This window comes from Pelodiscus sinensis, chromosome 30 (genome assembly GCF_052426305.1).
Source record: "Pelodiscus sinensis isolate ZL-2025 chromosome 30, ASM5242630v1, whole genome shotgun sequence".
Classification (NCBI taxonomy): domain Eukaryota; kingdom Metazoa; phylum Chordata; order Testudines; family Trionychidae; genus Pelodiscus; species Pelodiscus sinensis.
The window spans coordinates 10,214,860-10,356,111 of record NC_143081.1 but is presented as its reverse complement, the minus strand read 5'-3'; the positions used below and the strand labels follow the sequence as shown (position 1 = coordinate 10,356,111).

At 51.3% G+C, this 141,252-nt stretch overlaps 7 protein-coding genes and 2 pseudogenes across 7 annotated transcripts; 7 read left to right on the top strand and 2 right to left on the bottom strand.

Annotated features, from left to right (window-relative positions):
• Window positions 1-17,610: 17,610 nt before the first annotated feature.
• On the bottom strand, window positions 17,611-18,564 carry LOC102447202 (olfactory receptor 10A4-like; annotated as a pseudogene).
• A 10,904-nt stretch (window positions 18,565-29,468) lies between these two features.
• On the bottom strand, window positions 29,469-30,448 carry LOC149521186 (thyroxine 5-deiodinase-like; annotated as a pseudogene).
• An 8,194-nt stretch (window positions 30,449-38,642) lies between these two features.
• On the top strand, window positions 38,643-39,997 carry LOC102447448 (olfactory receptor 10A4-like). The gene has a single exon (XM_006132134.4). The coding sequence runs from the start codon at window positions 38,729-38,731 to the stop codon at window positions 39,695-39,697; it is 969 nt and encodes a 322-aa protein (XP_006132196.4). The 5' UTR covers window positions 38,643-38,728; the 3' UTR covers window positions 39,698-39,997.
• An 8,718-nt stretch (window positions 39,998-48,715) lies between these two features.
• On the top strand, window positions 48,716-51,489 carry LOC102449149 (olfactory receptor 10A4-like). Its single transcript, XM_089774476.1, has one exon. The coding sequence runs from the start codon at window positions 48,787-48,789 to the stop codon at window positions 49,789-49,791; it is 1,005 nt and encodes a 334-aa protein (XP_089630602.1). The 5' UTR covers window positions 48,716-48,786; the 3' UTR covers window positions 49,792-51,489.
• A 9,183-nt stretch (window positions 51,490-60,672) lies between these two features.
• Window positions 60,673-61,641, top strand: LOC149521185 (olfactory receptor 10A4-like). The gene has a single exon (XM_089774375.1). The coding sequence runs from the start codon at window positions 60,673-60,675 to the stop codon at window positions 61,639-61,641; it is 969 nt and encodes a 322-aa protein (XP_089630501.1).
• A 9,751-nt stretch (window positions 61,642-71,392) lies between these two features.
• On the top strand, window positions 71,393-72,841 carry LOC142818201 (olfactory receptor 10A4-like). The gene has a single exon (XM_089774468.1). It carries the CDS (start codon window positions 71,393-71,395, stop codon window positions 72,395-72,397), a length of 1,005 nt encoding a protein of 334 aa, XP_089630594.1. The 3' UTR covers window positions 72,398-72,841.
• A 6,017-nt stretch (window positions 72,842-78,858) lies between these two features.
• On the top strand, window positions 78,859-88,101 carry LOC149521184 (olfactory receptor 10A4-like). The gene is made up of 3 exons (XM_089774374.1): window positions 78,859-79,041; window positions 83,609-84,548; window positions 88,067-88,101. The coding sequence occupies exons 1-3, from the start codon at window positions 78,859-78,861 to the stop codon at window positions 88,099-88,101; spliced, it is 1,158 nt and encodes a 385-aa protein (XP_089630500.1).
• Window positions 88,102-95,432: 7,331 nt separating this feature from the next.
• On the top strand, window positions 95,433-101,058 carry LOC102447697 (olfactory receptor 10A4-like). The gene is made up of 2 exons (XM_089774459.1): window positions 95,433-96,856; window positions 98,615-101,058. Exons 1-2 carry the CDS (start codon window positions 96,854-96,856, stop codon window positions 99,572-99,574), a joined length of 963 nt encoding a protein of 320 aa, XP_089630585.1. The 5' UTR covers window positions 95,433-96,853; the 3' UTR covers window positions 99,575-101,058.
• A 17,139-nt stretch (window positions 101,059-118,197) lies between these two features.
• On the top strand, window positions 118,198-119,538 carry LOC102448201 (olfactory receptor 14C36-like). Its single transcript, XM_025189220.3, has one exon. It carries the CDS (start codon window positions 118,223-118,225, stop codon window positions 119,156-119,158), a length of 936 nt encoding a protein of 311 aa, XP_025045005.3. The 5' UTR covers window positions 118,198-118,222; the 3' UTR covers window positions 119,159-119,538.
• Window positions 119,539-141,252: the final 21,714 nt, after the last annotated feature.

Here is a 141,252-nt window from a genome sequence, read left to right as displayed (position 1 = left end):
CTGTCCTACGGGGGGCATGTTGGGCCGAGGCGCCCGGCCCCCTCCCGCCTGTCCTACGGGGGGCATGTTGGGCTGAGGCGCCTGGTCCCCTCCCGCCTGTCCTACGGGGGGCATGCTGGGCTGAGGCGCCTGGTCCCCTCCCGCCTGTCCTACGGGGGGCATGTTGGGCTGAGGCGCCTGGTCCCCTCCCGCCTGTCCTACGGGGGGCATGCTGGGCTGAGGCGCCTGGCCCCCTCCCGCCTGTCCTACGGGGGGCATGTTGGGCTGAGGCGCCTGGTCCCCTCCTGCCTGTCCTACGGGGGGCATGCTGGGCTGAGGCGCCCGGCCCCCTCCCGCCTGTCCTACGGGGGGCATGCTGGGCTGAGGCGCCTGGCCCCCTCCCGCCTGTCCTACGGGGGGCATGCTGGGCTGAGGCGCCTGGTCCCCTCCCGCCTGTCCTACGGGGGGCATGCTGGGCTGAGGCGCCTGGCCCCCTCCCGCCTGTCCTACGGGGGGCATGCTGGGCTGAGGCGCCCGGCCCCCTCCCGTCTGTCCTACGGGGGGCATGCTGGGCAGAGGGGCCTGGTCCCCTCCCGCCTGTCCTACGGGGGGCATGCTGGGCTGAGGCGCCTGGTCCCCTCCCGCCTGTCCTACGGGGGGCATGCTGGGCTGAGGCGCCTGGTCCCCTCCCGCCTGTCCTACGGGGGGCATGCTGGGCTGAGGCGCCCGGCCCCCTCCCGTCTGTCCTACGGGGGGCATGCTGGGCAGAGGGGCCTGGTCCCCTCCCGCCTGTCCTACGGGGGGCATGCTGGGCTGAGGGGCCTGGTCCCCTCCCGCCTGTCCTACGGGGGGCATGCTGGGCCAGGCGCCTGGTCCCCTCCCGCCTGTCCTACGGGGGGCATGCTGGGCTGAGGCGCCCGGCCCCCTCCCGTCTGTCCTACGGGGGGCATGCTGGGCCAGGCGCCTGGTCCCCTCCCGCCTGTCCTACAGGGGGCATGCTGGGCTGAGGCGCCCGGCCCCCTCCCGCCTGTCCTACAGGGGGCATGCTGGGCTGAGGCGCCTGGCCCCCTCCCGCCTGTCCTACGGGGGGCATGCTGGGCTGAGGCGCCTGGTCCCCTCCCGCCTGTCCTACGGGGGGCATGCTGAGCTGAGGCGCCTGGTCCCCTCCCGCCTGTCCTACGGGGGGCATGCTGGGCTGAGGGGCCTGGTCCCCTCCCGCCTGTCCTACGGGGGGCATGTTGGGCCGAGGCGCCTGGTCCCCTCCCGCCTGTCCTACGGGGGGCATGTTGGGCTGAGGCGCCTGGTCCCCTCCCGCCTGTCCTACGGGGGGCATGTTGGGCCGAGGCGCCCGGCCCCCTCCCGCCTGTCCTACGGGGGGCATGTTGGGCTGAGGCGCCTGGTCCCCTCCCGCCTGTCCTACGGGGGGCATGTTGGGCCGAGGCGCCCGGCCCCCTCCCGCCTGTCCTACGGGGGGCATGTTGGGCTGAGGCGCCTGGTCCCCTCCCGCCTGTCCTACGGGGGGCATGCTGGGCCGAGGCGCCTGGCCCCCTCCCACCTGTCCTACGGGGGGCATGCTGGGCTGAGGGGCCTGGTCCCCTCCCGCCTGTCCTACGGGGGGCATGCTGGGCTGAGGGGCCTGGTCCCCTCCCGCCTGTCCTACGGGGGGCATGCTGGGCTGAGGGGCCTGGTCCCCTCCCGCCTGTCCTACGGGGGGCATGCTGGGCTGAGGCGCCTGGTCCCCTCCCGCCTGTCCTACGGGGGTCATGCTGGGCAGAGGCGCCCGGCCCCCTCCCGCCTGTCCTACGGGGGGCATGCTGGGCTGAGGCGCCTGGTCCCCTCCCGCCTGTCCTACGGGGGTCATGCTGGGCAGAGGCGCCCGGCCCCCTCCCGCCTGTCCTACGGGGGGCATGCTGGGCTGAGGCGCCTGGTCCCCTCCCGCCTGTCCTACGGGGGGCATGCTGGGCTGAGGCGCCTGGCCCCCTCCCGCCTGTCCTACGGGGGGCATGTTGGGCTGAGGCGCCTGGTCCCCTCCCGCCTGTCCTACGGGGGGCATGTTGGGCTGAGGCGCCTGGTCCCCTCCCGCCTGTCCTACGGGGGGCATGCTGGGCTGAGGCGCCCGGCCCCCTCCCGTCTGTCCTACGGGGGGCATGCTGGGCAGAGGGGCCTGGTCCCCTCCCGCCTGTCCTACGGGGGGCATGCTGGGCTGAGGGGCCTGGTCCCCTCCCGCCTGTCCTACGGGGGGCATGCTGGGCTGAGGCGCCCGGCCCCCTCCCGTCTGTCCTACGGGGGGCATGCTGGGCAGAGGGGCCTGGTCCCCTCCCGCCTGTCCTACGGGGGGCATGCTGGGCCAGGCGCCTGGTCCCCTCCCGCCTGTCCTACGGGGGGCATGCTGGGCCAGGCGCCTGGTCCCCTCCCGCCTGTCCTACGGGGGGCATGTTGGGCTGAGGGGCCTGGTCCCCTCCCGCCTGTCCTACGGGGGGCATGCTGGGCTGAGGCGCCTGGTCCCCTCCCGCCTGTCCTACGGGGGGCATGCTGGGCAGAGGGGCCTGGTCCCCTCCCGCCTGTCCTACGGGGGGCATGCTGGGCTGAGGCGCCTGGCCCCCTCCCGCCTGTCCTACGGGGGGCATGCTGGGCTGAGGGGCCTGGTCCCCTCCCGCCTGTCCTACGGGGGGCATGCTGGGCTGAGGCGCCCGGCCCCCTCCCGTCTGTCCTACGGGGGGCATGCTGGGCCAGGCGCCTGGTCCCCTCCCGCCTGTCCTACGGGGGGCATGTTGGGCTGAGGCGCCTGGTCCCCTCCCGCCTGTCCTACGGGGGGCATGCTGGGCTGAGGCGCCTGGTCCCCTCCCGCCTGTCCTACGGGGGGCATGCTGGGCAGAGGGGCCTGGTCCCCTCCCGCCTGTCCTACGGGGGGCATGCTGGGCTGAGGGGCCTGGTCCCCTCCCGCCTGTCCTACGGGGGGCATGCTGGGCTGAGGCGCCCGGCCCCCTCCCGTCTGTCCTACGGGGGGCATGCTGGGCCAGGCGCCTGGTCCCCTCCCGCCTGTCCTACGGGGGGCATGCTGGGCCAGGCGCCTGGTCCCCTCCCGCCTGTCCTACGGGGGGCATGCTGGGCCGAGGCGCCTGGCCCCCTCCCACCTGTCCTACGGGGGGCATGCTGGGCCAGGCGCCTGGTCCCCTCCCGCCTGTCCTACGGGGGGCATGCTGGGCCAGGCGCCTGGTCCCCTCCCGCCTGTCCTACGGGGGGCATGCTGGGCTGAGGCGCCTGGCCCCCTCCCGCCTGTCCTACGGGGGGCATGCTGGGCTGAGGGGCCTGGTCCCCTCCCGCCTGTCCTACGGGGGGCATGTTGGGCTGAGGCGCCTGGTCCCCTCCCGCCTGTCCTACGGGGGGCATGTTGGGCTGAGGCGCCTGGTCCCCTCCCGCCTGTCCTACGGGGGGCATGTTGGGCCGAGGCGCCCGGCCCCCTCCCGCCTGTCCTACGGGGGGCATGTTGGGCTGAGGCGCCTGGTCCCCTCCCGCCTGTCCTACGGGGGGCATGCTGGGCTGAGGCGCCTGGTCCCCTCCCGCCTGTCCTACGGGGGGCATGTTGGGCTGAGGCGCCTGGTCCCCTCCCGCCTGTCCTACGGGGGGCATGCTGGGCTGAGGCGCCTGGCCCCCTCCCGCCTGTCCTACGGGGGGCATGTTGGGCTGAGGCGCCTGGTCCCCTCCTGCCTGTCCTACGGGGGGCATGCTGGGCTGAGGCGCCCGGCCCCCTCCCGCCTGTCCTACGGGGGGCATGCTGGGCTGAGGCGCCTGGCCCCCTCCCGCCTGTCCTACGGGGGGCATGCTGGGCTGAGGCGCCTGGCCCCCTCCCGCCTGTCCTACGGGGGGCATGCTGGGCTGAGGCGCCCGGCCCCCTCCCGTCTGTCCTACGGGGGGCATGCTGGGCAGAGGGGCCTGGTCCCCTCCCGCCTGTCCTACGGGGGGCATGCTGGGCTGAGGCGCCTGGTCCCCTCCCGCCTGTCCTACGGGGGGCATGCTGGGCTGAGGCGCCTGGTCCCCTCCCGCCTGTCCTACGGGGGGCATGCTGGGCTGAGGCGCCCGGCCCCCTCCCGTCTGTCCTACGGGGGGCATGCTGGGCAGAGGGGCCTGGTCCCCTCCCGCCTGTCCTACGGGGGGCATGCTGGGCTGAGGGGCCTGGTCCCCTCCCGCCTGTCCTACGGGGGGCATGCTGGGCCAGGCGCCTGGTCCCCTCCCGCCTGTCCTACGGGGGGCATGCTGGGCTGAGGCGCCCGGCCCCCTCCCGTCTGTCCTACGGGGGGCATGCTGGGCCAGGCGCCTGGTCCCCTCCCGCCTGTCCTACAGGGGGCATGCTGGGCTGAGGCGCCCGGCCCCCTCCCGCCTGTCCTACAGGGGGCATGCTGGGCTGAGGCGCCTGGCCCCCTCCCGCCTGTCCTACGGGGGGCATGCTGGGCTGAGGCGCCTGGTCCCCTCCCGCCTGTCCTACGGGGGGCATGCTGAGCTGAGGCGCCTGGTCCCCTCCCGCCTGTCCTACGGGGGGCATGCTGGGCTGAGGGGCCTGGTCCCCTCCCGCCTGTCCTACGGGGGGCATGTTGGGCCGAGGCGCCTGGTCCCCTCCCGCCTGTCCTACGGGGGGCATGTTGGGCTGAGGCGCCTGGTCCCCTCCCGCCTGTCCTACGGGGGGCATGTTGGGCCGAGGCGCCCGGCCCCCTCCCGCCTGTCCTACGGGGGGCATGTTGGGCTGAGGCGCCTGGTCCCCTCCCGCCTGTCCTACGGGGGGCATGTTGGGCCGAGGCGCCCGGCCCCCTCCCGCCTGTCCTACGGGGGGCATGTTGGGCTGAGGCGCCTGGTCCCCTCCCGCCTGTCCTACGGGGGGCATGCTGGGCTGAGGCGCCTGGTCCCCTCCCGCCTGTCCTACGGGGGGCATGTTGGGCTGAGGCGCCTGGTCCCCTCCCGCCTGTCCTACGGGGGGCATGCTGGGCTGAGGCGCCTGGCCCCCTCCCGCCTGTCCTACGGGGGGCATGTTGGGCTGAGGCGCCTGGTCCCCTCCCGCCTGTCCTACGGGGGGCATGCTGGGCTGAGGCGCCTGGCCCCCTCCCGCCTGTCCTACAGGGGGCATGTTGGGCTGAGGCGCCTGGTCCCCTCCCGCCTGTCCTACGGGGGGCATGCTGGGCTGAGGCGCCTGGTCCCCTCCCGCCTGTCCTACGGGGGGCATGCTGGGCTGAGGCGCCTGGCCCCCTCCCGCCTGTCCTACGGGGGGCATGCTGGGCTGAGGCGCCCGGCCCCCTCCCGTCTGTCCTACGGGGGGCATGCTGGGCAGAGGGGCCTGGTCCCCTCCCGCCTGTCCTACGGGGGGCATGCTGGGCTGAGGGGCCTGGTCCCCTCCCGCCTGTCCTACGGGGGGCATGCTGGGCCAGGCGCCTGGTCCCCTCCCGCCTGTCCTACGGGGGGCATGCTGGGCTGAGGGGCCTGGTCCCCTCCCGCCTGTCCTACGGGGGGCATGCTGGGCTGAGGCGCCCGGCCCCCTCCCGTCTGTCCTACGGGGGGCATGCTGGGCCAGGCGCCTGGTCCCCTCCCGCCTGTCCTACAGGGGGCATGCTGGGCTGAGGCGCCCGGCCCCCTCCCGCCTGTCCTACGAGGGGCATGCTGGGCTGAGGCGCCTGGCCCCCTCCCGCCTGTCCTACGGGGGGCATGCTGGGCTGAGGCGCCTGGCCCCCTCCCGCCTGTCCTACGGGGGGCATGCTGGGCTGAGGCGCCTGGTCCCCTCCCGCCTGTCGTACGGGGGGCATGCTGGGCCGAGGCGCCTGGCCCCCTCCCGCCTGTCCTACGGGGGGCATGCTGGGCTGAGGCGCCTGGTCCCCTCCCGCCTGTCCTACGGGGGGCATGCTGAGCTGAGGCGCCTGGTCCCCTCCCGCCTGTCCTACGGGGGGCATGTTGGGCTGAGGCGCCTGGTCCCCTCCCGCCTGTCCTACGGGGGGCATGTTGGGCCGAGGCGCCCGGCCCCCTCCCGCCTGTCCTACGGGGGGCATGTTGGGCTGAGGCGCCTGGTCCCCTCCCGCCTGTCCTACGGGGGGCATGTTGGGCTGAGGCGCCTGGTCCCCTCCCGCCTGTCCTACGGGGGGCATGTTGGGCCGAGGCGCCCGGCCCCCTCCCGCCTGTCCTACGGGGGGCATGTTGGGCTGAGGCGCCTGGTCCCCTCCCGCCTGTCCTACGGGGGGCATGCTGGGCTGAGGCGCCTGGTCCCCTCCCGCCTGTCCTACGGGGGGCATGTTGGGCTGAGGCGCCTGGTCCCCTCCCGCCTGTCCTACGGGGGGCATGCTGGGCTGAGGCGCCTGGCCCCCTCCCGCCTGTCCTACGGGGGGCATGTTGGGCTGAGGCGCCTGGTCCCCTCCTGCCTGTCCTACGGGGGGCATGCTGGGCTGAGGCGCCCGGCCCCCTCCCGCCTGTCCTACGGGGGGCATGCTGGGCTGAGGCGCCTGGCCCCCTCCCGCCTGTCCTACGGGGGGCATGCTGGGCTGAGGCGCCTGGCCCCCTCCCGCCTGTCCTACGGGGGGCATGCTGGGCTGAGGCGCCCGGCCCCCTCCCGTCTGTCCTACGGGGGGCATGCTGGGCAGAGGGGCCTGGTCCCCTCCCGCCTGTCCTACGGGGGGCATGCTGGGCTGAGGCGCCTGGTCCCCTCCCGCCTGTCCTACGGGGGGCATGCTGGGCTGAGGCGCCTGGTCCCCTCCCGCCTGTCCTACGGGGGGCATGCTGGGCTGAGGCGCCCGGCCCCCTCCCGTCTGTCCTACGGGGGGCATGTTGGGCTGAGGCGCCTGGCCCCCTCCCGCCTGTCCTACGGGGGGCATGCTGGGCTGAGGCGCCTGGTCCCTCCCGCCTGTCCTACGGGGGGCATGCTGGGCAGAGGGGCCTGGTCCCCTCCCGCCTGTCCTACGGGGGGCATGCTGGGCTGAGGGGCCTGGTCCCCTCCCGCCTGTCCTACGGGGGGCATGCTGGGCCAGGCGCCTGGTCCCCTCCCGCCTGTCCTATGGGGGGCATGCTGGGCTGAGGCGCCCGGCCCCCTCCCGTCTGTCCTACGGGGGGCATGCTGGGCCAGGCGCCTGGTCCCCTCCCGCCTGTCCTACAGGGGGCATGCTGGGCTGAGGCGCCCGGCCCCCTCCCGCCTGTCCTACAGGGGGCATGCTGGGCTGAGGCGCCTGGCCCCCTCCCGCCTGTCCTACGGGGGGCATGCTGGGCTGAGGCGCCTGGTCCCCTCCCGCCTGTCCTACGGGGGGCATGCTGAGCTGAGGCGCCTGGTCCCCTCCCGCCTGTCCTACGGGGGGCATGCTGGGCTGAGGGGCCTGGTCCCCTCCCGCCTGTCCTACGGGGGGCATGTTGGGCCGAGGCGCCTGGTCCCCTCCCGCCTGTCCTACGGGGGGCATGTTGGGCTGAGGCGCCTGGTCCCCTCCCGCCTGTCCTACGGGGGGCATGTTGGGCCGAGGCGCCCGGCCCCCTCCCGCCTGTCCTACGGGGGGCATGTTGGGCTGAGGCGCCTGGTCCCCTCCCGCCTGTCCTACGGGGGGCATGTTGGGCCGAGGCGCCCGGCCCCCTCCCGCCTGTCCTACGGGGGGCATGTTGGGCTGAGGCGCCTGGTCCCCTCCCGCCTGTCCTACGGGGGGCATGCTGGGCCGAGGCGCCTGGCCCCCTCCCACCTGTCCTACGGGGGGCATGCTGGGCTGAGGGGCCTGGTCCCCTCCCGCCTGTCCTACGGGGGGCATGCTGGGCTGAGGGGCCTGGTCCCCTCCCGCCTGTCCTACGGGGGGCATGCTGGGCTGAGGGGCCTGGTCCCCTCCCGCCTGTCCTACGGGGGGCATGCTGGGCTGAGGCGCCTGGTCCCCTCCCGCCTGTCCTACGGGGGTCATGCTGGGCAGAGGCGCCCGGCCCCCTCCCGCCTGTCCTACGGGGGGCATGCTGGGCTGAGGCGCCTGGTCCCCTCCCGCCTGTCCTACGGGGGTCATGCTGGGCAGAGGCGCCCGGCCCCCTCCCGCCTGTCCTACGGGGGGCATGCTGGGCTGAGGCGCCTGGTCCCCTCCCGCCTGTCCTACGGGGGGCATGCTGGGCTGAGGCGCCTGGCCCCCTCCCGCCTGTCGTACGGGGGGCATGTTGGGCTGAGGCGCCTGGTCCCCTCCCGCCTGTCCTACGGGGGGCATGTTGGGCTGAGGCGCCTGGTCCCCTCCCGCCTGTCCTACGGGGGGCATGCTGGGCTGAGGCGCCCGGCCCCCTCCCGTCTGTCCTACGGGGGGCATGCTGGGCAGAGGGGCCTGGTCCCCTCCCGCCTGTCCTACGGGGGGCATGCTGGGCTGAGGGGCCTGGTCCCCTCCCGCCTGTCCTACGGGGGGCATGCTGGGCTGAGGCGCCCGGCCCCCTCCCGTCTGTCCTACGGGGGGCATGCTGGGCAGAGGGGCCTGGTCCCCTCCCGCCTGTCCTACGGGGGGCATGCTGGGCCAGGCGCCTGGTCCCCTCCCGCCTGTCCTACGGGGGGCATGCTGGGCCAGGCGCCTGGTCCCCTCCCGCCTGTCCTACGGGGGGCATGTTGGGCTGAGGGGCCTGGTCCCCTCCCGCCTGTCCTACGGGGGGCATGCTGGGCTGAGGCGCCTGGTCCCCTCCCGCCTGTCCTACGGGGGGCATGCTGGGCAGAGGGGCCTGGTCCCCTCCCGCCTGTCCTACGGGGGGCATGCTGGGCTGAGGCGCCTGGCCCCCTCCCGCCTGTCCTACGGGGGGCATGCTGGGCTGAGGGGCCTGGTCCCCTCCCGCCTGTCCTACGGGGGGCATGCTGGGCTGAGGCGCCCGGCCCCCTCCCGTCTGTCCTACGGGGGGCATGCTGGGCCAGGCGCCTGGTCCCCTCCCGCCTGTCCTACGGGGGGCATGCTGGGCCAGGCGCCTGGTCCCCTCCCGCCTGTCCTACGGGGGGCATGCTGGGCTGAGGCGCCCGGCCCCCTCCCGTCTGTCCTACGGGGGGCATGCTGGGCCAGGCGCCTGGTCCCCTCCCGCCTGTCCTACGGGGGGCATGCTGGGCCAGGCGCCTGGTCCCCTCCCGTCTGTCCTACAGGGGGCATGCTGGGCTGAGGCGCCTGGCCCCCTCCCGCCTGTCCTACGGGGGGCATGTTGGGCTGAGGCGCCTGGTCCCCTCCCGCCTGTCCTACGGGGGGCATGCTGGGCTGAGGCGCCTGGTCCCCTCCCGCCTGTCCTACGGGGGGCATGCTGGGCAGAGGGGCCTGGTCCCCTCCCGCCTGTCCTACGGGGGGCATGCTGGGCTGAGGGGCCTGGTCCCCTCCCGCCTGTCCTACGGGGGGCATGCTGGGCTGAGGCGCCCGGCCCCCTCCCGTCTGTCCTACGGGGGGCATGCTGGGCCAGGCGCCTGGTCCCCTCCCGCCTGTCCTACGGGGGGCATGCTGGGCCAGGCGCCTGGTCCCCTCCCGCCTGTCCTACGGGGGGCATGCTGGGCCGAGGCGCCTGGCCCCCTCCCACCTGTCCTACGGGGGGCATGCTGGGCCAGGCGCCTGGTCCCCTCCCGCCTGTCCTACGGGGGGCATGCTGGGCCAGGCGCCTGGTCCCCTCCCGCATGTCCTACGGGGGGCATGCTGGGCTGAGGCGCCTGGCCCCCTCCCGCCTGTCCTACGGGGGGCATGCTGGGCTGAGGGGCCTGGTCCCCTCCCGCCTGTCCTACGGGGGGCATGTTGGGCTGAGGCGCCTGGTCCCCTCCCGCCTGTCCTACGGGGGGCATGCTGGGCTGAGGCGCCTGGCCCCCTCCCGCCTGTCCTACAGGGGGCATGTTGGGCTGAGGCGCCTGGTCCCCTCCCGCCTGTCCTACGGGGGGCATGCTGGGCTGAGGCGCCTGGTCCCCTCCCGCCTGTCCTACGGGGGGCATGCTGGGCTGAGGCGCCTGGCCCCCTCCCGCCTGTCCTACGGGGGGCATGCTGGGCAGAGGGGCCTGGTCCCCTCCCGCCTGTCCTACGGGGGGCATGCTGGGCTGAGGCGCCCGGCCCCCTCCCGTCTGTCCTACGGGGGGCATGCTGGGCAGAGGGGCCTGGTCCCCTCCCGCCTGTCCTACGGGGGGCATGCTGGGCTGAGGGGCCTGGTCCCCTCCCGCCTGTCCTACGGGGGGCATGCTGGGCCAGGCGCCTGGTCCCCTCCCGCCTGTCCTACGGGGGGCATGCTGGGCTGAGGGGCCTGGTCCCCTCCCGCCTGTCCTACGGGGGGCATGCTGGGCTGAGGCGCCCGGCCCCCTCCCGTCTGTCCTACGGGGGGCATGCTGGGCCAGGCGCCTGGTCCCCTCCCGCCTGTCCTACAGGGGGCATGCTGGGCTGAGGCGCCCGGCCCCCTCCCGCCTGTCCTACGAGGGGCATGCTGGGCTGAGGCGCCTGGCCCCCTCCCGCCTGTCCTACGGGGGGCATGCTGGGCTGAGGCGCCTGGCCCCCTCCCGCCTGTCCTACGGGGGGCATGCTGGGCTGAGGCGCCTGGTCCCCTCCCGCCTGTCCTACGGGGGGCATGCTGAGCTGAGGCGCCTGGTCCCCTCCCGCCTGTCCTACGGGGGGCATGCTGGGCTGAGGGGCCTGGTCCCCTCCCGCCTGTCCTACGGGGGGCATGTTGGGCCGAGGCGCCTGGTCCCCTCCCGCCTGTCCTACGGGGGGCATGCTGGGCTGAGGGGCCTGGTCCCCTCCCGCCTGTCCTACGGGGGGCATGTTGGGCCGAGGCGCCCGGCCCCCTCCCGCCTGTCCTACGGGGGGCATGTTGGGCTGAGGCGCCTGGTCCCCTCCCGCCTGTCCTACGGGGGGCATGTTGGGCTGAGGCGCCTGGTCCCCTCCCGCCTGTCCTACGGGGGGCATGTTGGGCCGAGGCGCCCGGCCCCCTCCCGCCTGTCCTACGGGGGGCATGTTGGGCTGAGGCGCCTGGTCCCCTCCCGCCTGTCCTACGGGGGGCATGCTGGGCTGAGGCGCCTGGTCCCCTCCCGCCTGTCCTACGGGGGGCATGTTGGGCTGAGGCGCCTGGTCCCCTCCCGCCTGTCCTACGGGGGGCATGCTGGGCTGAGGCGCCTGGCCCCCTCCCGCCTGTCCTACGGGGGGCATGTTGGGCTGAGGCGCCTGGTCCCCTCCTGCCTGTCCTACGGGGGGCATGCTGGGCTGAGGCGCCCGGCCCCCTCCCGCCTGTCCTACGGGGGGCATGCTGGGCTGAGGCGCCTGGCCCCCTCCCGCCTGTCCTACGGGGGGCATGCTGGGCTGAGGCGCCTGGCCCCCTCCCGCCTGTCCTACGGGGGGCATGCTGGGCTGAGGCGCCCGGCCCCCTCCCGTCTGTCCTATGGGGGGCATGCTGGGCAGAGGGGCCTGGTCCCCTCCCGCCTGTCCTACGGGGGGCATGCTGGGCTGAGGCGCCTGGTCCCCTCCCGCCTGTCCTACGGGGGGCATGCTGGGCTGAGGCGCCTGGTCCCCTCCCGCCTGTCCTACGGGGGGCATGCTGGGCTGAGGCGCCCGGCCCCCTCCCGTCTGTCCTACGGGGGGCATGCTGGGCAGAGGGGCCTGGTCCCCTCCCGCCTGTCCTACGGGGGGCATGCTGGGCTGAGGGGCCTGGTCCCCTCCCGCCTGTCCTACGGGGGGCATGCTGGGCCAGGCGCCTGGTCCCCTCCCGCCTGTCCTACGGGGGGCATGCTGGGCTGAGGCGCCCGGCCCCCTCCCGTCTGTCCTACGGGGGGCATGCTGGGCCAGGCGCCTGGTCCCCTCCCGCCTGTCCTACAGGGGGCATGCTGGGCTGAGGCGCCCGGCCCCCTCCCGCCTGTCCTACAGGGGGCATGCTGGGCTGAGGCGCCTGGCCCCCTCCCGCCTGTCCTACGGGGGGCATGCTGGGCTGAGGCGCCTGGTCCCCTCCCGCCTGTCCTACGGGGGGCATGCTGAGCTGAGGCGCCTGGTCCCCTCCCGCCTGTCCTACGGGGGGCATGCTGGGCTGAGGGGCCTGGTCCCCTCCCGCCTGTCCTACGGGGGGCATGTTGGGCCGAGGCGCCTGGTCCCCTCCCGCCTGTCCTACGGGGGGCATGTTGGGCTGAGGCGCCTGGTCCCCTCCCGCCTGTCCTACGGGGGGCATGTTGGGCCGAGGCGCCCGGCCCCCTCCCGCCTGTCCTACGGGGGGCATGTTGGGCTGAGGCGCCTGGTCCCCTCCCGCCTGTCCTACGGGGGGCATGTTGGGCTGAGGCGCCTGGTCCCCTCCCGCCTGTCCTACGGGGGGCATGCTGGGCTGAGGCGCCTGGTCCCCTCCCGCCTGTCCTACGGGGGGCATGTTGGGCTGAGGCGCCTGGTCCCCTCCCGCCTGTCCTACGGGGGGCATGCTGGGCTGAGGCGCCTGGCCCCCTCCCGCCTGTCCTACGGGGGGCATGTTGGGCTGAGGCGCCTGGTCCCCTCCTGCCTGTCCTACGGGGGGCATGCTGGGCTGAGGCGCCCGGCCCCCTCCCGCCTGTCCTACGGGGGGCATGCTGGGCTGAGGCGCCTGGCCCCCTCCCGCCTGTCCTACGGGGGGGCATGCTGGGCTGAGGCGCCTGGTCCCCTCCCGCCTGTCCTACGGGGGGCATGCTGGGCCGAGGCGCCTGGTCCCCTCCCGCCTGTCCTACGGGGGGCATGTTGGGCTGAGGCGCCTGGCCCCCTCCCGCCTGTCCTACGGGGGGCATGCTGGGCCGAGGCGCCTGGCCCCCTCCCGCCTGTCCTACGGGGGGCATGTTGGGCCGAGGCGCCTGGCCCCCTCCCGCCTGTCCTACGGGGGGCATGTTGGGCTGAGGCGCCTGGCCCCCTCCCGCCTGTCCTACGGGGGGCATGCTGGGCCGAGGCGCCTGGCCCCCTCCCGCCTGTCCTACGGGGGGCATGTTGGGCTGAGGCGCCTGGCCCCCTCCCGCCTGTCCTACGGGGGGCATGCTGGGCTGAGGCGCCTTGCCCCCTCCCGCCTGTCCTACGGGGGGCATGCTGGGCTGAGGCGCCTTGCCCCCTCCCGCCTGTCCTACGGGGGGCATGCTGGGCTGAGGCGCCTTGCCCCCTCCCGCCTGTCCTACGGGGGGCATGCTGGGCTGAGGCGCCTTGCCCCCTCCCGCCTGTCCTACGGGGGGCATGCTGGGCCGAGGCGCCTGGTCCCCTCCCGCCTGTCCTACGGGGGGCATGCTGGGCTGAGGCGCCTGGTCCCCTCCCGCCTGTCCTACGGGGGGCATGCTGGGCTGAGGCGCCTGGCCCCCTCCCACCTGTCCTACGGGGGGCATGCTGGGCTGAGGCGCCTTGCCCCCTCCCGCCTGTCGTACGGGGGGCATGCTGGGCCAGGCGGTGGCTCCCAGCACCACCGCCTCTCCTCTGGGGGAGCAGGAGCAGCACTGGGCTGCTTTCGCCTGCCTTGGCCTGAGGTGGAGGGAGGGAAGCGGGGCCGCGATGCTTTCCCCAGCCTGGGACTGAGGTGTGGGGGGATCCTGGCCCAGGCATCTGTGGCGGGGGATAATCCTGGGAGGGCTGCTGCAGGGGGCGCTGGGAATGGCAGGGATCCTGATGCCCAGTGCTGTGGACAAGGGTTTAGGCAGAGGGCACTTCTCTCTGGTTGCTGGCAGGGTGCAGAGTCCTACCCCTGCTGGCCCCTGCACTCCTGCTGCAGCTGCCCCCAGGGGTCGCTCTGCAGTGTCGCTGCCCCCAAGGGTCACTCTGCAGTGTCACTGCCCCCAGGGGTCACTCCGCAGTGTCACTGCCCCCAGGGGACACTCTGCAGTGTCGCTGCCCCCAGGGGTCGCTCTGCAGCGTCACTGCCCCCAGGAGTCGCTCTGCAGTGTCACTGCCCCCAAGGGTCACTCTGCAGTGTCGCTGCCCCCAAGGGTCACTCTGCAGTGTCACTGCCCCCAGGAGTCGCTCTGCAGTGTCACTGCCCAGGGACACTCTGCAGTGTCGCTGCCCCCAAGGGTCACTCTGCAGTGTCACTGCCCAGGGACACTCTGCAGTGTCACTGCCCCCAGGGGTCACTCTGCAGTGTCACTGCCCAGGGACACTCTGCAGTGTCGCTGCCCCCAAGGGTCACTCTGCAGTGTCACTGCCCCCAGGGGTCACTCTGCAGTGTCGCTGCCCCCAGGGGTCACTCCGCAGTGTCGCTGCCCCCAGGGGTCACTCCGCAGTATCACTGCCCCCAGGGGACACTCTGCAGTGTCGCTGCCCCCAGGGGTCACTCTGCAGTGTCGCTGCCCCCAGGGGTCACTCTGCAGTGTCACTGCCCAGGGACACTCTGCAGTGTCACTGCCCCCAGGGGTCACTCTGCAGTGTCACTGCCCAGGGACACTCTGCAGTGTCACTGCCCCCAGGGGTCACTCTGCAGTGTCACTGCCCAGGGACACTCCACAGTGTCACTGCCCCCAGGGGACACTCTGTAGTGTCACTGCCCCCAGGGGTCGCTCTGCAGTGTCGCTGCCCCCAGGGGTCACTCCGCAGTGTCACTGCCCCCAGGGGACACTCTGCAGTGTCACTGCCCCCAGGGGTCACTCCGCAGTGTCACTGCCCAGGGACACTCTGCAGTGTCACTGCCCCCAGGGGTCACTCCGCAGTGTCACTGCCCCCAGGGGACACTCTGCAGTGTCACTGCCCCCAGGGGTCACTCCGCAGTGTCACTGCCCCCAGGGAACACTCTGCAGTGTCGCTGCCCCCAGGGGTCACTCCGCAGTGTCACTGCCCCCAGGGGACACTCTGTAGTGTCACTGCCCAGGGACACTCTGCAGTGTCACTGCCCCCAGGGGTCACTCCGCAGTGTCACTGCCCCCAGGGGACACTCTGTAGTGTCACTGCCCAGGGACACTCTGTAGTGTCACTGCCCCCAGGGGTCACTCTGCAGTGTCACTGCCCCCAGGGGTCACTCCGCAGTGTCACTGCCCCCAGGGGACACTCTGTAGTGTCACTGCCCAGGGACACTCTGTAGTGTCACTGCCCAGGGGTCACTCTGCAGTGTCACTGCCCCGAGGGGTCACTCTGCAGTCACTGCCCCCAGGGGTCACTCTGCAGTGTCACTGCCCAGGGACACTCTGCAGTGTCACTGCCCCCAGGGGTCACTCTGCAGTGTCACTGCTGCCAGGGGACACTCTGTAGTGTCACTGCCCAGGGACACTCTGCAGTGTCACTGCCCCCAGGGGACACTCCGCAGTGTCACTGCCCCCAGGGGTCACTCTGCAGTGTCACTGCCCAGGGACACTCTGCAGTGTCACTGCCCCCAGGGGTCACTCTGTAGTGTCACTGCCCCCAGGGGTCACTCTGCAGTGTCACTGCCCCCAGGGTTGCTCTGCAGTGTCCTGTGCCATGCTCTGGATCCCATCCGATTCCAGGCATTTCCTGTTGTCCAGCCACAACCAAACCTGCCCTGGGGTTACTTTAGGGCAAGAGGAAGCTGCATCCCAAACATGGTGCTCCCAGCTCTTACGTCTTAGGGGGGTTCTTGTCTGAACAGGCTCAAAGACACTCGGACGGACTCGCAGACAGACAGACAGTCTCACTCTGCGCCAGTGGCCACCAGCCGGTGGATCAGGATCTGCAGGTGGGTCTTGGAGCCTGTGACAGGTGACCCTGACTGGTTTGGCCAAGAGGCTCTCAGGTGCCAGCACTTCAGCTGCCTCTCCCCTGACTATTGTACATCTCCTGTGCTTTGCCTTGGACCCTCCCTCCCCTCCCCCTGCCCCTGGGAGCCTCCTGGGGCAGGGGAGGGAAAGGAGGGCGCTGATGTTAGGGTGCCCCCTCCCATCCTGTATTCTATCTCCATAGAACGGAGGAGAGGCACAGGGCTTGGGAGGGAGTTTTCTGTCTGCTTTTGAGAGCAGAGCAGGGCCAGGAAAGGGGTGAGTCTGCCCACCACCCAGGAGCCCCCTGAGGTACACAGTGCCCAGCTGGACCCAGCTCCAGACCCCTGCCCCAGTCATGACCCCCTCCTGCACCCTAGTCCCTGACCCAGCCTTGAGCCCCGGGACCCAAACTACCTTCCGGAGCCTGTAGCCTGAGCCCCCTCTGACACTCCAACCTCCTGCCCCAGGCTCAGCTCAGAGCCCTCTCACACTCCACATCCCTTGGCCCAAGACCAGAGCATGTGCCCCAACCCTCTGTCCCTGCCTGGTGAAAGGGAGGGGCTGGGGAAGGGAGGGAGGATGGAGTGAGCAGGGGCAGGGCCTTGGAGAAGGGGCACGAAGGAGGCAGGACAAGGGTATTTGGGTTTGAAGTCGATCCTGGATTGCACTTACACTCAAAAACTGATCTCGTGCTTAAAGTGGTAGGAGGAGACCCCTGCTCTTAAATATAGACAGAGGCGGCTGACACCTCTGCTAAATGCTCTAGCAATTGAGTCATGCATAAGGCATCTCGTTTTAACAAATCAGCAGATTATGTCAAAGCATCTCCTCCCGCCAGACAATACAGCTCCGCGTCTTAATGCAGGCAGAGCTTCCTATCAATGCGCTCTGGGGATGCTGAGTGGAACAAGGTGAAAGTCGTGAGTAAGGAGAATTATTAGTGATTTATTACACGTAGACAGCATTCTGTGTAGAGAGGCAAAGAGAATCGTCTTTCCATCGTCAGACTAGAGAAAGGCATTTTTAAATAAACATGTAGCATGTACATGTTTCTCTGGTATGACAGTGGTACTCATTGAGGGACCCTCTTCCAGTTATGTGAGTTTTTTAACACAGCTATTATATTACACATGTAATCTCAAAAATGAACAGTGCCTATCTGACTTGGGAATAGCCAGGTGAAATTCTTGGTTCTGTGCTAAGCAGGGTGTCAGACTAGGGGATCAAAGTGTCCCTCGTGACCTTGTTCTAAAAGAATTTATTCTATACATCAACGTGTTGCAATCCAGTCTGCCGGCATAGACCTCTGCACCTGGGCTAACGGCTGTGGTGCCTGGTCCTGCCGTGAGGGCAGGGGACTGGCTTTGATGCCCTCTCGAGGTCCCTTCCCGTTCTAGTGTTCTGTGAGTCTATGAAGAGCCATCTCCAAGAGCGGTTGTGTGTCCCAATCCGGATTGGCATTGAAAGACCAATAAGTGTCGTACATTGCAAGGTGTTCACAAGTGCTGTGAAAATACGGTTTAAATGTAAGCCAAAGGGAGCACTGGGGAAACACAATGGACATTTTGTTTAAAAAATCAACCTTACTCAAAACCTAAAATGTTGCACCATACTGAAGGGCAGAAGGACAACCCGCCATGGATTTGTCTGCATATGTGTTTGGAATATTTTCCAGTTAAAAATTCCAGACAAGATTGTAACATTCGCACAACAGCAGGTGGACAGATGATGAAATGTTTCTCATTTTGAACTATTTTTTCCTTCAAAGTTTAAAATTTTGAAGCTATAACATCAGACCACTAACTGATCTTATTTCATTTTTCAGTTCAGTTCTGATCTTGTTCAAAGGATCTGACTTTTAAAAGTTCATCAAAAATGTAGATATTTACATATTTAATTAAAATATTTCTCTTCCCATTTTCCTGAATGACTTAGGAAAGGTGAAGATTTTTCAATTGGCAAAATAACCAATTAAAAAAGTGAGGTGCATCAGAAGAATTTTAAGCAAATGCTTATGAATTTCCCCTTTCCAACCTGTTTTGATTAACTCTCCTTTTCACTCTCTAATTTCTCTAGTTGTGAGAACAGCTGCTCTTCTCTAGAGTTTTTCTAAAGGCTCCGTGCACCTCTTTGTTCCTCAGTGTGTATATTATGGGGTTCAACACAGGTGTCACAACTGTGTACATGAGGGAAATCAGCTGATCATTTTCCTGGGTGGAGGTAGACTTGGGCCTCAGGTAGGTGATAAGGGCTGTTCCATAGAGCAAAGTCACCACCGTGAGATGGGAGGAGCAGGTGGAGAAGGCTTTACGCCTCCCCTCCGCTGACGGCAGCTTGAGGATGGTGGAGAGAATGCGGATGTAGGACAGGACTATCAACAGGAAAGGGCCCATGATGAACACAGTTGAGAGAGTGAAGACCACCACCTCATTTCTGGATGTGTCGGTGCAGGCCATCTTCAATAATGGTGGGATGTCGCAGAAGTAATGCTGGATGCGCTTGGGACCACAGAATGACAGGCTGAAGATCCAGGTGGTTTGAACGATTTCCACCATGATGCAGATAGTCCATGAAGCACCTGCCAGTTTTGCACAAAACCGGCCACTCATGATGGTCGTATAGTGCAAGGGGTGGCATATGGCCACGTAGCGGTCATAGGCCATGGCTGCGAGGAGACAGGAACCTGTGAGACCCAGGGTGGTGAAGACAAACATCTGGACTGCACAACCCACAAAGGAGATGGTCTTTTCCTCCACCAGCAGGTGAACCAGCAGCTGAGGGGTCACACTGGTGGTGCAGCAGATTTCCAAGACAGACAGGTTGACCAGGAGGAAATACATGGGGGTGTGGAGGGAGGGGTTCAGCTTTATCAGGAGGCTAACGAGCAGGTTCCCCATCAGGGTGAGCAGGTAGGTAACAAGAAGCAGCAGAAACAGAAGGATTTGCAGCTTGTTAAGGTAGGAAAAGCCCACCAGGATGAACCCATCGGAGATGGTCTGGTTCTCCGAAGAGGCCATCTGCAGGAGTGAGAAAGACACTGGAAATAAATCTGAGATCTAGCAAACATGTGGATGTCAGTTAAGCAACAGTTTGCCATCTGTTTGGATCTGTCATACTAAACCGCACTGTAATTCTTTACGTGAATGGCCATTGCTGCAGCAAACACCAGCAGTTGTGTTGACATCAGCTACACATTGCTAAGGTGCACTGGGGAAGGTCTAGGTTGGATATTAGAAAATACCAAGTGACAAGGAGGGAGGGGAAGTGCTGGGCTGGGTTCCATAGGGAGGGGGTGGAATCTCCATCCCTAGAGGTGTTTAAGTCTTGGCTCAACAAAGCCCTGGCTGGGATGATGGAGTTGGGATGGGTCCTGCTTTGGCTGTCGAACCTTCCCAGCTTAGACGTAGCCTTTGAGAAATGTGGTGTAGAATCCCATTCACAAAGGGAGAAGAAAACATAAGAACATAAGAACGGCTATACTGGGTCAGACCAAAGGTCCATCCAGCCCAGTACCTGTCTGCCAGCAGTGGCCAATGCCAGCTGCCCCAGAGGGAGTGTATCGAACAGGTAATGATCAAGCGATCTCTCTCCTGCCATCCATCTCCACCCTCTGACAAACAGAGGCCAGGGACACCATTCCTTACCCATACTGGCTAATAGCCATGTGTGGACTTAACCTCCATGAATTTATTTAGTTCTCTTTTAAACTCTGTTATAGTCCTAGCCTTCACAACCTCCTCAGGCAAGGAGTTCCACAGATTGACTATGCGCTGTGTGAAAAAGAACTTGCTTTTATTTGTTTTAAACCTGCTGCCCATTAGTTTCATTTGGTGGCCCCTAGGTCTTATATTATGGGAACAAGGAAATACTTTTCCTTATTCACTTTCTCCACACCACTCATGATTTTATAGACCTCTATCATATCCCCCGCTAGTTTTCAGTTTGCTAATGATTAGGGGTTTGGAATGGGTCCCATGTAAAGAGATTGGGACATTTCAACCTGGAAAAGAGGAGACTATCATCAACGCTTTCCCATGGAAAACATCCATATTTTATAAAGCCCATTTTCTCAGGAGGGGTTTTGATTTCTTTTCTTTATTGGCAGCATTTGAACTGTCGCTAAATAAATGGAGACATTTACTCACCATCGTGCATAAAGTCGGCAGAACTTCTTGTCACTGGCAGCTGAGTGATCTTGTCATAGTTCTTCAAGCCTTCTGCACACTCCATTGACATTCAGGAGAACGTGAAAGCAAGGGAAGACACTTACATTATGTGGGGAGAGGACTGGGGGAAATATGGCTAAAAGAGACCCGAACTTAACTCTTGGGAACCTGGTGCAGAACATGTTCCATGGAGGTAGTGGTGGATTCTCTGGACAGACTCTGCCCGCCCAAGCGACTCTATTCACATCTGAGGATAAGTCTCAGTTCCACAAACAACGTGTGTAAGTGATTCAATGGCTGTCCATGGGGGCTGCCCAATACAGGGGAGCAGGGCTGTCCTTCGCATTCACAGGGCCCTACACAGCACTATTCAACCGGTGCCCTTTCGCCCAAGGGCAGCCCGGGGGTGGAATTGTCTAGAACTGTGATTTTCTAATCTCCAGCACACACTGGTGGACTATTTCTAAAGCAAATCTTAAACGAAGGTCTTATGCACTGACAGAGTAAATTCAGAAACTGACAGTGTAGCCCTCGGCAGTGTTCCCTGTGATCTGTGTGCTTGTGCAGCTGCACAGCAGAGACTCAAATGCTGTACACAATGAGGTTGTTTGTTTCTGCTCGTGGTGCACATCCGCATATACCTCGGTGAACATAAAATTTATTGTGCACATCGATGGAAAAGATTAGAAGGACCATTGCATCTGGAGTTGGCCTGTTAAATGGCTTCATCACCACGTGAATGGCTCTTTCAAAGGTTCAGTGTGCTGGTAATAGGATAGGCAGGCTTTTCACTTTGAAGATAACTAGACCCTCTCCAGGGGAAGCAGAGCCACTGAACAGGGATAGGAAGAAGTAGGTGGGTGGACATTAACACCCAGGGGTGCCCCAACTTTTCCGGTGTTCTACACAGCTGCATATTGTACATATGAGAAAGGACTGCACTGGAGGCAGGGGCAGGAGGAAGGAGCCCCAAGAAACACAACCACTACAAGAACAAATATAAAACATTGACTCAAGGCACGGTGATGAGCATGTCAGCTGCTTCTCTCACTTGTGGGTACTAGTGTGATATGGGATCACAACTTCCCATGATGAAAATTAACAAAACAACCCTGTAGCCCAGGTCACGGGCTCATCCGGGGGAGTTAAATTAGTAGAATTCAGAATGACAGATTGAGATCAAGAGATTGATTGAAGTATGAATAGGTAGACAATCAACTGGATTGACTAGATAGATAGAGTGTATGGGGATAGATAGATAGACAGAGAGACAGACACAGCCCATGTGCTCAGACTCACACTATGGTTCTCTGCCCACCTTTGTGACATTCAAACGAGAAAGCAGTGAAATGGCCGTGCCAGGCCAGATAAGAGCACAGTGCCCAGGAATGTCAATGGGAGACTAACGGGGGCATCCGTCCTTTATTCTGAGCCTACCTTGCATCAGAACAGCAGATCCGTCTCCTCACTGGAGGCACTGAAACATGGGGAAGGAGGCAGGTGTTTTTATTCCATTCCCAGGCTTCTGGGACCAAGTCCCCGGAGAAAATTTCTCCTGCTGTCCCTCAAAGGAAGAACAGTGCTGCCTGGAACAGCAACAAAGCAGAACTCACCAGCTCCATCAGTTCATGGGAGGCTGTATGATCGTTACCACTACGAGTCATTTCTAGATAGCGATCGCCCTGGGATCGTCTACCTGTGGTGAAGGCTGGGACACTTGTTTGGATGCGGGGATGGTCTGTCCCAGGCAACACAACAGAGACAGTTGGGGCATGGGCAGGAACAAACCCCAGGGCTCATGGCTCCAGGTGCTCAGACTCTGGGCCCCACTCTTGTCGCAGACCCACAATGAGGCCCCAGGAGCTGTGACTCACAGCCCCACCTGCTTTAACCGTTACACCCCACTCCCCTGACAGGGCTGGGAACAGAACCCAGGAGTCCTCACTCCCAGACCTCCCCTGTCCTACCCAGAGCAGTCAGGGGGCGGGTCCCTTTGGCACCAGTCAGTTTGCAGCAGGACCAGAGTCAGGGCGAAGTCCCAGGGGTGTTAGAACAAATTCTGAGTGGGAGCAGAGGAGCCGGGGGCCAGGTGCAGCAGGGAGTGGGGGGACAGCTCAGCTCGGAGAACCATAGAATCCCAGGGCTGGCAGAGACTGCAGGAGTCATCGAGTCCAACCCCCTGCCCAAGGCAGGACCAACACTGACTCGATCATCCCAGCCAGGGCTTTCTCAAGCCAGGACTTAAACACCTCTAGGGATGGAGATCCCACCCCCTCCCTAGGGACCCCATCCCAGTGCTTCCCCACCCGCCTAGGGAAAGAGTTTTTCCTAATATCCAACCTAGACTCCCCCACTGCAACTGGAGCCCATTGCTCCTTGTTCTGCATCTGCCCCCACTGAGAACAGCCTCTCTCCAGCCTCTTTGGAACCTTCCTTCAGGAAGTTGAAGGCTGTTGTCAAATCCCCCCTGGCTCTTCTCTTCTGCAGACTAAATAAGCCCAAATCCCTCAGCCTCTCCTCACAGGTCATGTGCTCCAGCCCCCACATCATTTTGGTCGCCCGCACTCTCGCCAATGCATCCACATCCTTTCTGTAGTGGGGGGCCCAGAACTGGACACAATACTCCAGATGTGGCCTTACCAGAGCCAAATAAAGGGGATTAATCACTTCTCTAGATCTGCTGGCAATGCTCCTCCTAAACTACCCTAATATGCCATTAGCCTTTCTGGCTTCTAGGGCACATTATTGACTCATATCCAGCTTCTCATCCACTGTAATCCCCGGGTCCCTTTCTCAAGAACTGCTACTTAGCAAGTCTGTCCCCAGCCTGTAACAATGTTTGGGATTCTTCCATCCCAAGTGCAGAACTCTTCACTTGTCTTTGTTGAGCCTCATCAGATTTCTTTTGGCCCAATCTCCTAATTTGTCTAGATCACTCTGGACCCGACCCTTGCCCACCAATTTATCTACCTCTCCTCCAAGCTTAATGTAATCTGCAAGCTTGCTAAGGGTGCTATCCATCCCCTCATCCATGTCATTAATAAAGATGTTGAACAAAACCAGGCCTAGAACCGATCCTTGGGGCACTCTGCTAGAAACTGACCGCCAACCTGACATTGAGCCATTAATCACCACCCATTGGGCCCGACAGTCTAGCCAGCTTTCTATCCATCTTACAGTGCATTTATCCAATCCATACTTCCTTAACTTTCTGGCAAGAATATTGTGGGAGACCGTAACAAAAGCTTTCCTAAGTCAAGGTATATCACATCCACTGAATTTCCCATAACCTGATCATAGAAGCTAATCAGATTGATCAGGAATGACTTGACCTTGGTGAATCCATGTTGACTATTCCTGATCACTTTCTCCTCTTCCAAGTGCTTCCAAATGTATTTGTTGAGGATCCCCTCCATGATTTTTCCAGGGACTGAGGTTAGGCTGACTGCTTTGTAGTTCCCTAGATAGTTCTTCTTCCCTTTTTTAAATATGGGCACTATATTTGCCATTTTCCAATCATCCAGGATCTCTCCCGATCTCCATGAGTTTTCAAAGGTAATGGTCAAAGGCTCTGCAATGACATTTGCCAACTCCCTCAGTACTCTTGGATGCATTAAATGCAATTGCCTTGAGTTCTCTGGGGCCATTGTTTTCCTACTGAGCTGGTGATTAACATCTCACCAGGGTATCTCACATTGGCAGAGAGTCATAAAGCTGAAGGACAAAAGGCACAAATAGCTAATCTAGTCTGACTTCCTCTGTCTGCTGTTGTCTTGGCTTTCGTCATGCTGTTCCACAGAGCATTCCAGCCCTGCCCCAAACCGAACCGAAAAGAGAAATGTCTCTGATGGGCTCTGAATTCAGGCCACTCTTGCATGCAGAGTGTACGTTGTCGTGCGGCCCCCTTCAACCGATGATAAACGTGTAGTGAGAAGAGGACCTGAAACCTAAGCCCAGGTGCTACAGGCCTGGAGTGAGGATTGCAGCCTTGGCAAAAGCTGTCAAGACTTGGCTAATATAAAGCAAAGTTGAGCTGTGAGGAAGAGGTCGGCCATGATCAGACTCTGTCGGGAACAGGGTTGATGATGCAGAAACATATCCAAGTCGTGCTAGGCACATGTCATGTAGGAACATTGCAGGCTTGTTCCAGAACATAGATGAGAGTGGACTGAACCATGCCGAGGAGAGAGTTGGGATGGGCCGCACATAGAGGCCTAGGCTATACTAGACCAGGAAGGTTGGCTTAAGGTAAGCTGACTCCATGTACACCAGGCCTGGGCAAAATACAATCTGGGGGCTGGATCCAGCCTTCCAAGCCTCTGGATCCAGCTGGCAAGCACAGCTCCCTGCTTGCCTACCCTCACCCACATGCTGCTCAGAAAAGTGGCTGTCGGACCATTTCTCTTTCAAAACAGTAAGCCAGAAGAGGAGGGAGGAAGGCTTCATGAGCTGCCCCCAACCTCAGCACAATCCCGTTGGCCCATTTTTGGCCAGAAAACAGCCAATGGGCACTGCCTGTTTGAATAAAAGGCTGCCAGAAAGCACCACGCCCCTCCCCTCCGGCTTGTAGTTATTCACACACGGACATGGGCCTGCAGCCTTCCGGAGGTGGGGTAGGCAGGCAGACAGGAAGGCAGGTTTGCTGGCTCACTGAGAAATGTGCTGCTGGCTGGGAGTCACTCAGGTAAGTCCGCAGCGCAGATGCCGCCAGAGCTGGGTTTCAAATAAGCAACTCCAGCGACACAAAATGTGTACAGCAGGGAGGGCAACAATTTCTGTTGGGGGGCCACTCCAAGAGGCAAGCTCTGGCCAGGAGACTTACCTGAGTGACTCCCAGCCAGCAGCCCAGCACATTTCTCGGTCAGCCAGCAAACCAGCCTTCCTGTCTACCTGCCTAGCCCGACTACCCCGCCTCCGCACAGGCTGCAGGGCCATGTGCATGTGTGAATGACTACAAGCCAAAGGGGAGAGGGCGTGGTGCTTTGTGGTAGCCTTTTATGGGATTGTGGGGGGCTGGAGCCAGCTCATGAAGTCTTCCCCCCTCCTCTTCTGGCTCACAGTTTTAAAAGAGAAATGACCCAACAGCAGCTTTTCTGAGCAGCATATGGGTGGGGTGAGGAAATCAGGGAGCCTACCTGGGGCTCCCCGCTGCATCCACGGGCCAGATCCAGTAGCTTGGAGGGCCAGATCCAGCTCCTGGGCCATATTTTGCCCAGGCCTGATCTAAATAAATGGTCCTGCCATGATGACTGGGCTTGGATAACCTCTCGAGGTCCCTGCTGGTTCTAGTGTTCTATGATTCTATGATTCAAGGCTTTGGTAATGATTGCTAGATGGTATGGAAAGGATAATGGAAAGAGACCTACAGGCCTAGACTCATCATAATTGTCTAGAAAGACAAGGTGGTGGAGATGATATATTTTAGTGTTGGTGAGACAGACAAAAGTTGGTGTAGGAGAAGATATGAGCTCACCTTTGCCTGTAACTCAGATAGCTACAACAGCTCCACATAAAAGAGCTTAAGCAGTTTGAAGGCCTTATACCAGGCCTGGACAAAATACTGTCCGCAGGCCGGATTTGGCCGACCAAGTCACCAGATCCAGCCTGCGGATGCTGCCCTCCCCAACTGCCTCACCCCACCTGCACAATGCTCAGAAATGCAACTGCGAGGCAGATTCACTTTAAAAACTGAGCCATGTGGGGAGGAGGGAAAGCTTAAAGAACTGCTCCCACCCCAGCACAATCCCATTGGCTGGCTTCTAGACCGAAACTGGCCAATGGGAGCTTCCTGTTTCAATAACGGGCAGCCACGAAGCACAAGGGGCTCAGAGTGATTCACAGAGCACGTGACTGCAGTTTGTGTGGCAGCAGGGCAGGCAGGGAGACTGATTGAGGAACTGCCTGCTGGCTAGTAGTTTACTGGCCAAAGCCTGTTTCTGGAACCCAATCCCCTCTGTTCCCCAACACTCTGCCCCCCACTTCTGCCCCCTACTCCACAAACCCAAATCCTCTGCCTCCTTCCTGCACCCATACCCACTCCCAGATCCAGCACTCCAATCCCCTGCTGCAAATCACAGTCCCCTCCTGCCCTAGCTCACAACCCAAACCCCTGCACTCCTCCTGTACCCCAATTCCCTGACCTAGGCCACAATCCAACCACCTGCACCCCAGTCCAGTGCTCCAAGACACAACTGCCTTCCTCACCCAAACTCCCTCCATTATCCCAAGGTCCCATCTGCATTTACCTCCATCTCAGACCCTGCACCTCCTCCTTTAATATCAGGGAAGAGTGCGGCCCTTGACCACTTTCCAAATGCCTAGAGTGGGCCCCATCAAAAATTACTGCCCACCCCTGCCTTATACCATAAATATCCCAATGAGTTGCTCAATCAGTTAACATCAGTAAGAGCTTCAGTCACAAAACACTAGAAGGCTGTGCCTATTGTTCTGGTATGATAATAGTAATAGAGATGTAGCCATGTTAATCTGATCTTGCTGAAACAAAAGACAGGACTATGAAGCACTTTAAAGACTTACAAGATGGTTTATTAGGTGATGAGATTTCGTGGGCCAGACCCACTTCCTCAGATCAAATTGTGGAAGAAAATTGGCATGACCTTCCATTTCCAGCCAGCTCTGACGATGCTTTTGTGGTTGTGCTCAGAAATGTCACTGTAAGTTCCCCAACGAGAGGCAGAAGAATTCCCACCTCTCCTGTAGTGTTCTTACTGAGAGATCACCCTTCCCTTTGGATCTGTACTGGTCCTGTCATACATTGCTACCCCCAAACGTGCCCTTTTGGTTTGATTCCATTAAATCTGTGTATGTGTGTGTGTTTGATTGTGCATGCGCGGGCATGTGTGTGTGTGTTGAATTTCCAAAAGACTGGTCTTATGGTGCTGGCACAAAATCTGGTTTCATGAAATCCCACTTTTCTTTTGGGGAATGCCGACTCACAGCGTAGACCAGATCTCTGCATTCTTCCATTCCCAGTTTCCACCTGGCTCATTTGTTATTCTTTGATGCATATTGAAAATGCTAAGAACATGCAAAATGCTCATATTTGTTATTGCTCATTTTATTTCTACTCGGGGGGGGGGGAGGGTTCGCGTCATTACCCATTATTATGGAGTCCCTTGTGAAAATTAAAACATCTGACATAAAAGAAATTGCATCTTGCATTACAGGATCTTTCCTCTTCCAGCCCCTTTTCAGCTGGGAAATGAAACGAGTGCAAATCACTAGAACTCTGTGTCCCTAACCCAGGCTGTGAGATTGGCCTCTTCTTTCCTGCATTGAGAGAAGCCAATGCATGTCCAATGTCACTCTGGAATGAGAGAATTGACGGGAATTGACCTCTCCCATTTCAGGAAGAATGTCAATGCCAGAAATGTCAGTGACCCTCCCTGGGTTTCAGCTTTCATCCATTGGCGATGGTGTTGGCCCGACATTCTTTCACTCTTCGGAGGGCTTTAATTATTTTGGTCTCCCTATTTACACTCCTGGGAGCAGCCCCCCTCATGTGAGTTAGGAAGTTAGTGGGAATATTTGCATTTGCATGTGTGAGATCAGCATTTGGCCCTGTAGGAAGAAATCTACACTCATAGCCAGGATGGGTAGAGATGGCGTCTCTTAGCCTCTGTTTGTCAGAAGCTGGGAATGGGTGACAGGGCTTCTAATCACATGGGTGATTATCACTTGATAATTCCCTGTTCTGTTCACTACCTCTGGGGCACCTGCCATTGGCCATTGTTGGAAGACAGAACACTGGGCTAGCTGGATCTTTGGTGTGACCAAACATGGCCATTCTTATGTTCTTAGATCCAGGCAGGAGACGACAATTGTAAAATAAGGGCTGACTTCTTGTGCCCCAGAATGTGGTAACTTTGGCCCCTTTAACTGTTCAGTCATGACTCATCACTTGACAGGCAGAAAGGCACATTGAGGGTACATCTAGACTACAGGCTTTTGTCGACAGACATTTTGTCCACAGATACTGTCGACAAAGCTTCTGTCGACAGAGCGTCTAGACGACAGCCAGTTCTGTCGACAAAGCAAGCTGCTTTGTCGACATGACAGTGTAGACGCAAAGGCCAGTGTAGATGCAATAACACCTTCTATTGACAGAACTCTGCTGACAAAAGGCGTTATTCCTCAAAGAATGAGGTTTACAGTTATCGACAAAACTGCTGAGTTCTGTCGATGTTATGTCAACAGAACTCAGCAGCAGTGTAGACGCAGGTATAGTTTTGTCGACAAAAGTGGACTAGACACACTCTGAGTGAGAGTCTTTCTGTCTCAAATTGTACTCACAAAGGCAAAATTGATCAAACCTAAATTGGATGGAGTTGTGACTCAGTTTCCCACTCTACACTGCCAACAGCCACTGACACAAAGTGACTAAATAGGGTCAATCTCACAAAAATGCCAATCTCTGCTTCATGCATTCATTGGGCAAAGGAGTCACCCTCAAAGAACACTAATCAGAGCAAGAGTCTATGGCCAGGTGGGTTAGCAGATTCCCCATGACATGAACACCTGGCAGTGACAGCACTCTGCAGGCACAGCTGAGCAGACAGTGTCAGGAGGAGGCCTTGCAGCATGAACAGGGGCAGTTGAATTGACACAAGTACACAAAGCGAGAGTGAGCCATCCCAGACTCTGTGCCTTGTGTGGGCACAGGCAGGTGTGTTACAAGCAGCAGGTGGGGAGCCATGAGGGGCTGGAGGATGCCAGGGTGCGATACTGTCAGTGCGGGGTGGCAGCAGATGTGCGATCGCATAAGCCCCATGGTCAGTCACTAAGGGGGTGCTCCGAGGCGTGAGGGGAGGAGACCAACGAACTAGGGGAGAAGCTATCGTGATATTCCTGCAGTGCTGAGCAAGACATGAGGGATGGCAGTGGGGACCCTGCTGGATCTGCCTTGGGCACATGGGCACCCGGTTAGCACATTGTACACTTGTCCCCTGGGCGCTGTGCTGGGGGAGGGGCCGGGGTGACGCCTGTGCGTGGGGATGCCGGTGGGGAGGGGAATATTCCCTCGCTCACCAGGGTTTGGTCACTATCTGTCCTGCTGCCAGGTTCACCCCCGACCTGGGAGGGAGGGGTGTTGGTACCAAGGTGTCTCCTCACCAGCTGCTCTGTCCTGGCCCCTCGGGAACGTGCTCCCAATCTGGGCCTGGTGACAATTAGTGTGTGACCCCGTTAGGCCTGATGCTGCCGGAGTCTGAGCAGGGCCTGCCTCTCGCTCAGTGTCACTGTGCAAAGTCCTGACGGCTGTGGCCTGGGCCTCAGGTCTCACGCCCGGTCTGAGGTACGTGGACTGAGTGCACACACGAGGGTCTCCATCCTCCCACACAGAGTTTGTTCTGATACTCCTGAGAGTTCACCCTGACTCTGGTCCTTCTGCTAACTGACTGGAGCCAAAGGGACCTGCCCCCTGACTGCTCTGGGCTGTGGGGCTGGCCCTCGAGGAGGGAAAGGGGCCCTGTGGGTGGGGCAGAGGGGCTCTGGGAGTGAGAACTCCTGGGTTCTGTCCCCAGGCCTGGCAGGGGAGTGGTGTGTAATGGTTAGAGAAAGTGGGGCTGGGAGTCAGAGCTCCTGGGTTCAAATCGTGGCTCTGAGGTAAGAGTAGAGCCCAGAGTCTGAACATCAGGAGCCCTGAGTGTTTCTCTTGCTCCTGTCCCTGAGTCCTTATGTTGTGTGACCTTGGAATGCCCCTTCTAGACAATAAAGTGTCCCACAATTTGCCACTGTCAGTAAATCCCATCACGAATGTCAGAGAGAAACAGGCCTGATGATACAACGTCCTCGGACATGACTGACCCAGTGACCGTTGCTTTGTTGACATTTGAGGCAGGTTCTTCTTCCTCCAAGGAATATGGCAGGGCCGGCTCTAGGCACCAGCAAATCAAGCAGGTGCTTGGGGTGGCACATTTCCAAGGGCGGCGTTTCCAGGTAAGCAGCCGCCCCGGCAATGCCCCGCTCCGCCCCGCCGATTTTTCGGGACTTAATTTCCAACTTTTCCCCATCAACACGTCCATGTAAAACTCCATATTTTGGTGCTTCAGAGGCATCCCAATGGTCTGACAGAAAAGTTTGTTGATTTTGTTGCCTTGGGCATAGTCAAGGATCCGGAGTCGCTCTTGCCCGTCCAGCTGGATGACTTCGGGGATGGGGGTGGAGGAGCCCACGTTCGTCGACTTGAAGGAGTCCAGCTTCTGCCCGGGCCACACGGCTCTCAGGGACTGCAGGGGAAACATGCGGTTGGAGTCGGACATGCAGACCGGGAGGTCGTCAGAGGGTAGTTTCTGGCCAGGGCTGGCTGACTGCCTCCTCCGCCCTGCCCATCAGCAGCACCTTCTTCTGGACAGGGGTGGATAAGGGTTTTGCGGAGCCCAGTGCAGCACAATTTCATGCCCCCCCCTTTTGACATGGCACATACGTGGGGCCTCTTGAAGCCCTATATCTGCCGCTGCTTCCAGATGCACAGAAAATCCAGGAGCCAGAGCATCAGCGCGGGGAGCAGGAAGCGGGGCAGCAGAAGGAAGCAGGCAGCGCCTGGGTGAGCAGCTGCAGGGTGTGAACCCCGAGGGAGTGGAGCATCGTGAGGGCTGCTGGGCTCCGGCTCTCGCCCCTTCCACACACGCCCGCCTGCCGGGCTCCTTGCAGCTCCGCTGTGCTCCCGCTTCTCTTTAGGCCCATTTTATAGTCAGGGATTTCAAGGAAAAGTGACTCCAGCCCAGGCCAGACCCCGCCCCGCTTGAAACTGAAGCCTGGGGGTTACCTCCCCCACCCGCGCCAGTGAGCTAGCAATGCACAACGTGGCTGGAGGCTGGAGCCCCGCCGCGAGCTGCAAGGGACGTGCCACAGTGCAAGGAGGCAGGACGCTGCCGGGCTCCAGAGGCAGAGAGCAGGCCCCACAGCCCGCCCGGGACAGGGCAGCACTGTAGGGGGGGGGGGCCGCAAAGTGCAAATATGTGTAAAAGCCAACAAAAAGTGTAGGGGGGAAGCCAAAATGTTTTTTGCTTGGGGCAGCAAAAAACCTAGAGCCGGCTCTGGCACAACCACAGCAGTCTCCTGTGTGAGGCTGCCAGGTGAATGTTGCAAGTGGTGGCCACAGGGGTGCTCTCAGACAGGCACAGAGGCAGGAAGACAGGAAGGCAGGAGGAGGAGAGGCAGCCTGTGTGTGACAGAGGGGTCCAGGTGTTGGGGGGAGTGAGATGTGTGTGTCATAGTAGTTAATTTCAAATATATATAAATGTGTTGTGTGTTTATGGCTGTATATTAATGATCTTAATTTTAAAATAGTGATTTTATATAAAACAAAATGGAGTCGGTCACGTTCGCCCCCTGGGCTCCATCTTGGGCTTTGCCCCTCCCCCCCATGACGCGCTCAGCGACCGTTGGGGAACCGGTTCCAACCGGATTTTCCCGCCTTGCTGAGAGTTCCGCTCCCCTCAGGGCTCCTGCCAAGCAGCCTGGGAGGGGCCAGTCGCTGCCCCAGAGGCAACCAGAGCCGGGTCCCCTCTGACACGCCCCCCCGTCCCTGTGGGGGAAAGAGGGCACCTCCCCGTTAGCCATCCCTCAGCCACATCCACTCACCCGCCTCCCTGCTCTGCCTGCAGCTCTCTCCTCCCCCCAAATAACAGCAAAGGACTGCTGAGCCCCTTTCGAACGTCAGGCCCCATCAGTCACAAGATCAGATATTTGTATCAGGGTCTCCTGCCTTGACTTCTCTGACATAACCAGGGTTTACCCAGGTGGGCCTGGGCTTCAAGCCCACTGAATGACTCATGACATCACTAGTTTCTTTGTTGTTTGGCTTGCTGGCACCTCTCTGCCCCAAGTTCCCTGATTTTGTACCATCCCCTAATACCTCAGGATATGTCTACACTACCCCGCTAGTTCGAAATAGCGGGGTAATGTAGGCATACCGCACTTGCAAATGAAGCCCGGGATTTGAATTTCCCGGGCTTCATTTGCATAAGCGGGGAGCCGCCATTTTTAAATCCCCGCTGGTTCGAACCCCGTGTAGCGCGGCTACACGGGGCTCGAACTTGGTAGTTCGGACTAGGTTCCTATTCCAAACTACCTAGTTCGAGCCCCGTGTAGCCACGCTACACGGGGTTCGAACCAGCGGGGATTTAAAAATGGCGGCTCCCTGCTTATGCAAATGAAGCCCGGGAAATTCAAATCCCGGGCTTCATTTGCAAGTGCGGTATGCCTACATTACCCTCCTAGTTCGAACTAGGAGGGTAGTGTAGTCATACCCTCAGTCTTGGTTTACTTTATACACAGCTCCCTCTTCATTTGGGGAAGGGGAGAGGGTACGAGGCACTGGGGTAAACCGCAGGGGACAGGCCATAGATCCGAGGAATGCAGCTGTGATCTTCAGACACCTCACATCCACACACCTTATCAGCACTTTGAACTTCTCTGTGCTCACGCCCTCCCATGTGCACACGGCAGCAGGTTTCTGAATGGCAGGGGGTGGGGGGAGGAAGTGCTGAAGGCTGTAGAGAGGTGGCATGATGCACTTGCTGCCCAACCTCCACTCTTTATGCCTGATGCCCTGTCTCTTCTGCTTTACCCCATCCCTTCATAGCCCCCCTGAGATAGACCCACATCCTACTGCCAGCTGCACCTTCCCACTCAAGCAGCATGGGGAGGGGCTGGTGCTGGACAGGCAAAGCGGGAAGCCGGTCTCCTGTGCCTGCCTGCTGAGGGATGCTCAGTTTGTGATGAGACACCAAATTCTGGCGAACCCCCTGGGGACTGTCCCTGCCGGGGAGGCAGCAGTGCACTGAGGGGAGCAGTGGGGAGCTATCACACTCCTGCAAACACACACCCCACCAGCTGCCCTCATGCTGCTAGTGAGAAGGCCAGGTGAGTGGGACGCAGCCAGGAGAGAAGGCTAAGGCTGGCGTGGCTGGGAATCATCCCAGGGCTTGTTCTGTGGCTGGACGCAAACTAGGTTGTGCGCTGTACCATGGAGCGTGCATTGAGGGGGCAGAGAGTGAGGGGTGCGGGAGAGTCAAGGGGTGGTCCGAAATATTGTCAGGGACTTTGAGTTTTCAGCTCCTGCTGCTGTAGACTCTCTTGGTCACACAGAAACGTGTATTCCCTTTTTGGAAGCAATTCCCAGTCTTAGAGGTGTGAGGAAAATTAATAAATCCCAAGGGCATTCAGTGTGGCTATTTGTCACAGCGAATGCAAAAACCTCTTTAAAACCAGCAAATCGTCCTTTGGCACATTTGAGCCTAACAAAAGTACCTAGTATCATGAGCTTTCATGGGTAAATCCCACTTCCTCAGATGCTGAGCTGGAGTAGAAAAAACAGAAACCTGATATTTATTAACAGAGAAGAAGGGGGTAAAAGTTACCTGACAATTATAGGGCCAGTGCTAATGAGGATAATGAAGTGGGCTGTATTCCTAGAATTTGTCACTGAGCATTTCAGTGTGGCCTGTGATCATTTCAGGGCAGAAGTTGGGCTTGGACGTGGTATGGCCCTTGATCATTTTCTATTTGCCACCATTCATAATGAGCTGGATTTGCAAAGGTACTGGGGACTCCTTGACTTCTGTAGGCGATTCAGGTCTCAAATGCTGCCATAAATTAGACCTGGGTGCTTGATCAGTGCCTAGAGCATAAGGACAAAAATAATTCAGATGCCCCCTCCAAAGACACCTGAAGGGACATTGAATGTAGGAAACGAGGGTGATGCAATTGCCTTGAGTTCTCTGGGGCCATCATTTTCCTACTGAGCTGGTGATACCATCTCACCAGGGTATCTCACATTGGAAGAGAGTCATAAAGCTGAAGGACAAAAGGCACAAATAGCTAATCTAGTTTTTTTTGCCAAAACAGGTGTCTTTATTTAACATTAGGAAGGGGGGCTAGGGAGGGCAAAGGGGAAGGGGGGGAGGGTGGAAGAAGGCCCCAGTGGGGCATGCAGGGAGAGTTCAGTCCTCCTCCTCTACCTGGAAGCTGTCCTGCAGGGCTTCCCGGATCTGGACGGCCCCCCGCTGGGCTTCCCGGACAACGGTGGTGCAGGGCTGAGCGTAGTGGCCAGCCATGCAGTCAGCCTCAGCCATCCGGGCTGGCAGGAAAGCCTCCCCCTTTCGCTCACACAAATTGTGCAGCACGCAACATGCTGCCACCATGGGAGGGATGTTGTGCTCGGCGAGGTCGAGATGGGTGAGGAGGCATCTAAATCGGGCTTTCAGTCGCCTGAAGGTCCCCTCAATGACAATGCGGGCCCTGGTCAGCCTCGTATTGAAGGCCTGGCGGGAGGGGTTGAGGTGCCCCGTGTACGGCTTCATCAGCCAGGGCTGTAGGGGGTAGGCTGCATTCCCCACCAGGCACACGGGCATGTCCACGTCCCCGCCCCGATGTGGTGGTCAGGGAAGAAAGTCCCGGCCTACAGCCTCTGGCACACGGAGGAGTTCCGGTACACCCTGGCATCGTGTGCCTTGCCGGACCAGCCCACATTAATGTCCGTGAACTGGCCCCAGTGGTCACACACAGCCTGCAGGATCACGGAGAAGTACCCCTTACGGTTGATGTACTGGGAGGCCTGCTGTTCCGTGGCACTGATGGGGATGTGCGTCCTGTCAATGGCCCCCCCGCAGTTGGGGAAGCTGAGGGCGCCGAACCCCCAGATGATGGCATGTGGGTTGGCGAGGCGGACCACACTGCGGAGCAGCACCCGGTTGATGGCCTTGACCACCTGCAGAGAGACACAGCAAAGCGCGAATCACTGGGGCGCCCGGGTGGCTGGGAGTGTTCGTGCCTTGGCAGTGCCCTGCGCCCCACTCCCGGAAGCAACCCTCCCGGGTGGTGTGTAGTACGTTCGGGAGAGACCGGCCCCTCCGGTGCGGGGCACTTTTGCCTCCTCCCCCCCCATTCCCCCTGTTTTCCCTGGGGCGGCCCATCCCTTCCTTGCAGCCCCCCCACCCCCGTGACCCAGTGGCCGGTGAGTGCCGTACCTGCATGAGCACTGCTCTGACAGTGGATCTCCCCACGCCGAAATGGTTCCCGACGGATCGGTAGCTGTCCAGCGTGGAGAGCTTCCAGAAGGCGATGGCCACACGCTTCTGGAGGGGGATGGCGGGCCTCATGTGAGTGTCCCTTCTGCGCAGAGCAGGGGCGAGCCACTTGCAGAGCTCCAGGAAGGTGTCCCTCTTCATCCTGAAGTTCTGGGTCCACTGTTGTTCTCCACAGCGCTCCAGGACGATGCGGTCCCACCAGTCACTGCTGGTGTCCAGACGCCAGATGTGATGAGGCACGCCGGCACCCGGGCGCTGCCGCAGCTGCTCCATGGCCCCCAGGGTGGCCAGGCGAAGAGGTAGGGGGCTGACGTGTACCAGGTGGTGCCAGGCAGCCTCCAGCCATTGCTGGCAGGCTTGCAGCATCAAGTCCAGAAACTGCACCAGAAAGTGCAGGGTAAGCTCTGGCTCCATGTTGCCACCTGCGGCGGTGTACCCAATGGGGAGCACCGACACAGACAGGCGCAGATGAAAACGCTTTGCTGTCTCTCGGCGAGGTTGGCAAGCAAGTGGAAAAGCTGAGAACCGGCTGTCCAGGGGGGTCCCTTTAAGCATAAGCCTCAGATAGCCTCAGACAGCAGCCACACAAAGCAACTACTGACCTGATGCCCTGCCAGAACCGGTTTCAGCCGCCCTTAAATGCACCCCTGAGTCCAATCAGTGTGGACGCGCTAGTTCGAATTAGCAAAACGCTAATTCAAATTAGTTTTTAAGTCTCGATGTGCTAGTTCGAATTAACTAATTCGAACTAACTTAGTTCGAAGTAGCGCTGTAGTGTAGACATACCCTCAGAGTCTGAGCATCAGAGATCTGGACCCATGAGCCCAGGGGGTGTCCCTGATGCTGTGTGCTGTGTTGGACAAGTCAGTCTTCCTCATCATGTCTCTGCAAAAAAATTGTCAGGCCATTCCCTGTGGGTTGTAAAGCCTCTTACGACTCTCATCTAGACAACACGTTGTGTTGCTGATGATGGAAGTTTGTCTGAACCGGCAGACCTGGGGAATTGTGTGTTATTGCAGTTTGAAGCCGGGTTGTTCTGCCTCCGAGGAATGTTATAAAACAATCGCTTCAGGGACTAGATCCCCGAGGCCAGAGAGTGAAATAAAAACACCGGTTTTCCCTTCCACGCATTTAGCTCTTTCTGCATAAGACAGAATTTATCTCCTGAACCATGGTAGGGTCTGAATGAAGGACGGAACCTGCTGTCCTTCGCCCAGCGACCTGCAGTGGTGTTGTGCCCCTCTCTGCAGTGGGAGAAACATCCTGTACCTGGTTTCTTCATATCAATGTCCTGTGCATAGACAAAGGATCTATCCATGTAACGATCTATATACCTCCCTGTTTCTCTGTCAGACTGTGCCCATATAGCACAGCTGTCTCTCTCTGCTATCTATCTATCTATCTATCTATCTATCTATCTATCTATCTATCTATCTATCTATCTATCTATCTATCTATCTATCTATCTATCTATCCCTATACACACACCCCTCTCTCTCTGTCTCTCTATCTCTCTCCCTAGGTCCATACACCCCCTCTATCTACTATCTAGCTAGCTCGCTATTCATATCCCTCTGGCAGTCTCTTTATTAGAATGTCAATTAAGCTATTGTTCTCTGAATCCGTCAGTCTCTCTGTTCAATCTCAGTTGACCTATTCAATCTCAATAGATCCAATTCTATTATGGAATAAAAAATAGGATGAGATGTCATGTTGTGAACTAGATCTCTGGTGTGTTCGGCTAATTTATACCATATGAAGATCTGGCCCCGTACTACCTAAGTGCCCCCCAAAATGATATCTAACCACAAACAGGTTCATCCCCGTGTCTTGAGTGTAATTAGGGTTTGTGTTGATCGTGATACTGTGGTGTGGGTAGCAGTGGCAGGGGGGTTTGTTTCTTGTTTCTCCTCCTCTCTTCCTTACTCCTCTCCACTCCCCAGTCCTCCTCTTCCTCCTTCATTGAATCCAAAGGGAAATGATATTCCTTGATGTGGGTCCTCTCTTTGGTTTTGACACGGTCGGGTGGGTGGGCAAAGTATGATCCTTTCTAGCATGCCCTGAGCCGACTGCTACTCAGTGAAGAAGTGTTTAATATATTTCATCCCTCCCTCCAGCTAATATATGTTTCCGTAGTTCCTTCCATGTTCTCCTGACTATCCATGGAGCATGCAGGCATCCTGAAGAGCTATGAAAATATCACTCAGCCCATAGGGACCAGAACCTGTACAGACACTGTTCCGTATGGTGAGTAAATGTCTTCATTTATGGAGAGTTTTTCCCATTGCCAGCCATCAATCAAACAAAATCCCACCTGAATGAAGATTTCCTCAGCAGTGATGTTTTCCATGAGAAAACGCTGATGTTGAGGACACTTTATATTTTCCATGCGATTTAATAGTGATCCTTCTGCAGCAGAATTCAGGTTGTCTTTCTTCTAAGGTTCCCTAGTGATTCAGGGTGAGCACAAGTGTTGGAATATTGGAATTTCCATTAGACCTTCCATTTTCTGGACAGCTCTTTTTTGTCACCTTGTGGTTTTGCTCAGAAATGCCAATGTAAGTTTCCAACGAGAGGCAGAAGAATTCCCACCTCTTCTCCAGTGCTCCTTACTGAGAGATCACCCTTCCCTCTGCTTATATGCTGGGCCCGTCGTACAGAGCTACCCCCGAGAGTGACCTGGTGGGTTGATTCAATTTTCTCTGTTTCATTCTATTGAGTCTCTGTGTGTGTGCATCACAGATGTTTGTGGGTTGCATTTCCAAAAGACTGGTCTTATGGTGGTGGCACAAAATCTGGTTTCACGAGACCCAACTTCTATTTCTGGGAATGCCGACTCACTGAGTAGCCCAGCTCTCTGCACTCTTCCATTCCCAGTTTCCATCAGGCTAATTTGTTATTCTTGGTTGCATATTGAAAGTGCTAAGAACATGCAAAATGGTCAAATATATTATTGCTCATTTTTATTTCAACTCTGGGGGAGTTGAGTTTCCAAGTCATTACCCATGATTATGACGACCCTTGTGAAAATTAAAACATCTAGTATAAAAGAAATCACATATTGTGTTGCAGGATCTTTCCTCTTCCAGCCCTTTAGCAGCCAGGAATGAGAAAAGATCCTTAACAGTTGCAAATCATTAGAGCTCTGTGTCCTTCACCCGGGCTGTGAGACTGATATCAGATGAGAATCTGGACTCTTCTTTCCCACACTTAGAGATGCCAGTCATGTCCGATGTCACTCTGGAATGAGAAGATTGAAATTCACTGCTCCCATTTTGGGAAGAATGACAGTGCCAGAAATGTCAGAGACCCTCTCTGTGTTTCAGCTTTTGCCATCTCGGCATTCTTTCACTCTCCGGAGGGCTTTAACTATGCTGGTCTCCCTACTAACACTTTATTCCTGGGAGCCGCCCCCCTTATGTGAGTTAGGAAGTCAGTGGGAATATTTGCATGGCCATAATGAGACCCCTATGTGTCAGATGAGAAATTGGGCCTGTAGGAAGAAATCTTATAATTTAAACCTGACTGCAGAATAACACCCCCAGAGGGAGAAGGAAATGAAAGGGAAGACTCATCCCTTTTTTGAGCAATCATTTAGATATAAAATTGTGTCTGAGGAGGCAGACTAGATTGTCGGGCAGAGGAAAATAGCAAATTTCCTTTCCTTTGAGGCTTCTTTGGAGTCAATACATCTGATCTCCCACCTGCTGTAAATGAGTTGTACTTCCACTGCAGTAATAAGGTCACAACTGGAGCTGATCTCAATTGACATAAAAACAGTGACACCAGTTTGCACATGGTCAGCAGAGAGCGCGGGACACATTTCCATACTGAACTGCAGCTGGTTTGACTGCGGAGAGTTCCAAGGGATGGTGACCCAGCCTGACTTGTTCAGTTCACGGACACATGTTTGGTGTTCCACAGATTCAGCTCCAGTGTCTCTTCCTTTCTCACCCCTGCAGATGACCTATTCTGTGAGTGAGCCTGGCGAGAACCAGACCATCTCCGATGGCTTCATCCTGGTGGGCTTTTCCTACCTTAATGAGCTGCAAATCCTTCTGTTTCTGCTGCTTCTGGTCATCTATCCAATTGCGCTGGTGGGGAACCTACTTGTTATCCTCCTGATAATACTAAACTCCTCTCTCCACACCCCCATGTATTTCTTCCTTGTGAACCTGTCTCTCTTGGAAATCTGCTACACCACCAATGTGACCCCTCAGCTGCTGGTTCACCTGCTGGTGGAGCAAAAGACCATCTCATTTGTGGGCTGTATGGTCCAGATGTTGGTCTTCAGCACCTTGGTTCTCGCAGAATGCTGCCTCCTCGCAGCCATGGCCTACGACCGCTATGTGGCCATATGCCGCCCCTTGCACTACACCACCATCATGAATGGCCGAGCATGTGCGCTGCTCTCGGGTGTTTCTTTGACCATTGGGCTCTTGGTGGAATCAGCTGACACCACATGGCTTTTCAGCCTGCCCTTCTGTGGCTCCAATCACATCCACCACTTCTTCTGCGACATCCGACCAATAGAGAAGATGGTGTGCGCCGATACATGGAAGAATGAGATCCTGGGCTTGACTGTTTCCACACTGTTCATCATGGGCCCTTTTGTACTGATTATCCTGTCCTACATCCTCATTATCTCCACCATCATCAAGCTGCCATCAGCGGAGGGGAGGCGTAAAGCCTTCTCCACCTGCTCCTCCCACCTCATGGTGGTGACTTTGTTCTACGGAACTTGCCTTTCAACTTATCTAAAACCCATGTCTAGCTACACACCAGAGAGTGATCACTTGATTTCCCTCATTTACACAGTTGTGACACCCATTTTGAACCCCATAATATACACTCTGAGGAACAAAGAGGTGCATAGAGCCTTCAGAAAAACTCTGGAGAAGAGTGTCTGTTCCCACAACCAGAGAAACTAGAGAATGAAAAGGAGAGTTACCTTAAACAGTGGAAAAGAGGGACAATCATTAACATTTTCTTGAATTTCTTCTGATGACATTCATTTTTAACTGATATTTTGTTTCTGGCAACTTGGACTTGTTGTAAATCCTTCCAGCAAATTCAAATAGATAATTTTGTTACCATAAAAGTAAATCTATATACAGGGAAATTTCTATCACTACTTTGTCGGTGAGGTCTAAATTCACTGAACCATCACCTGAGAATATTAATGAAAGTACTTTCCTGATTTTATATCTTCCAAATTTGAAATGCCAAATAAAAAAAATGAAAACATTCACCTCACATTGTACCAATTTAACAAGTTTCTCAAAAATTTTAAAAGTGGAAAAGTTGCAACCTGATCTACAGTCAGTCCATTTGGGCTTCACCTTTGAAGGCCCATTACAGCACTTAAGGTTTCATCTTGGATTAGACTGGGTATTTTATCTGTTGAATGCATTTCCCTAGTGTTCCCTTTGGCCTATATTTAAATAATATTCTCCAGCACTTATGAAGGGCTTCCTATGTCAGACTCTGAGAGATCGCTCAATGCCTCGCCTGATTGAGTCATACAACTACTCTGGGAGATGACCCTGGATTTCCATTGCCTCAGAGATCTGTGTTGGCAGATAGATTTAGAACAGCATAGCATAGATTCCTTGATTACAAGGCATTATAGGGCCATTTTGATTATCTAGACCGACACACTGCTTTACAAAGGCCAGAAGATTTCACCCTGCTATTCGTGAGTCAGATAGTCACTGTTTAAATTTTATACCATACATGTAAACTAACAGCTTTCTTAAGAAACTCATAACTATGAGAGCTCTCAAAAACTGCACCAAATGTCTCTGTGTATATCTGTACGCATTTGTCTAACTCTATGATAAAAATATCAATCTATATTCTTACTTTGAGAAATATTGTTCAATTTTCTTGTGTGTCTTCATGACTTTCTATCTATAATAAACTGCAATTTAAAACCTTTATCTTTAGCTCTGCATTTACATGAACCTAGCCATGAAAGCCAACGGCCTGGGTCATCGGCAGGCACAACTGAACCTGGAATAGTAGGGGCTAAATCCATGGTATATCAATAGACACACTCTCTGTGTGTATGTGTGTGTGTGTGAGAGAGAGAGAGAGCGAGAGAGAGAGTGAGAGAGAGCGAGAGAGGGAGAGAGACCTGTAGCCTATGCAGGGAGGACACAGCAGTACATCAATGACCGTTGTGTGGTACCAGAGGATAAAGGGGTGAGGAACCCAGAGCAGAAGGGAGTGACAGGCCCACACTCATGACAATTCTTTGGAAGGGCCACATGGCTGAGGTGAGAGCTTCTCCCCTTGACAAGAGAGGCACAAGCTGGTCCAGCCACCCGACTGTCTCCCTAGTACTCTGGGCCCAGACAGTTACAGGAGCCCTGCACACGAGACCAGCTTCCGCAGTAGCGCCAGTAGAAGGCCTCGTTGCTGACCCCAGCCACGGCGCAATGGGTGGGCACAAGGAAGTGAATGCACCGTGACCCAAACCAGTGCAGTGTTCTGTGCATTTCTGGCATACTCCCAAGTGTTGCAAACCATTTGGCTACGTCTACACTGGCCCCTCTTCCGGAAGGGGCATGTAAATTTCACGAGTCGTCGTAGGGAAATCCGCGGGGGATTTAAATATCCCCCGCGGCATTTAAATAAAAATTCCGCCGCTTTTTTCCGGCTTTTAAAAAAGCCGGAAAAGAGCGTCTAGACTGGCCCCGATCCTCCGGAAAAAGTGCCCTTTTCCGGAGGCTCTTATTCCTACTTCAAAGTAGGAATAAGACCCTCCGGAAAAGGGCACTTTTTCCGGAGGATCGGGGCCAGTCTAGACGCTCTTTTCCGGCTTTTTTAAAAGCCGGAAAAAAGCGGCGGACATTTTTATTTAAATGCCGCGGGGGATATTTAAATCCCCCGCGGATTTCCCTACGACGACTCGTGAAATTTACATGCCCCTTCCGGAAGAGGGGCCAGTGTAGACGTAGCCTTTGTGTCTCGTCCTGTAAGCCACATGGCTCAGCCCTGGGCCCTGAGCCACACGTGGCTCAGCCCTTTAAGCCCAGGCCCTGGGGCAAGGTGGGGCAGACACACAAATACACAGGCAAGAGAGAGGGAGACTGCTCCCAGGGAGTGGGGTGGCAGGGAGGACACATACCCTCCCTGCTCTACTGCATCCCAGCCCAGGGCCTTCCACTGGTGCTACTGTGGAAGCTGGTCTAGTGTGAAGGGCTCTTGTAAACGTTTGGGCCCAGGATCTTAGGGAGACAGTCAAGCTGGCTGGACCAGCTTGTGTCTGTCTTGCCAAGAGGAGAAGCTTGACCGCATTGTCCTGTGTCAGCGGGTTGCTGACTCAGGCTGCTACAGGACAATGCGGTCGGTTCCTCCTGCTCGTATTTGGGGTCATCAGGGTCTGCACCTTCCGGCTGGGTTACCAGGGTCTCCTCCTCGGTGTGGGAGCCTGTGGCAGGCCCCTGCCTCCTCTGGTGCCTGGGGCCTTACTGAGCTCCTGGGCTGGTCTTTTATACCACTCGTTCAGCCCCTTGGTTTCCGGGGGGTTAAAGAGGAAGATGGCGTCGGACCACCCATGCTGGGAGAAGGGTTCTTCCCCCTCTGGGCCAGTGAGAGGCCACCCCTGCTCCCTACACACCTTAGGGGGCTGCTGGAGGAGAATGTCACGGCAGTCAGTTGGGGGATGGGCTCAGCAGGAGGCGCTGGGAGAAGGCTGTTCCCATAGGACGATGGGGAGGAGACGTGGTGGGAATGCCCTGTGGAGTCCGGCTCAGACGTGGGGTAACACGTGATAGAATCGTGCCCTGGGCTCTGGGCTGGTGCTGAGGGGAAGAGAAGTAGGATGGTCACTAACTTTCAGGGGAGTTTTGGAAGGGCTGGTGAATGTATTTCCATGCTCAGCTCCCTCTGTAGGCTCCTTCCCTGCCTTGCCGGACTTCCGGGTTGGCGCCGTTCCAAGCGGTGCTAATAAATCTGCTATAATTCCAGTGTAAGCTGCTCCGCGTTGGGTGTTGTCACCATGGACATGCCGTGGGTCGCTGTAGATCAGCACCAAGCCCAACAGGGGAGCGCTTCCTCCTGGGCCACCCAGCGCACTCCCTGCTGCCCCACACAGAGGGGGCCCAGCCCCTCTGTTCCCACTCACAATTTGTTCTGATGCCCCCGGGAGCTCGTTGTGGTCCTGGTGCTGCTGCAAACTGACTGGTGCCAAAGGGACCCGTCCCCTGACTGCTCTGGGCAGTGGGGCTGGCCCTCGGGGAAGGAAATGGGCCTTGTGGGCAGGGCAGGGGGGTCTGGGAGTGAGGACTCCTGAGTTCTGTTCCCAGCCCTGGCAAGAGAGAGGGATATAATGGTTAGAGCAGGGGGGGCTGGGAGTCAGAGCTCTTGGGGTCTCAGCCTGGCTCTGAGACAAGTGTGGGGCTCAGAGTCTGAACATCAGAGACCAGGATCCATGAGCCCTGGGTGTGTCCCTGACGCTGTGTGTGGTGTTGGACAGGTCAGTCTCTAATTCTTCTAGCAAAAATGTGACAGACCCTTTACCACGAGTTCAGGGTTTTGTTCCTGCCTCTGCTACCGACTCTTTGTGTTGTGTGACCTTGGGCAGATCATGCCTCCTTCTAGACAAATAAAGTGTCCTGCTATTTACCTCTGTCAGTAAATCCCATCACAAATTCCATGTGGAAAACACACATGATGTTGATGCTGACATTGATGGGGAAAAACTTCCCGTGAAATGACAAACCCTGGTGAATTTGGTGTTGTTGCAGTTTGGGGCAGGGCTGGTTTTCCTCGGTGGAAAATCACAAGAAATTTCCTTCAGGGACTTGATCCCAAAAGCCCGTGAATGAAATAAAACCCCCTCTGATTCCTGCTACATGTACAGAGCCTGCAGCTAGGAAATGGAACGACTCATCTTAAGCAGGGTAGGTTAAACATCCAGGCCTTACGCCCGTAGTCATTCTCCCTCTGAAGTCCATCGGCATTGTGCCCCCGTCTGCCATTAGACAAACTCATGTCATTCGTTTCTGCATTTGAATTTTCCATAAGTGCATAGAGAGACGTAGTGTGTGTCTGAGCACAGAGGTTGTACCTATGTTCACATGGATCTATCTATCCCCACACATTGCATCTATCTGTCTAGCTAGCTATACCCATACATCCCATCTATCCTTCTATTTATCTATCCATCCCCAGATACTCTCTCTCTCTCTCTCTCTCTCTCTCTCTCTCTCTCTCTCTCTCTCTATCTATCTATCTATCTATCTATCTAATTTTGTCAAATCCTCTCTTCAGTCTATCTATTAGTGAATTGATTAATCTATTGCTCTGTGAATCTCTCTGTCTGAATTCAACTAATTTAACAATCATGGGTTAGGTCCTGAGCTTGACTTCACTACTTTTACACTAATTAAAGACTAGGGGAAGTTCTTGTCCCATAATTCCATGGTGCCCACTGCACCAGTCATGCCCATCACCATGCCATGATTCTATTCATTATTTTAGTTGTTTTTTTGTTTGTGGTGGTGGTTTCTTTTTTGCTTCTCCCTTCTCCTGTCTTTGCTCTCCTCTGTTCCCCAACCCTCCTTATCATCCTTTGAATCTCAGTGGAAGTGTTGATTCTCGGGGTGGGTCTTGTATTGGGGTCCGGATGCAGCCAACTGGGTGGGCTCAGTCTGATCTTTTCTAGCAAAAGAATCCCTCCCATTATCCCATCACGGCGCATTCTCTGCCCCTGGTCCCAAAGGTTAAGTTTTGCACTCTTTCAGCTGAATTTACCTCAACTCTCCACATAAGATCTGGCTCCTTCATCATTTTCATGTTCTCTTGCAGGGTCTGAATGCTTTGACTTGCTTTGAAAATATCACTCAACTGCCAGAGATGTTTAATAGTGAGTAGATTTCTCCTTTTATTTAGGGCTAGTAAAAATGTTAGCCAACAAAAAAATCAAAATCCCTGCTGAAAAAATGGTTTCATTGGTATTGATGTTTTTGATGAGAAAAAAGAAATTGATGTTGATGGTATTCAATTTTCCATTCAATTTCAGATTAAATCTTGGGCATCTTAATTTAGGTTAGTTGTTATTTCCATTTTTCATATTGAGTTAGGATGAAAACATGAGATTAAAATACATTTCTCAGTCAGCTCTGCATTCCGTATGTGTGTTTGTGAGAGACAGAGAGAGAGAGACAGAGAGAGAGAGAGATAGAGTGTGTAGTTTCCAGGAGAAAGAATGGTCCTTTAGATATGGAGCAGTTTCAGGTATTAGCAGACCTCAGTTTCCATTTCTGGAAATGCTGACTCATAGTGCAAACACAGTCTCTTCTCTCTATAATTCCCAAATTCCTGCTTAGTAATTCATACTGAAGTTGTGAAGAGAATGGAAAATAGCATATCTGTTATTGCTCATTTTAATTCTGTAACTTCAATGTGATCCTCATTATATTGAAGTTCCCTCTCAACAAATAAGCTTGGAGTAAAAAAAAATGGGAAAAAAATCTTCTCTTACATTGTAGGATCTTGCTTTGCATAAAATTATTGAAGGACAATCATAAAAGATCCACAACGGGTGTAAATCATTATAGTTCTTTTCATACCCATGGAGATGTTAAGATTTATAAAAGCTAAGGAAATGGCTATAAGCAGATTTTTTTTGGTATATTGGTAGAAAATAATGCATTTAGCATGCTTGCATGAGAATGGATTAAAATTATTCTAAAAGTCTCAGAGGGGTAGCCTGTAACTATAAAACCCAGTAGTCCTGTGGCACCTTAAACACTAACAAAATGATTTATAGTATCATGAACTTTTGTGGGCAAAACCCACTTTTTCAGAGGAGCTTGAGTGAAGAAAAAAGGTGGACTCTACAAATGTATTCTGTAAAAGAAAAAGAAGGAGGGGGGAAGTACCTGTCAGTTGTAGTGCAGGTGCTAATGAGGCTAATTGAGTGGGCTGGAAGTGCCCCATACTTAGATTAGTACCCTTCCTCTCTATTGCTATCCTATGATCCTTATCTGCTTCTTTTAACTATCCAATCTTTAGGTGCCAGTTCTGCCTATTTAGATTACCAGTTCTGCCTATTTGGGTTTCCCTTTGATATTTTCATACCCTCTGCTCTTTGTTTCCTGCCCCCTTCCATTTTTTTGACCCCCTCCCTCCGCCCATTTATTTTGCGTCTGCACAAAACTCCAGTCATCTGAAGAAGTGGGCTGTGCACATGAAAGCTCATCAGACCATCTACATGTTTTGTTAGTCTCTATGGTGGTGCAAGACGGTAATAAGTTCTTTTTTTAACTTTTTCCAGTTACCGACTAACACGGCTACCCCTCTGAAAATTTTCTTGTGGCATAAGTTGCAACTCACTTCATCAGGTACGTGAAGGGAGAAAAAAATAAACACATAGTAAGAGGGCTACAGAGATGGGAGTGTTACATCATCTGCCCTAGTGACAGTCTTAAGACCTAACCACATCAGCTATGCCCTCAAAGGCTCCTTCATCTGCACATCCACTAATGTGATATATGCCATCATGTGCCAGCAATGCCCCTCTGCCATGTACATCGGACAAACCTCTCTGGGCACACAATAATGGCAATGAAAGTTGCCCTCTTCACACACAAAACATCTTCAAAAACCAGCTGCAATGAGAATCAGCAGGGCTGGAATTCATATGAAAATTTGACACCATCAGAATGTGTTTGATTGAAGAATAGGAATGGTTCTCTCATTACCAGAAGTAATTTTCCACTTTTCTCAGCTTTTTAGCCACAGCCACCCTGTTTGAATTAGCTCTGTTGTAACATTTCCATCTCTGACTCCTGCTCTCTGTTTCTCTTTCATTCACTTCATGCATCTGATGAACTGAGTTGCAACTCACAAATGTTTCTGCCATAATAAAATTATTAGTTTTAAGGTGCTCCTTGTTTTTGCTGAAAAATATTAACACGACTAGCTCTGAAACAAGAAAGAAAGAAAGAAAGAAAGAAAGAAAGAAAGAAAGAAAGAAAGAAAGAAAGAAAGAAAGAAAGAAAGAAAGAAAGAAAGAAAGAAAGAAAGAAAGAAAGAAAGAAAGAAAGAAAGAAAGAAAGAAAGAAAGAGAAAATGGGTTTGTTCATCTGAGCAGAAAGGTCACTTTGAATTTTAATTTTGTCTCAAAAAGAAAATGTGTTCAAAGATAGATCGTTCAACTTATTCATAAATGATCTGGAGAAAGGGGTAAGCAGTGAGGTGGTAAAGTTTGAGGATGATAATAAACTGTTTAAGATTGTCACGATAGAAGCAGACTGTGAAGAATTTCAAAAAGATCTCACCAAACTGAGTGACTGGGCAACAAAATGGTAAATTCCAAATTTAATGTGGATCAGTGTAAAGTAATGCACGTTGGAAAAAGTAACCCCAACTATACGTACAGTATGATGGGGGCTAATTTGGCTACGACAAAACAGGAAAGAGATCTTGGAGTTACCATGGATAGTTCTTTGAAAACTTCCACACAGTATGCAGTGACGGTCAAAAAGGCAAATAGGATGTTAGGAATTATTAAGAAAAGGATAGAAAATAAGACACGGAATATTTTACTGCCACTGTATAAAACCATGGTATGCCCACATTTTGAATACTGTGTACAGATGTAGTCTCCTCACCTCAAAAAAGATATTTTGGCCTTGGAAAGGGTTCAGAAAAGGGCAACTAAAAAGATTAGGGGTTTGGTCCCATATGAAGAGAGGCTAAAGAGACTGGGACGTTTCAGTTTAGAAAAGAGGAGACTGAGGGGGGATATGATAGAGGTATATAAAATCATAAGTGGTGTGGAGAGGGTGAATAAAGAAAAGTTATTTATTTGTTCCCATAATAGAAGAACTAGAGGACACCAAAAGAAATTAATGGGTAACAGGTTTAAAACTAAGTAAAGAAAGTTCTTCTTCACATAGCACGTAGTCTACCTGTGGAACTCCTTGCCAGAGGAGGCTGTGAAGGCTAGGACTATAAGGGTATGTCTACACTTGTTCGAACTAGGGTGGTAATGTAGCAACCGGAGTTGCAAATGAAGCCCGGGATTTGAATTTCACGGGCTTCATTTCCATAAAGCCGGGCACTGCCATTTTTAAATGTCCGCTAGTGCGGACTCCGTGCCACGCGGTTACACGCGGCACGGACTAGGAAGTTCAGACTAGGCTTCCTAGTCCAAACTACCATTACTCTTTGTTACTCCTCGGAAGCCTAGTCCGAACTACCATTACTCTTTGTTACTCCTCGGAAGCCTAGTCCGAACTACCATTACTCTTTGTTACTCCTCGGAAGCCTAGTCCGAACTACCTAGTCCGTGCCGCGTGTAGCCGCGCGGCACGGAGTCCACACTAGCGGACATTTAAAAATGGCGGCGCCCGGCTTTATGGAAATGAAGCCCGGGAAATCAAATCCCGGGCTTCATTTGCAACTCCGGCTGCCTACACTACCACCCTAGTTCAAACTAGTGTAGACATACCCTCACAGAGTTTAAAGAGAAGCTAGATAATTTCATGGAGGTAGGTCCATAAAAGGCTATTAGCCAGAGGATAAAATGGTGTCCTTGGCCTCTGGAGAGGGATGGCAGGAGACAAATCGCTTGATCATTGTCTTCGGTCCACCCTCTCTGAGGCACCTGGTGCTGGCCACTGTCGGCAGACAGGCTACTGGGCTAGCCGGCAATTCTTCTGTTCTTAGGTTCTTATAGAACCCTCGATATAGGACCTAATGTACCTCCTTTAGAGGCAATTCAGCCACAGCCCCATCTGTTGTAGATCAGCTGTAGCTCCACTGGTGTCAAAGGGTCACATCTCCAGCTGACCTACATTGCCATCACTTGATTCACATACAAAGAGCGACACCAGCTGATGCCTGATGATGATTGGGCCCAGTTACATATTTACACACAGAACTGCAGTAGGCTTTACTCTCAAGGACCCTAATAGTAAGAAAACAAGTCACATTGTTCAATTCACACCCACATTTCGAGTTTGTCTCGTGTTCATGTCTGCCTTTCTGTCCCCTGCAGATGAGCAGTTCTGAGAGCCACTCTGGCAAGAACCAGACCATCTCCGATGTCTTCATCCTGGTGGGGTTTTCGTACCTTGGCGAGCTGCAAATCCTTCTGTTTCTGCTGCTTCTGCTCACCTACCTAGTCGCCCTGATGGGGAACCTGTTCATTATCCTGCTGATAAAGCTAAGCCCCTCCCTCCACACCCCCATGTATTTCTTCCTGGTGAACCTGTCTGTCTTGGAAATCTGCTTCACCACTAGTGTGGTCCCTCAGCTGCTGGTTCACCTCCTAGTGGAGGAAAAGACCATCTCCCTTGTGGCCTGTGCAGCCCAGATGTACGTCTTCACCATCACGGGCCTCACGGAATGCTGCCTCCTCGCAGCCATGGCCTACGACCGCTACGTTGCCATTTGCCACCCCTTGCACTACACCACCATCATGAGCATCCGGCTGTGTGTCCGGCTCGCAGGTGCTTCATGGGGCATCGGCATCTTGGCAGAAGTAGCTGAGACTACGTGGCTGTTCAGCCTGCCCTTCTGCGGCTCCAACCGCATCCACCATTATTTCTGCGACGTCCGACCGCTAGAGAAGATGGCCTGCGCTGACACGTGGAAGAATGTGATCGTGGGCTTGCCAGTGCTCCTGCTCTTCATCTTGGGTCCTTTTTTACTGATATTCTTGTCCTACATCCGCATAATCTCCACCATCCTCAGGCTGCCATCAGCAGATGGAAAACGGAAAGCTTTCTCCACCTGCTCCTCTCACCTCACGGTGGTGACTTTGTTCTACGGAACAGGCCTGTTCATCTACCTGAAACCCACATCCAGCTCCACCCCAGAGAGTGATCAGCTGATTTCTCTCATGTATACAGTTGTGACACCCGTGTTGAACCCCATAATATACACGCTGAGGAACAAAGAGGTGAAGGGAGCCTTTAGAAACACTGTAGGGAAGGCCATCTTCTCCCACAGCCAGAGAAATGAGAGGAAGAGAAAGAGAGTTAATGGAAACAGTGTGTAAGAGGGAAAATTATTAACTTTTTTTTTTTTACTTTTTAAACGGATATTTCACCTTTTGCAAAATGCTAACCAGTTCTAAGCATGTCAGGAAAATCAGAAAAGAAACATTGGTTAAAAAATGAAAATGTAATTGAAATTTCCAGCACTATATTGATAGATCCTTTGAAGGGAATTAAAACCAATAGTAAAAGGTTTTATAGCCATATAAGTAGGAAAAAAACAAAAAAAGAAGAAGTAGGACCGCTAATTACTAAGGATGGAGTGGAGGTTAAGGATAATCTAGGAATGGCCCAGTATTTGAACAAATACTTTGCTTCAGTCTTTAATGAGGCTAATGAAGATCTTAGGGATAATGGTAAGTTAACAAATGGGACTAAAGATAAGGAGGTAGATATTACCATATCCGAGGTAAAAGCCAAACTTGAACAGCTTAATGGGAGTAAATCGGGGGGGGGAGGGGGGAGGGGCAGATAATCTTCATCCAAGAATATTAAAGGAACTGGCACATGAACTTGCAAGTCCATTAGCAAAAATTTTTAATAAATCTCTAAACTCAGAGGTTGTACCATTTGACTGGAGAATTGCTAATATAGTTCCGATTTTTAAGAAAGGGAAAAAAAGCGACCAGGGTAACTATAGGCCTGTTAGTTTGACATCTGTAGTATGTAAGATCCTGGAAAAATTTTTGAAGGAGAAAGTAGTTAGAGACATTGAGGCTAATGGCAATTGGGACAAATTACAACATGGTTTTACAAAAGGTAGATCGTGCCAAACCAACCTGATCTCCTTTTTTGAGAAAGTAACAGATTTTTTAGATAAAGGAAATGCAGTGGATCTAATCTACCTCAACTTTAGTAAGGCATTTGATACAGTACCACATGGGGAATTATTGGTTAAATTGGAAAAGATAGGGATTAATATGAAAGTTGAGAGGTGGATAAGTAACTGGTTAAAGGAGAGACTACAGCGGGTCATACTGAAAGGTGAACTGTCAGGTTGGAGGAAGGTTACTAGCGGAGTTCCTCAGGGATCAGTTTTGGGGCCAATTTTATTTAATCTTTTTATTGCTGATCTTGGCACCAAAAGTGGAAGTGTTCTAATAAAATTTGCGGATGACACAAAGTTGGGAGGTATTGCCAATTCAGAAAAGGATCGGGATATCATACAGGAAGATCTGGATGATCTTGTAAATTGGAGTGATAACAATAGGATGAAATTTAATAGTGAGAAGTGTAAGGTTATGCATTTAGGGATTAATAACAAGAATTTTAGTTATAAGCTGGGGACACATCAGTTGGAAGTAACGGAGGAGGAGAAGGACCTCGGAGTCCTGGTTGATTATAGGATGACTATGAGCCGCCATTGTGACATGACTGTGAAAAATGGGATGTATGGTCTAATATGGTCTTGGGATGTATTAGGCAAGATATTTCCAGTAGGGATAAGGAGGTGTTAGAGCCATTATACAAGGCATTGGTGAGACCCCATTTGGAATACTGTGTGCAGTTCTGGTCTCCCATGTTTAAGAAGGATGAATTCAAACTGGAACAGGTACAAAGAAGGGCCACTAGGATGATCCGAGGAATGGAAAACCTGTCTTATGAAAGGAGACTCAAGGAGCTTGGCTTGTTTACCTTAACCAAAAGAAGGCTGAGGGGGGACATGATTGCACTCTTCAAATATATTAGAGGGATAAATACCAGGGAGGGAGAGGAATTATTTAAGTTTAATACCAATGTGGACACAAGAACAAATGGATATAAGCTGGCTAGTAGGAAGTTTAGACTTGAGATTAGACGAAGGCTTCTAACCATTAGAGGAGTGAGGTTCTGGAACGGCCTTTCAAGGGAAGTAGTGGGGGCAAAAGATCTATCTGGTTTCAAGATTAAACTAGATGGGTTTATGAAGGGGATGGTTTGATGAGATAACATGATCTTGGTAACTAATTGACCATTCATTATCAGTGGGAAATAGGTCAATGGAGGGATGATAGGAGTTACTATAGAGAACTTTCTGGGTGTCTGGCTGATGAGTCTTGCCCACATGCTCAGGGTTTAGCTGATCGTCATATTTGGGGTCGGGAAGGAATTTTCCTCCAGAGTAGATTGGCAGAGGCCCTGGAGGTTTTTCGCCTTCCTCTGTAGCATGGGGCACAGATGACAGCTGGAGGATTCTCTGCATCTTGGGGTCTTCAAAGTATTTGAAGGCTTCAATATCTGAGATATAGGTGAGAGGATTATTCTAGGAGGGGTGGGTGAGATTTTGTGGCCTGCACTGTGTAGGGGGTCAGACTAGATGATCATAATGGTCCCTTCTGACCTTAAAGTCTATGAGTCTATGAGTCTATGAAAAACCCAAGGAGCATATTTATTCAAGGTACAAGCCTGATTTTATATCTTTAGAGCTGTGCACAGATAAAATAATTGTATCTGCATCCATCTTCTCAAAAATGAACCATGGCTATCAGCATCCACATGTGCGGATGGTGGATACTTGTGAATATTAAGGAGATGTCTGTACATCAACAAGACTCTACATATCTTCAAACTTTGAAATGCCAAAGGAAAAAAATAACACAAAATCTTTCTCCTCTTTTGGGCAAATTTAACAATTTTCACCATAATTTTAATACTATAAAATTCCAATCCATTTGGTCTTCTCCTTCTGTTTGGGTTTGGTTTGGGATTTTTTTCTTTTCTTTCTTTATTTGGCTCTCAAATGCATTTCTCCAGGACTTCCTGTGGTCTAATTCTAAATCATATTACTCAGCACTTATGAAGGGCTTCCAAGGCAAGATTCTGATTGTTCGTTCAATCCCTCACCTGATCCGGACATATAACTACTTTGGCAGAGGGATCTTCATTTCCTTTGTCCTTTGAAGAAGTGCAGAGGTTCCATGCTGGCAGATTGCATTAGAACACGATGGTGCACAGCAGAGATCCATAGAATCATAGAAGCACAGGGCTGGAAGAGACCTCAGGACTCATCGAGTCCAACCCCTGCCCAAAGAAGGACCAGCCCCAACTCAGTCATCCCAGCCAGGGCTTTGGTTATGTTTACACTGCAGAGTTTTTGCACAAAACCAGCAGTTTTTGCGCAAAAACTCATAGAGTCCACACTGCAAATGCATTTTTGTGCAAGAAAGAGTACAGTAGATATCAGAAGACAGGGATTGTTGTGCGAGTTAGTCGTCTTTCTATGAGGAATAAGCCTTTTGATGCAAGAGCTCTTTTGCGAAAAGGCATCTGTGGACAGCAACAGGGATTTCTTGCACAAGAAACCCATATTCTGTGAATGGGCATCAGAGCTTTCTTGCACAAGATCATCCATGGCAGTGAGGATGCTCTCTTTTGCAAAAGCACATCTCTTGCACAAAAGCACATGACAGTGTGGGGGATTTTTATGGGGTTTTTGTGGTTTTTTTGTGGAAGATCTGCAGTGTAGACATAGCTGCCCGTCAAACTGGGACTTAAAAACCTTTAGGGCTGGAATCTCCATCCCTTCCTGAGGGAACCCAGAGTAGACACAGCCCTAGGGTATGTCTACACTACAGCACTAATTCGAACTAACTTAATTCAAAATAGTTAATTCGAACTAAGCTAATTCAAACTAGTGCATCTAGACCTAAAAACTAGTTCGAATTAGCATTTTTCTAATTCGAATTAGCATGTCCACGTTGAGTGGACCCTGAACCGAGGTTAAGGATGGCCGGAAGCAGTGCCGGCAGAGCATCAGATTAGGACTTAGAGCATGGAGCTGCTGTCTCAGGCTAGCCGAGGGCTGTGCTTAAAGGGACCCGACTCCCACCCCGGACAGACAGTTCTCAGGGGTTCCCTGCTTGCAAAGCAGTCCTGGCTTGGAGTGCCCTGAGTGCCCACACTGGGCACATCACAGCACTCGGCCATCAGCCCGGCTGCACTTGCCGCAGGCTGCCATCCGAGGGGGATCAATGGGGGGCTGCAGGAGAGCTTCCACCCCGAGGAGCCTGCAGAGACACCACAGTCCTCCCCATCAGGGGCTCATACCCCATTCCTCCCTCACCTCCTTCCACTTACCCCTCTCTAGTCCCCCTTCCTCATGTACAAAATAAAGGACACGTGTGTTCAAAACTAGAAACTCTCTTTATTGAACAAAACTCGGGGAGACTGGGAAAAGGAGGTGGGAGAGAGGAAGAGAGGGGGTGGGAGTGGGGAGGGCAACTAATATGATCAGGGGTTGGGAACAGGTCCCATATGAAGAGAGGCTAAAGAGACTGGGACTTTTCACCTTAGAAAAGAGGAGACTGAGGGGGGATATGACAGAGGTCTATAAAAGCATGAGTGGTGTGGAGAGGGTGCATAAAGAAAAGTTCTTCATTAGTTCCCATAATAGAAGGACTAGAGGACACCAAAGGAAATGAATGGGTAGCAGGCTTCAAACTAATAACAGAAAGTTCTTCTTCACAAAGCAAATAGTCAACCTGTGGAACTTCTTGCTGCAGGAGGCTGTGAAGGCTAGAACTATAAAAGAGTTTAAAGAGAAGTTAGATAAATTAATGGAGGTTGGGTCCATGGAATGCTATTATCCAGGGGGTAGAAATGGTGTCCCTGGCCTCTGTTTGTGGAAGGCTGGAGATGGATGGCACGAGACAAATGGCTTGGTCACTGTCTTCGGTCCATCCCCTCCAGGGTACCTAGTGTTGGCCGCTGTCGGCAAACAGGCTACTGGGCTAGATGGACCTTTGGTCTGACCCAGTACGACCGTTTTAAGCTCAGGGCTCAGGGTTGGGGGTCTCACTGGACCACCCTGATTTTCATGCAGACCTGCTCCTGGGTGGCCAGGCTGGCAGCTATCCTGCCTTAGACGGCAACTTTCCTGTGCCTAGTGCGGAGGTCATGGATGAGGTCCATGATCTGCGCACTAGACCAGACAGACCCCCGCCTCTTATGGACCTGTGTAGGCTCCCGGGAGCCGCCAGCCTGGTCCTGGGAAGAGGCGGAGGGGCTGGGTGGCAGCGGGTGGCTGTCTCATGCCGTGCCAGGTGCAGGGTTTGCTGGCTGGGTGCTGGCAGACTTGCACCTGGCACGGGCTCCGTAGCCAGCCTGTGCCCCTTTAAGGACTTCGGGGCTAGGAGAGGGGCAGACGAGTTTCCCTGGTGGTGCCCAGAGTGGCCACCAGGGAAAGCTGGGGAGGGCTAGCCCCCCACTAGTTCGAATTAAGTGGCTACACAGCCCTTAATTCGAACTACTTAATTCGAACTAGGCGTTAGTTCTCGTAGAATGAGGTTTACCTAGGTCGAATTAAGCGCTCCGCTAGTTCGAATTAAGTTCAAACTAGTGGTTTGCCTGTGTAGCGCCTATCAAAGTTAATTCGAACTAACGTCTGTTAGTTCAAATTAACTTTGTAGTGTAGACATACCCACACTGACACCGTAGCACTTGGTCTGGAGAAACCCAGGACCTGCTGCTCCCTCCACTCCACCAAGGCAACAGGCATGGAACTAGGGATGCCCACCCATTTATATTGGGGCCCACGGCAACCACTCACATGACCTCATCGCCCCGGTGTGATTTCACCCCAGAGTGCTTTGTGATGCGTTCCCATGGTGGACTGAGTGCACACACGAGGGTCTCCATCCTCCCACACACAGTTTGCTCTGATGCTCCTGAGAGTTCACCCTGATTCTGGTTCTTCTGCTAACTGACTGGAGCCAAAGGGACCTGCCCCCTGACTGCTCTGGGCTGTGGGGCTGGCCCTCGAGGAGGGAAAGGGGCCCTGTGGGTAGGGCAGGGGGGTCTGGGAGTGAGGACTCCTGGGTTCTGTCCCCAGGCCTGGCAGGGGAGTGGTGTGTAATGGTTAGAGAAGGTGGGGCTGGGAGTCAGAGCTCCTGGGTTCAAATCGTGGCTCTGAGGTAAGAGTGGGGCCCAGAGTCTGAACATCAGGAGCCCTGAGTGTTTCTCTTCTTCTGCCCCTGAGTCCTTATGTTGTGTGACCTTGGAATGCCCCTTCTAGACAATAAAGTGTCCCACAATTTGCCACTGTCAGTAAATCCCATCACGAATGTCAGAGAGAAACAGGCCTGATGATACAACGTCCTCGGACATGACTGACCCAGTGACCGTTGCTTTGTTGACATTTGACGCAGGTTCTTCTTCCTCCAAGGAATATGGCTGGGCCGGCTCTAGGCACCAGCAAATCAAGCAGGTGCTTGGGGCGGCACATCGCCAGGGGCACATCTTCCAAGTAAGCAGTCGCCCCCGGTAATGCCCCGGCCTGGCCCCTCCGATTTTTCTGGGACTTAATTTCCAACTTTTCCCCATCAACACGTCCATGTAAAACTCCGTATTTTGGTGCTTCAGAGGCATCCCAATGGTCTGACAGAGAAAAGTTGGTTGATTTTGTTGCCTCGGGCATAGTCAAGGATCCGGAGTCGCTTTTGCCCGTCCAGCTGGATGACTTCGGGGTTGGGGGCGGAGGAGCCCACGTGCTTGTCACGTTTCTCAGTGAGTCAGCCAGCCAGCCAGCCTTCCTCTCTGCCTGCCTATCCCGACTACCCTTCCGGCTCTTGTGTTCTATGATACAAGACTTTGGTAATGATTGCTAGATGGTACGGAAAGGATAATGGAAAGAGACCTGCAGGCTTAGACTCATCACAATTGTCTGGAAAGACAAAGTGGGGGAGGTGATATCTTTTAGTGTTGGTGAGGCAGACAAAAGTTGGTGTAGGAGAAGATATGAGCTCCCTTTTGCCTATAACCCAGATAGCTACACCAGCTCCACATAAAAGAGCTCAAGCAAAGGCCTAATACCGGCCAAGCCACCGGATCCGGCCTGTGGTTGTGGCCCTTTCCAATTGCCTCGCCCCACCTCCACAATGCTAAGAAATGCAACTGTGGGGCAGATTCGCTTTAAGAACTGAGCCCTGTGGGGAGGAGGGAAAGCTTTAGGAACTGCTTCCGGCCTGAGCACAATCCCATTGGCTGGCTTCTAGCCAGAAACTAGCCAATGGGAGCTTCCTGTTTCAATAACAGGCAGCCATGAAGCACAAGGGGCTCATAGTGATTCACAGAGCACATGGCTGCAGTTTGTTCAGCAGGAGGGCAGGCCGGGAGACCGATTTAAGAACTGGCAGATGGCTGCTAGTGTCCAGGCCAAAGCCTGCATCTGGCACCCCATCCCCTCTGTTCCCCAACACTCTGCCCCCCACACCTGCCCCCTATTCCCCATACCCAAATCCTCTGTCTCCTTCCTGCACCCAGATCCAGCACCCCAATCCACTGCCTCTGATCACAGTCCCCTCCTGCCCTAGCTCACAACCCAAACCCCTGCACCCCCTCCTGTACCTCAATTCCCTGACCTAGGTCACAGCCCAACCACCTGCACCCCAGTGCAGTACCCCAGGTCACAATTGCCTCCTTCACCCAAACTCCCTTCCTTACCCCAATCTCCCATCTCTAACTAACCTCCAACCCAGACCCTGCACCTCCTCCATTAATATCAGGGAAGAGTGTGGCCCTTGACCACTTTCCAAATTCCTAACGTGGACCCCATCAAAAATTACTCTGTTCCTAGCCCTGGTACGGGAGTGGGACTTAGTGGTTTGATCAATCGTGGCTGAGAGTCACAGCTCCTCGGTTCTCAGAGTGGCTCTGTGATAAGTAGCTCAGAGTCTGAGCATCAGAGATCTGGACCCATGAGCCCAGGGGGTGTCCCTGATGCTGTGTGCTGTGTTGGACAAGTCAGTCTTCCTCATCATGTCTCCACAAAAAAATTGTCAGGCCATTCCCTGTGGGTAGTAAAGCCTCTTATGACTCTCATCTAGACAACACGTTGTGTTGCTGATGATGGAAGTTCATCCAAACCGACAGACCTGGGGAATTGTGTGTTATTGCAGTTTGAAGCCGGGTTGTTCTGCCTCCGAGGAATGTTATAAAACAATCGCTTCAGGGACTAGATCCCCGAGGCCAGAGAATGAAATAAAAACACTGGTTTTCCCTTCCACACATTTCTGCATAAGACAGAATTTCTCTCCTGAATCACGGTAGGGTCTGAATGAAGGACGGAACCTGCTGTCCTTCGCCCAGCGACCTGCAGTGGTGTTGTGCCCCTCTCTGCAGTGGGAGAAACATCCTGTCCCTGGTTTCTTCATATGAATGTCCTGTGCATAGACAAAGGATCTATTCATGTATCGATCTAAATACCTCCCTGTCTCTCTGTCTGCCTGTCCCCATATAGCACAGCTCTCTCTCTCTCCCCTATCTATCTATCTATCTATCTATCTATCTATCTATCTATCTATCTATCTATCTATCTATCTATCTATCTATCTATCTATCTATCTATCCCCATCCATTCCCTCTCCCTCTCTTTCTCTCTCTCTATCTATCTATCCCTATACATACACCCCTCTCTCTCTGTCTCTCTATCTCTCTCCCTAGGTCCATACACCCCCTCTATCTACTATCTAGCTAGCTCGCTATTCATATCCCCCTGGCAGTCTCCTTATTAGAATGTCAATTAAGCTATTGTTCTCTGAATCCGTCAGTCTCTCTGTTCAATCTCAGTTGACCTATTCAATCTCAATAGATCCAATTCTATTATGGGATAGAAAATAGGATGAGCTGTCATGTTGTGAACTAGATCTCAGGTGTGTTCGGCTAATTTATACCATATGAGGATCTGGCCCCGTACTACCTAAGTGCCCCCCAAAATGATATCTAACCACAAACAGGTTCATCCCCGTGTCTTGAGTGTAATTAGGGTTTGTGTTGATCGTGTTACTGTGGTGTGGGTGGCAGTGGCAGGGGGGTTTGTTTCTTGTTTCTCCTCCTCTCTTCCTTACTCCTCTCCGCTCCCCAGTCCTCCTCTTCCTCCTTCATTGAATCCAAAGGGAAATGATATTCCTTGATGTGGGTCCTCTCTTTCATTTTGACACAATCGGGTGGGTGAGCAAAGTCTGATCCGTTCTCAGACAGTTCATTTCTAGCATGCCCTGAGCCGACTGCTACACAGTGAAGAAGTGTTTAATATATCTCATCCCTCCCTCCAGCTAATGTGTGTTTCTGTAGTTCCTTCCATGTTCTCCTGACTATCCATGGAGCATGCAGGCATCCTGAAGGGCTATGAAAATATCACTCAGCCCATAGGGACCAGAACCTGCACAGACCCTGTTCTGCACGGTGAGTAAACATTTCCATTTATGGAGAGATTTCCCCACTGACAGCCAACACGTCAATCAAAAAAATACCACCTGAATGAAGATTTCCTCAGCAGTGATGTTTTCCATGAGAAAACGTTGATGTTGAGGACACTTTGTATTTTAAATGCGATTTCATATTGACCCTTCTGCAGCAGAATTCAGGTTGTCTTTCTTTCAAGGTTCCCTAGTGATTCAGGGTGAGCACAAGTGTTGGAATATTGGAATTTCCATCAGACCTTCCATTTTCCGGAAAGCTCTTTTTTGTCACTTTTGTGGTTGTGCTCAGAAATGCCAATGTAAGTTTCCAACGAGAGGCAGAAGAATTCCCACCTCTTCTCCAGCGCTCCTTATTGAGAGATCATTCTTCCCTTTGCTTCTATGCTGGGCCCGTCGTACAGTGCTACCCCCGAGAGTGACCTGGTGGGTTGATTCAATTTTCTCTTTTTCATTCTGTTGAGTCTCTCTTTGTGTGTGTGCATCACACATGTATGTGTGGGTTGCATTTCCAAAAGACTGGTCTTATGGTGGTGGCACAAAATCTGATTTCACAAGACCCAACTTCTATTTCTGGGAATGCCGACTCACTGAGTAGCCCAGCTCTCTGCACTCTTCCATTCCCAGTTTCCAGCTGGCTAATTTGTTATTCTTGGTTGCATATTGAAAGTGCTAAGAACATGCAAAATGGTCAAATATATTATTGCTCATTTTTATTTCGACTCTGGGGGAGTTGAGTTTCCAAGTCATTACCCATGATTATGACGACCCTTGTGAAAATTAAAACATCTGGTATAAAAGAAATCACATATTGTGTTGCAGGATCTTTCCTCTTCCAGCCCTTTAGCAGCCAGGAAATGAGAAAAGATCCTTAACAGTTGCAAATCATTAGAGCTCTGTGTCCCTCACCCGGGCTGTGAGAGTGATATCAGATGAGAATCTGGACTCTTCTTTCCCACACTTAGAGATGCCAGTCATGTCAGATGTCACTCTGGAATGAGAAGATTGAAATTCACTGCTCCCATTTTGGGAAGAATGACAGTGCCAGAAATGTCAGCGAACCTCCCTGTGTTTCAGCTTTCGCTATCCTGGCATTCTTTCACTCTCTGGAGGGCTTTGACTATGCTGGTCTCCCTACTTACACTTTACTCCTGGGAGCTGCCCCCCTTATGTGAGTTAGGAAGTCAGTGGGAATATTTGCATGGCCATAATGAGACCCCTATGTGTCAGATGAGAAATTGGGCCTGTAGGGAGAAAGCTTATAATTTAAACCTGACTGCAGGATAACACCTCAGAGAGAGAAGGAAATGAAAGGGAAGACTCATCCCTTTTTTGAGCAATCATTTAGATATAAAATTGTGTCTGAGGAGGTAGACTAGAATCTCGGTCAGTGGAAAATAGTAAAACTCCTTGGCTGGTAGCAATTGATGAGGCTTCTTTGGAGTCAATACATCTGCGGTAAATGAGTTGTACTTCCACTGCAGTTATAAGGTCACAACTGGAGCTGATCTCAATTGATATAAAAACAGTGACACCAGTTTGCACATGGTCAGCAGAGAGCGCGGGACAATTTCCATACTGAACTGCAGCTGGTTTGACTGTGGAGAGTCCCAAGGGATGGTGACCTAGTTTGACTTGTTCACTTCATGGACACATGTTTGGTGTTCCACAGATTCAGCTCCAGCGTCTCTTCCTTGCTCACCCCTGCAGATGACCTATTCTGTGAGTGAGCCTGGCGAGAACCAGACTATCTCCGATGGCTTCATCCTGGTGGGCTTTTCCTACCTCAACGGGATGCAAATCCTTCTGTTTCTGCTGCTTCTGGTCATCTATCCAATTGCACTGATGGGGAACCTATTCGTTATCCTCCTGATAATACTAAACTCCTCTCTCCACACCCCCATGTATTTCTTCCTGGTGAACCTGTCTCTCTTGGAAATCTGCTACACCACCAATGTGACCCCTCAGCTGCTGGTTCACCTGCTGGTGGAGCAAAAGACCATCTCCTTTGTGGGCTGTATGGTCCAGATGTTGGTCTTCAGCACCCTGGCTCTCGCAGAATGCTGCCTCCTCGCAGCCATGGCCTACGACCGCTACGTAGCCATATGCCGCCCCTTGCACTACACCACCATTATGAGTGGCCGAGCGTGTGTGCTGCTCTCAGGTGTTTCATTGACCACTGTGCTCTTGGCGGAATCAGCTGAGACCACATGGCTTTTCAGCCTGCCCTTCTGTGGCTCCAATCACATCCACCACTTCTTCTGTGACATCCGGCCAATAGAGAAGATGGTGTGCGCCGATACATGGAAGAATGAGATCCTGGGCTTGACTGTTTCCACGCTGTTCATCATGGGCCCTTTTGTACTGATAATCCTGTCCTACATCCTCATCATCTCCACCATCATCAAGCTGCCGTCAGCGGAGGGGAGGCGTAAAGCCTTCTCCACCTGCTCCTCCCACCTCATGGTGGTGACTTTGTTCTACGGAACTTGCCTTTCAACTTATCTAAAACCCAAGTCCAGCTACACACCAGAGAGTGATCACTTGATTTCCCTCATTTACACGGTTGTGACACCCATTTTGAACCCCATAATATACACTCTGAGGAACAAAGAGGTGCATGGAGCCTTCAGAAAAACTCTGGAGAAGAGTGTCTGTTCCCACAACCAGAGAAACTAGAGAATGAAAAGGAGAGTTACCTTAAACAGTGGAAAAGAGGGACAATCATTAACATTTTCTTGAATTTCTTCTGATGACATTCATTTTTAACTGATATTTTGTTTCTGGCAACTTGGACTTCTTGTAAATCCTTCCAGCAAATTCAAATAGATAATTTTGTTACCATAAAAGTAAATCTATATACAGGGAAATTTCTATCACTACTTTGTCGGTGAGGTCTAAATTCACTGAACTATCACCTGAGAATATTAATGAAAGTGCTTTCCTGATTTTATATCTTCCAAATTTGAAATGCCAAATAAAAAAAATGAAAACATTCACCTCACATTGTACCAATTTAACAAGTTTCTCAAAAATTTTAAAAGTGGAAAAAGTGCATCTTGATCTACAGTAAGTCCATTTGGGCTTCACCTTTGAAGGCCCATTACAGCACTTAAGGTTTCATCTTGGATTAGGTTGGGTATTTTATCTGTTGAATGCATTTCCCTAGTGTTCCCTTTGGCCTATATTTAAATAATATTCTCCAGCACTTATGAAGGGCTTCCTATGTCAGACTCTGAGAGATCGCTCAATGCCTCGCCTGATCGAGTCATACAACTACTGCGGGAGATGACCCTGGATTTCCGTTACCTCAGAGATCTGTGTTGGCAGATAGAGTTAGAACAGCATAGCATAGATTCCTTGATTATAAGGCATTATAGGGCCATTTTGATTATCTAGACCGACACACTGCTTTACAAAGGCCAGAGGATTTCACCCTACTATTCCTGAGTCAGATAATCACTGTTTAAATTTTATACCATACATGTAGAATCACAGAATCATAGAATTATAGGACTGGAAAGGACCTCGAGAGGTCATCGAGTCCAGCCCCCCGCCCTCAAGGCAGGACCAAGCTCCGTCTACACCATCCCTGACAGATGTCTATCTAACCTGTTCTTAAATATCTCCAGAGAGGGCGATTCCACCACCTCCCTTGGCAATTTATTCCAATATTTGACCACCCTAACAGTTAGGAATTTTTTCCTAATGTCCAATCTAAACCTCCCTTGCTGCACTTTAAGCCCTTTACTCCTTGTCCTGTCCTCAGAAACCAAGAGGAACAAATTTTCTCCTTCCTCCTTGTGACACCCTTTTAGATATTTGAAAACCGCTATCATGTCCCCCCTTAATCTTCTTTTTTCCAAACTAAACAAGCCCAGTTCATGAAGCCTGGCTTCATAGGTCATGTTCTCTAGACCGTTAATCATTCTTGTCGCTCTTCTCTGTACCCTTTCCAATTTCTCCACATCTTTCTTGAAATGTGGCGCCCAGAACTGGACACAGTACTCCAGCTGAGGCCTAACTAGTGCAGAGTAGAGCGGCAGAATGACTTCACGAGTTTTGCTTACAACACACCTGTTGATACAACCTAAAATCATATTTGCTTTTTTTGCAACAGCATCACACTGTTGACTCATATTCAACTTGTGGTCCACTATGACCCCTAGATCCCTTTCCGCCATGCTCCTTCCTAGACAGTCGCTTCCCATCTTGTATGTATGGAACTGATTGTTCCTTCCTAAGTGGAGCACTTTGCATTTCTCTTTATTAAACTTCATCCTGTTTAGCTCTGACCATTTCTCTAACTTGCTAAGGTCATTTTGAATTATGTCCCTATCCTCCAAAGAAGTTGCAACCCCACCCAGTTTGGTATCATCTGCAAACTTAATAAGCGTACTCTCTATCCCAATATCTACATCATTGATGAAGATATTGAACAGTACGGGTCCCAAGTAAACTAACAGCTCTCTTAAGAAACTCATAACTATGAGAGCTCTCAAAAACTGCACCAAATGTCTCTGTGTGTTACGTATTTGTATAACTCTATGATAAAAATATCAGTCTATATTCTTACTTTGAGAAATACAGTTCAGTTTTCATGTTTGTCTCCATGACTTTCTTTCTATAATAGACTGCAATTTAAAACCTTTATCTCTAGCTCTGCATTTACATGAACCTAGCCATGGAAAGCCGATGGCCTGGGTCATCGGCAGGCACAACTGAACCTGGAATATTAGGGGCTAAATCCATGTTATCTCATGTGTGTGTGTGCGCGTGCATGCGTGTGTGCGTGTGGGTACATGTCTTTGTGTGTGAGTGGGTGTCTGTGTGTGTGTGTGTGTGTGTGTGGGTACATGTGTGTGTGTGGGTGCATGTGTGTGTGAGCGCGTGCATGTGTGTGGGTAGTGTGTGTGTGTGAGAGAGAGCGAGAGAGAGAGTGAGAGAGAGCGAGAGAGGGAGAGAGACCTGTAGCCCATGCAGGGAGGACACAGCAGTACATCAATGACCATTGTGTGGTATCAGAGGATAAAGGGGTGAGGAACCCAGAGCAGAAGGGAGCGACAGGCCCACACTCATGACAATTCTTTGGAAGGGCCACGTGGCTGAGGTGAGAGCTTCTCCCCTTGACAAGAGAGGCACAAGCTGGTCCAGCCACCCGACTGTCTCCCTAGTACTCTGGGCCCAGACAGTTACAGGAGCCCTGCACACTAGACCAGCTTCCGCAGTAGCGCCAGTAGAAGGCCTCGTTGCTGACCCCAGCCACGGCGCAATGGGTGAGCACAAGGAAGTGAATGCACCGTGACCCAAACCCGCGCAGTGTTCTGTGCATTTCTGGCATACTCCCAAGTGTTGCAAACCATTTGTGTCTCGTCCTGTAAGCCACATGGCTCAGCCCTGGGCCCTGAGCCACACGTGGCTCAGCCCTTTAAGCCCAGGCCCTGGGGCAAGGTGGGGCAGACACACAAATACACTGGCAAGAGAGAGGGAGACTGCTCCCAGGGAGTGGGGTGGCAGGGAGGACACATACCCTCCCTGCTCCACTGCATCCCAGCCCAGGGCCTTCTACTGGTGCTACTGTGGAAGCTGGTCTAGTGTGAAGGGCTCTTTTAACCATCTGGGCCCAGGATCTTAGGGAGACAGTCAGCTGGCTGGACCAGCTTGTGTCTGTCTTGTCAAGAGGAGAAGCTTGACCGCATTGTCCTGTGTCAGCGTGTTGCTGACTAAGGCTGCCACAGGACAATGCGGTCGGCTCCCCTGGGCTACTCCTGCTCGTATTTGGGGTCATCAGGGTCTGCACATTCCGGCTGGGTTACCAGGGTCTCCTCCTCGGTGTGGGAGCCTGTGGCAGGCCCCTGCCTCCTCTGGTGCCTGGGGCCTTACTGAGCTCCTGGGCTGGTCTTTTATACCACTCGTTCAGCCCCTTGGCTTCCGGGGGGTTAAAGAGGAAGATGGCGTCGGCCCACCCATGCTGGGAGAAGGGTTCTTCCCCCTCTGGGCCAGTGAGAGGCCACCCCTGCTCCCTACACACCTTAGGGGGCTGCTGGAGGAGAATGTCACGGCAGTCAGTTGGGGGATGGGCTCAGCAGGAGGCGCTGGGAGAAGGCTGTTCCCATAGGACGATGGGGAGGAGACGTGGTGGGAACGCTCTGTGGAGCCCGGCTCAGACGTGGGGTAACACGTGATAGAATCGTGCCCTGGGCTCTGGGCTGGTGCTGAGGGGAAGAGAAGTAGGATGGTCACTGATTTTCAGGGGAGTTTTGGAAGGGCTGGTGAATGTATTTCCATGCTCAGCTCCCTCTGTAGGCTCCTTCCCTGCCTTGCCGGACTTCCGGGTTGGCGCCGTTCCAAGCGGTGCTAATAAATCTGCTATAATTCCAGTGTAAGCTGCTCCGCGTTGGGTGTTGTCACCATGGACATGCCGTGGGTCGCTGTGGATCAGCACCAAGCCCAACAGGGGAGCGCTCCCTCCTGGGCCACCCAGCGCACGCCCTGCTGCCCCACACAGAGGGGGCCCAGCCCCTCTGTTCCCACTCACAATTTGTTCTGATGCCCCTGGGAGCTCGTCGTGGTCCTGGTGCTGCTGCAAACTGACTGGTGCCAAAGGGACCCGTCCCCTGACTGCTCTGGGCTGTGGGGCTGGCCCTCGGGGAAGGAAATGGGCCTTGTGGGCAGGGCAGGGGGGTCTGGGAGTGAGGACTCCTGAGTTCTGTTCCCAGCCCTGGCAAGAGAGAGGGGTATAATGGTTAGAGCAGGGGGGGCTGGGAGTCAGAGCTCTTGGGGTCTCAGCCTGGCTCTGAGACAAGTGTGGGGCTCAGAGTCTGAACATCAGAGACCTGGATCCGTGAGCCCTGGGTGTGTCCCTGACGCTGTGTGTGGTGTTGGACAGGTCAGTCTCTAATTCTTCTAGCAAAAATGTGACAGACCCTTTACCACGAGTTCAGGGTTTTGTTCCTGCCTCTGCTACCGACTCTTTGTGTTGTGTGACTTTGGGCAGATCATGCCTCCTTCTAGACAAATAGAGTGTCCCGCTATTTACCTCTGTCAGTAAATCCCATCACAAATTCCATGTGGAAAACACACATGATGTTGATGCTGACATTGATGGGGAAAAACTTCCCGTGAAATGACAAACCCTGGTGAATTTGGTGTTGTTGCAGTTTGGGGCAGGGCTGCTTTTCCTCGGTGGAAAATCACAAGAAATTTCCTTCAGGGACTTGATCCCAAAAGCCCGTGAATGAAATAAAACCCCCTCTGATTCCTGCTACATGTACAGAGCCTGCAGCTAGGAAATGGAACGACTCATCTTAAGCAGGGTAGGTTAAACATCCAGGCCTTACGCCCGTAGTCATTCTCCCTCTGAAGTCCATCGGCATTGTGCCCCCGTCTGCCATTAGAGAAACTCATGTCATTCGTTTCTGCATTTGAATTTTCCATAAGTGCATAGAGAGACATAGTGTGTGTCTGAGCACAGAGTCTGTATCTATGTTCACATGGATCTATCTATCCCCACACATTGCATCTATCTGTCTAGCTAGCTATCCCCATACATCCCATCTATCCTTCTATTTATCTATCCATCCCCAGATACTCTCTCTCTCTCTCTCTCTCTCTCTCTCTCTCTCTCTCTATCTATCTATCTATCTATCTATCTATCTAATTTTGTTAAATCCTCTCTTCAGTCTATTAGTGAATTGATTAATCTATTGCTCTTTGAATCTCTCTGTCTGAATTCAACTAATTTAACAATCATGGGTTAGGTCCTGAGCTTGACTTCACTACTTTTACACTAATTAAAGACTAGGGGAAGTTCTTGTCCCATAATTCCATGGTGCCCACTGCACCAGTCATGCCCATCACCATGCCATGATTCTATTCATTATTTTAGTTGTTTTTTTGTTTGTGGTGGTGTTTCTTTTTTGCTTCTCCCTTCTCCTGTCTTTGCGCTCCTCTGTTCCCCAACCCTCCTTATCATCCTTTGAATCTCAGTGGAAGTGTTGATTCTCGGGGTGGGTCTTGTATTGGGGTCTGGATGCAGCCAGCTGGGTGGGCTCAGTCTGATCTTTTCTAGCAAAAGAATCCCTCCCATTATCCCATCACGGCGCATTCTCTGCCCCTGGTCCCAAAGGTTAAGTTTTGCACTCTTTCAGCTGAATTTACCTCAACTCTCCACATAAGATCTGGCTCCTTCATCATTTTCATGTTCTCTTGCAGGGTCTGAATGCTTTGACTTGCTTTGAAAATATCACTCAACTGCCAGAGATGTTTAATAGTGAGTAGATTTCTCCTTTTATTTAGGGCTAGTAAAAATGTTAGCCAACAAAAAAATCAAAATCCCTGCTGAAAAATGGTTTCATCGGTATTGATGTTTTTGATGAGAAAAAAGAAATTGATGTTGATGGTATTCAATTTTCCATTCAATTTCAGATTAAATCTTGGGCATCTTAATTTAGGTTAGTTGTTATTTCCATTTTTCATATTGAGTCAGGATGAAAACATGAGATTAAAATACATTTCTCAGTCAGCACTACATTCCGTATGTGTGTGTGTGAGAGACAGAGAGAGAGAGACAGAGAGAGAGAGAGATAGAGTGTGTAGTTTCCAGGAGAAAGAATGGTCCTTTAGATATGGAGCAGTTTCAGGTATTAGCAGACCTCAGTTTCCATTTCTGGAAATGCTGACTCATAGTGCAAACACAGTCTCTTCTCTCTATAATTCCCAAATTCCTGCTTAGTAATTCATACTGAAGTTGTGAAGAGAATGGAAAATAGCATATCTGTTATTGCTCATTTTAATTCTGTAACTTCAATGTGATCCTCATTATATTGAAGTTCCCTCTCAACAAATAAGCTTGGAGTAAAAAAAAATGGGAAAAAAATCTTCTCTTACATTGTAGGATCTTGCTTTGCATAAAATTATTGAAGGACAATCATAAAAGATCCACAACGGGTGTAAATCATTATAGTTCTTTTCATACCCATGGAGATGTTAAGATTTATAAAAGCTAAGGAAATGGCTATAAGCAGATTTTTTTTGGTATATTGGTAGAAAATAATGCATTTAGCATGCTTGCATGAGAATGGATTAAAATTATTCTAAAAGTCTCAGAGGGGTAGCCTGTAACTATAAAACCCAGTAGTCCTGTGGCACCTTAAACACTAACAAAATGATTTATAGTATCATGAACTTTTGTGGGCAAAACCCACTTTTTCAGAGGAGCTTGAGTGAAGAAAAAAGGCGGGCTCTACAAAGGTATGCTAAAAAGAAAAAGAAGGAGGGGGAAGTACCTGTCAGTTGTAGTGCAGGTTCTAATGAGGCTAATTGAGTGGGCTGGAAGTGCCCCATACTTAGATTAGTACCCTTCCTCTCTATTGCTATCCTATGATCCTTATCTGCTTCTTTTAACTATCCAATCTTTAGGTGCCAGTTCTGCCTATTTAGATTACCAGTTCTGCCTATTTGGGTTTCCCTTTGATATTTTCATACCCTCTGCTCTTTGTTTCCTGCCCCCTTCCATTTTTTTGACCCCTCCCTCCGCCCATTTATTTTGCATCTGCACAAAACTCCAGTCGTCTGAAGAAGTGGGCTGTGCACATGAAAGCTCATCAGACCATCTACATGTTTTGTTAGTCTCTATGGTGCTGCAAGACCGTAATAAGTTCTTTTTTTAACTTTTTCCAGTTACCGACTAACACGGCTACCCCTCTGAAAATTTTCTTGTGGCATAAGTTGCAACTCACTTCATCAGGTACGTGAAGGGAGAAAAAAATAAACACATAGTAAGAGGGCTACAGAGATGGGAGTGTTACATCATCTGCCCTAGTGACAGAGTCTTAAGACCTAACCACATCAGCTATGCCCTCAAAGGCTCCTTCATCTGCACATCCACTAATGTGATATATGCCATCATGTGCTAGCAATGCCCCTCTGCCATGTACATCGGACAAACCTCTCTGGGCACACAATAATGGCAATGAAAGTTGCCCTCTTCACACACAAAACATCTTCAAAAACCAGCTGCAATGTGAATCAGCAGGGCTGGAATTCATATGAAAATTTGACACCATCAGAATGTGTTTGATTGAAGAATAGGAATGGCTCTCTCATTACCAGAAGTAATTTTCCACTTTTCTCAGCTTTTTAGCCACAGCCACCCTGTTTGAATTAGCTCTGTTGTAACATTTCCATCTCTGACACCTGCTCTCTGTTTCTCTTTCATTCACTTCATGCATCTGATGAACTGAGTTGCAACTCACAAATGTTTCTGCCATAATAAAATTATTAGTTTTAAGGTGCTCCTTGTTTTTGCTGAAAAATATTTACACGACTAGCTCTGAAACAAGAAAGAAAGAAAGAAAGAAAGAAAGAAAGAAAGAAAGAAAGAAAGAAAGAAAGAAAGAAAGAAAGAAAGAAAGAAAGAAAGAAAGAAAGAAAGAAAGAAAGAAAGAAAGAAAGAAAGAGAAAATGGGTTTGTTCATCTGAACAGAAAGGTCACTTTGAATTTTAATTTTGTCTCAAAAAGAAAATGTGTTCAAAGAGGAAGGATCGTTCAACTTATTCATAAATGATCTGGAGAAAGGGGTAAGCAGTGAGGTGGTAAAGTTTGAGAATGATACTAAACTGTTTAAGATTGTCACCATAGAAGCAGACTGTGAAGTATTTCAAAAAGATCTCACCAAACTGAGTGACTGGGCAACAAAATGGCAAATTCCAAATTTAATGTGGACAAGTGTAAAGTAACGCACATTGGAAAAAATAACCCCAACTATACGTACAGTATGATGGGGGCTAATTTGGCTATGACAAAACAGGAAAGAGATCTTGGAGTTATCATAGGTAGTTCTTTGAATGTAGTATGCAGTGACGGTCAAAAAAGCAAATAGGATGTTAGGAATTATTAAGAAAAGGATAGAAAATAAGACACGGAATATTTTACTGCCAGTGTATAAAACCATGGTATGCCCACATTTTGAATACTGTGTACAGATGTAGTCTCCTCACCTCAAAAAAGATATTTTGGCCTTGGAAAGGGTTCAGAAAAGGGCAACTAAAAAGATTAGGGGTTTGGAACGGTCCCATATGAAGAGAGGCTAAAGAGACTGGGACGTTTCAGTTTAGAAAAGAGGAGACTGAGGGGTGATATGATAGAGGTATATAAAAGCATGAGTGGTGTGGAGAGGGTGAATAAAGAAAAGTTATTTATTAGTTCCCATAATAGAAGAACTAGAGGACACCAAATAAAATTAATGGGTAACAGGTTTAAAACTAAGGAAATAAAGTTCTTCTTCACATAGCACGTAGTCTACCTGTGGAACTCCTTGCCAGAGGAGGCTGTGAAGGCTAGGACTATAAGGGTATGTCTACACTACCACCCTAGTTCGAACTAGGGTGGTAATGTAGGCAACCGGAGTTGCAAATGAAGCCCGGGATTTGAATTTCACGGGCTTCATTTCCATAAAGCCGGGCACTGCCATTTTTAAATGTCCGCTAGTGCGGACTCCGTGCCACGCGGTTACACGCGGCACGGACTAGGAAATTCAGACTAGGCTTCCTAGTCCAAACTACCATTACTCTTTGTTACTCCTCGGAAGCCTAGTCCGAACTACCATTACTCTTTGTTACTCCTCGGAAGCCTAGTCCGAACTACCATTACTCTTTGTTACTCCTCGGAAGCCTAGTCCGAACTACCTAGTCCGTGCCGCGTGTAGCCGCGCGGCACGGAGTCCACACTAGCGGACATTTAAAAATGGCGGCGCCCGGCTTTATGGAAATGAAGCCCGGGAAATTCAAATCCCGGGCTTCATTTGCAACTCCGGCTGCCTACACTACCACCCTAGTTCAAACTAGGGTGGTAGTGTAGACATACCCTCACAGAGTTTAAAGAGAAGCTAGATAATTTCATGGAGGTTAGGTCCATAAAAGGCTATTAGCCAGAGGATAAAATGGTGTCCTTGGCCTCTATTTGTCAGAGGCTGAAGAGGGATGGCAGGAGACAAATCTCTTGATCATTGTCTTCGGTCCACCCTCTCTGAGGCACCTGGTGCTGGCCACTGTCGGCAGACAGGATACTGGGCTAGACGGCAATTCTTATGTTCTTAGGTTCTTATAGAACCCTCGATAGAACCTAATGTAACTCCTTTAGAGGCAATTCAACCACAGCCCCATCTGTTGTAGATCAGCTGTAGCTCCACTGGTGTCAAAGGGTCACATCTCCAGCTGACCTACATTGCCATCACTTGATTCACATAGAAAGAGCGACACCAGCTGATGCCTGATGATGATTGGGCCCAGTTACATATTTACACACAGAACTGCAGTAGGCTTTACTCTTCAAGGACCCTAATAGTAAGAAAACAAGTCACATTGTTCAATTCACACCCACATTTCGAGTCTGTCTCGTGCTCAGTGTCTGCCTTTCTCTCCCCTGCAGATGAGCAGTTCTGAGAGCCACTCTGGCAAGAACCAGACCATCTCCGATGTCTTCATCCTGGTGGGGTTTTCGTACCTTGGCGAGCTGCAAATCCTTCTGTTTCTGCTGCTTCTGCTCACCTACCTAGTCGCCCTGATGGGGAACCTGCTCATTATCCTGCTGATAAAGCTAAGCCCCTCCCTCCACACCCCCATGTATTTCTTCCTGGTGAACCTGTCTGTCTTGGAAATCTGCTTCACCACTAGTGTGGTCCCTCAGCTGCTGGTTCACCTCCTAGTGGAGGAAAAGACCATCTCCCTTGTGGCCTGTGCAGCCCAGATGTACGTCTTCACCATCACGGGCCTCACGGAATGCTGCCTCCTCGCAGCCATGGCCTACGACCGCTACGTGGCCATTTGCCACCCCTTGCACTACACCACCATCATGAGCATCCGGCTGTGTGTCCGGCTCGCAGGTGCTTCATGGGGCATCGGCATCTTGGCAGAAGTAGCTGAGACTACATGGCTGTTCAGCCTGCCCTTCTGCGGCTCCAACCGCATCCACCATTATTTCTGCGACGTCCGACCGCTAGAGAAGATGGCCTGCGCTGACACGTGGAAGAATGTGATCGTGGGCTTGCCAGTGCTGCTGCTCTTCATCTTGGGCCCTTTTTTACTGATATTCTTGTCCTACATCCGCATCATCTCCACCATCCTCAGGCTGCCATCAGCAGACGGAAAACGGAAAGCCTTCTCCACCTGCTCCTCCCACCTCACGGTGGTGACTTTGTTCTACGGAACAGGCCTGTTCATCTACCTGAAACCCACATCCAGCTCCACCCCAGAGAGTGATCAGCTGATTTCTCTCATGTATACAGTAGTGACACCCGTGTTGAACCCCATAATATACACGCTGAGGAACAAAGAGGTGAAGGGAGCCTTTAGAAACACTGTAGGGAAGGCCATCTTCTCCCACAGCCAGAGAAATGAGAGGAAGAGAAAGAGAGTTAATGGAAACAGTGTGTAAGAGGGAAAATTATTAACTTTTTTTTTTTTACTTTTTAAACGGATATTTCACCTTTTGCAAAATGCTAACCAGTTCTAAGCATGTCAGGAAAATCAGAAAAGAAACATTGGTTAAAAAATGAAAATGTAATTGAAGTTTCCAGCACTATATTGATAGATCCTTTGAAGGGAATTAAAACCAATAGTAAAAGGTTTTATAGCCATATAAATAGGAAAAAAACAAAAAAAGAAGAAGTAGGACCGCTAATTACTAAGGATGGAGTGGAGGTTAAGGATAATCTAGGAATGGCCCAATATTTGAACAAATACTTTGCTTCAGTCTTTAATGAGGCTAATGAAGATCTTAGGGATAATGGTAAGTTAACAAATGGGACTAAAGATAAGGAGGTAGATATTACCATATCCGAGGTAAAAGCCAAACTTGAACAGCTTAATGGGAGTAAATCGGGGGGGGGGGGGGCAGATAATCTTCATCCAAGAATATTAAAGGAACTGGCACATGAACTTGCAAGTCCATTAGCAAAATTTTTTAATAAATCTCTAAACTCAGCGGTTGTACCATTTGACTGGAGAATTGCTAATATAGTTCCGATTTTTAAGAAAGGGAAAAAAAGCAACCAGGGTAACTATAGGCCTGTTAGTTTGACATCTGTAGTATGTAAGATCCTGGAAAAATTTTTGAAGGAGAAAGTAGTTAGAGACATTGAGGCTAATGGCAATTGGGACAAATTACAACATGGTTTTACAAAAGGTAGATCGTGCCAAACCAACCTGATCTCCTTTTTTGAGAAAGTAACAGATTTTTTAGATAAAGGAAATGCAGTGGATCTAATCTACCTCAACTTTAGTAAGGCATTTGATACAGTACCACATGGGGAATTATTGGTTAAATTGGAAAAGATAGGGATTAATATGAAAGTTGAGAGGTGGATAAGTAACTGGTTAAAGGAGAGACTACAGCAGGTCATACTGAAAGGTGAACTGTCAGGTTGGAGGAAGGTTACTAGCGGAGTTCCTCAGGGATCAGTTTTGGGGCCAATTTTATTTAATCTTTTTATTGCTGATCTTGGCACCAAAAGTGGAAGTGTTCTAATAAAATTTGCGGATGACACAAAGTTGGGAGTTATTGCCAATTCAGAAACGGATCGGGATATCATACAGGAAGATCTGGATGATCTTGTAAATTGGAGTGATAACAATAGGATGAAATTTAATAGTGAGAAGTGTAAGGTTATGCGTTTAGGGATTAATAACAAGAATTTTAGTTATAAGCTGGGGACACATCAGTTGGAAGTAACGGAGGAGGAGAAGGACCTCGGAGTCCTGGTTGATTATAGGATGACTATGAGCCGCCATTGTGACATGGCTGTGAAAAATGGGATGTATGGTCTAATATGGTCTTGGGATGTATTAGGCAAGATATTTCCAGTAGGGATAAGGAGGTGTTAGAGCCATTATACAAGGCATTGGTGAGACCCCATTTGGAATACTGTGTGCAGTTCTGGTCTCCCATGTTTAAGAAGGATGAATTCAAACTGGAACAGGTACAAAGAAGGGCCACTAGGATGATCCGAGGAATGGAAAACCTGTCTTATGAAAGGAGACTCAAGGAGCTTGGCTTGTTTACCTTAACCAAAAGAAGGCTGAGGGGGGACATGATTGCACTCTTCAAATATATTAGAGGGATAAATACCAGGGAGGGAGAGGAATTATTTAAGTTTAATACCAATGTGGACACAAGAACAAATGGATATAAGCTGGCTAGTAGGAAGTTTAGACTTGAGATTAGACGAAGGTTTCTAACCATTAGAGGAGTGAGGTTCTGGAACGGCCTTTCAAGGGAAGTAGTGGGGGCAAAAGATCTATCTGGTTTCAAGATTAAACTAGATGGGTTTATGAAGGGGTTGGTTTGATGAGATAACATGATCTTGGTAACTAATTGACCATTCATTATCAGTGGGAAATAGGTCAATGGAGGGATGATAGGAGTTACTATAGAGAACTTTCTGGGTGTCTGGCTGATGAGTCTTGCCCACATGCTCAGGGTTTAGCTGATCGTCATATTTGGGGTCGGGAAGGAATTTTCCTCCAGAGTAGATTGGCAGAGGCCCTGGAGGTTTTTCGCCTTCCTCTGTAGCATGGGGCACAGATCACAGCTGGAGGATTCTCTGCATCTTGGGGTCTTCAAAGTATTTGAAGGCTTCAATATCTGAGATATAGGTGAGAGGATTATTCTAGGAGGGGTGGGTGAGATTTTGTGGCCTGCACTGTGCAGGGGGTCAGACTAGATGATCATAATGGTCCCTTCTGACCTTAAAGTCTATGAGTCTATGAAAAACCCAAGGAGCATATTTATTCAAGGTACAAGCCTGATTTTATATCTTTAGAGCTGTGCACAGATAAAATAATTGTATCTGCATCCATCTCCTCAAAAATGAACCATGGCTATCAGCATCCACATGTGCGGAAGGTGGATACTTGTGAATATTAAGGAGATGTCTGTAAATCAACAAGACTCTACATATCTTCAAACTTTGAAATGCCAAAGGAAAAAAATAACACAAAATCTTTCTCCTCTTTTGGGCAAATTTAACAATTTTCACCATAATTTTAATACTATAAAATTCCAATCCATTTGGTCTTCTCCTTCTGTTTGGGTTTGGTTTGGGATTTTTTTCTTTTCTTTCTTTATTTGGCTCTCAAATGCATTTCTCCAGGACTTCCTGTGGTCTAATTCTAAATCATATTACTCAGCACTTATGAAGGGCTTCCAAGGCAAGATTCTGATTGTTCGTTCAATCCCTCACCTGATCCGGACATATAACTACTTTGGCAGAGGGATCTTCATTTCCTTTGTCCTTTGAAGAAGTGCAGAGGTTCCATGCTGGCAGATTGCATTAGAACACGATGGTGCACAGCAGAGATCCATAGAATCATAGAAGCACAGGGCTGGAAGAGACCTCAGGACTCATCGAGTCCAACCCCTGCCCAAAGAAGGACCAGCCCCAACTCAGTCATCCCAGCCAGGGCTTTGGTTATGTTTACACTACAGAGTTTTTGCACAAAACCAGCTGTTTTTGCGCAAAAACTCATAGAGTCCACACTGCAAATGCATTTTTGTGCAAGAAAGAGTACAGTAGATATCAGAAGACAGGGATTGTTGTGCGAGTTAGTCCTCTTTCTATGAGGAATAAGCCTTTTTATGCAAGAAATCTTTTGCGAAAAGGCATCTGTGGACAGCAACAGGGATTTCTTGCACAAGAAACCCATATTCTGTGAATGGGCATCAGAGCTTTCTTGCACAAGATCATTGATGGCAGTGTGAATGCTCTCTTTTGCAAAAGCACATCTCTTGCACAAAAGCACATGACAGTGTGGGGGATTTTTATGGGGTTTTTGTGGTTTTTTTGTGGAAGATCTGCAGTGTAGACATAGCTGCCCGTCAAACTGGGACTTAAAAACCTTTAGGGCTGGAATCTCCATCCCTTCCTGAGGGAACCCATTCTAGTGCTTCCCTACCCTCCTAGGCTGTGTCTACACTGGCACCTTTTTCCGGAAATGCTTAAAACGGAACAGTTTTCCATTGTAAGTATTTCCGGAAAAAGAGCGTTTACATTGGCAGGAAGCTTTTCTGGAAAAGCCCTTTTTCTGGAAAAGCGTCCGTGGCCAATGTAGACGCGCTTTTCTGGAAAAAAGCCCCGATGGTCATTTTTGCAATTGGTGCTTTTTTGTGGAAAAGACTATTGTGCTGTCTACACTAGACCTTTTCCGGAACAGTTTTCCGGAAAAAGGACTTTTGCCTGAGCGGGAGCAGCATAGTTTTTCCGGAAAAGCAGCTGATTTCTTACAGTAAATCGTCACTGCTTTTCCGGAAATTCACAGGGCCAGTGTAGACAGCTTATTCCGGAAAAGCGACTGCTTTTCCGGAATAAGTGGCCCAGTGTAGACACAGCCCTAGGGTATGTCTACACTACAGCACTAATTCGAACTAACTTAATTCAAAATAGTTAATTCGAACTAAGCTAATTCAAACTAGTGCATCTAGACCTAAAATCTAGTTCGAATTAGCATTTTTCTAATTCAAATTAGCATGTCCACATTGAGTGGACCCTGAACGGAGGTTAAGGATGGCCGGAAGCAGTGCCGGCAGAGCATCAGATTAGGACTTAGAGCATGGAGCTGCTGTCTCAGGCTAGCCGAGGGCTGTGCTTAAAGGGACCCGACTCCCACCCCGGACAGACAGTTCTCAGGGGTTCCCTGCTTGCAAAGCAGTCCTGGCTTGGAGTGCCCTGAGTGCCCACACTGGGCACATCACAGCACTCGGCCATCAGCCCGGCTGCACTTGCCGCAGTCTGCCATCCAAGGGGGATCAATGGGGGGCTGCAGGAGAGCTTCCACCCCGAGGAGCCCGCAGAGACACCACAGTCCTCCCCATCAGGGGCTCATACCCCATTCCTCCCTCACCTCCTTCCACTTACCCCTCTCTAGCCCCCCTTCCTCATGTACAAAATAAAGGACACGTGTGTTCAAAACTAGAAACTCTCTTTATTGAACAAAACTGGGGGAGACTGGGAAAAGGAGGTGGGAGAGGGAAAGAGAGAGGGTGGGAGTGGGGAGGGCAACTAATATGATCAGGGGTTTGGAACAGGTCCCATATGAAGAGAGGCTAAAGAGACTGGGACTTTTCACCTTAGAAAAGAGGAGACTGAGGGGGGATATGACAGAGGTCTATAAAAGCATGAGTGAGGTGGAGAGGGTGCATAAAGAAAAGTTCTTCATTAGGTCCCATAATAGAAGGACTAGAGGACACCAAATGAAATGAATGGGTAGCAGGCTTCAAACTAATAACAGAAAGTTCTTCTTCACAAAGCAAATAGTCAACCTGTGGAACTTCTTGCTGCAGGAGGCTGTGAAGGCTAGAACTATAAAAGAGTTTAAAGAGAAGTTAGATAAATTAATGGAGGTTGGGTCCATGGAATGCTATTATCCAGGGGGTAGAAATGGTGTCCCTGGCCTCTGTTTGTGGAAGGCTGGAGATGGATGGCACGAGACAAATGGCTTGGTCACTGTCTTCGGTCCATCCCCTCCAGGGTACCTAGTGTTGGCCGCTGTCGGCAAACAGGCTACTGGGCTAGATGGACCTTTGGTCTGACCCAGTACGACCGTTCTAAGCTCAGGGCTCAGGGTTGGGGGTCTCACTGGACCACCCTGATTTTCATGCAGACCTGCTCCTGGGTGGCCAGGCTGGCAGCTATCCTGCCTTAGACGGCAACTTTCCTGTGCCTAGTGTGGAGGTCATGGACGAGGTCCATGATCTGCGCACTAGACCAGACAGACGCCCACCTCTTATTGACCTGTGTAGGCTCCCGGGAGCCACCAGCCTGGTCCTGGGAAGAGGCGGAGGGGCTGGGTGGCAGCGGGTGGCTGTCTCATGCCGTGCCAGGTGCAGGGTTTGCTGGCTGGGTGCTGGCAGACTTGCACCTGGCACGGGCTCCGTAGCCAGCCTGTGCCCCTTTAAGGACTTCGGGGCCAGGAGAGGGGCAGACGAGTTTCCCTGGTGGTGCCCAGAGTGGCCACCAGGGAAAGCTGGGGAGGGCTAGCCTCCCACTAGTTCGAATTAAGGGGCTACACAGCCCTTAATTCGAACTACTTAATTCGAACTAGGCGTTAGTTCTCGTAGAATGAGGTTTACCTAGTTTGAATTAAGCGCTCCGCTAGTTCGAATTAAGTTCAAACTAGTGGTTTGCCTGTGTAGTGCCTATCAAAGTTAATTCGAACTAACGTCTGTTAGTTCAAATTAACTTTGTAGTGTAGACATACCCACACTGACACCGTAGCACTTGGTCTGGAGAAACCCAGGACCTGCTGCTCCCTCCACTCCACCAAGGCAACAGGCATGGAACTAGGGATGCCCACCCATTTATATTGGGGCCCATGGCAACCACTCACCTGACCTCATCGCCCCGGTGTGATTTCACCCCAGAGTGCTTTGTGATGCGTTCCCATGGTGGACTGAGTGCACACACGAGGGTCTCCATCCTCCCACACACAGTTTGCTCTGATGCTCCTGAGAGTTCACCCTGATTCTGGTTCTTCTGCTAACTGACTGGAGCCAAAGGGACCTGCCCCCTGACTGCTCTGGGCTGTGGGGCTGGCCCTCGAGGAGGGAAAGGGGCCCTGTGGGTAGGGCAGGGGGGTCTGGGAGTGAGGATTCCTGGGTTCTGTCCTCAGGCCTGGCAGGGGAGTGGTGTGTAATGGTTAGAGAAGGTGGGGCTGGGAGTCAGAGCTCCTGGGTTCAAATCGTGGCTCTGAGGTAAGAGTGGGGCCCAGAGTCTGAACATCAGGAGCCCTGAGTGTTTCTCTTCTTCTGCCCCTGAGTCCTTATGTTGTGTGACCTTGGAATGCCCCTTCTAGACAATAAAGTGTCCCACAATTTGCCACTGTCAGTAAATCCCATCACGAATGTCAGAGAGAAACAGGCCTGATGATACAACGTCCTCGGACATGACTGACCCAGTGACCGTTCCTTTGTTGACATTTGACGCAGGTTCTTCTTCCTCCAAGGAATATGGCTGGGCCGGCTCTAGACAACAGCAAATCAAGCAGGTGCTTGGGGCGGCACATCGCCAGGGGCACATCTTCCAAGTAAGCAGTCGCCCCCGGTAATGCCCCGGCCTGGCCCCTCCGATTTTTCTGGGACTTAATTTCCAACTTTTCCCCATCAACATGTCCATGTAAAACTCCGTATTTTGGTGCTTCAGAGGCATCCCAATGGTCTGACAGAGAAAAGTTGGTTGATTTTGTTGCCTCGGGCATAGTCAAGGATCCGGAGTCGCTTTTGCCCATCCAGCTGGATGACTTCGGAGCTGGGGGCGGAGGAGCCCACGTGCTTGTCACGTTTCTCAGTGAGCCAGCCAGCCAGCCAGCCTTCCTCTCTGCCTGCCTATCCCGACTACCCTTCCGGCTCTTGTGTAATACAAGACTTTGGTAATGATTGCTAGATGGTACGGAAAGGATAATGGAAAGAGACCTGCAGGCTTAGACTCATCATAATTGTCTGGAAAGACAAAGTGGGGGAGGTGATACCTTTTAGTGTTGGTGAGGCAGACAAAAGTTGGTGTAGGAGAAGATATGAGCTCCCTTTTGCCTATAACCCAGATAGCTCCACCAGCTCCACATAAAAGAGCTCAAGCAAAGGCCTAATACCGGCCAAGCCACCGGATCCGGCCTGTGGATGCCTCGCCCCACCTCCACAATGCTAAGAAATGCAACTGTGGGGCAGATTCGCTTTAAGAACTGAGCCCTGTGGGGAGGAGGGAAAGCTTTAGGAACTGCTTCCGGCCTGAGCACAATCCCATTGGCTGGCTTCTAGCCAGAAACTAGCCAATGGGAGCTTCCTGTTTCAATAACAGGCAGCCATGAAGCACAAGGGGCTCATAGTGATTCACAGAGCACATGGCTGCAGTTTGTTCAGCAGGAGGGCAGGCCGGGAGACCGATTTAAGAACTGGCAGATGGCTGCTAGTGTCCAGGCCAAAGCCTGCATCTGGCACCCCATCCCCTCTGTTCCCCAACACTCTGCCCCCCACACCTGCCCCCTATTCCCCATACCCAAATCCTTTGTCTCCTTCCTGCACCCAGATCCAGCACCCCAATCCACTGCCTCTGATCACAGTCCCCTCCTGCCCTAGCTCACAACCCAAACCCCTGCACCCCCTCCTGTACCTCAATTCCCTGACCTAGGTCACAACCCAACCACCTGCACCCCAGTGCAGTACCCCAGGTCACAATTGCCTCCTTCACCCAAACTCCCTTCCTTACCCCAATCTCCCATCTCTAACTAACCTCCAACCCAGACCCTGCACCTCCTCCATTAATATCAGGGAAGAGTGTGGCCCTTGACCACTTTCCAAATTCCTAACGTGGACCCCATCAAAAATTACTCTGTTCCTAGCCCTGGTACGGGAGTGGGACTTAGTGGTTCGATCAATCATGGCTGAGAATCACAGCTCCTGGGTTCTCAGAGTGGCTCTGTGATAAGTAGCTCAGAGTCTGAGCATCAGAGACCTGGACCCATGAGCCCTGGGAGTGTCCCTGATGCTGTGTGTTGTGTTGGACAAGTCAGTCTTCCTCATCATGTCTCCACAAAAAAATTGTCAGGCCATTCCCTGTGGGTTGTAAAGCCTCTTATGACTCTCATCTAGACAACACGTTGTGTTGCTGATGATGGAAGTTCATCCGAACCGACAGACCTGGGGAATTGTGTGTTATTGCAGTTTGAGGCCGGGTTGTTCTGCCTCCGAGGAATGTTATAAAACAATCGCTTCAGGGACTAGATCCCCGAGGCCAGAGAGTGAAATAAAAACACCGGTTTTCCCTTCCACACATTTCTGCATAAGACAGAATTTCTCTCCTGAACCACGGTAGGGTCTGAATGAAGGACGGAACCTGCTGTCCTTCGCCCAGCGACCTGCAGTGGTGTTGTGCCCCTCTCTGCAGTGGGAGAAACATCCTGTCCCTGGTTTCTTCATATGAATGTCCTGTGCATAGACAAAGGATCTATCCATGTATCGATCTATACACCTCCCTGTCTCTCTGTCTGCCTGTCCCCATATAGCACAGCTCTCTCTCTCTCCCCTATCTATCTATCCCCATCCATTCCCTCTCCCTCTCTTTCTCTCTCTCTCTCTATCTATCCCTACACATACACCCCTCTCTCTCTGTCTCTCTATCTCTCTCCCTATCTCCATACACCCCCTCTATCTACTGTCTAGCTAGCTTGCTATTCATATCCCCCTGGCAGTCTCCTTATTAGAATGTCAATTAAGCTATTGTTCTCTAAATCCGTCAGTCTCTCTGTTCAATCTCAGTTGATCTATTCAATCTCAATAGATCCAATTCTATTATGGGATAGAAAATAGGATGAGATGTCATGTTGTGAACTAGATCTCAGGTGTGTTCGGCTAATTTATACCATATGAGGATCTGGCCCCGTACTACCTAAGTGCCCCCCAAAATGATATCTAACCACAAACAGGTTCATCCCCGTGTCTTGAGTGTAATTAGGGTTTGTGTTGATCGTGTTACTGTGGTGTGGGTGGCAGTGGTAGGGGGGTTTGTTTCTTGTTTCTCCTCCTCTCTTCCTTACTCCTCTCCACTCCCCAGTCCTCCTCTTCCTCCTTCATTGAATCCAAAGGGAAATGATATTCCTTGATTTGGGTCCTCTCTTTCATTTTGACACAATCGGGTGGGTGAGCAAAGTCTGATCCGTTCTCAGACAGTTCATTTCTAGCATGCCCTGAGCCGACTGCTACACAGTGAAGAAGTGTTTAATATATCTCATCCCTCCCTCCAGCTAATGTGTGTTTCTGTAGTTCCTTCCATGTTCTCCTGACTATCCATGGAGCATGCAGGCATCCTGAAGGGCTATGAAAATATCACTCAGCCCCTAGGGACCAGAACCTGCACAGACCCTGTTCTGCACGGTGAGTAAACATTTCCATTTATGGAGAGATTTCCCCAATGACAGCCAACACGTCAATCAAAAAAATCCCACCTGAATGAAGATTTCCTCAGCAGTGATGTTTTCCATGAGAAAACGCTGATGTTGAGGACACTTTGTATTTTCCATGCGATTTCATATTGACCCTTCTGCAGCAGAATTCAGGTTGTCTTTCTTTCAAGGTTCCCTAGTGATTCAGGGTGAGCACAAGTGTTGGAATATTGGAATTTCCACCAGACCTTCCATTTTCTGGACAGCTCTTTTTTGTCACTTTTGTGGTTGTGCTCAGAAATGCCAATGTAAGTTTCCAACGAGAGGCAGAAGAATTCCCACCTCTTCTCCAGCGCTCCTTATTGAGAGATCACTCTTCCCTTTGCTTCTATGCTGGGCCCGTCGTACAGTGCTACCCCCGAGAGAGACCTGGTGGGTTGATTCAATTTTCTCTTTTTCATTCTGTTGAGTCTCTCTTTGTGTGTGTGCATCACACATGTATGTGTGGGTTGCATTTCCAAAAGACTGGTCTTATGGTGGTGGCACAAAATCTGGTTTCATGAGACCCAACTTCTATTTCTGGGAATGCCGACTCACTGAGTAGCCCAGCTCTCTGCACTCTTCCATTCCCAGTTTCCATCAGGCTAATTTGTTATTCTTGGTTGCATATTGAAAGTGCTAAGAACATGCAAAATGGTCAAATATATTATTGCTCATTTCTATTTCGACTCTGGGGGAGTTGGGTTTCCAAGTCATTACCCATGATTATGACGACCCTTGTGAAAATTAAAACATCTGGTATAAAAGAAATCACATCTTGTGTTGCAGGATCTTTCCTCTTCCAGCCCCTTCATAGCCAGGAAATGAGAAAAGATCCTCAACAGTTGCAAATCATTAGAGCTCTGTGTCCCTCACCCGGGCTGTGAGACTGATACCAGATGAGAATCTGGACTCTTCTTTCCCACACTTAGAGATGCCAGTCATGTCTGATGTCACTCTGGAATGAGAGGATTGAAATTCAACTCTCCCATTTTGGGAAGAATGACAGTGCCAGAAATGTCAGCGACCCTCCCTGTGTTTCAGCTTTCGCTATCCCGGCATTCTTTCACTCTCCGGAGGGCTTTAACTATGCTGGTCTCCCTACTAGCACTTTACTCCTGGGAGCTGCCCCCCTTATGTGAGTTAGGAAGTCAGTGGGAATATTTGCATGGCCATAATGAGACCCCTATGTGTCAGATGAGAAATTGGCCCTGTAGGGAGAAAGCTTATAATTTAAACCTGACTGCAGGATAACACCTCAGAGAGAGAAGGAAATGAAAGGGAAGACTTATCCCTTTTTTGAGCATTCATTTAGATATAAAATTGTGTCTGAGGAGGTAGACTAGAATCTCGGTCAGTGGAAAATAGTAAAACTCCTTGGCTGGTAGCAATTGATGAGGCTTCTTTGGAGTCAATACATCTGTTGTAAATGAGTTGTACTTCCACTGCAGTTATAAGGTCACAACTGGAGCTGATCTCAATTGATATAAAAACAGTGACACCAGTTTGCACATGGTCAGCAGAGAGCGCCCCGGGACACATTTCCATACTGAACTGCAGCTGGTTTGACTGTGGAGAGTCCCAAGGGATGGTGACCCAGCTTGACTTGTTCAATTCATGGACACATGTTTGGTGTTCCACAGATTCAGCTCCAGCGTCTCTTCCTTGCTCACCCCTGCAGATGACCTATTCTGTGAGTGAGCCTGGCGAGAACCAGACCATCTCCGATGGCTTCATCCTGGTGGGCTTTTCCTACCTCAACGAGATGCAAATCCTTCTGTTTCTGCTGCTTCTGGTCATCTATCCAATTGCGCTGGTGGGGAACCTACTCGTTATCCTCCTGATAATACTAAACTCCTCTCTCCACACCCCCATGTATTTCTTCCTGGTGAACCTGTCTCTCTTGGAAATCTGCTACACCACCAATGTGACCCCTCAGCTGCTGGTTCACCTGCTGGTGGAGCAAAAGACCATCTCCTTTGTGGGCTGTATGGTCCAGATGTTGGTCTTCAGCACCCTGGCTCTCGCAGAATGCTGCCTCCTCGCAGCCATGGCCTACGACCGCTACGTGGCCATATGCCGCCCCTTGCACTACACCACCATTATGAGTGGCCGAGCGTGTGTGCTGCTCTCAGGTGTTTCATTGACCACTGTGCTCTTGGCGGAATCAGCTGAGACCACATGGCTTTTCAGCCTGCCCTTCTGTGGCTCCAATCACATCCACCACTTCTTCTGTGACATCCGGCCAATAGAGAAGATGGTGTGCGCCGATACATGGAAGAATGAGATCCTGGGCTTGACTGTTTCCGCGCTGTTCATCATGGGCCCTTTTGTACTGATAATCCTGTCCTACATCCTCATCATCTCCACCATCATCAAGCTGCCATCAGCGGAGGGGAGGCGTAAAGCCTTCTCCACCTGCTCCTCCCACCTCATGGTGGTGACTTTGTTCTATGGATCTTTCCTTTCAACTTATCTAAAACCCAAGTCCAGCTACACACCAGAGAGTGATCACTTGATTTCCCTCATTTACACGGTTGTGACACCCATTTTGAACCCCATAATATACACTCTGAGGAACAAAGAGGTGCATAGAGCCTTCAGAAGAACTCTGGAGAAGAGTGTCTGTTCCCACAACCAGAGAAACTAGAGAATGAAAAGGAGAGTTACCTTAAACAGTGGAAAAGAGGGACAATCATTAACATTTTCTTGAATTTCTTCTGATGACATTCATTTTTAACTGATATTTTGCCTCTGGCAACTTGGACTTCTTGTAAATCCTTCCAGCAAATTCAAATAGAAAATTTTGTTACCATAAATGTAAATCTATATACAGGGAAATTTCTATCACTACTTTGTCGGTGAGGTCTAAATTCACTGAACCATCACCTGAGAATATTAACGAAAGTACTTTCCTGATTTTATATCTTCCAAATTTGAAATGCCAAATAAAAAAAATGAAAACATTCACCTCACATTGTACCAATTTAACAAGTTTCTCAAAAATTTTAAAAGTGGAAAAATTGCAACTTGATCTATAGTAAGTCCATTTGGGCTTCACTTTTGAAGGCCCATTACAGCACTTAAGGTTTCATCTTGGATTAGGTTGGGTATTTTATCTGTTGAATGCATTTCCCTAGTGTTCCCTTTGGCCTATATTTAAATAATATTCTCCAGCACTTATGAAGGGCTTCCTATGTCAGACTCTGAGAGATCGCTCAATGCCTCGCCTGATCGAGTCATACAACTACTCTGGGAGATGACCCTGGATTTCCGTTACCTCAGAGATCTGTGTTGGCAGATTGATTTAGAACAGCATAGCATAGATTCCTTGATTACAAGGCATTATAGGGCCATTTTGATTATGTAGACCTACACACTGCTTTACAAAGGCCAGAGGATTTCACCCTACTATTCCTGAGTCAGATAATCACTGTTTAAATTTTATACCATACATGTAGAACCATAGAATCATAGAATTACAGGACTGGAAAGGACCTCGAGAGGTCATCGAGTCCAGCCCTCTGCCCTCAAGGCAGGACCAAGCTCCGTCTACACCATCCCTGAAAGATGTCTATCTAACCTGTTCTTAAATATCTCCTGAGAGGGAGATTCCACCACCTCCCTTGGCAATTTATTCCAATATTTGACCACCCTGACAGTTAGGAATTTTTTCCTAATGTCCAATCTAAACCTCCCCTGCTGCACTTTAAGCCCATTACTCCTTGTCCTGTCCTCAGAAACCAAGAGGAACAAATTTTCTCCTTCCTCCTTGTGACACCCTTTTAGATATTTGAAAACCGCTATCATGTCCCCCCTTAATCTTCTTTTTTCCAAACTAAACAAGCCCAGTTCATGAAGCCTGGCTTCATAGGTCATGTTCTCTAGACCTTTAATCATTCTTGTCGCTCTTCTCTGTACCCTTTCCAATTTCTCCACATCTTTCTTGAAATGTGGCGCCCAGAACTAGAGACACAGTACTCCAGCTGAGGCCTAACTAGTACAGAGTAGAGCGGCAGAATGACTTCACGAGTTTTGCTTACAACACACCTGTTGATACAACCTAAAATCATATTTGCTTTTTTTGCAACAGCATCACACTGTTGACTCATATTCAACTTGTGGTCCACTATGACCCCTAGATCCCTTTCCGCCATGCTCCTTCCTAGACAGTTGCTTCCCATCTTGTATGTATGGAACTGATTGTTCCTTCCTAAGTGGAGCACTTTGCATTTCTCTTTATTAAACTTCATCCTGTTTACCTCTGACCATTTCTCTAACTTGTTTTGAATTATGTCCCTATCCTCCAAAGAAGTTGCAACCCCACCCAGTTTGGTATCATCTGCAAACTTAATAAGCGTACTCTCTATCCCAATATCTACATCATTGATGAAGATATTGAACAGTACGGGTCCCAAGTAAACTAACAGCTCTCTTAAGAAACTCATAACTATGAGAGCTCTCAAAAACTGCACCAAATGTCTCTGTGTGTTACATATTTGTATAACTCTATGATAAAAATATCAATCTATATTCTTACTTTGAGAAATACTGTTCAATTTTTATGTTTGTCTCCATGACTTTCTATCTATAATAAACTGCAATTTAAAACCTTTATCTCTATCTCTGCATTTACATGAACCTAGCCATGGAAAGCCGATGGCCTGGGTCATCGGCAGGCACAACTGAACCTGGGATATTAGGGGCTAAATCCATGTTATCTCAATAGACACATTGTGTGTGTGTGTGTGTGTGTGTGTGAACATGTGTGTGTGTGCATGTGCGTGCATGTGTGTGTGTGTGTGTGAGAAAGAGAGAGAGAGAGAGTGACCTGTAGCCCATGCAGAGAGGACACAGCAGTACATCAATGACCATTGTGTGGTATCAGAGGATAAAGGGGTGAGGAACCCAGAGCAGAAGGGAGCGACAGGCCCACACTCATGACAATTCTTTGGAAGGGCCACGTGGCTGAGGTGAGAGCTTCTCCCCGTGACAAGAGAGGCACAAGCTGGTCCAGCCACCCGACTGTCTCCCTAGTACTCTGGGCCCAGACGGTTACAGGAGCCCTGCACACGAGACCAGCTTCCGCAGTAGCGCCAGTAGAAGGCCTCGTTGCTGACCCCAGCCACGGCGCAATGGGTGGGCACAAGGAAGTGAATGCATTGTGACCCAAACCAGTGCAGTGTTCTCTGCATTTCTGGCATACTCCCAAGTGTTGCAAACCATTCGTGTCTCGCCCTGTAAGCCACATGGCTCAGCCCTGGGCCCTGAGCCACACGTGGCTCAGCCCTTTAAGCCCAGGCCCTGGGGCAAGGTGGGGCAGACACACAAATACACTGGCAAGAGAGAGGGAGACTGCTCCCAGGGAGTGGGGTGGCAGGGAGGACACATACCCTCCCTGCTCCACTGCATCCCAGCCCAGGGCCTTCCACTGGTGCTACTGTGGAAGCTGGTCTAGTGTGAAGGGCTCTTGTAACCGTCTGGGCCCAGGATCTTAGGGAGACAGTCAGCTGGCTGGACCAGCTTGTGTCTGTCTTGTCAAGAGGAGAAGCTCGACCGCATTGTCCTGTGTCAGCGGGTTGCTGACTAAGGCTGCCACAGGACAATGCGGTCGGCTCCCCTGGGCTACTCCTTCTGTTTGGGTTTGGTTCGGGATTTTTTTCTTTTCTTTATTTATTTGGCTCTCAAATGCATTTCTCCAGGACTTCCTGTGGTCTAATTCTAAATCATATTGCTCAGTACTTACGAAGGGCTTCCAAGGCAAGATTCTGATTGTTCGTTCAATCCCTCACCTGATCCGGACATATAACTACTTTGGCAGAGGGATCTTCATTTCCTGTGTCCTTTGAAGAAGTGCAGAGGTTCCATGCTGGCAGATTGCATTAGAACATGATGGTGCACAGCAGAGATCCATAGAATCATAGAACTACAGGGCTTGAAGAGACCTCAGGAGTCATCGAGTCCAACCCCTGCCCAAAGAAGGACCAACCCCAACTCAGTCATCCCAGCCAGGGCTTTGGTTATGTTTACACTGCAGAGTTTTTGCACAAAACCAGCTGTTTTTGCGCAAAAACTCACAGAGTCCACACTGCAAATGCATTTTTGTGCAAGAAAAAGTACAGTAAATATCAGAAGACAGGGATTGTTGTGCAAGAGTTAGTCCTCTTTCTATGAGGAATAAGCCTTTTTGTGCAAGAGCTCTTTTGCGAAAAGGCATCTGTGGACAGCAACAGGGATTTCTTGCACAAGAAACCCATATTCTGTGAATGGGCATCAGAGCTTTCTTGCACAAGAGCATCCATGGCAGTGTGGATGCTCTTTTTCAAAAGCACATCTCTTGCACAAAAGCACATGACAGTGTGGGGGATTTTTATGGTTTTTTTTGTGGGAGATCTGCAGTGTAGACATAGCTGCCCGTCAAACTGGGACTTAAAAACCTATAGGGCTGGAATCTCCATCCCTTCCTGAGGGAACCCATTCTAGTGCTTCCCTATCCTCCCAGTGAACTAGTTTGTCCTTGTATTCAACCTAGACCTCCCCCGCTGTTATCAAAACCCCAGCTCTCTCACTTTTCTTTTCAGTGGACTAAACAAGCCCAAATCCTCATAGGTCATGTGCTCCAGCCCCCTCATCATTTTTTGCTGATTACCATTTTGATTGTCTGATCTGACATCTTGCTTAACAAAGGCCAAAGAATTTCAGGTGGCTATTCCTGAGTCAGATGAAGACTGTATATATTTTATATCACACACATAATTTACAGCTGCATTAAAAATTCTTATGACAATCAGCCAGCCCAGTGTATTGCACTCCTATCTGTCTGCCAAGCACATTGAAGCCCCACAGGCTATTGCAGCTGTTAAATGTCAGAATTGGGCTGTGATAAGCACTTGCCTGTAGGAAGCAACTTGTTCTCTGTATCCCTGGTTGAGCCTCCTTTGTTCTAAGAGCCCTTCCCACACTGGGTTGTCTCTGGACTTTCCCTGTGGACCGGAAGCTGGTTATGTCAATAGCCATGTCTGTGGTTAGGAGATGGTGCTAGAGAAGAGAACATGCCGAGACCTGTTTGGTGCAGAACACCGTGTTGGAGGAGGGGAAAATGGGAGGGTGTGAGACTGAGCCTGTGGTTAGCGGGGGAGAGAGAAAAGCGAAGGAGATGTGAGTGGATCAGACAGGGTGTCAGAGCTCCCTGCTGTAGTTACCATAATAATCTGCCTCCTGCCACTCCTCATGGAGGGGGAGTTTACTGGGACCTCTACTCCTCTCGTGTTCCTCAGACAAACCCAATCTCTCCCTTTTAGGAACCAGCCTGGGGAGGGGGGCGGGGACATCACAAACATTGCAAAGGGTTAGCTCTCTGCTGAGGATGAAGCTGGCACTAAGAGGTGCGACTATGCTACAGATCAAGTGAGCACAGCTGCTCTGCAGGGAGGAGAGTGGCTCCTGGCACCTCAGACAGCAGACACCCAGGTCCCTTCTCCATTCAGGTCAAGAGCTATTAGGTGGGGCTAATTAGGTGCACTGAGCAAGGCAGCACAGCACCCGCTCCTCCTTCGCAGCGGCTGCATGTCTGGCACTGCCACCAGTGCTGAAACCTGTGAAATCCAGTGGGGGGGGGGGAGAGGAGGGCTGGGAAGAGGGCGCAGGCTGGGAGCCGGGGGCAGGGCTGAGACTCTCTGGAGGTAGGGCTGGCCCCCATGGAACTTTTAACAGGTCAGGTAAGCAAACCTGGGCGCCAAGGAGCAGCATAGGATGCTCCCTGGAATTGCTCTGTGACTCCCAGGAACTGCTACACTCCACACCAGGTGCAGCATTTCAGAGCCCATGGCAGGGGCTGGCTTCACCCTGGGCAGCAGGGAAAGATCAGGGAGGGGGGAGGTATCTAGGTAACAGACCAGGGCCAAAGCACAATCTACTCGCCTGGGCCAGCCCAGCCTGCAGCTCCCCAGGCCAGTCATACCCCTCAGGGTATGTCTACACTACCCCACTAGTTCGAACTAGCGGGGTAATGTAGGCATACCGCACTTGCAAATGAAGCCCGGGATTTGAATTTGAATAAGCTGGGTGCTGCCATTTTTAAATCCCGTCTGGTTCGAACCCCGTGCAGCACGGCTACATGCGGCATGAACTAGGTAGTTTGAACTAGGCTTCCTAGTTCGAACTACCGTTACTCCTTGGTGGCCAGGCTGGCAGCTATCCCACCATAGACGGCCGCATTCCTCTGTCTAGTGAGGAGAACGTGGATGTTGGGGGCATCCCCCCCAAACCTGAATAAGGTCCATGATCTCCACCCTGGACCAGGAAGGCGCCCGCCTCCTCCGGCCCCTGTCAGGCTCCTGGGATCCGTGCTCAGCCAGGTTAGAATGTAGCCCACAGGTTTCTGTGTGTCCCCATTTTGAATGTTGAGTTTCTGTCCATTAATCCTTTGTGGCAGAGACTGTCCAGTTTGGCCGATGTCCATGGCAGAGGGGCATTGCTGGTGCTTTGTGCCATATATCACGTTAGATGATGTGCAGTTGTATGAGCCCCTAATGTGGTGGCTGATGTGGTTAAGGCCTGTGCTGGTGTTGCTCGTGTAGCTGTGTGGACAGAATTGTGTTTGAAATATGAAGCTGAATTTAGATTTCACAATTTCTCTTTTTTTTTTTTATAATGGAATGAGTGTCAGGCCCTTTTGATCCGAACAACCCCTGAACTTGGAGGGGGGCGGGGATGCAAGTCTGTGTCGAAGCAAAAAAACTTCTCTGTGATTAGGCGGCTAACAAAAGCTTTATTGATCAATAAGGCACAAAGTGAGCCAAACATGACCCCAGCAAAACTGGGGTCTTTTATTTGACATCAGGAGGGGAGGTTAGGGAGGTGTAAGTGGAAGGACATGAGGGAGGAATGGGGCACGAGCCCTCGATGTGGAGGACCGGGGAGGTTCTGAGGGTTTCTCGGGGTGGATGCTCTCCCTCAGGGGCCTCCTGGATCCTGACAGCCCCCCGATGGACCCCCCCGGATGGCAGCCTGCAGCAAGTGCAGCCGGGCTGATGGCAACAACCCCACGAGAGGCTCCATGTGACCAAGTTCTGTGGTGTCCTGAGTGCGGGCGCTTAGGGCACTCCAAGATAGGACTTCTTTTCTGTCCCTCATTGAAATAGACAAGCAAGCAGGGAACCCTGAGAACTGTCTGTCCAGGGTGGGACTAGGGTCCCTTTAAGCACGGAGCTCAGTTAGCCTCAGGCAGCAGCCCCGCACACTAAGTCCTAACCTGATGCCCTGCCAGCACTGGTTCCGACCAGCCTTAACTTCGGTTCAGGGTCCACTCAGTGTGAACGTGCTATTTTGAAATAGCAAAACGCTATTTTGACATTGTTTTTGTGTCTAGATGCGTTATTTCAAATTAGCTTAATTTGAATTAACTATTTTGAATTAAGTTAATTCGAAATAGCACTGTAGTGTAGACATACCAGAAGGGGGGTTAAGATAGAGGTATATAAAATCATGAGTAGTGTGGAGAGGGTGAATACAGAAATGTTATTTATTAGTTCCAATAATAGAAAAACTAGAGGACACCAAATGAAGTTAATGGGTAGCAGGTTTAAAACGAATAAAAGAAAGTTCTTCTTCATAGTGCATAGTCAACCTGTGGAACTCCTTGCTAGAGGAGACTGTGAAGGCTAGGACTATAACAGAGTTTAAAGAGAAGCTAGATAATTTCATGGAGGTTAGGTCCATAAAAGGCTATTAGCCAGGGGATAGAAATGGTGTCCCTGGCCTCTGTTTGTCAGAGGCTAGAGATGGATGGCACAAGACAAATCGCTTGATCATTGTCTTCGGTCCACCCTCTCTGGGGCACCTGGTGCTGGCCACTGTCGGCAGACAGGCTACTGGGCTAGACGGACCGTTGGTCTGACCCAGTACGGCCGTTCCTATGTTCTTATGTTCTTGCAGACTCTAAGGTGCTACAGGACCACTTGTTTTTTATGTTATTTTTAAGTTACAGATTAACAGTGCTCTGAGACATGTAACCATGTGCCAGGCCCTGCATTCAGCCATAGGGAGGGAAAATCCATCAGCTGCACAAGGAAATGCACACAGATTCCAGCTGACATCTCTTCCTTCCCACGTGCAAAGAGATGAACATGAGACCCAAGGGACTAAAGGTGAAACCCCTGCACTCTACATCCCCACGGCCAAAGAAACTGCAGAGCCACCTAGTCAGCACCCTACCCAACACCGAGCAGAAAATCAAGGGGGAGCTCTCAGCAGAGACTCTCATAACAAACCGAGCTCCCACACAAACTTCCTCGTGGCTAGATTTACAGAACCGCACCAGCCACCTTCACTTGCTCACCTCACTTCCTTACAGAATAAAAAGGACAATACACGATCTAAACGCCTACACACCTCAGGAGACTTCAGCTCCGGGACCCTCCACCCCTAATGCCATTGCCAATCTACCCCACCTCACTCTTACCCGTCACAGGAACCTGCCCTGTCTCGAGTGCTCTTTCCCCGCCCCTACATATGGGTCAGGTTTGTGGGGATCTGGAAGCCCCACAAGAGGAAGGCCTGTATGTGGGCCCCCCCGACAGTCATAACAAGAGTCTGGACTTCTACACCAATTGCTCCCGCCAATGTGCCCGGGCTGACATTGTAAACAAATGACAACATGGGACATGCAACCTCAGCCATGCAGCCCACAATGTCATGCGCCACCTCATAAAACACTCTAACATGCTGATCAGAGAGGCCAACAAAGGGGCGCTGTGGGTATCACGGACAGGCCAGATTACAAGCAGGAGGCTGCCAAACAACTCACCTGTACCACAGTCCACAGGCCCCTTTCCTCTGATCCCACTGCAAACAGCAAAAGACATTGAATCATCTGCTCATTAAACTCCCTGCTACACATTGGAACCAAATCTGTACAACCCCTCGCCCCCCACACACAGCCCCGACCAGGAGTGTTCCTTCTGCTACCCAAGAGCCAGAAACCTGGGAATCCCAGACTTCCCATCATCTCAGGCACCAGCCCCTTACAGCAGCATTATCTAGTTATCTCAAATCTCTCCTCAGAGACTCCAAGATACCTTCCAGACCCCATTGACTTCCTGAAAGAACTACAGAGCATCCGGAATTTTCCTGAACACACCAGTCAGGCCCCCATGGAAGGAGAAGCTCCTTACACTGACTTTCCACACAATGATGGATTATTAGCTGTAAGGAACAGTATCCCTGAGGGTGCCCTGCACACCTGGTGGCTGAGGGGAATGACTTTGTCCTCACGCACAACTATTTCCAATTTGGGGACAATTAATATCTTCAAGTCAGTAACACAGCCATGGGCATCCGCATGGCCCCACAGTATGCCAACATGTTTATGGCTGACCTTGAACGTTTCCTCAGCTCCCATCCCCTAGCATCCTTACTCAAGCTACGCTGGCACCACTGTCATCATATGGACCCCCAAGAAGAAGATCCTTGAAGAATTCCACAGGGATTTCAACAACTTCCACCCCACTGTCAACTTTAGCCTGCACCAGTCCACACAAGAGATCTCCTTCCTTGATGCTACAGTGCACTTAACTGATTGTCACATTACTATCACCTTATGCTAGTAACCTACCGACCGCTATTCTTACCTATGTGCCTCTGGCTTCCATCCAGGACACATCACAAGATTCATTGTCTACAGTCAAGCCCTAAGATTTGCTCCAATCCCACAGAAAGAGACAAACACTTTCATGGTCTCTGTCAAGTAGTCTTAAAACTGGGAAAGTACAGCAAACAGATTAACAGAGTCAGATGAGTACCCAGACATTGGCTTCTTCGAGATAAGCCCCACAAGCAAAATAACAGAACACCACTAGTCATCACCGCTAGCCCCCAACTTAAACCCTCATTAACAATCTACAACCTGTCCTGGAAAACGATTCCTCCCTCTCACAGGCCTTGGGGGACAGGCCAGTCCTCGCCTATAGACAGCCCCCCAACCTGAAGCCAATTCCCTCCAGCAACCACACATCACACCTCAGACATACTCACCCAGGAACCTCCCCCTGCAATAGACTCTGCTGCCAGCTCTGTCCACACATATTACTAACAAGTGTTTTTATTGTTCCTGTTTACAAGTGTGTTATTGGCCCTTCTTTCGTCTCGTTCTAAGAGCCCGAGTCCGGCTCACATTAGGTTTGCCACCCCTACCAGCTCTCACAGCAGTCCAGGCAACTCCAGTTGCAATGCACTATTGATTGTGCACTCCTGCCTCGGGTGGCGGGGAGAAGGGGGCCTGGACACACCCTTATTCACAGGCTCCAGCCCAGGGCCCTAAGGACAAGGATTATCTATGGTCCTGTCTGGCTGACGGGGCTTCCCGCCGAAATACATTAGCCCGCGGACGTCAATTACACGTCCCACTCTGGGCTGCTTCTTCTCCCCATTCTCTTGCTCCTGGACGTCTGTCCCTAGCCACTCCTTTCTCAGACACTGCTTAGACCCAAGGAGCCTTCATCCAGCCTGCCAGCCACCACCCTGCCTGCATCCTCTGTCTCAGCACGTCCCCAAACCTGCCACCCGACCCTGAGCTCGCCTCTCTCAGGCAACAGCTGCCAATCCCCAGGCCTTCCCAGAAACTCCTGACAGGGGCACTATGAGAAGGTCTCTCTGAGCCACACACACTGACACCGTAGCACTTGGTCTGGAGAAAGCCAGGACCTGCTGCTCCCTCCACTCCACCAAGGCAACAGGCATGGAACTAGGGATGCCCACCCATTTATATTGGGGGCCCACGGCAACCACTCACATGACCTCATCGCCCCGGTGTGATTTCACCCCAGAGTGCTTTGTGATGCGTTCCCATGGTGATAGGTGGTGGGGTCACCCCCATACCTGGAATGACGATGCTGCTGAACTTAGACACACCTCAGGGCAGATGTGATGAGGTCAGAGATATAAGATACATCTTCTGCGCAGTGAGACCTACTGGTCACAGCATCCTGCTGCTCTTGGGGAAGAGGATGAAGGGGCAGCGCTAATCACTGGGTCTCACCAGGATACCAAATATAATAAGCCCTCAATGCAGCAAGGACCCTGATATCACAGGAACACACCGTCCACCCCAGTCTCTATCAGTGCACTAGGACAGCAGAGGGTGGGGTGGGGAAGGGGCGGCTATACTGTATAATGGGCACTAGGGGGCAGCAGAGGGTGGGGTGGGGAAGGGGCGGCTATACTGTATAATGGGCACTAGGGGGCAGCAGAGGGAGGGTGGGGAAGGGGCGGCTATACTGTATAATGGGCACTAGGGGGCAGCAGAGGGTGGGGTGGGGAAGGGGCGGCTATACTGTATAATGGGCACTAGGGGGCAGCAGAGGGAGGGGTGGGGAAGGGGCGGCTATACTGTATGATGGGCACTAGGGGGCAGCAGAGGGTGGGTGGGGAAGGGGCGGCTATACTGTATAATGGGCACTAGGGGGCAGCAGAGGGAGGGTGGGGAAGGGGCAGCTATACTGTATAATGGGCACTAGGGGGCAGCAGAGGGTGGGTGGGGAAGGGGCGGGTATACTGTATAATGGGCACTAGGGGCAGCAGAGGGTGGGTGGGCGAGGGGCGGCTATACTGTATAATGGGGGTGTCCCTGACTCTGTGTGTTGTGTTGGACAAGTCAGTCTTCCTCATCATGTCTCTGCAAAAAAAAATGACAGAACCTTCACCACAGGTAGTAAAGCCCTTAGGACACTCATCTAGACAACACGTTGTGTTGCTAAAGATGGCGGTTCATCCGAACTCACGGACCTGGGGAATTGTGTGCTGTTACAGTCTGAGGCTGGCTTGTTCTGCCTCCAAGGAATGTTATAAACCAATCACTTCTGGGACTAGATCCCCGAGGCCAGAGAGTGAAATAAAAACACTGGTTTTACCTTCTACGCATTTAGCCCTTTCTGCATGAGACAGAACTTCTCTTCTGAACCATGGTAGGCTCTGAATGAAGGATGGAACCTGCTGTCCTTCGCCCAGTGACCTGCAGTGGTGTTGTGTCCCGCTCTGCAGTGGGAGAAACATCCTGTCCCTGGTTTCTTCATCTAAATGTCCTATGCATGGGCAGAGGCTCTATGCATGTATCGATCTATACACCTCCCTGTCTCTCTGTCTGCCTGTCCCCATATAGCACAGCTCTCTCTCTCTCTCCTATCTATCTATCCCCATGCACACATCCCTTTCTCTTTGTCTCTCTCTGTCTCTATCCCCATACACCCTCCTCTAGCTCGCTATTCAACTCCGCCTGACAATCTTTTTATTAGAATGATAATTAAGCTATTGTTCTCTGAATCTGTCAGTCTCTCTATTCAATTTCGGTAGATCCAAATCTATTATGGGATAGATAATAGGATGAGATGTCATGTTGTGAACTATATTTCAGGGATGTTAGGCTAATTTATACCATATGAAGATTTGGCCCCATAAAGTGCCCCGCAAAGTGATACCTAACTGCAAACAGGTTCATCCCCATTTTTTGAGTCTACTTCAGGTTTCCTTTGGTCTTGTAATTGTGTTGCGGGTGGTGGTAGTGGGAGTGTTTGTTTATTGTTTTTCCTCTTTTTATCCTTACTCCCCTCTGTTCCCCAACCCTCCTCCTTCTTCTTCATTGAACCCAAAGAGATATGTTGTTCCTTGATGTGGGTCCTTTCTTGGGATTGAATAGTTGGGTGAGTGGGCAAGGTCTGATCCCTTTTCAGAGAGTCCTTTTTTAGTATGTCCTGTGCCTGCTACGCCAGCGTGAAGAGGTGTTTAATATATCTCATCCCTCTCTCCCGCTAATGTGTTTCTGTAGTTCCTTCCATGTTCTCCTGACTATCCATGGAGTGTCCAGATGCCCTGAAGAGCTATGAAAATATCACTCACCCCCTAGGGACCAGAACCTGTACAGACCCTGTTCTGCATGGTGAGTAAACATCTCCATTTATGGAGAGCTTTTCCCACTGCCAGCCAACACATCAATCAAACAAATCCCACCTCAATAAATGTTTCCTCAGCACTGATGTTTTCCATGAGAAAACACTGATGTTGAGGACACTTTGTATTTTCCATGCGATTTTATATTGACCCTTCTGCAGCAGAATTCAGGTTTTCTCTCTTCCAACGTTCCCTAGTGATTCAGGGTGAGTACGAGTGTTGGAATATTGGAATTTCCATCAGACCTTCCATTTTCCAGCCAGCTTTGTAGTCACTTTTCTGATTGTTCTTAGAAATGTCAATGTAAGTTCCCCAACGAGAGGAAGAAGTATTTCCACCTCTTCTCTCTCACTCCTTATTGAGAGATCTCCATTCCCTTTGGATCTGTGCTGGGCCCGTCGTACAGTGCTACCCCCGAGAATGCCCTGGTGGTTTGATTTAATTTTCTCTGTTTTATTACATTGAGTCTGTGTGTGTGTGTGTGTGTGTGTGTGTGTGTGTGTGTGTGTGTGTGTGTGTGTGTTTGATTATGCGTGTGTGTGTGCATGTGTTTGTGCATGTGTGTTGCATTTCCAAAAGACTGGTCTTATGGTGGTGTCACAAAATCTGGTGTCACCCCACTTCTATTTCTGGGAATGCCGACTCTCTGAGTAGACCAGATCCCTTCACTTTTTCATTCCCAGTTCGCCCCTAATGTTTTTTTGGTTGGTTATTGAAAGTGCTAAAAACATGCAAAATGCTCATGTTTATTTCAACTCTGGTGGGAGTTAATGTCATTACCCATTATTATGACGTCCCTTGTGAAAATTAAATCATCTGGCATAAAGGAAATTGCATCTTGCGTAGGGAGGATCTAGCCTCCTCCAGCCCCTTTACATCCATTAAATGAGAAAAGATTCTCAATTGGTGCAAATCACTGAGTCTCTGTGTCCCTAGCCCAGGCTGTGAGATTGATTCCAGATGAGAATCTGGCCTGAGGCCTTCAGTTCCACACTGAGAGAAGCCAATGCATGTCCAATGTCACTCGGAGAACGAGAGAATTGACCGGAATTCACCTCTCCCATTTCGGGAAAAATGAGAGTGCCAGAAATGTCAGGGATCCTCCTTGGGTTTCAGCTTTCGCCCATTAGAGATGGGAGTTGGCCAGGCATTCTTTCACTCTCCGGAGGGCTTTAACTATGCTGGTCTCCCTACTTACACTTTACTCCTGGGAGCCGCCCCCCTCATGTGAGTTAGGAAGTCAGAGGGAATATTTGCATGAACATAACACGGCTCCTATGTGCGAGATGAGAATTTGGCCCCGTAGGATAAAATCTTATCATTGAAACGTGTCAGCAGAATAACACCCCCAGAGGTAGAAAGACTCATTTCTTTTCAGTTTCTATGAGGATAGAACAGTTTCCTCTGCAGTGGAAGAATAGACCCCGGATATGGGGTCAAACGCTGTTGGAGACTCATGAGTTTCCTTTGGAGTTTGAATATCAGAGCCATGTCTACTGTAAATCAGCTGTGACTCCATCAATCTAGTCACATCTCTAGCTGATCTAGACTGCCCGAGTGACAGAGACTCCAGTTTAGTCCTGTTGCTCAGAGCGCCTCAGAACACATTTCCATATTGAGTTGCAGCTGGTTTTACTGCAGAGGGTCCCAAAGGACGGTGACCCAGCCTGACTTGTTCAATTCACGGCCACAGGTTTGGTGTTCCACAGATTCAGCTCCAGTGTCTCTTCCTTTCTCACCCCTGCAGATGACCTATTCTGTGAGCGAGCTTGGCGAGAACCAGACCATTTCTGATGGGTTCATCCTTGTGGGCTTTTCCTACCTTAACGAGCTGCAAATACTTCTCTTCCTGCTGCTTCTGGTCATCTACCTAGTTGCCTTGATGGGGAACCTGCTCATTATCCTCCTGATAAAGCTAAATCCTTCCCTGCACACCCCCATGTATTTCTTCCTGGTGAACCTGTCCTTCCTGGAAATCTGCTACACCACCAATGTGACCCCTCAGCTGCTGGTTCACCTCCTGGTGGAGCAAAAGTCCATCTCCTTTGTGGGATGTATGGTCCAGATGTTGGTCTTCACCACGCTGGGCCTCACGGAATGCTGCCTCCTCTCAGCCATGGCCTACGACCGCTATGTGGCCATATGCCGCCCCTTGCACTACACAACCATCATGAGTGGCCAGGCATGTGCACTGCTTGCGGGTGTTTCATGGACCATTGGCCTCTTGGCGGAATCAGCTGAGACCATGTGGTTCTTCAGCCTGCCCTTCTGTGGCTCCAACCGCATCCCCCACTTCTTCTGCGATATCCGGCCAATAGAGAAGATGGTGTGCGCCGATACATGGAAGAACGAGATCCTGGGCTTGACTGTGTCGGTGCTGTTCATCATGGGCCCTTTTGTACTGATACTCCTGTCCTATATCCTCATCATCTCCACCATCATCAAGCTGCCATCGGCAGAGGGGAGGCGTAAAGCCTTCTCCACCTGCTCCTCCCACCTCGTGGTGGTGACTTTGTTCTATGGAACTTGCATTATAACTTATATGAAACCCAAGTCTAGCTACACCCCAGAGAGTGATCACTGGATTTCCCTCCTGTACACAGTTGTGACACCCATGTTGAATCCGTTAATATACACACTGAGGAACAAAGAGGTGCATGGAGCCTTCAGAAAAACTCTAGAGAAGACCATCTTTTCTCACAACTAGAGAAATTAGAGAAAGAAAAGAAGAGTTACCTGAAACATTGGAAAAGAGAGAAAATCATTAATATTTTCTGAATTTCTCCTGACACTCATTTTTAACTGATATTTAGCCTCTTGCATAATTATGACTCGTTGCAAACCATTCAGGCACATTAGAAGAGAAAATATTGTTACCATAAAAGTAAATGTAAATACAAGGAAAATTTCTCTCTCTGTTACAGTGAAATCTAAATTTACTGAACCATCAGCAGAGAATATTTAATCAAAGTTATTTCCTGATTTTATACCTTCCAATCTTGAAATCCTAAAGGAGGGAAAAACTCAAAATGAGAAATAGTTCAGAAAACTTTCTCCTCAGAAAACTTTCAGAAAAATTTTCACCAACTTTTTAAAAGTGAAAAATTCCAACCTGGTCCACAGAAAGTCCATTTGGGTTTCTCCCTTTGATGCAGACAAGCATTTGAGGTTTTGTCCTGGGTTGAGCTGGGTGTATCGAATGCGTCCCTGTTCTCCGAGGCCTAAATATAAATATTCTTCCTGGCTCCCTTGGTCAGACTCCCTAGGTCAGGCTGTGATGTCTCTCTCAATGCCCCACCTGACCGGGTCACACACCTGCTCCGGGAGATGGCCCTGCACTTCCATTGCCGTTTGCACAAGCCCAGAGGGCTGGGCAGGCGGGTGGCATTGGAACACAACGCTGCGCAGGACAGACTCCTTGATTGGGGGGTTGTAAGGGGCCATTCTGAGTATCCAACCTGACGCCTGCTCTAGGAAGGCCAGGGAATTTCCCCCCACTGTTCCTGAGGGAGACACTCACTGTCTGCATTTCATACTCTACACGGGAACCTGCACCTGTGTCCAAAACTCCTAGAACTGTCAGAGGTTCACTCAATGTTACCAACGTGACACCGAATGCCTCTGTGGGTGGGACTGTGTAAGGCTATCATAAAAATACCAACCTATATTTGTATTTTGAGAAACGCTGTGCAGCATGTTTGTCTGTCTCCATGGCTGCCCAGCGACAATAAACTGCAACTGAAAACTTTTTCTCCCTGGCTCTGCTCTTTCATGAACCTAGACAGGGAAAGCCGAGGGCCCGGGTCATCGGCAGGCACAACTGAAATGGAGATATTAGCAGCTAAATCGGCTGTAAGTTCAGGCAAAGAGCAGATTTCACTGCCCCTCTGTGATCTCAGCACCTCTGGGTTACACGCCTCTTCCTATCTTCCCTCAGCTTCCCCAGAATTCACTCATAGGAAAATGAAAAATACATGGAGGCTCCGAGAGGCAGCATGGGATCATTTTATTATTTCTCTTTGATATAATAGGCGGATTCATTTACATTCATATTTCACAAGATAACTGTGTTGGAAGACTCAAGAAATAAAAATATTTCATGATAAACAGAGACAATATTCCCTTTGTCTGAGAAACTAGGAAACAGGGCGGACAGCTGAGGGAGAAGGGGCGGCTATACTGTAGAATGGGCACTAGAGCAGCAGAGGGTGGGGGTGGGGAAGGGGCGGCTATACTGTATAATGGGCACTAGGGCAGCAGAGGGTGGAGGTGGGGAATGAATCCCTATAGTGTATAATGGGCGCTAGGGGCAGCAGATGGTAAGGTTGGGGAAGGGGAAGCTGTACTTTGAAGGTACAATGGAAAGTCAAAACAAAGGGATGGGGTGGGCCCAGGCTTTGGTCAGAAATATCATCAAGCTTTTCGATTTTCCAGTTCCTGCAGTTTTTAGACTCTCTTGCTCACTCAGAGCTGTGAATTCCCCTTGTGTCAGAAGCAATCCCCATCCTCAGAGCATGCCAGAAGATTAATTAGTGCCTGGGGAATTCATTACTCCTGTTGTGTCCCGATTTGTTACAGCCAATGCAAAAAAAAGCCGTTTCTTTGTCTGAGCTTTTGTCCTGTATTGGTCAGTGTAGATGTGGAATGGTCCTGATTGGCCAAGGGGTTGAGGTCACATTGAGGTCAGGGGGAGACACAGGTCTCCAGTCCTGCTGTAAATTGGATCCAGGTGTTTTCTGTGGTAGACAGGACACAGTTCACTTGTGGGAGCAGACCCTTCCCCTGCTGGGCTGAAGGGACATTTCATCAGCGAACAAGGATGATGCAGCTGCCTGTAGCTGTCTGTGAACATGGTTCCCATGCTGATCATCACTCCAAGTCTCCTGGGGATCCTTGCCATTTGCTTTGTGGCTGGGGATTCTGTTTGTTTATCTTGAGATCCACCATATTTGTGCTTGCTTAGCCAGGAACACTTCTGGTGTCCTCTGACCGGTGTCGTGACCCCGGGGCACAAAGCCCTGTAGCCCTGTACAAGTATTGGTAACATTTTACAAATCTCAGCATTCTGGAAGCTCAGCATTGCCCGCTGCAAGGGACCCCGGTCTCAGCAGTTGAAGTCTGGGGTGTATAGCACATACACACACAATACAGGAAGAGCTTGGGCGTTTGGATTTGTGTCATTCCCAGGTGACAGATCCGTTGGGGCATCTCTCAGTCTTTCCCTAAGGTTGCCCGCTGTGAAGGAATCTTGCATTTTAGCAGCTAAAATCTGAGATGTAATAAGCTCTCCCTGTAAACTTACTGGGGCGCCTGTCAACCTCCTCCAGGTTGCCTGCTGCAAGGGACCCCGGTCTCAGCTGTTGATGTCTCGGGTGTATAACAGCACATACACACACCACTCACTGCCCTAACTGTCGGCTGACAGAATTGGCGTAGTCGGCAGGATTGTGCTACTGGTTCACATACAGCAACATGAAGTCTGTCATGATAGATATGGATTTTAGTGGAATAGAGAAAGGTTTGCCCAGGAAGGTTGGGGCAACCCAAAATGGGATAGAAAAATGTTAGAAAAGGATTGGGGAAATCCTGAGGAGTTTTGGGTGCAGTTCTGTAAGTACAGAATTGCCTGCAAGTTAAGGAAGGGGGGCAAAGCCTGAGTCTGTGGAAAGGAGCTACTTTCCATTTAGCAAGGAAAACAGGATCAGGCCCAGACAAGCAGGCAGGTAACAGATAGATTGAAGGCCTTGTGGTAGAACTGAGAAAAAGGTAGTAAGTACATATACTGGAAATCTAAATCCTTAAAACAATACTTACAAGAGTAATATCTGAAACAAGGCCAGTTTTTTATTTTTAGAGATAAAAAAGTGTTTTAAGAAAAGAAAAACCCACAGAGAATTTAACTCTACAGAGAATGGAGAGAATTGAGCAGTTGTGCAAATGCTAAAATGGTGTAGATAGAAAATTGTGGTTTCTTTGTAGCCATTCTGAAGGAAAAATGGGCCCTTTTTCCAAAGGAATGTCTGTAAATAATCCAGGCAAATTTGACTCAAATCTGTACATTTGATCATAGATACTGCTAAAAGAACTCTAAAGGGAGGGGGTTCTATTGGAACTGAACTATCCCATTGAATAAAAAGGGAATGTAATTGTTGTACAGCTATGTAGAAATAGTGTAAGAAAGGTTCAGAGAGAATGTATGTGTATCTGTGTGTAGCTATATATATATATAGTGTAAATAAATGAAGTTTTAAGGTCCAGTAATCTTGTTTGTAGGTTTAAAACAAATTGGTTTGGTTTATTTTCAGTAAGACCATTTCAGTCCAAGTTGTTTAATGAAAGTACAGGAAAACTGTAAGCATAAAGAGAGAGAGAGTTACACCCTATGCAAAGTTTAATGTGGCTAAGTAGTGTTGTAAACAAATATTGTACATTTTCCTGTGACATGCCATGGGGTATGTCTACACTACAGCACTAATTCGAACTAACTTAGTTCGAATTAGTTAATTCGAACTAAGCTAATTTGAACTACCGCATCTAGAACTAAAAACTAGTTCGAATTAGCAGCGACTGGTGGGACCGCATTGTCCTGGAGTGCTGGGAGGACCGACAGTGGACCCAGAACTTCAGGATGAGGAGGGACACCTTCCTGGAGCTCTGCGAATGGCTCGCCCCTGCCCTGCAAAGAAGGGACACTCGCATGAGACCCGCCATCCCCCTCCAGAAGCGGGTGGCCATCGCCCTATGGAAGCTCTCCACGCCGGACAGCTACCGATCCGTCGGGAACCAGTTCGGCGTGGGGAGATCCACCGTCGGAGCGGTGCTCATGCAGGTACGGCGCTCGTCGGCCACCGAGCCGGGGGGGAGGGGTGCTGCGAGGAGGGGATGGGCCGCCCCAGGGACAAAGGGGGGGCGGGAGGAGGCAAAAGCGCCCCGCACCGGAGGGGTCGGGCTGTCCCGGCCGTACTACACGCTGCCAGGGGGGTTGCTTCCAGGAGTGGGGCGCGGGGCACTGCCAGGGCACGCACGCTCCCAGCCACCCGGGCGCCCCACTGATTGGCGCTTTGCTGTGTCTCTCTCCGCAGGTGGTCAAGGCCATCAACCGGGTGCTGCTCTGCAGGGTGGTCCGCCTCGTCGACCCGGACGCCGTCATCCGAGGATTCGGCGCCCTCGGCTTCCCCAACTGCGGGGGGGCCATCGACGGGACGCACATCCCCATCCGTGCCCCGGAACACCAGGAGTCCCGGTACGTCAACCGCAAGGGGTACTTCTCCGTCATCCTGCAGGCTGTGTGTGACCACCGGGGACAGTTCACGGACATTAATGTAGGCTGGTCTGGCAAAGCACACGACGCCCGGGTGTACCGCAACTCCTCCCTGTGCCAGCGGCTGCAGGACGGGACCATCTTCCCCGACCGCCACATCAGGGTCGGGGACGTGGACATGCCCGTGTGCCTGGTGGGGGATGCTGCCTACCCACTGCAGCCCTGGCTCATGAAGTCCTACACAGGGCACCTCAATCCCTCCCGCCAGGCCTTCAATGCCAGGCTGACCAGGGCCCGCATCGTGGTGGAGGGGGCCTTCGGACGACTGAAAGCCCGCTTTCGATGCCTCCTCACCCGTCTGGACCTGGCCGAGCACAACATCCCTCCTGTGGTGGCAGCATGTTGTGTGCGCCACAATTTATGTGAGCGCAAGGGGGAGGCTTTCCTGCCAGCCTGGATGGCTGAGGCTGACCGCATGGCTGGACACTACGGTCAGCCCCGCACCGCCGTCATCCGGGAAGCCCAGCGGGGAGCCGTCCGGATCCGGGAAGCCCTGCGGGAGAGCTTCCTGGTGGAGGAGGAGGACTGACCTCTCCCTGCATGCCCCACTGGGGCCTTCTTCCACCCTACTCCCCTTCCCCTTTCCCCTCCCTACCTACTGTCAAATAAAGACACCTGTTTTTGAAACAAAAATGTCTGTTTATTTCACAGAACTGGGTGGTGGAAGGGAGGAATGAAGGTGGGAGAAGGGAGGGGGAAACCTGGGACGAGGGAGCTGGAAGGGAAGGGGAGGGAAGGGAGGAAGGGAAAGGAAAGCTCAGGGGTGGGAGTCCGGCTGCCTCTCCTGTCTCGCCACACTGCGGGTCCGGGGGCGTCGGTGGGAAATGGTTGTGGGGGGGGGCAGGAGGGACAGGGGGTGTGGAGGAAGCAGGAGCGGGAGCAGGAGGGGGAGCAGGGGGAGCAGGGGGAGGAGGAAATGGGAAGCGGTCGAGCAGGCTCTGGAGGTGGCCCCACAGGGCACGGCCCTGCTCCTCCAGGGCCTCCAGACTCCTCCGGCGCAGCCTCAGGTCCTCCTGGACCCAGTGGTCCTGGGTGCGGAGCTGGTGGTCCATGAACTGGAGGTGCCGCAGCTGATACTCCTCCTCGTTCCTGGCTGTCCTGCTTGCCCGGGCACGGGCAGCTGCTGCAGGCGGTGTGGTGCGCCCTGGAGGCCCAGGTGCTGCAGCTGTGGTGCAACAAGACCAGCGGTCAATTACCCCAGGGGCTCAGGTGTGTGAAACCCAGCTCCCCTGTGCAAGGCCAGGACCCCTGCAGGATCCCCAGCTGCTGCTCCGTGGTGGGCAAGGCCCAGGCGCACGGTCCCGGGGCTCCCTCTCGCCCCAGCCCCCCGTACACATAAGGGGAACACGAGGGTACTCACAGGTGGACGCCTCCCCGGCCTCAGATGATGCAGGCGAGCGGCTCTGTGGGGTGCCTCGGGGGTCCCGGGTCCTGGGCAGGCTGGCGGCAGGCTCCTGGCTCTCAGAGCCCTCCTCCTCCTCCTCCGTCTCCAGGAGCGGTCCCTCTGCCCCGGGGTCAATCACGTCCCGGAGGGGCAGGGACGGCATCAGGCCCCAGGATGTGGTCCAGGGCATGGAAGTGGGGTCAGGCCTTTGGGTCGGCCCCTGGCTGGCAGGCCTGGGAGTAGGACTGCCGCAGATCTTTGACCTTGCAGCGGACCTGCTCCTGGCTGCGCAGGTGGCCCCTGGCGGCCAGGCTGGCAGCCATGCATCCGTAGACGGCCGCGTTCCTGTGGCTAGTGCGGAGATCGTGGACATTGGAGGCTTCCCCCCAAACCTCGATGAGGTCCACGATCTCCGCACTTGACCAAGCGAGCGCCTGCCTTTTGCACCCCCGGGCAGGCTCCTGGGAGCTGCCAGGCTGGTCCTGGGGAGCAGTGGAGGGCTGGGAGCCCTCGGGTGGCTGGCTCATCCTGTGGCAGGTGCAGGCTGTGCAGGCACGGGTGCTTGCAGCCTTGCAACTGGCACAAACTGTGTAGCCAGCCCGTGGCCCTTTAAGGGTTTCCCTGGTGTTGGCCAGAGTGGCCACCAGGGAAACCTGGGAAGCCTTAGCCTCCCACTAGTTCGAATTAAGGGTCTACACAGCCCTTAATTCGAACTAGCTAGTTCGAACTAGGCTTAATCCTCGTAAAATGAGGTTTGTCTAGTTCGAACTAAGCGCTCCGTTAGTTTAAATTAAGTTCAAACTAGCGGAGCGCTAGTGTAGCGCCTAGGAAAGTTAGTTCGAACTAACGTCTGTTAGTTCGAACTAACTTTGTAGTGTAGACATACCCATGTATATTGTAGAAGGGATAAAACTGCAAACAAATTAAAATGCTGTGAAGGCTCCAGGAGCCACAACAGGTTGTAATTTCCTTTGTGATGCAAATGCCCTAGCTGGCAGCCCAAAGAAGCTTTGCAGGTAATAGCTAAGTTTGATCAGCAAACTACCTGAGATCAGAAAGTTCAAATTGTAGCCCTCCAAAAAAAAAAAAAAAAAAAAAAAAAAAAAAAGGAGGTATTGGTATTGCTATTTTAGTCCCAATAGGAGGTTGGGTATACTAGAAAATGTTTAAATGGAAGCAGTCTTTTAAGAAGGCTCCCAGAGAGAAGACTGAGAAATTGGCATTTGTAAAAGATGTTACCCCTTTTGAATAAAATCTGGCAAAGGTTCGGGCACAGCCCTTGGTCTGATCAAGTGTTAGCTGCTTGTCCATACAATTTCAGACCTAGAAGACAAATTGGCTAACTACTTGTGGATATGTAAACCCTCAACTCCAATGAAGAGGGAAACAGCTGCAGCTTGACTTCTATGGAAAACCTGTAATGAGGTGTTCTTCAAAATTGACTGAATATAAGAATGCAAATATGAAACTGCAAAAATGTAAAAGCCTTTGCTGCAGAAGTAGGGAGGTAGAAATGCATGTCCCTCAGTACCCAGACAGAGCTAGATTCCCTTAAGGATGGGTGCTGAGAGTTAAAGCAACTCTCAGATTTATTTATTTTTCTTCCCTCAGGAATATGCTTAAGAAAAGGACCAGGAGGTATGAGGCTTAGTGAACAAGCTCACCCTCCTTACCAAATTAATAGTAGACACACCTGTGTCATTGGGCATTTAGCAAAAATCAGAACGTACCATAAGAAGGAAAAAGCATGTGAAAGGGGAAGGCAAAAAGTTTGGAGCCCTATGGGCATAGTTGAAGGAATAAGGAAAGTAGCTTTGAAAGGACAAAGCAAGTAATTTGAGGGAATGTGAAGATAAAAGGTGGACTCTGTGGAAGAGTGGAAAGAATTAAGCAATGGTTGTAATATGTGAAGGGAAACTTGCTTTAAAAATGACACCTTGTTTCTTTACAGCCTCTTCCTTAAGCACTGTGCAAACCATCTAGGCAAAGAAATAATCAATTGTCAACATTTGTCCACGGACACTTTTGTTAAATCTGCAAAGGAAAATTAGGGATTCTACTGAAACTTAATTGGTTAACTGCATAAAAGAATGAGCTCTATATATTGTAACTCTATTTTGTAGGTTTGAAATTAACTAGTTTTATTTTGTTTTGGATAATGTCCTCTTGCTTAAAATTGCAAACAGACAAGGCACAAATTGGTTAGTGCTTGTGTTGGGCATTCAACTCTTAAGGTTAAATTTAACTTTCTAGAATTAGTTTAGAAATTCAAGCTTGGAAACTTCACTGTCTCTTTTCAAGGCTGAGTTGATAACACTTTTGGCTTGCTTTTAAATTCAACATTATATGTGAATACAGGCTGTCTGGCTATTTCAAAGGAAAGTGGACAGGGAAGGCTGCTGCTGTCTCAGCAGACACATCCGCTGCACCCCTGACCACAAACATAGAAGGAACAGCTCAGTTTGCAGAGCTGGCAGCAATCAAATTAGCTTGTGAGGCAGGTACCAGTACCATTTACACTAACTCCTATGCTATATGGGCTGGAGCCACCCAGTGGATAACTAACTGGGAAATAGAGGGGAAGACTGTTTGGAGATTGGAATACTGGAAATGGATATACCAGCATGCAACCCAACATGCCTTAAGCATAAGTCATGTGTCCAAAAGAATAACACTCTAGCTGCACAGTTAAATAACCTAGCAGATGCAGCAGTACAAATTTTTGCTGCCCAGGTGGATTGGGAACGCCTGTACATTTGGCTACATGAAACCTTGGGACACACAGAAAGCGATGAGCTGGTGCGGCAGGCACATGCCAGGGGGTGGCCTATCACCCACAAACAAGCCAAAGATCTGGTACAAGCTTGCACCCTATGTGCTGAACTCAGGAAACATATAGCAGAAGGAGAATGGTTTGCCAAACTAAGAGATGGAAAAGTACTATAGGCAACCTGGCAAGTAGATTATATTGGTCCACTACCCACCAGTAAGCAAGGGCGGAAGTATGTTTTAACTGGAGTAGAAATTGTTTCAGGAATTGGTTTTGCTTACCCAACCCAAGTGGTAACAGGGTTGTCTACGATCATGGGACTAAACTGCTTAATAGTCCTTGTTCCAAACACCTCCGTTTGGGAATGCAAACCCGCGTACTGCACTCCTACAAGGGAAAAGGAGTCTGGACCACTGCAGACGCTGGACTGACACCAATAACCATTACTGAGGCTTGGATTGTATCCAAGACCGGCAAACCTTATGTTTTATTACAGGAAACTGAGGCAATAGCCCTGAACAGTGCTCCAGTGGGATGGATCCCTCCCAATGCTGGTGTGGATCTGGGAAACCACCATGAACTTTTTGTGTGTATATATATATACCGCTTGCTGTTGTAGCGCTTGCAACCACTGTTGTTAGTTACAGACTATTGAAATGAGACATGGCACTCCAACTCGCCATGGTCTTCTTCCTCATCCCAACTGCTACTGCTGTACCAGAACACCTTACTTGACTCCTCTACTGGCCTGGGAATCGAGTTTGTCCCTCTCAGCCCAAACGACTGGAGAAACAAGAGTGACATCTTCCGATGGGGACCGGTATGGTTCGATGACAGCGACTACCGCAATCCTCAAAATAACTTTGGGGGGAGGCAAGGGAAGTGGCAACGAACGTTAGAGGTTAGACATGCTGTAACTAAGAATGTAAACAACTCATGGCTAAATTGGTTAGCCCAACAGCTAGAACTTTCCCTAACTCCTTTCCTACACTCTATTCTGACCACTGTTTTAATTGTTTTGATTGTTGTACTCCTTTTCTGCATAACCCTATGTATTGTGCAATGCCTAGTTAATGTAGCTATCTCTTGTGTGCACATTTGATATAAAGCACTAGGAAAGAACCCTAGCCAATTCCTAGATCCTGAACCCTCTAATCAGGCCATTGGGAACTTTTAGATTCCTCCAAGGTGGACAAGAGGTGCTGGCAAGCAACCATCTTGCATTCCCGGGACGTGGTGTGTCATATCAGGGGATGGAATGTAGCTAGACGGACCCCACCCCCATCTCATCCATCTTATTTGCCTCTCTGAGGTTCCTGAAGCATACAGGACAGAGAAGGAGCGATAAAATCAGCATAGTCTATGCTGGCTCATCTGATCCTGAGAAGCTGAAAACATAGATATGAGGAGAGAGCGATTAAGGCAATAAGCTGGCCTCGAGGCTGCGAGAAGTACCCGGCTGGCACCCATGTTGATTCGATCACACACAGTCCCTGGGAGAGGAATTTCCCACTGAGAAAAGAATCTCCAGTACTTCCAATTTAGTTCTCTCTCTTACAAGTGTAAATTAAGTTCACAACTCCCTTGTAAGAACTGGTCTCACAAAAGGCAGACCAGCACTATTTGGCATCACAGATAAGAAAGAGAAATACGTGACCTCTTGGGTATAAAGATGGGTCCAGCAGCACACTCACTTTGAGTGTCAATCTACCCTCTACCTGCTGGTCGGGTTAGGTGTTTGACCTCCTGAGGTTCTATGGGGACGCCCACCTCGTATTTTCGTCTTTCCTAGGAATTGAGGGACCGGCCCTGGCCTGACACACTGGAGTCGAGAGGCACAGAAGGGGGTAAAAATTGTACCTGGATGTGGTCCTCTGTCTTAAGTGTACACATAGAAAGAGTAAGCTGTTACTTGGTACCATTATTTCTATTTTTCTATCTTTATCTTCTTTGTAACCATTTTTAAGATCTATATTTTCTAGTAATTAAGAAATAGAGCAATAGCCATTGTAACCATATGATTTATAAGCTTCCTCAATAAACCTGTAACTGTTTAAGCTTTAACCTGACTCCTTCAGTTGCTGTAACAGAATCAAGCACAATTTAAAAGAACTTCAGCCGGTCATAAGGGACAGGTATAGGGAGAGCTTGGGCGTTTGGATTTGTGTCACTCCCAGGTGATAGATCCATTGGGGCATCTCTCAGTCTTTCCCTAAGGCTGCCCGCTGCAAAGGAATCTTGCATTCTAGCAGCTAAAATCTGAGATGTAATAAGCTCTCCCTGTAAACTTATTGGGGCTCCCGTCAACCTCCTCCAGGTTGCCCGCTGTAAGGGATCCCGGTCTCAGCAGTTGAAGTCTTGGGTGTATAACAGCACATACACACACCACTCACTGCCCTGACAATCGGCTGACACTCGCTCATAGTGCAGGGGCTGGCAGATGGCGATGTGTCGGTCGTAGGCCATGACAGTGAGTAAGGCAATATTGGCTGCAGCAAAGTAGACGAAGAGAAAGACTTGGGCAACGCATCCAGCATAGGAGATTGACCTGGTGTTCATGAGGGAGTTGGCCATGGTTTTGGAAATGGTGATGGAGATGGCCACCTCTTGTGTTTGTAATTTTCATCTGTTTTGTTTTTATCAATGTGTCTTATGTGCAGATCTTCTGAGCAGTGCTGAGAATCCCCTCGGAGCAGGGCCTACGCAAAGCCTTCTCCACCTGCCTCCCCCATCTCATTGTGTTCTCTTTATTAATTTGCACTGGCGGCTTTGAATACCTGGCGCAGGTTAGTCACCAGAGATTAGTGAGGTCTTTGATTCTTACAGTGATTTCATTCAGAGTCCTGAATGGATAGTATCAGCTGATGTGAAAATTGTCTCCTTGAGAACGTAAGGTGCAATCTAGTTATGAAGTCATAAAATTGGATTAGTTCACATGAATTGGTGAAGGACTATACTGCGCTGTGACTAAGATGAGAATCAAAATATCTATCTATCTATCTATCTATCTATCTATCTATCTATCTATCTATCTATCTATCTATCTATCTATTACAGAGCGCAATTTGCGTACCTTTTTCCTGTAGTATAGACACAGCCTGAGCATTTTGCCTAGAATATCTATTATTGTAGCTAAATGTCTGATAGATTAAATGAATTCTCCAGCTCATCTTTTCTTTTGAGGTAAAAATTGTGCTTGCAGTATGAGAGGTTTGATTTGTGTGTTTGCTTGTTTCTGCCTACTTTAGCCGAGGCCTGATGCCAGGCCTTTTATACAAGGGTTAATGTTTTAGGCCCTCTTTTTACCAGAGTCTTGATCTCTTTTTGGGGTAATATTTGGAAAGTTTGGAGTATGTTTGATGAATGGGGATATCAGATTGTTTTGTCATGTATTCAAGCTGTCCACGGTCTAGGTTTCTTTCAAGATGTTTTCTGAGAGATTTCTTTCACATTTATACAAATTTCCTAATCAATTTTGCTCTCCCCTTTGATGAAGATGGAAAAAATGTTTCACTAGGTGCCTGGATAATCGAGTTCCTTTTCAAAATATTATTTTTATTCTGATGTGATGTTACTGAGGGTATGTCTACACTACCCCGCTAGTTCGAACTAGTGGGGTAATGTAGGCATACCACACTTGCAAATGAAGCCCGGGATTTGAATTTCCCAGGCTTCATTTGCATAAGCGGGGAGCCGCCATTTTTAAAACCCCGCTGGTTCGAACCCCGTGCAGCGCGGCTACATGGGGCTCGAACTAGGTAGTTCAGACTAGGCTTCCTATTCCGAACTACCGGTACACCTCGTGGAACTACATAGTTCTGTCTTTTGTTTGTACATTTGTAAATCTGTCTGTCTGTCTGCAAGTCCATTTGTTCGAGAACTCTTCCTAAACAGTAAGAGCTGGGGCCACCAAATTTGGGATGCAGCTTCCTCTTCTCCTAACTTAAAGCACAGTCAGAGTTTGGTTGTTCCAGGAAAATAGGAAATGCCAGGAATGAGCAGAGAGAGGAGGGGTATGACACCCACACTCCCCCGAGGGCAGTGAACACGTGGGAGAGCTATGCTGCAGAGGGACCCCGAGTGAGCTGGCAGGGGGGAGCTAAAATGTGGACAGCCACACCAGCAAGACACTGGCCAGCTGTGACTAGGGCTCAGCATGTTGCTGGTCACCAAACAGTGCTGAGGGTTCCTCTGGAGCAGGACTGTCCTGTTTTTGTGCAGACAACACTAAAACGAAAGGCTGATTCTGCACCCCCAGAGCAGTAACATGAGACTCTGCCAGCCAGTAGACTAGAGAGGTTTATTGCTTCTCCAGGATTCAGCACAGAATAGACCTGATGTGGACATAAGGAGTGTGACGGGGCTAATCTGCCCCGCACTGAGCAGGAGGGAGAGGAGCCCATTTATTGGGTAGAGCATGCCCCTCCCCCACAGCCCTACTGGGCATGCTCGAAGTGCAGCCTCACTATAAAAGACTGCCGGGCTGCTCAGTTGGGGCAGACCGCCGGGGAGGAAGGCGCTCCGGCCCAAGCTGCAGGCCCGCCGCCAGACCTGCCGCCAGATTCAGAGCCGGAGGGATCGCCGCTATTGCTACTACCATCCCGGGGGCGAGCACGCCCCCAAGGCCGACGCCAGGGGGCCGCCCACCCCGCTGCAGGAGACACCCCCTGCGCTGCTGCCCCAGAGATGGGACCAGCTGATGTTGCTGCCGCCGCCAGCCCAGCATCGCCAGGTAGGACCTCCGTTGGCCACAAGGCTGGGGTAGGAAGCAACCCAGGGCAAGGGGCAGAGAAGGCCCCGGTGGGCTCAGCACGTTTCGGGGAAGACCCCCACCCCCGCTGAGCCAGTGGTGGGAACCACCCACCACCATTAGGGCCCTGGGTTGGGGTCCGGTGGAGAGGGAGGGCCCGGACCCCCCTACCCCAACCCCTCAGGGTGTGGACTAGGCCTCAGGGCCTGCTGGGACTGTGGACTAGGCCTCCGGGCCCGTTGCAGCTACTAGACTAGGCCTCCGGGCCGGTGGCTAGCGCTTTAATCACGGGGAGAAGGGAAAGGGGCGGGGAGGACCCCGCCACAGCTGGTGGAGAATGTAGGCACGGCGATCTCCCCCCTGATTAAAAGGGGGCGCAGAGAGGTTTTTTTTTTGGTGCTTAGAGCGGAAAAAAAAAGTGGGGTTTAGTCGGGTGGGTGCTCGAGGGGGCCTAGGGGAAGATGGCCCCCCGGAAAGGTAATAGAGAGGCCATGGGGCAGCTCCTGAGAAGTTTGCCCAAGGAGGACCGGGAGTGGATCCGGCGACGGGGCCCAAGACTGTGGGACAGACTGTAGCCCTATTGAAAGGGCACTGGGCTGGCGGAGGAGCCCTGAGGGGGACCGGCCGCCCAGGGATCTGACAGGGAGGCCCCGGGAAAGATAGGGGCACCCCCAGGGCCTGTAGCTATGGGCAAGTACTAGCGGCGGGGGTGCAACCGCAGAAAGAAGATGGGACAAAGATAGTGATCCCAGTTAAGGTGCAAAGGGAGGAGGCCACAGCCTTGGTGGATACGGGCTGTGGGCAGACTCTGATAGAGGAAGGCCTAGTTGGCGACACAGAGCAATGGGGGCCCCCAGTGAGAATGCAGTATATTCATGGGGACGTGAAGACGTACCCCACGGCTTAGGTGAAGTTAGCTATCGGGTCACTCGAAGAGCTGCGCAGAGTAGGGGTAGTCCCCCGACTGGTTTACCCCATGGTGTTAGGGTGAGATTGGCCCTACTTTTGGGCCCTACTGCAGGGCCACAGGCGAGGGGACCCCGGCGAGGGGAGCCCAGAACAGCCACAAGCAGCATTAACCGGACAGCCGACGGAAGAAGACCCCGGGGAAGGGACCTCAAGGGGGGCCAGGAGGGGAGCCATACGATCCCCTGGAATTGACGCTCCCCCTATAGACACCCAAGCAGCCGACATCGCCCTGGACGAAGACTTCCTAGAAGAACAAAGGAATGATCCGACCCTCAGCCGAGCTTGGGAGCAGGCAGGAGGACCGGAGCCGACAGACCTGCCACCCCAAGAGAGGCCCCAAGGCCCGCGGTTCGAGGTACGTGGTGATCTGTTGTACCGCCTGACCCAAGATCTGCAAACCCAAGCCGAGATCTGTCAGCTGCTGGTACCCCAACGGTTTCGGATGGCGTTGATGCGGTTGGCCCACGACGTGCCTTGGGCAGCCACCTAGGCTGGGAAAAGACATTATGCAGACTAGCCCAGCGGTTGAACAGGTAGGACTGGACCTGGTCGGGCCGCTGGAGCGAAGCACCAACAAGAACAAATACATTTTGGTCATCGTGGACTACGCCACTCGGTACTCGGAGGCAATTCCCCTAAGGATCACGACCGCCCATGCTATTGCTGATGAACTTTTAAAAGTGTTTGCCAAGGTGGGCCTCCCTTAGACGATCCTAACAGACCAGTGAACTAACGTAATGTCCAAACTGATAACAGAACTGTGTCGCCTACTGAACATCCAATCCTTGAGAACCTCCGTGTACCACCCCCAGACGGATGGACTGGTGGAACGGTTCAACAGGACGCTGAAGTCGATGCTGCGCAAATTCGTTGAAGACGACCCGCGGCAGTGGGACAGGTGGCTTCCAGCTCTTCTCTTCGCCGTAAGTGAGGTTCCCCACGCATCCACGGGATTTTCCCCTTTTGAATTATTATATGGGCGGCGACCGCGGGGGATTCTGGACCTAGTGAGAGAGACTTGGGAGGGACAAGAAAGACGCGCCCGGGGGTCCATCCACTATATTTTACAATTGCGAGAGTGGCTAGAAGAATTAGGCCGGCTAGCACAGGAGAACCTGCGGACGGCACAGGAAACACAGGTGTGTCACTACAACCAGAAGGCGAAGGTGCGGACTTTTCAACCCAGGGACCGGGTGTTGCTCTTGTTGCCCTCTTCCGAGTCCAAGATGCTAGCGAAGTGGCAAGGACCATTTGAAGTCGTGCGGAAGATGGGGCCGGTCGACTATGAGGTGAGGTTACCAGGGCGGCGGAAAGACTTACGAGTGTACCATGTGAACCTCCTGAAGGGCTGGAAGGAGAGGGAGGCAATGCTGATCACCCCATTTCCCCCGGAGGACGAGTTGGGGCCGCAAGTGGGAGCCTCGATGGAGCGCCCCCAGGTGGACATTGGGCAAGACCTGGAGAAGGGACAACAGCAACAGCTGCAAGAACTCAGAGTGCGGTTCCCGCATGTGTTGTCAGATAAACCAGGAAGGACCCCGTTAATTAGTCATCACATCGCCACAACACCAGGGCAGAAAGTACGGGACAATCATCGACCCCTACCCAGGAAAATGTGGGACACTGTGCGCCAAGAACTAAAGGAAATGTTGGCTCTAGGGGTGGTGGAAGAATCCCGAAGCGAGTGGAGGAGCCCCATCGTGCTGGTCCCCAAGCCCAATGGCTCAGTGAGGTTTTGCGTCGACTTCTGCAAGGTGAACGCCATCTCCCAGTTCGATGCCTACCCCATGCCCCGGGTAGACGTGCTACTGGAACGTCTGGGGAGGGCCAGATATATCTTGACACTTGATCTCACTAAAGGCTATTGGCAGATCCCATTGACACCGATGACGAAAGCCAAAACAGCATTCCCAACCCCTTTTGGGCTCTACCAATTCACGATGATGCCTTTCAGACTACATGGAGCCGCTGCCACATTTCAGCGGCTGATGAATCAAGTCTTGGCACCCCACGATGAGTATGCAGTGGCATACATTGATGATATTATTGTATCACCAAAGATGATACCACTTAGAGAAGGTATTAAGGGCCCTAGGGGAGGCCGCACCTTAAAGCTTAGAGACCAGTCAACACCACACACCCCCAGTGCCAGCCTCCTGTTTCCAGAGCCTCACTGCACCCAACCTCCCCAGGTCCTCCATGTCAGCCCCCAGTCCCTAAATCCTAACCCTAACTCTGACCGTAATCCTAATACAACCTGTAACCCTTACCTTAATCCTAACCCTAACCCAAGCCATAACAGTAACCTTAACCTTTAACCACCCACCATAAACCTAATCCAAACCCTACCCTAAACCAAACCTAACCCTAACACAGCCCATAGCCCTAACTCTACCCTATCCTTAACACAACCCTAACCCTAACCCAACCTATAACTCTAACCCTAACCCTAAACCCTAACCTGAATCCTAACCCTATCCTTAAACCCTAACCCTATCCCCATACACCTCTTCCCTCTATCTATCACTATACACCCTATCTATCTATTAGTATTTTATTTTAAATATTGTCTTAACAGCAAGAAGATCTAACAGTTTCAGTGTTGGGAGTGGTTCACGTCTCCGCCCAGCCTGCCTGAGGAGGGGAGCAGTGAGCACCCATTTGTGAAGCGAGTTTCTGGCTGCTGGGAACTGCAGAGACCCAGCACCTCAGGGGATCTGGTGGAGGGGCAGGAAATAGCTGCTGGGAACAGAGTGTTGGGGGCATTATTCACCCAGACAGTCACTGATGGAAGAATCCTAGTGGGGAATTGCCACCTGCACCAGCGGCTGGAAATGGCACCGGCACAGTAAGTGTGTTATTGGAGTTAAACATGTGTAGGTGTTAATGTACTAGGCAAATTTAATATTACAACTGAGAGTTACAACTGGAATCTTTCAGGATCTTTTCTCCAGGAGAGAACAGTTGAGTTTTCATAGAAATTGTGAAAATGCAAACTGTGTTTGTTATTCTTTTTGTTCATTGAGAACCAGAGAATTTGAAGTTAATAGCTGAAAACTGAAATATTTTCACTGAAATAGAAATAACTTCTGAATTTTCTAAACAATAGGTCATGTTTTCAAGAATAGTGGAGACTTCCCTGGAAAATGTATTCCATTTAACACCAAGTATTTAATATTCAAACATTTGATGTTTCAATTATTTCAAGGGAAAAGTGTTTTCTTTTGAAATACAGGTTGAATCTCTGTGGTGTCACTCTCAGGTTCAGCAACATCCATGGTCCAGCATGATTTCCGTCAGCCAGATGTCCTCTTATCAAGGGTGTGGCCAAATTTCACACAGTCCCATAAAGTTTGTTTACAGCAACCAGTTCTGGCTCTCAGTGTTCTGTGCCGTTATTTAGCTCTAATTTACCCCAAATGTCTTCTAAGAGCCTAGCAAGCAGTGGAAGTGCTGGTAATGCTGGTAGACAGTATTGCCCTTCCCTAGTTTGTCAAATTCTCTGGTTTGGTGCCGGTCAGGTCCTGAGAGTCCTGAACTAGAGAGGTTCAACCCGTAAATGAAAGAGAAAATGTTTCAATAGCCACATGGGAAACTGAGAATTAAACGAGGGTGGGAACACTGATATCATCCAAGGTATTAAAATACAAGCCCAGCCACACTATTGCAGTGTGTTTATTTCTATTTCAGAGGGATATTTGCCAAATGGTAAAGCTGAGTAAGCAGCCCAGGCATTAAACATCCTAGTGCTGTGGGTATAGAAGTCCCTCCTCAAGGTTTGTCTCTCTTATCCCTGACTGAGGACAGAGAATGGAATTAGAACCCAGATATTCAACATCACCTCCGTGTGCTTTCTTCTGCTTTCCTGCCAGCTAAACACAAATTCTGTGAGCATAGAAATCAGATACAGCCTGTGCCCCCTAGAGCTCACCATCCTGGCAGAGAAGGCAGAGAAACGGTAGAGTGGAAAAAGGCACAGGGAGGGCAAATAAGCAGCCCAAGATCACAGAGCAGGTGAGTGGAAGAACCCCTGGGGAAGGGCAACGAGAGGTGTCATCACCTATATCTTGATCAGTCCTGAGAGGAATCAAGGCCATTCCTGAATTGCACCCTGGTCTCTCCTTCCCTCCGCAGCCACCACATGACACGCTGAGGAAGGACATGCCCAACCAAACCACCGTGACAGAGTTCCTGCTCCGGGGGTTCTCCGACGTGCGGGAGCTGCAGATTCTGCACTTTGTGGTGTTTCTGGTGCTTTACCTGGCAGCCCTGGTGGGGAACCTTCTCATCATTTCAGCCGTAGCCCTCGACCACCGTCTTCACACCTCCATGTACTTCTTGCTGGCAAATCTGTCAGTCCTGGACCTCGGTTTCATCTCTGTCATTGTCCCCAAATCCATGGCCAACTCCCTCATGGACACCAGGGTGATTTCCTATGCTGGGTGTGTTGCTCAAGTCTTTCTCTTTTTCATCTTTGGTGCAACTGAAATTGCCTTACTCACCATCATGGCCTATGACCGATACGTCGCCATCTGCCAGCCCCTGCACTACGAGCGAGTGATGAACAGGAGAGCCTGTGTCCACATGGCTGCCTGCGCCTGGATCACTGGTATTGCCTACTCTGCCCTGCACACCGGGAGCACCTTCAGTTTACCCTTCTGCCAGTCCAATATCATCAACCAGTTCTTCTGTGATATCCCCCAGCTCCTCCAGCTGGCCTGCTCTGACTCCTACCACAGTGAAGGTGTGGCTATTGCTCTGGGGGCATTTTTAGCCTTAAGCTGCTTTGTTTTTATCATTGTGTCTTACGTGCAGATCTTCAGAGCGGTGCTGAGAATCCCCTCGGAGCAGGGCCGGCACAAAGCCTTCTCCACCTGCCTCCCCCACCTCGCTGTGTTCTCCTTGTTTGTTTGCACTGGCACCTTCAGCCACCTGCAACCCTCCTCTAGCTCTGCATCCGCTCTGGATCTGGCAGTGGGTGTGCTCTATGCCGTGGTACCCCCCATGATGAATCCGGTCATCTACAGCATGAGGAACAAAGAGATCAAAGCTGCCCTGAAGAAACTGCTGGGGTGGAGGTTATTCCCCAAGAATTAAAATATCCATCAGTGCTCCTCGGCTCTGATCGCATTCTGAGACGGAGTGTAGCTGTTATCACCAGCTGGCAAAATGGTCTATTTCCCACCATGATGTGCAATGGGATTAGGAAGCTATAAACTCTGCACTAGCTGCACTGGAGTGAAATGAATTAGTTTTGGGTGACCCCAGTGTGTATGACATCAGAATCTAAATATCTGTCCATAGAGCTACATAAACACCTATCTGTTGGCCTTCAGGATTTCTACTGTTGCTGTAACTGCGCTATCTGAGCATGTTGCATAGAATATCATGAGCCAGTAGTAAGTCAAATGCACTTCATGAGGCTTTTGGTGCTTCTACTTTTATGGGATCAAATTTGTGGATGGGATATGAGAGTTTTTGCTTCTTTATTAGTTTTTTTCCCCCTTAACTTTCTTTCACTTTGGTTGACTTTTTCTTTCGTTCCAGTTAGCTAAGGGGGTGGGCGTTTGGGAGAGTGGAGTGTTCTGGATTAAACTGGAGGTCCATTCATTCTGTCACCCATTCAATGGATCAGTGTCATAATTTCTTTAAGGCGATTTTCTAAGGGACCTCAAGTTTTGCTGTCCTTATTGCTGAAAGTGTCTGGTTAGGTGAAGTATTGCTCAAATTATATTTTAAGGCTGACAGGATTTTATTGTGTTATTTGCAATGCGTTAGAGCACTTTGAACCATTCATATTTATATAGATTATTTATTTGTAATGTTATTTATTTACACAAATAAATGCTTTGATGCAAAGAGCCTTTGGAAGAGAAAGCTATGGCAATGTTACCAAAAGTCAAACTGAGTCTGGATAATAAATCATTTTTTGTTACTAAACGAATGCAAGAATGCATCTGGAATTTCTGTCTTTTAATACAGCTAGCTGCTTTGTTGATTTAGGGTTGACTTCTTTTGATCCACTTGGCTTTGGGGTTTGGAGCTTGAGAAGGTGGAGTACACTTGATTAAATGTGATGTCTGTTTATTTTGTCATCTATTCAAGAGGTCAACATCACAATTTTTGGAATGGGTTTTTCTAAGGGCCCTCAAGTTTTGCTTTCTTCATTAATGACGCATTGTAAAACAGTTTGTCCAGGTATCTAGTAGCTTGGTTCTTGCTCAAATGAATATTTTAATGCTGATGGGTTATTATTGTGTTATTTATGTGTAAGGACACATAGAACCATATATATGTGTGTTATAATGATGATAGATAGATAGATAGATAGATCGATACTCAATTGTTCTTGCTATGATGGAAAGTGGTTTTGGCAGAGAAAGTTATGGCAATGTTTCCTAAAGACAAACAGTGAGGTCCCCCAAGGGTCTGTCGTAGGACCAAAACTTTTCAACTTGGGGCTACGTCTAGACTGGCATGATTTTCCGCAAATGCTTTTAACGTTTTTTAAAAGTTTTTCCGTTAAAAGCATTTGCAGAAAAGAGTGTCTAGATTGGCACGGACACTTTTCCACAAAAGCACTTTTTACGGAAAAGCATCCGTGCCAATCTAGATGCGGTTTTGCGCAAGAAAGCCCCGATCACCATTTTCGCGATTGGGGCTTTTTTGCACAAAACAATACCGCGTTATCTACACAAAAGCATTTGCGCAAGAGAGCTTTTGCCTGAAAGGGAGCAGCATAGCATTTCCGCAAGAAGCACTGATTTCAGACAGTAGGGAGTCAGTGTTCTTGCGGAAATTCAAGCGGCCAGTGTAGACAGCTGGCAAGTTTCTCCGCAATGCACCTGCTTTTGCAGAAAAACTTACCAGTCTAGACGCAGCCCTTATGTACAAATGAATGATCAAGAGAAATGTTGTGAGATGGCAACATTTGCAGATGATACCAAACTGCTCAAGACAGTTCAGACCAAAGCGGACTGTGAAGAGCTTCAAAAAGATCTCACCAAGCTAAGTGATTGGGCAACAAAATAGCAAATGAAATTTAACATTGATAAATGTAAATAAACGCACATTGGAAAAAAACCTCAACTATACATACAATATGATGGGGACTAATTTGGCTACAATTTACTGAAGAGAGAGATCTTGGAGTCATTGTGGATAGTTCTCTGAAAACATCCACTCAGTGTGCAGCAGCAGTTGAAAAAAGCAAAAAGAATGTTAGAAGTCATTAAAAAAGGGATAGAGAATAAGACAGAGAATATTTTATTGCCTCTATATAAAACCATGGTACCCCATATCTTGAATACTGCATACAGATGTGGTCACCACATCTCAAAAAAGATATATTGGCATTGGAAAAGGTTCAGAAAAGGGCAACAAAAATGATGAGGGGTTTGGAATGGCTCCCATATGAAAAGAGATTTAAAAGACTTGGACTTTTCAGCTTAGAAAAGATGAGACTAAGGGGGGGTCAGATAGAGGTCTATAAAATCATTACTGGTTTGGAAAAAGTGAATAAGGAAAAGTTATTTATTTATTCCCACTATATAAGAACTAGGGGTCACCAAATGATTAATGGGTAGCAAGTTTAAAACAAACAAAAGGAAGTTTTCCTTCACTCCACAGTCAACCTGTGGAACTCCTTGCCAGAGCATGAAGTGAGGGCTAGAACTTTAACAGGGTTGAAAAAAGAGCTAGATAGATTCATAGAGGTTAGGCCCATCAATGGCTATTAGCCAGGATGGGGAGGGATGGTGTCCCTAGCCTGTTTTTCTGGAGGTGGGTGACAGGGAGGAATCACGTGAGGATTCCCTGTTGTGATCCCTCCCTCTGAGACACCTGCCATTGGTGACTGCCAACAAACAAGACACTGGGCTAGATGGATCTTTGGTCTTACCCAGTCTGGCTGTTTGGATGGTCTCATGTTCTTACGAATAATGAGTCCAAATTTCTGTGCTACTAAAGTTTTGCAGAGACAGATCTGTAAGTGCTGTGGCATGTTCTCTGGTATGTCACACTTGATTCCCTCAGTGGTAAATAAACGGTACTTTGTGTGGAGAAATCCAGCTCAATTTACAGCATGTCACAGCCACTGGGGGCAGAACTCCCAGTACTAAAGCGACTGGAGAAGTCACGGCTGGTGCACAAGTTGCTGCTACCTGGGATCCAGTTTAGGAGAGGGAGATTCCTCCCTACGAGAGGGGCAGGCACAGAGCAGAGACCTGAGGGTGTGCGCTCGGAGACCAGAAACAGGGCTCAGGGCAGTGGGTGGGGTGCAGGGGTCAGGGCCAAAGGCTGGGAGATGTAGGAGGGCTCAGTGTAGGGGCTGGAGTTGGGACAGGACTTGGGGGCTTCAGGGTAGGGGTGGCAGATGGAGACAGGGCAGGGTTTGGGCCTCATGGCAGTGGAGTACAGGAGTCAGGGTAGGGACTAGGTGTTGGGGGACTTAGTGTAGGGTGAGGGGTGCAGAGCATGTGGGTCTCAGGGCCACGAGTTGGGGATGTGGGTGGGCTCCAGGCAGGGGTTGGGTGCAGGAGTCAGGTCCGGGGGTGGAGAGCTCTGTGTAAGGGGATGGGAGTGTGAGGAGCTCAGGGCAGGGGGAGGTTGGGTCTCAGGGCAGGTAGTGGGGATGTAGGAGTCAGGAGAGGGGGTTGGGTGAGGACAGGAAAGGGATGCAAAACTAAGCATGGGGAATGGGCAAGGGATTGGGTATAGGGGGCTTACTGGGCAGAATGGGGGGCAGGAGTCAAGGCTGGGGGTTCAGGGCAGTGGGTGGAGATTGCAGGGGTCAGGGCAGGGGGTAGGAGGCCGAGGGCAGGAGGTTTGTATGGCTGGATGCTCAGTGGGGCCATCCACAGCTGCAAGGGTGGCACTGCCCAGCCAGTGGCTCCTCCCATGCTGCTGAGATGGGGGTGCCCTGCCGGCAGTGCTCCCTAGTGGGTGGCTGCAGAGCGGGCTTCCCTCATCTGGTACTGCAGCCAGGGGTGAGGATTTGGGGGAGGGGAGTCACTTACCCAGGTTGGTGGCTGGCAACAAGGAGAGTCCAAGCCCCCCAGGGTATGTCTACACTACCCCGCTAGTTCGAACTAGGAGGGTAATGTATGCATACCGCACTTGCTAATGAAGCCCGGGATTTGAATTTCCCGGGCTTCATTAGCATAAGCGGGGAGCCGCCATTTTTAAATCCCCGCTGCTTCGAACCCAGTGTAGCGCGGCTACACGGGGCTCGAACTAGGTAGTTCGGACTAGGGTGCCTATTCCGAACTACCGTTACTCCTCGTGAAACGAGGTGTACCGGTAGTTCGGAATAGGCACCCTAGTCCGAACTACCTAGTTCGAGCCCCGTGTAGCCGCGCTACACTGGGTTCGAAGCAGCGGGGATTTAAAAATGGCGGCTCCCCGCTTATGCTAATGAAGCCCGGGAAATTCAAATCCCGGGCTTCATTAGCAAGTGCGGTATGCATACATTACCCCGCTAGTTCGAACTAGCGGGGTAGTGTAGACATACCCCCCCTCTCATCCTAATGCAGCCGCCCCCTCCCAGTGATCATGCCACAGCGTAGCTGTGCCCCCCAAACCTCAGTGGGATCCCCATGTGGCCTCGTTAGCTGGGGGTTGATTGGCCATGAGGAACATGGCACAACTTTCCTCTTCAAAAATAGTCCTTCCAGCGCATCAAGAATGGCACGACACTCATTTATTTAGTTCAAGTATTTGTTAAAAGATGCCCACCCAAGCCACAACAAATCACCAATTTCAGCCTGAAATCACATCCACATTAAAATAATCATTTCAGCAGGAACTCCGCCATCCCTGTATCTACAGAATCTCCCCCGCCCTCTCCCCACTCCTTTTGATCAGTACGGGGATGAAAGGTTGAGCAGTCTTGGAAAATCCCATCAGAGGCAAGACACTGACACCCGCCAATAGATGGGGAGAACAAGAAAGGGGAAAAAGTCACAAGCTGCTAAGCAAACATTTCTCAGGCACCACAATTCACAGGGAACAGATCAGCCAGCAAAACAAAACAAAAACTAGAGACAGTCAAGCAGATAACAGTGCCGTATACTCCAAACAACAATGGTAAATCCTGCACCTGAAAACGAGACAAAGCCTGGGGCCTGATGAAGCTGACTAAGGACTTGGCTGTCGCTACCGATAGTGTGCGAGGGGCTTTGACGCCGGTAGCCAGGGCCTTCCTTGAATGGATTAATAGCCAGGTTCTGACCATAGAATATTTTCATCAGTTGAACGCAGAGACAGGAAAACAGACTAAAACCGTGGTCGGGGAGAAAGGCAGACAGGGTGTTTCTGTTGTCACAGGAGCGTGGCATTCATCAGCTGCGTGGCCTCTTGCCCGACCAGCAAACCGCTAGTCACTAGCATTATTGTACCCATGTCAACTGACCCCCCAATATTGCTGGGTGATTTTTCACCAGGGGAGGGTGAAAGCTGAGGCAATGGCAGGTAGAGAGGGTCAGACTAGATGAGCTCTTTGTCCATTTTTTCCTTACATTTTATGACTTTCTTCCACTAATAAATACACCAGTGATGTCTGACCAGAAGCGTGGGGGATGAAGCAAGTGCAGCTGTGCTGGAAGTGACTCTCGAAGACAAGCAGATGCAGTGCCAGACTGAGCCAAAGTTCCGCCCCCGGGCGCGCGGCGCCCCTTACCACTTCAATCAGGTGCCCCCCATAGGTTGGCACCCCAGGCAGCTGCCTTGCTACCCCCCCTTAATCCAGGCCTGAGCAGACGGTATCACTAGGTTCCAAGTGGCCCAGAAGAGTAGAAGTGATTCTATTTATTTATTTATTTATTTTTGCAAAGACACAAGCCCCAGCGCCCGATCAGCAGGGAAATGATGTTAGGAGGCAGCCAAGGTGGTTGCATCACCCTTGTTGTTCTATATGAAATGTGCCGTCAGGAGACCAGGCGGGGAAGGTTGATATTTTGTGTCCTTATTATCTAGGCATAGATCAATCACCCGGGTCTAAGTCACTGCAACATCTGCCATGGGAGTCAAGGAGACCTCTGCCCCTTTGTGCACACACAAAAGTCCCAATCAGTATGTGGGGAATGGGAAAGGATCCAGGACCATATGAGGTCCAGGCCCGTTGCCTGCCCTGGCCATGCCGACACACACCAGCAAACAGCTCAGGGACCATAGTGGGTGTTCAGGCACTAGTTCTAACAAAGAGCCTGTTCGCAGGAGAGAAAAATTCCCCAGGGACTGACTGAGCGCCCGAGCTCCTCTGGGGCTGGGATTTCTATTGACAAAAGCTGAATACACGGCTCTGGCCGAACACAAGAGTCCAGAGCTGCAGGAGCTGAAAAGCCAATGCCCTGGAGATCCTCACACACCTCATAGCCCAGGGCTAGGCAATTCTTTTTAATGGGGAGGGGGCCACACCAAGATTTTGGCAGGTGGCCGAGGGCTGCACTTTTATGGCCAGAGTGTGGGGTCTGGGATGGTGGGTGGGTGCAGAAGGGAGCTTGGGGCAAGGGATTGGGGTACAGAGCAAGTGTGGGGTGAAGGAGGTGGTTGTGACCTGGGGCACTGGATTGGGGTGCAAGGTTTTTGGTTGTGACCTAGGGCAGGAAGGGCTGGTGACCTGAGGGAGGGAACTGGGGAACAGAAGGATGGCAAGGGTAGGGGTTGAGACCTGGAGCAGGGGACTGAGATGCTTTGTGAGTGAGGCTTTAGAGAGGGAGTTCTCCAGGTAAAGGAGAAGCAGATACAGGACTCTTGAGGGAAGTGTGTGTTGTCTTTGGGGCTTTCCTGCTGTGTGCTGAGCTTGTGTTTGTGAGTGAGGGTTGGTGTGTGTTCTTTTTTGTTTTGTTGATTTTTCCCCCCGTTTGTGAGTGAGGCTTTTTTTTTTTCTTTTCACTTCCCCTTTGCTCCTCCCCCTCCCCCTTATGGAGTGTGTGCTGTGATTGGCAGGTGGAAACAGTTGGCTTCTAATTAAACTTTGAATTCTAGAAGCCTCTGCTGATTGGCTGAGCCTTGCTAGGGGGAGGGACTCCAGGGCTTTATAAGGCAGTGGGCAAGCGACCAAGGAGCTTGCGAACAGGTGAGTGGTAACAGAGTTTAAAGAGGGAGTTAGGAAGGGGGCGAGGTTCTCTTGCTTTTCTTTTTAAATCCCTTCTCCAGGACAGCAGAGATGGATGGTGATAGGTCTGCTGTTATCTGCACGGAGTGTGCCATGTTTGTTTTCCTCCTGGAAGAAAGAACGGACTTCGTCTGCATGAAGGGCAAGCTGGTCGCTATTTTGGAAGAAAAAATTAGAGGGCTGGAGACCCAAGTGTCGACCCTACGCTTGATCTGAGAGGACGAAGACTTCCTTGATAGAAGGCAGCATTTAATCCTTTAAGCACGGCAGGTGGAAGAGCCAGAGAGGGCAGTATATGACCTGGAAGAGAACTGGAAGCATGTAACTTCTAGAAGGGGAACAAGGCCAGCACGGGAATCCCCCAGTACTATAGAGGTAAGCAATCGCTTTTAGGCTCTCTCCACAGGCTCTGCAGTGTTAATATGGTTTGGACGTGTCCTCACAAGGAAGAAACTGGAGGGGAATACCATCTACTGGAAGGCATGGGATGCGTAGTCGCAGGGATGGGGGTTCCACGGCCACCACCCCCAAAGGAAGACTCTGCTGACTGGACCTGGAATCTCAAGAGGTGTGCTGCTTACCGGGAGCTCGCATTCAGGATGTCACTGAAAGGCTTACCAAGCTGATCAAACCTTCGGATCGCTACCCCTTCCTGCTTCTCCACGTAGGAACTAATGATACGGCCAAGAACGACCGTGAGCAGGTTACTGCGGATTATGTAGCGCTGGGAAGAAGGATCCAAGACTTTGGAGGGCAAGTGGTATTCTTGTCCATCCTCCCTGTGGAAGGGAAAGGACTGGGCAGGGATCGTCGAATTGAGGACGTCAATGCGTGATTGCACAGGTGATGTCGCAGAGAGGGCTTTGGTTTCTTTGACCATAGGACTCTGTTCCGGGCGCAAGGATTGTTAGGAAGAGATGGGATCAACCTAACCAAGAGAAGAAGGAGCATCTTTGCGGGCAGGCTTGCTAACCTAGTGAGGAGGGCTTTAAACTAGGTTAGTCGGGGGACGGTGAGCATAACCCTGAGGGGAGTGGGAAAGTTGGATACCAGAAAGAAAGGCAGAGAGGAACGAGCAAGAAAGGAGGACCCCTGATTTGAATGGAGAAGATAGGGCGATCAACTGGTTACCTGAGGTGTTTGTACACTAATACGAGAAGCCTGGGCAACAAACAGGAATAACTGGAGGCCCTGGCCCAGTCCAAGAAATATGATTTAATTGGGATAACAGAGACTTGGTGGGATGACTCGCATGACTGGAGCGCTGTCATGGAAGGGTATAAACTGTTCAGGAAGAACAGGCAGGGGAGAAAAGGAGGAGGAGTTGCACTATATGTAAAAGAGCACTACGATTGCTCTGAACTCCAGTATAACGAGGAAGAAAAACCTGTTGAGAGTCTATGGGTTAAGTTTAAAGGAGCAAACAACAGCAGTGATGTTGTGGTTGGTGTCTGCTCCAGGACACCGAATCAGGTGGATGAGGAAGATTAGGCTTTCTTCAGACAACTGAGAGAAGCTTCCAGATCGCAGGCCCTGGTTCTTGTAGGGGACTTTAATCACCCTGACATCTGTTGGGAAACCAATACGGCAATACACAGGCAATCCAGGAAGTTTTTGGAGACTGTTGAGGATAACTTCTTGACACAAGTGCTGAAGGATCCGACCAGGGGCCGTGCGCAGCTTGACCTTCTTCTCACAAACAGGGAGGAACTAACAGGGGAAGTGGAGGTGGGTGACGACCTGGGAAGCAGTGATCATGATATGGCAGATTTCAGGATCCTGACGAAAGGAAGAAAAGAGAGTAGTAAAATACACACCTTGGACTTCAAAAAAGCAGATTTTGACTCCCTCCGAGATCTGATGGGCAGAATCCCCTGGGATGCTAACATGAAGGGGAAAGGAGTCCAGGACAGCTGGCAGTATTTTAAAGAAGCCTTATTGAAGGCACAGAAAGAAACCATCCCGATGCGTAGCAAGAGCGGCAAACATGGTAGGAGACCGGATTGGCTGACGGGGGTAATACTTGGTGAACTTAAGCACAAAAAGAAAGCTTACAAAGAGTGGAAACTTGGACAAATGACCAGGGAGGGGTTTAAAGGTATAGCTCCAGAATGTCAGGGGGTTATCAGGAAGGCGAAAGTGCAGATGAAATTGCGACTGGCTAAGGATGTGAAGGATAACAAGAAAGGTTTCTACAGGCATGTTAACAAGAAGAAGGTGATCAGAGAGGGTGTGTGGCCCCTACTGGATGAAGGAGGTAACCTAGTGACAGATGATGTGGGGAAGTACTCAATGCTTTCTTTGCCTCTGTATTCACAAACAAGATGGGCTCCTGGACTAATGCGCTAAGTGACACAAGATGGGATGAAGATAGACAGCCCTTGGGCTGTGTCTACATTGGCACCCATTTCCAGAAAAGGGATGCTAATGAGACACTTGGAATTGCAAATCCGCGGGGGATTTAAATATCCCCCGCGGCATTTGCATTTACATGGCTTCTGCTTTTTTCCGGCTCAGGGTTTCTGCCGGAGAAAAGTGCCAGTCTAGACACGATTTTCCGGAAAATAAGCCCTTTTCCGGAAGATCCCTTATTCCTACTTTCACCTCTTACCTCGGTTCCTGGAAAAATCATGGAAGGGATCCTTAAGGAATCCATTTTGAGGCACTTGGAAGAGAGGAAAGTGATTAGGAATAGTCAGCATGGATTCACAAAGGGAAAGTCATGCCTGACTGTAGCCAGACATGAACCTTCTTATTTAACATTTATTTTTGTTTGCTTAAAAGCATGCAGGACACACAGAACAAAAAAACCCAGCATAATCTTTAAAAACCTTGGAGCAGGAGGTACAGATATGCTGGCTCAGTAACCATGGACAACTGTAAGCAAAGATAAGAGGGTGGTCAAACTAATTGCTGACCAAGAGGCTGCACATAGTGCCCTTGACTTAACCCATATTGATACGAACACACAGCCGTCCGCGGGGGGAGGAATCTCCCGCCCAGCAAAGAACATCCGGCACTCCTAATTTAGCTGTCTTCCTCTCTTACAAGTGTAAATTATTTTGAAACTCCCTTGTAAAAACTGGCGCCACAAACAGACCAGTATAATTCGGCATCTTAAAATAAGAAAGAGAATACGGGCCACCAGGGGTCTAAAGATGAGTTTAGCAGCACACTTACTTTGTGTGTCAATCTACCACCTATCTGCTGGTCGGGTTTGGTGTTTGACCTCCTGAGGTTCCAGAGGGGACGCCCACCTCGTATTCGTCTTTCCAAGGAATTGAGGGACCGACCCTGGCCTGACACGCTGGAGTCGAGGCACAGAAGGCGGTAAAAATTGTACCTGGATGTGGTCCTTTGTTTAAGTATATATATATACATTGTGTTAGAGCTCTTTAAAGATTAAGCTGTCACTTGGTACCATTATTTCTATTTTCTATCTTTACCTTTTTCCTGTAACCATTTTTAAAATTTATATATTTGATAGCATTTAAAAAATAAAGCAATAACCATTGTAACCATATAATTTATAAGCTTCTTTAATAAACCTGTAACTGTTTAAGCTTTAACCTAACTCCTTCAGTTGCTGTAATAAAACCAAGCACAATTTTAAAAAACTTCAGCCGGTCATAAAGAAACAGGCATAGGAAGAGCTTGGGCGTTTGGATCTGTGTCACTCCCAGGTGACAGATCCGTTGGGGCACCTTTCAGCCTTTCCCAGGCTGCCCGCTGTGAAGGAACCCTGTGTTCTAGCAGCTAAAATCTAAGGTGTAATAAGCTCTTCCTATATAACGGGGAGTCTGTTGGCCTGCTGGCCACCCTCTGCGATGGGTCCCCGGTCCTAGCAGTAAAAACACGGACGTTAAACCTTTTCTCGAAAACACACACACACACACACACACACACACAGCCCTGACCGTCGGCTAACACTGAGCAATCTGATTAGCTTCTATGATGAGGTAACTGGCTCTGTGGATGTGGGAAAGTCAGTGGATGTGATAGACCTTGACTTTAGCAAGGCTTTTGATATGGTCTCCCACAATATTCTTGCCAACAAGTTAAGGGAATGTGAATTGGATGGACGGTAAGATGGATAGAAAGCTGGCTAGAAGGCCGGGCCCAGTGGGTAGTGATCAACGGCTCGATGTTGGGAAGGCGGTCGATTTCTAGTGGAGTGCCCCAAGGTTCGGTTCTAGGACCGGTTTTGTTCAATATCTTTATTAATGACCTGGATGAGGGGATGGATTGCACCCTCAGCAAGTTTGCGGATGATAGTAAGCTAGAGGGAGAGGTACATACGCCAGAGGGCAGAGATAGGGTCCAGAGTGACTTAGACAAATTGAAGGATTGGGCCACAAGAAATCTGATGAGGTTCAACAAGGACAAGTACAGAGTCCTGCACTTGGGACGGAAGACTCTCAAGCATTGTTACAGGCTGGGGACCAATCAGCTAAGTAGTAGTTCTGCAGAAAAGGACCTGGGGGTTACAGTGGATGAGAAGCTGGATATGAGTCAACAGTGTGCCTTTGTAGCCAAGAAGGCGAATGGCATATTAGGCTGTATTAGGAGGAGCATTGTCAGCAGATCCAGAGATGTCATTATCCCTCTTTATTCAGTTCTGGTGAGGACAAATCTAGAGAATTGTGTCCAGTTCTGGGCCCCCCACTACAGAAAGGATGTGGACGCATTGGAGAGGGTCCAGTGGAGGGCAACCAAAATGATCAGGGGTCTGGAGCATATGACCTATGAGTAGAGACTGAGGGAGTTGGGTCTGTTTAGTCTGCAGAAGCGAAGAGTGAGGGGGGATTTGATAGCAGCCTTCAACTTCCTGAAGGGAGGTTCCAAAGAGGATGGAGAGAGGCTGTTCTCAGTGGGGGCAGGTGGCAGAACAAGGAGCAATGGTCTCAAGTTGTGGTGGGAGAGGTCCAGGTTGGATATTAGGAAAAACTATTTCCCTAGGAGGGTGGTGAAGCACTGGAATGGGTTACCTAGGGAAGTAGTGGAATCTCCAACCCTAGAGGTATTTAAGTCTCGGCTTGAAAAGGCCCTGGCTGGGTTGATTTAGTTGGGATTGGTCCTGCCTAGAGCAGGGGGCTGGACTTGATTACCTTCTGAGATCTCTTCCAGCTCTATGGTTCAATGATTCTATGAATTAGGACTGGGCTCCTACATCTCACATTCAGAACTGACTAGGACACTTCTGACCAGATGTTCAAAGTGCGTAAAGATCAGATAGGTACCTTTGAAGATCCGAGTTGGCAACTGTCTCTTTAGGAGCTTCATTACCTTTGAAAATCTGAGCTTAGATTTCCAAGTCCAGTTTTCAAAAATGACTTTAGTCACTCAAGTGCTTTTGAAAATTTTAGCTGTGGGCCTAAAGAGACAAAAATAGACAAAAGGCAGGAGAGATGTTTTTAAAAGGAATACCGTTTGACATCTATTTTTAACTAAATTTTATATTACTTTTTTTCCCCAGCAGCAACTGATCCCCTGCGGCTCCCTCACTATGCCACAGCCCCCACCCCCCCCCGCAGATCTATCATCTTATGCATGTGCAAGATCTGTGAGAGCCGTCCCATGACTCTGCAGTTAGTGTCTGTGGCGCCGGCTTCTGGGTGGTGTCTCCATGCTCCCCCATTCACCTCCAAAGAGAGGGCTTCCCAAAGCAGGCCCTTGTTGTTGACCCCCAAGGCATCCACAGGTCCAGTCTCCTTTCAATGGGCCCACTTCCTGGGGCTCATTGATCTTGGATCTGGCTTCTATCCCCTCTCCAACCTTTGCAACTGCCCAGAAGTGCTCACCTTCCGCCTTATCCATTCCCGCCTCATTCACCCCACAGGATAGTCTCTGCCTCACTTTCCTAGGGACTATTCTAGCAAGACAAAGTTTCCACGTAAAAGGGCTGAATACCAAGCTAAAAACTTCTCTGAGAGAATTATTAATACAGAGATGTGTCGACATCTGCTACAGGGAGACACCCCTGCCTGCCTCCAGCCCTCTCCCCCCAGAGTCTACAGCCCATTGCAAAGCGGGGGAGGGGAAGAAAAGAGGCTGAAGCCCATCCAAGGGGACTGAAGCAGTCATGAGCAAGCCATGCCCGGGAGCCATTCTCCTGTCCATTGCTGGTGCTGTGTGGCTTCAGGCACGCTGAAATGCAGTCACCTCTAGGGTGGGCTGGACAGCTGTTTAACACCTGCACAAGGTTTCAGGAAGGGGGCAGTGCAGGCTGCCTTCCTGCGGAGCGCCCATCAGAACTACTGTGCCCTCCTGGCTTAGGAAAAGAATAAATAGGAGGATTGGAAATTAACCATCCCAATCTCATATTCCTAGGCAGGGAATGAGCCATCTACATTAGGCCCCAGCTGGAGTATCACGTCCAGTTCTGGGCGCCACATTTCAGGAAACGTGGAGAAACGGGAGAAAGTCCAGAGAAGATCAACACAAATGATGAAAGGTCTAGAGAACATGAGCTATGAGGCAAGGCTGAAGGAATTGGGCTTGTTTACCTTGGAAAAGAGAAGACTGAAAAGAGACATGAGAGCAGCTTTCAAGTATCTCAGGGTATGTTTATACTACAAAGTTAATTCGAATTAACTTTCATAGGCGCTACACATGCAAACCGCAAGTCCGAATTTAAATCAAACTAATGGAGCACTTAATTTGAACTAGGAAAACCTCATTATACGAGGACTAACGCCTAGTTCGAATTAACTTAATTGGAAGTAGTTGGAGGCTAGCCCTTCCCATCTTGCCCTGGTGGCCACTCTGGGCCAAGCCAGGGAAACTCGTCTGCCCCCCTCCCAGCCCCGGAGCCCTTAAAGGGGAACGGTCTGGCTACGGTGCTTGTGCCAGTTGCAAGCCTGCCAGCACCCAGCCAGCAGACCCTGCACCTGGCACAAGATGAGCCAGCCACCCTCTGCCACCCAGCCCTCCCCCTCTTCCCACGACCAGGCTGGAGGCTCACAGGAGCCTGCCCAGGGCTGCGAGAGGCGGGTGCCCACCTGACCTAGTGCGGAGATCATGGACCTCATAGAGGTTTGGGGGGAAGCCTCCAACATCCACTATCTCCTCACCAGACACAGGAAAATGGCCATCTACAGCCGTATGGCTGCCAGCCTGACCACCAGAGGCCACATGCGGACCTGGGAGCAAGTCTGCTGCAAAATCAAGGACCTGCAGCAGGCCTACTCTAGGGCCTCCCAGCCAGCGGCCGACCCGGAGGCCTGCCCCCACTTTGAGGCCCTGGACCACATCCTGGGGGCTCATGCCGTCCATGGTGATCGACCCCGGGTCAGAGGGACCCATCCCTGACACCGAGAAAGAGGAGGAGGACGCCAAGAGCCAGGAGCCGGCAGGGAGCCTGCCTAGGACCCAGGACCCCCGAGCATCTCACAGAGCACATCCGTTGTGTCGTCCGAGGCCAAGAAGGGCTCCACATGTGAGTGCCATCATGCTCCCCTTATGTGTATGGGAGGGTGGGGGGAGAGGGAGCCCAGGGACCGTGCACCTGGGCCTTGCCCACCATGGAGCAGCAGCTGGGTGTCATGGAGGGGCCCTGGCCCGTTCCCCACATTCCGACCTCACCTTGCAGAGGGGGGCTGGGTTTCACCCTCCGTGTCCCCAGGGAGAACTGACCACTGCTCTTGTTTCACCACAGCCGCAGCACCTGGACCAGCAGGCGCACCCGCAACCTCAAGGGCTACCTCCGGCGGCACCTCCTCCGCACCCAGGACCACTGGGTCCAGGAGGACCTGTGGCTGTGGCAGCGGAGCTTGGAGGTGCTGGAGGAGCAGGGCCGTGCCCTCAGAGGCCACCTCTAGACCTTGGTCAACAGGTTCCTGCCTCCTCCTGCTCGGGCCCCTGCTCTTGCTCCTCCTCCCACCCTTGCTCCCCCTCCCGCTTCCTCCACACACCCCGTCCCTCCTGCCCCACCCTCCACACCCACTCCCCAGCACCTGCAGTGCTGCAAGACGGGAGAGCCAGCAGGCCCCCCAACCCTGAGCTTTCTCTTCTATTCCTCCCCTTCCTCCCCCTTTTAGCTCCTCCCAGGTTTCCCCCTTCCTCCCCCCACCATCATTCCTCCCTCTCCCCACCCCAGTTATGTAAAATAAAAAGAGATTGTTGTTTTCAAAACAGGTGTCTTTATTTGACATTAGGAAGGGGGGTTAGGGAGGGGAAAGGGGAAGAAGGGGAGGGTGGAAGAAGGCCTCAATGGGGCATGCAGGGAGAGTTCAGTTCTCCTCCTCCACCTGGAAGCTCTTTCCAGATCTGGATGGCCCCCCACTGGGGACACGTGGGGGAGCAGCGTAGCCTCCCCTCCCCAGTGGCGGTGCCAGATTACACCGCCGCCCCCCAGCATGAGACTGGGGGAGCGGGCAAACCGGCAGGCAAACCGGCAGCCACCAGACAGTGCCGGGGGCGGGACCTCCAATGTGCCGCTAGGGAGGCGGCCCGGAGTGACGTGGAGGGGGCAGGATGCTGTTGCTCGGCATCCGTCCCCGAGCTGCTTGAAAAGCGGCCTAGGCAAAGGTGGCGGGAGGCAAAGAGGAAGGACCTGCCTCTGCGCTGGCGGGGACTGCGAGGGATCCCCGCCCCGTCGGACCACCCAAGCAACCAGGAGGATGTCCGAAACGGGGCAGGAATGCTGGGGGTACCCTGAGGGCAGCCATCCGGGAGGGGGAAAGGAGTTGGCCCAGGGAGGTGTGCTTTTGGCACCCGTGGGCGGATGGGTTAAGCGGATAACCCCCATCCGCCATGCAAGGGGAGCAGTGCACCCCACACTAAGGGCCCTGGGCTGGGACCCGGAGGAGAGGCTGGGCCCGAGTCCCCCTTTCCCCAAGCCCTCCTCTCTATGTCACATTGCCCCGGGCAGCAGCCCGCGTAGCAGACTCTGAGGCTATGTCTAGACTGGCATGATTTTCCGAAAATGCTTTTAACAGAAAAGTTTTCCGTTAAAAGCATTTTCGGAAAAGAGTGTCTAGATTGGCACGGACGCTTTTCCGCAAAAGTACTTTTTGCGGAAAAGTGTCAGTGGCCAATCTAGATGCGCTTTTGCGCAAAAAAGCCCCCATCGCCATTTTCGCAATCGGTGCTTTTTTGTGCAAAACAAATCTGAGCTGTCTACACTGTCCCTTTTGCGCAAAAGGGACTTTTGCCTGAACGGGAGCAGCATAGTATTTCCACAAAAAGCACTGATTTCTTACAGTAGGAAGTCAGTGCTTTTGCGGAAATTCAAGCGGCCAGTGTAGGCAGCTGGTAAGTTTTTCCGGAAAAGCGGCTGATTTTCTGGAAATCTGGCCAGTCTAGACACAGCCTGAGAGAGCCCCAAAGACCACGAATCAGCCCAGGATCAAAGGCACCAGCCATGTTTAAGGGAAACACAGCATGGTAACCGGTGTCTGCAGTTAGCTAAGAATGTGTCTCCTCACGAGCTGCTCTGAAATGTGCTTCCAGCCTGGGCCTGGTGCCAATTACTGTGTGTTCCCGTTAGCCTGGTTCTTGCCAGAGTCTGTGGGCAGGGCCTGCCCCTTGCTCAGCCTCATTGCACTTTGTATTGGCAAAGTCCTGACCACCGTGGCCTGGGCCTCAGGCCTCACCCCAGGCCTGTGGTACGTGGGCTGCTGTGTCAGGCCCCATCTCCCTGCACATGTGTCCCTGGCTCTCCCTCCTCCCACACAGAGTTTGTTCTGATGCCCCAGGGAGCTCGCCCTGACTCTGGTCCTGCTGCAAACTGACTGGAGCCAAAGGGACCTGCCCCCTGACCACTGCGGGGCTGGCTCTTGAGTAGGGAATTGGGCCCCTGTCACTGGGAGGGGTCTGGCAGTCAGGGCCCTGGGGTTCTGTTCCCAGCTCAGGGTATATCTACACTGCAGAGTTTTGTCAGAAAATCGGCCGCTTTTCAGACAAAACTTCAGGAACAACGACACTGCAATTGTGTTCTTCTGCGAGAAAATGGAAAGAACAGAGGGGCTTTTCCGGCATTGGTAATCCTCATTCTGCCAGTAGGAGCCTTGTCCCAAAAGAACTCTTTCACCAAAAGGCACGTGTGGACGGGGAGGAGAGAGTTTTTTCGGAATAAGCAGAAAGAGGAAAAAGTGCAGGTGTCCTGGTGGCCAGTCTGTCCATAGCAATCATAGCTGACATGCGAGTGAGCGTCCATTCAGTCTGGACACTCTCTTTTGAAAAAGCAGCTCACTCTTCCGATGCGCTTTGGCGGTGTGGACACTCTCTTTTGGAAGAAGTTTTTTTCAGAAGATCTATTCCGAAAAAAGCTTCTTCTGAAAGAAGTCTGCGGTCTAGACGTAGCCTCAGGCAGGGCAGTGGGGTATAATGATTTGAGCAGGTGGCTCTGGGAGTCAGAGTTAATTTATAGTCATGGCTCTGTGACAAGACTGAGGGCCAGAGTGTGAACATCTGGGGAACCAGAGTCATGAGCCCCGAGTGTTGTTCCTGCCTCTGCCCCTGAGTCCTTATGTTGTGTGACCTTAGACAGATCATCCCCCTTCCAGACAATAAAGTGCCCCACAATTTACCACTGTCAGTGAATCCCATCATGAATGTCACATGGGGATGATACAACTTCCTGTAAAATGAGAGACCTAGTGAGTGTTGTTTTGTTGCCATCTGAGGCAGGGCTGTTCTTCCTCCAAGGAATATGGCAAGAAATTTCCTCCAGGGACTTGGTCCCAGAAGCCAGGGAATGAAATAAAAACCCCTCTGATTCCTGCTACACGCACAGAGCCTGCGGCCAGGAGATGGCTCGATTCTTCTCACACAAGGTCAGTGAAAAATCCATGACTTACGCCCCCAGTTATTCTCCACCTCAAGGCCAGGGACGTTGTGCCCCCCTCTGCAATCAGAGCAAAATCATGTCCCTGGTTTCTACATGTGTATTTACATACATGCATAGAGCCCGATTTTGTGTCTGAGCACGTGCATCTCTCTCTGTCAAACGCACCCAGCAGTCTGTCTATTAGTGTATCAATTAACCTGTTGTTCTCCAAGCCTCTCAGTCTGAAATTCACTAATTTAACACTCATGGGCTAGGTCCTGGGCTTGACATCAGCGTGTTTATGCTAATGATACTTGGTGAAGTCCTTGTCGCATAGATCCATGGTGCCTGCCAGAATGACAGACGTGCACCGGAGATCCCCTCGCCGTGATTCTCTTCAGTGTCCGTGTTGTTGCTATGTGGGTCGGGTTGTTTCTGGCTTCTCCCTTCCTTCGTCTTTCCTCTCCTCTGTTCCCCACCCCTCATCCGTTGAAGCTCAGTGGAAATGTTGATTCTCGGGGTGGGTCTTGTATTGGGGTCTGGATACAGCCCACGGGGTGGGTTCAGTCTGATCTTTTGTAGCAAGAAATTCCCCTCCGATGATCCCATCACGGCGCAGTCTCTGCCCCTGGGCCCAAGAGTTACGCAGTGGACTCATTCAGCTGAATTTACCTCAACTCTCTCCACAAAATATCCTGTTCCTCCATTGCTTCCATGTTCTCCTGTTTACAAACGCAGGGTCTGGATACCTTGAGGCGCTCTGAAGCTTTCACTCCAGTGCCAGGGACAAGAATCTACACTGGCCCTCTGCTTAATGGTGAGTAAATGTTTCCTTTTAATTCAGGGATGAGGAACCTTTTATTGGGTCGGGGGCTGCAGACCCACAGAAAAATGAATTGAGGGCTGCACACAAAACTGACGTGGCACCCGACTGAGAAGTAGAAAGATGCTCCCCACATTCCCCTTGCTCCCAGAGCCTAGGGATGGTGAGGCTAATCAATTTCTGTGCTCCAGCCCCGTGGTGGGGCAGAGGGGGCTGAAGTGCCAGCACAGGCTCCCCAGTGCAGGGCGGGCCCTGAGCCTTGGGCAACAGAGCCAGGCAAGCAGCCCCCGGACCTGAGGTTCCCACCCCTGTTTTAATTAGAGCCAGTCCAAATGTCGGCCAAGCAACAAAGAAATAAATCAACATCCTTTTTGGAAAAAAATCTTCCATCTCTATTCAGTATTTCAGTATTTCATCTCTATTTTCTCGTTTCCATGAGAAAAAATTGGTTGAATGCTGTGTCCGATTCCCATTGGATTTCACATGGAATTCTCTGAATTGAATTTAGGTTTTCCACTACAGCTCATATACATATTGCTTCAAGGAGCTTGGGAGGGACAAACATGGGAATGTTTCCTGCAGTGGCCATATTGAGGAAAGCGCACACACTGGTCCCTTCCAGTTCCCCAAATTAGCTCTTATGGGAGGCAGGAGAATCCCCTCCTCGTCTCCAAGGCCCCATTTTTGGAACATCAGTCCCCTTTCTTTTCACTACATCTGTGCCCTGCACTTTTCACAGTGCACCAGCACTGTGCTTCTGTTGTCTGATTTTATTCTGTTTCCGAGACTCCCTCTGAGTTGCTGTGTTTGTGTGTGAGTTGCCCTCATTGCAGGGGATGCATCCTTTCTTCAGCATGTGTGTGTGTGTATGGGTGTGTGTATGGGTGTGCGTGTCTGTGTGTGTCTGTGTATATGCGCATATAATTTCCAGGTGAATGGTGCTTCAGTTATGGCACAGTTTCAGGGGTCAGCAAACCTCAGTTACTATTTCTGGAAACGCTGACTCAGGGTGTAAACCCCATCTCTTCTCTCTGTCAACCTCAGGTTCCTGTACAGTCCCTCACTGTTCTTTTATGCATTGCTTTGAGATCCCCATATTGATGGTGCTAGTGGTGTGGACAATATTATATATATGTTATTGCTAATTGTAATATTAACTCTGTCACTTCATTGTCTTGTCTCTTAGGGTATGTCTAGACTACATGGCTCTCTCAACGGAGCCATGTAGATGAGTTTACTAGACATAGGAAAATGAAGCGGCAATTTAAATAATCACTGCTTCATTTACATCAAAATGGCCACCTCATTTCACGAGGCATACTGGAGCGGTCGACAAAGGCTTCCCTTGTTGACCGTAGCGTGTCCAGACTGCCCTGCTGTGCCACCAAACAGCCGATCGGTACAGTGCAGAAGCCATTTTAATGTAAATGAAGCGGCGATTATTTAAATCACCTCTTCATTTCCTATGTCTAGTAAACTCATCTACAAGGCTCCGTTGACGGAGCCATGTAGTGTAGACACACCCTTGAAGTGAGGTTCCCTGTCAACAAATAACCTTGAAGTAAAAAATTATTGTAGAAAATGTTTCATATTATAGGATCTTACTTCTTAAGAAGGTGATCAGAGAGGGCATAGGGCCCTTTCTGGATGAGGGAGATAACCTAGTGAAAGATAATGTGGCAAAAGCTGAAGGACTCAATGCTTTTTTTGCCTCTGTCTTCACAGACAAGGTCAGCTCCCAGACAAATGCACTAGGCTGGACAGCCCTTGGTGGAGAAAGAACAGGTTAAGAACTATTTAGAAAAGCTAGACATACACAAATGCATGGGGCCGGATTTTGAAGCACTTGGAAGAGGGGATGTGATCAGGAGGAATTGGCTTGGATTCATCAACAAGTCATGCCTGACCGATCTGATTAGCTTCTATGATGAGGTAATTGGCTCTGTGGACATGGGAAAGTCAGAGGATGTGATATACCTTGACTTTAGCAAGGCTTTTGATACGGTCTCCCACAATATTCTTGCCAGGAAGTTAAGGAAGTATGGATTGGATAAATGGATTGTAAGGTGGATAGAAATCTGGCTAGACTATCGGGCCCAACGGGTAGTGATCAATGACTTGATGTCAGGTTGGAAGTTGTTTTCAAGTGGAGCACCCCAATGATTGGTTATAGGGATGATTTTGTTCAACATCTTTATTAATGCCCTGGCTGAGGGGATGGATTACACCCTCAGCAAGTTTGCAGATGACACTAAACTAGGGGGAGAGGTAGATACGTTGGAGGACAGGGATAGGGTCCAGAGTGACCTAGACAGATTAGAGGATTGGGCCAAAAGAAATCTGATGAGGTTTCACAAGGACAAGAGCTGAGCTTGGGACAGAAGAATCCCAAGCATTGTTACAGGCTGGGGACTGAATGGCTAAGTAGCAGTTCTGCAGAATAGGACCTGGGGGTTACAGTGGATGAGAAGCTGGAGATGAGTCAACAGGGCGCCCTTGTAGCCAAGAATGCTAATGGCATATTAAGGTGCATTAGGAGGAGCATTGCCAGCATATCTAGAGAAGTGATTATTCCCCTTTATTTGGCACTGGTGAGGCCACATCTGTAGTATTGTGTCCCGTTCTGGACCCCCCACTACAGAAAGGATGTGGATGCATTGGAGAGAGTCCAGCAGAGGGCAACCAAAATGATTAGGGGCTGGAGCACATGACCTACATGGAAGGACTGCAGGATTTGGGTTTGTTTAGTCTGCAGAAGAAAAGAGTGAGGGGAGATTTGACAGCAGCCTTCAGTTTCAGAAAGAGAGTTTCCAAAGAGGCTGGAGAGAGGCTGTTCTCAGTGGTGACGGATGGCAGAATGAGGAGCAATGGTCTCAAGTTACAGTGGGTGAGGTCTAGTTTGGATATTAGGCAAAACTATTTCTCTAGGATGGTGGGGGAGCACTGGGATGGGTTACCTAAGGAGGGGTTAGAATTTCCATCCTGAGAGGTTTTTAAATCCTGGTTTGACAAAGCCCTGGCTGGGATGGTTGATTCGGGGTTGGTTCTGCTTTGGGCAGGGGCTGGATTCAGTGACTCCTGAGGTCTCTTCCAGCCCTGGGATTCTATATTGCTTATAAAAGTTATTATACAAATTCACAAATGGTGTAAATCATGGTAGCTCTTTCCACACCTCCAGAGCTGTAAAAATGTTCATTGGCCCTAGGCTTTGTGTGTGTGTGTGTGTGTGTGTGTGTGTGTGTGTGTGTGTGTGTGTGTGTGTGTGTGGCTTTTTTTGTTTGTTTTTTGGGGGGAGGTGTTTGTGTGATTTGGTGGGTGCTTTTGTTTATGTTTGGGGGGGAGGGTTCCTGTTTGAAAACAATGCATTGAGGGTGCTCCTCTTATGGCAGAATAATTTAAATTGTGCTGTTACACTTGGGGACCATTTCATAGTACATGAAAAACCCAAATCCCACATTGTTTCTAAGATCCACCATGTGTCT

Bases quoted from the DNA above. Each gene is read 5' to 3' on its own strand.
- LOC149521184 (XM_089774374.1), top strand. From the start codon at position 78,859: ATGTCAGAGAGAAACAGGCCTGATGATACAACGTCCTCGGACATGACT. The intron at 79,042-83,608 runs GTAAGCAGTCGC...TCACCCCTGCAG, and splicing joins GCCAGGGGCACATCTTCCAA to ATGACCTATTCTGTGAGTGA. The intron at 84,549-88,066 runs GTGTCTGTTCCC...ATCAGAAGACAG, and splicing joins CAGAAGAACTCTGGAGAAGA to GGATTGTTGTGCAAGAGTTA.
- LOC102448201 (XM_025189220.3), top strand. From the start codon at position 118,223: ATGCCCAACCAAACCACCGTGACAGAGTTCCTGCTCCGGGGGTTCTCC.
- LOC149521185 (XM_089774375.1), top strand. From the start codon at position 60,673: ATGACCTATTCTGTGAGTGAGCCTGGCGAGAACCAGACTATCTCCGAT.
- LOC102449149 (XM_089774476.1), top strand. From the start codon at position 48,787: ATGAGCAGTTCTGAGAGCCACTCTGGCAAGAACCAGACCATCTCCGAT.
- LOC142818201 (XM_089774468.1), top strand. From the start codon at position 71,393: ATGAGCAGTTCTGAGAGCCACTCTGGCAAGAACCAGACCATCTCCGAT.
- LOC102447448 (XM_006132134.4), top strand. From the start codon at position 38,729: ATGACCTATTCTGTGAGTGAGCCTGGCGAGAACCAGACCATCTCCGAT.